This window comes from Bos mutus, chromosome 11, assembly GCF_027580195.1.
Source record: "Bos mutus isolate GX-2022 chromosome 11, NWIPB_WYAK_1.1, whole genome shotgun sequence".
NCBI classification, from domain to species: Eukaryota; Metazoa; Chordata; class Mammalia; order Artiodactyla; family Bovidae; genus Bos; species Bos mutus.
The window spans coordinates 5,637,355-5,744,955 of record NC_091627.1 but is presented as its reverse complement, the minus strand read 5'-3'; the positions used below and the strand labels follow the sequence as shown (position 1 = coordinate 5,744,955).

General features: G+C 54.2%; 2 protein-coding genes across 2 annotated transcripts; both read left to right on the top strand.

Moving 5' to 3' along the window:
• Positions 1–10,523: 10,523 nt before the first annotated feature.
• On the top strand, positions 10,524–78,379 carry LAMC3 (laminin subunit gamma 3). Its single transcript, XM_070378832.1, has 28 exons — positions 10,524–10,972; positions 27,513–27,817; positions 31,936–32,066; positions 35,975–36,141; positions 38,222–38,410; positions 38,491–38,608; positions 39,853–39,951; positions 43,011–43,147; positions 45,649–45,762; positions 47,012–47,201; positions 47,376–47,494; positions 49,929–50,147; positions 51,905–52,093; positions 55,635–55,880; positions 56,795–56,948; positions 57,608–57,750; positions 58,242–58,420; positions 59,707–59,848; positions 61,084–61,289; positions 61,665–61,741; positions 62,905–63,039; positions 64,555–64,702; positions 66,226–66,375; positions 68,845–68,947; positions 71,087–71,286; positions 72,552–72,698; positions 72,786–72,885; positions 76,499–78,379. The coding sequence occupies exons 1-28, from the start codon at positions 10,597–10,599 to the stop codon at positions 76,747–76,749; spliced, it is 4,734 nt and encodes a 1,577-aa protein (XP_070234933.1). The 5' UTR covers positions 10,524–10,596; the 3' UTR covers positions 76,750–78,379.
• Positions 78,380–81,776: 3,397 nt separating this feature from the next.
• Positions 81,777–105,287, top strand: AIF1L (allograft inflammatory factor 1 like). The gene is made up of 6 exons (XM_070378831.1): positions 81,777–81,959; positions 82,186–82,247; positions 96,217–96,283; positions 98,746–98,787; positions 100,620–100,782; positions 104,196–105,287. The coding sequence occupies exons 1-6, from the start codon at positions 81,929–81,931 to the stop codon at positions 104,281–104,283; spliced, it is 453 nt and encodes a 150-aa protein (XP_070234932.1). The 5' UTR covers positions 81,777–81,928; the 3' UTR covers positions 104,284–105,287.
• Positions 105,288–107,601: the final 2,314 nt, after the last annotated feature.

Below are 107,601 nucleotides of genomic sequence, written 5' to 3'. Positions count from 1 at the left end.
TGCAGTCCATGAGGTTGCAGAGTCGGACACGACTGAGCGACTGAACAACAACTTGTACTTGTTGGTACATCTCACTGAATGTGAAATATACCTTGGGGGGAAAAACAACTGTCATAGGACGAAAGAGAAAGAATCCAGGCTCCAGCCAGGTATCAGGGTGATAGGTGTGCCGACGGAGGCAAAGGGCCTGTAGAAACTCACTCCCCGTCTGCGAGCTCGCCGCTTCTGGGCCCTCACACCTCGTGATGCCAGCTGCCGCCTGCCCTTCCCCACGGACCCCGCCCCTTACTCTGGGTGGAGGCACCTCAGCTGGGCCGATGGGCACTGAAGGGGGCAGGTGGCCTGAGGAAACGCATATTTATCTGGGAGACTCAGCCCGTTTGTCTGATGGGGGAGGGGCTGGTGGTGAGCACCAAGGGACCAGATTCCTGATTATAACTTCATCACGGGCGCTGGCTATTCGGGAGGCGCTGATATTTATGGAATAAATACGACGCGATTTATGACTGTATCTCCCTCTGATGTCCCATCTGATATGCAATTCAATTTCTTTTATTGTCTTTGGGCTCTTGCCATGGAGGAGAATGCATAAATAAATAAATATATGGGCAAATGGCAGCCGGCAGGCTGGGCCGGGTCTGCCAGCCCGCCGTCTCCAGTCCCATATTAGGCCCATCAATCACGGGTTATGAAGCCCAAGCTTGTCCCCCGGCTGGGATGGGGAGCAGACGTGCCGGTCACTCCTAGTTATTTAGGGGCCCCCACTGGCAGGCTGCCCTGCCTGCCCTCTACCTGCCAGAGGGCCCATGCAGCCCTGCTCAGGACCCAAGGCAGTGCTAGTTGCTTGCAGGGACCACCATCCCACCCCCAGGCCCAGGTGTCCCAGCTCTGCCGTGGTGGAGAACACCAAAGACTGCAGACATGTGCTCCTTGCCTGCTCGCCCGTGGGGAGCCCACGCCAAGTGCCAGGCCATGCTTCTGCTGTGGAGTCAAACCACATCTTGAAAACCAAGCAGGGGGCAGCTCTGAGCCTTGGGGGCTAGGGTAAGCCCCCCTGCCTGATCCTTGCCTCCCCATCTGAGGAAAGGGCAGCAGCCTTCATCCCCTGGGGCAGCGTCCAAGACACGGAAGGCTGGCACACGCTGTGTGCACTGGGCTGGGTGTTCATATAGGTGCTGTCCGGGCACCGGCGGCTCGAGGGGCCTTGGGAGCGGGCAGACCTCAACCCTGCCCTCAGCCAGCCCTGCTCTGGGGCTGACAGAGGGCTCTGTGGCCGGGCCCCGGCCCTTTGCTGAGGACACAGTTTGGAGAGGCCTGAGGCAGGCTTCAAGGCTGCCTTCTGTGGCTGTCTGTGGCTCCGTCTCATGCGGACTCCCACACCCCGCGATCTCAGGAGCCTGCAGCGAGCGCCCCTCCCTGGGCCCCTCGGGGACAGTCCTCTAGAGGCCTGAGGCTGGGTGCTCCCTCCGTCTGCGTCTTCCCAGCCTGGCCAGGCCACAGGCTCTATGACCACCCCGCCTGAATCCTCAGGCTCCGGGGCACATCCCTCCTCCACCTTCCCCCTCCCTCTCCCCCCAACCTCCTCCTTCCCCCCACCCTCTCCCCTCTCCCCTCTCCCCATCGGTTCTAGTCTCTCTTCTTCCTCCAGCTCCCATGGGGCCTGCCGGCTGGATCCCTCGTCTCACGGCTCCACAGCCTTCAGCTGGGCTGTGCTCACCCCCAGCTCCGGTCCTGCCATGCATCACACATGCCACAGTTACACACACACACACAAAGACACACAGGTGCCCATAGCCCACATCCATATGCAAAACACACACACCCATGCATGCATGCACACACATGCACACGTGTGCCCATGCCCCACATTGATCATACACACACACACATCCCCCATGCATGCATGCGCACACACAGCCATGTGTGCCCGTACCTCACATTGATCGCATGTATACATGCCACATGCTCACATAGCACTCACAGCTCATGCATGCACACACGCATGTGCACATGCGCTTGCGCGCGCACGCACACATATCCAGATGAAAGCCTGACAGCTCCCGCACATCCCTGACACAGCAGTGTGGGAAAGAAAAGCAATTGCAAAGAGGATCTCCACTGAAGAGAGAAATTTCCCTGCTGGGGGCAGGACAGACAATTGACCTCAGTTGGGAAGGAAGAGGTGGGGGTGGTGAGGGTGTGCCAGCGGCAGGAACAGCGTGTGTGCAAGTGCTCTGTGACCCAGGCAGAGCACCTCGGATGCTCTTGGAGGGAGTTCTAACCTGACATGGATGCTGCGGGCTCTCCTTTGGGTGGTTTGTCTTGGAAATTGGGGGACGTGGGGGAAGGGCAGGGCGGAGAGGCTGCTAGAGAGTCTGAGAGACCTGAGTTCAAACCCCACCTGACCACCACCCCGCTCCCCCCTCGCCAAATAACTCTGGGTGAGTCACTTTGCTCCCTGAGCCTCAGTCTTCCCATCTGAAGCATGGGTCGATATTGCTTCCTAGTAGGATCCCGTGAGGAGGAGCCTGATTGATGTGATGAGGGTGAGGGTTCACCCCTCCAAGGCTGCAGCATATGGGGGCCTCTAACCCCCCAGCCCCCACGGCTACCACTGCCTGTGGGACCACACTCTGCCCTCCCCTCTGTCCTCCAGGTGCCCCCCAACGGCCCACACCCTCCTAGGGGAGGCACAGACTTGGCAACCTCACCGCTTTATTTTCTAGATGTTCCTACTCCCACCTTGGCCTTGGATTGGCCCCAGCAGGTGGCATAAATTTTCCACAGCCCGTGAGGGAGCCCCATTAAACCAGCACAGGGGATGCTAATGGCCCCACCTGGTCCCAGGCCGAGAATCCCAGCCTCTCCCTGACATTTGTAAAGTTCACATTTTCAAAACAGAGTCACGTGAAGGGCAAGGTGTGCTTGTAGATCACGTTCCTGTCGTGGGTCATGGGCTGGGGAGCTCCCTTCCTGCCCTCGGCCTTCACCCACATTCACCAGCAGCCTCGCCCCCAAACCAGAACCTGGGCCTCGCTGCCAGATTACTTTATCCCTCTCTCCTTCCCTCCCTTCCATCTACTTCCATACACTCACTCATTCACCCCATATATTCAAGGGCCACCGAGCGGACACCCTGCCTGGGGTGCACGTCAAGGACAGAGCAGGAAGCCACAGGACCCTCGTCCTCTGGGGCCAGCAGCCCAGTGGGAAAGAGGAACACGAAACGATGATGGGTTAGAAGGGCCATGAGGTCAGGGCTGGAGCGTCCTGAGAAAGCGACATCATCTCGAAGTCTGAGGCCCAGAGTGGGAGCAAGAGTTGGGCTGCTGAGAGGAGGCAGAGACACCAGCAGGTGCCAAGGTTCCTGGGGTTGGAAGGGACCCGGCAAGTCTGAGGGTCTGGAAGGTGCTGGACAATGATGCAGGGGTTCTGGGGTCTCAGGATCTGAGTTCTCAGAGGCTGCCTTGACCCAAAAGGAATGTGAGCTCCTGCAGAGGCATGCAGATCTGGGGGACAGACAGGGGTCTGACTCAGGTCTGGGGGTCCCGTCCTGTTCCCAGCGGTGCTCACAACACTGATGAAGAGTCCCTGGGGGAGCTGGAGGCTTATCTGTGCCTTCCCCTCCCTGGCTGGGTTCCGGCGCTGACTTATAATCGCTGTTCCCTTGTCCTCAGCTGAAAGAAAATTGCGGAAATGCAATTACTGTTTAAGCTGCGGCGGGGACTGCTGGCAGGGATCAGTGTCTGCATGTAACCGGTCACTCCGCTGAGGACGCTGTGCCCTCATCTGCTGCTCTGTGTCCCATGGATTCATCCCACCAGTGTCCCCGCTGGGCAGCGGAAGGGGTGGGGAGCACAGATGCCCACCCTCAGGAAGCTCCCAGTCTGCTGGGAGAGGAAGACCACAGAAAGACAAGCAAGGACGAGTCGTGTGTCGGTTGTGGTGAGGGTTAGGGAGGAAAACACCGCCCCGTGCAGGAGCAGGAAACTCAGGGGAAGGCCAAGAGGACGGTCTGGGTCGGATCTCCACGTGGGGACCCTGGGGAAGGGAGGGACGCGGAATCTGGGGGAACAGTGCTCTAGGCATAAGGCACAGCATGTGCAAAAGCCTTGAGGCAGGAATGTGCTCCGTGTGTGTGGGAAGGAGACCCGTGTGGCTGGAGCTGAGCGGCCAAAGGGAGAGGGTGGCAGGTGCAGTGGGCGAAATGGGGAGGGGCCCCCAGATTGTGCTCCTAGTGAGACAGTAGGGGCCCTAGAACTGGGGGCAGAGGCCGTGTGAGGAGAACCAGGGAGAGAGGTGCTAGCCTCCCACGCGCACGCATGCATCCAGCACCGTCGTCCCCTTTATCATTGTCTTCTCCATCATCACCACCATCGTCACCGTCGCCATCTTCATCACCACCATCAGGATTCACTCATCCGTTCATTCACCATCCTCCCATCCATCCATTCAGATGCTCTCATTCTGCACGTACTTTTCATTCACTTACCATCCCTTCATCATGCATCATCCTTCATTCATTCACTAGGCATTCTGCAAGCACCCACTTTGCTGCCTCCCCAGGGGATGAGTCACACCCCTCCTGCCTACCCTCCAGGGGCCCCTAGTCTGGCAGGGGTCGGGTGGGTGTGGCAGACAACTAAGAAAGCCCACAGAAGAGCAGCTGGGCTGTATGATCCACCTACAGTTTGGGCCCTACATCCCGGTATTCCTGGCTGACCTGTCTCTGGTCACTTCAGCTGTGCGTGGGCAGTGTCTGGCACAGCAGAGATGTGACTGAGTGGGCTCGGCCACGGAGTCTCCCCAGGGAGTGCCAGGCCCAAGGATTACTGCAGTGGACCCTTAGTATCCAGAGGAAGAGGGAGGGGACCTAGAAGGGGCCAGAGGCTGGGTCTAGGGCTGGAGCCTCTTACTGGGGGGGAAGGGGAGTGACTGGCCCCTTAGGAGAAGTCAGAGAAGAGAGGCTGCTCTCTGGCAGCCCCCACGTGGAGTCCAGGTCTTCAGCAGGACATGTGAGGCTGGCCCTTGCCCACCCCACCAGCTTGCCCTTTGTGCCACCCCCAACCCGTCTCTTCCCAAACTCCTGTCTCCAGCCACTCTGGATTCCCTTCAGTTCCTCAGTTTTGCCTGTAAGCCTTATACATGCTGTTTCCCTCTCTTGGTATGTTCATTTCCATCCCCTTTACTGGCGGTCTCCTCCTCTCTGGGTCTTAGCTGAGACCTCACCTCCTCCAGGAAGCCTTCCCTGACTTCTCCAGACCAGGGTAGGCACCTTCTCTTTATTCTCACTTCCCCAGAGCTTACTCTGATCACTCTGTGTTGTCATCACCAGTCTATTACTGGGGCCTGCCAAGTGCAGAGACAATTTCACTAATGCATCATTCTGTCCCCTGTGTCCAGCCTGGGCCCTGGCATGTGGACTCAGTAATTGTCCAGCCAGTGAATGGATGATGAGTGGACAGCCAGTTATACCTCCTTTGCAATCCAGCCTCTGGTTCCTGTACCACCCAGAAGAGGGGGGCAACATTTACCCATCTGGGCCCCCTGGATTTGAAGGGCTATCCAGGGTTGACTCAACCCTAGACCCAGGCCCTGCTCAGGCTGGGGACAGAGAGGGGTTGAGACAGTTGCTGCACTGAGGGGTGACATGCCTCGAGGCCAAACATGTCCCTGGGCCTGTCTGAGCTTGTTAACTCCAGGGAGAAGATGTTCACTGAGGGTGACAGCTGAGGGGCCCCTGTCAGCTCCCATCAGCATGAGCCCTCCCTCTCCGCCCTGCCCCCGTTCCCATCTTTCAGGTCTGTGCTGTGCTGTCACCTCTTCCAAGAAGCCTCCCCTGATTGCCCAAACTAAACTTACTTCCTTGTCCTGGCCCCTTGTCTATTTCCTTCGTGGCTTTTACCATGATGTCACTACCTAATTTATCAATTTGTTTCTCGGGTCACTGTCTGTCTCCCTAATTGTCTAGGAAACCACGTGAGATTGTGAAATACCCACTGCCTGTACCATGGCAACTCCAGTGGCTGGCACAAGTGCAGTCTAAAGGGGTGAATGAATGAATGAAATGAGAGTGAAGTGGAAAGCGCATTGGCTCTGGGACCAGGCATATAGGGCTTGAATCCAGGCTCTGGGGTGGACCAGTGGGGTGGTCTTGAGCAAGGACCTGCCTCTGGCTGAGCCTTGGCCTGCCTCCTGGTCTGAACTTACCTGCAGCTGGTGTGCTCAGCCCAGCTGGGCCTGGCTCCCAGAACGCCTCTGCGATGGCCACCTTGTCCTTGCTCAGAGGTGCAGGATGGTCACTGAGAGGGGCGGAGAATGATCACAGTGTAGACAGATGGGCTTGGGCCTGACAGCAGGGTCCTAGGGAGCCGGTGTAGCCCTCCAGACCCCCAGTTTTGACCTCCTGCTTGTCTGCCTGTCTGCTGAGCAAGTGAAATCTACCCACTTGACAGAAAGGAAGACTGAGGCCCTTACATGCAGACAGAGAGCACAGACTTAACTGCCTTGGATCCAGACAGTGCATCATGAAAAATCACCTAGACCAATGCTTTTGCTGTCCCAATGGGGAAAACGAGGTGCCCCAGAGGGACAGTGCCCACTCAAGGCACCACGATGACTCTGGGCCAGCCCCGGCTCCTTCTGAGGCTGGGGGCTGGGGCTGCTCCTCCTCTACTAGTGCCCCCCACCCCGACTCCAACAAGGCTATGGAGCTGTCAGGCCAGATCAGCAAGGTCCTGGCTCCATCTCCCCAGATTTAATTAACAGGCCTTTCATCTCTGTCCTGAAGGAATCTGCTCTCTTCTGTCTTCTTAATTAACATTCATTAAGCAAATCAGAACAGGGCTTTTCTCCTCCTCTCTTTGCCTGGAAGGTTTTAACCCTTGGTAGGTGGACTGTCTGTACCTCTGCTTGCAGCTCCAAGCGGGAGGTCAGGCCTCTGCAGGGGTTCCCCAGGTCCCCAGGATAGGCAGAGCCCCCCACCCACCCACCCCCATCAGCCACACCCAGGCAGCAGGGCCACCTCCCACAATACCTCCATGCCGCCGATTCTTGAAGGAAACTAACATGGGTTCTGCTGCTCAAGAGGCTTCCCAGGCTCCCTGCCATCGTCCCAAGACGATGAGTTAGGACACTGGGCAGGTTGTGGGCCCTCAGCTCCAGGCTGCAGGAAAACTGAGGCCATGTGCACCCGTGGCTTCTGTGGCCCCACAAAGACCTGGGCTTCAAGTCATGTGTGTGCGCAGACAGGGCACAGGCCGCAGGGCACAGATCCTTTTGCTGGGATCATGGCAGGTCCTGCGTGGAGCTGACCTTCAGACTAGTCTCTCCCTCTCCTTTCACTTTTTTTTTTTTTAATTTTTGGCCATCCTGCTCAGCTTGTGGGGTTTTAGATCCCCAACCAGGGATCAAACCCATGTCCCCTGCAGGGGAAGCATGGAGTCCTAACCACTGGACCACCAGGGAGGTCCCACTCAGCGCTTTCCCTTGATGGAGGGTTGGCGGCATGCATCTTTGGTTGCCCTTTTGTGGTTCCTAATGGCGACTCCCACGGTCTCCTGGCTCACTTCCTGAAGCTGCACAAGTGTTTGTTGTCCCTTTATCATGCAGATGTGAGGAGTTATCCTGAGATTTTGTGGGTGCACAGACACCCCATGTTTGGAGGCCACATTCCTAGATGGCTTCCTGGCATCTGGGAACCCCAGCCCCTCCTTGACTCCCATCCTGGGAGGAGCTGACCCCAGGGATGGGAAAGGCCTGGGAGAACGTCCTCAGTGAACCACGTGCCCTCTCTGGGCCTCAGTTTCCCCATATGTGTAACCAGTGCCCTTGGGGCCCAGTGACTTTATTCTGGTCCATGGTCCACCGTCTGTGCAGGACAGCAGAGTTGGCCTTGGCCGCCAGGGGGCGAAAGGAGCCGGTCCTGTAATGTGGCCAATGTCGCCACCTGGTGGTGGGTCGGAGGGAACAGGACCAGCCAGACTGGGAGCGCTGGGAGGAGACCTCGTTCAGGCGGGACAGAGGTGGCTATCCAAGGCAGGATGGTCCACTGGAGAGCTGCTTCCAGGAGCCGGGTAAGGCCAGGGAGCACCCAGCTGATGCCTCTTAAAGGAGCCATCATCTCAAACCCGGCTCCTGTAGGATAATCCTTTGCCAGCCATGTGGTTCCTGCTCAGTCCCCAAACATTCCCTGAACTGTGTGTTCACACAACGGGGACACAGGGTGAGGTACCCAAGGTCCCTGCCCCCCACAAACACACAGCCCTCAGCAGCCGCAGAACCTCTTCAGGACAAAGCCCCAGTTCATCACCATGGTGTCCAGCATCCCACTTAATCCGGCCTCTGCACCCTGCTCCAGTCTTAGCCCCCAGGACTAGCACCCCACCCGGAGCTGCAAACACACATCAGGCTTCCCTAGCCATTCAGACCTTTGACCCTTTGCACACGCTGTGCCTAAGATGCCCTTTCCCCCGTTCATCCATTACCATGTAGTTTGCTTATCACGTCTTCTGGGAAACACCCTCTAGGTCCAGGCAGAACCATCTACCCTGCCCTCCTTACATCCCAAATCCCCCACGCACAGCCTTCTCTTACATCCTATCACCCTCTTCATGGACATCAGTGGCTATGCTGTCTACTTCTGCTTTATTGACTACGCCAAAGCCTGTGACTGTGTGGATCACAGCAAACTGTGGAAAATTCTTCAAGAGATGGGAATACCAGACTACCTGGCCTGCCTCCTGAGAAATCTGTATGCAGGTCAAGAAGCAACAGTTAGAACTGGACATGGAATAACAGACTGGTTCCAAATCGGGAAAGGAGAACGTCAAGGCTGTATATTGTCATCCTGCTTATTTAACTTATATGCAGAGTACATCATGCAAAAATGCTGGGCTGGATGAAGGACAAGCTGGAATCAAGACTGCTGGGAGGAATATCAATAACCTCAGATATGCAGATGACACCATCCTTATGGCAGAAAGCGAAGAATTAAAAAGTCTCTTGATGAAAGCAAAAGAGGAGTGTGAAAAAGTTGGCTTAAAACTCAACATTCAGAAAACTAAGATCGTGGCATCCAGTCGAATCACTTCATGGCAAATAGATGGGGAAACAATGGAAGCAGTGACAGACTTTATTTTCTTGGGCTCCAAAACCACTGCAGATGGTGACTGCAGCCATGAAATTAAAAGATGCTTGCTCCTTGGAAGACAAGCTATGACCAACCTAGACAGCATGTTCAAAAGCAGAGACATTACTTCGCCAATAAAGGTCCATCTAGTCAAGGCTATGGTTTTTCCAGTGGTCATGTATGGATGTGAGAGTTGGACTATAAAGAAAGCTGAGCACCGAAGAATTGATGCTTTTGAACTGTGATGTTGGAGAAGACTTGAGAGTCCCTTGGACTGCAAAGAGATCCAACCAGTCCATCCTAAAGGAAATCAGTCCTGAATATTCTTTGGAAGGACTGATGTTGAAGCCGAAACTCCAATACTTTGGCCACCTGACTCATTGGAAAAGACCCTGATGCTGGGAAAGATTGAAGGCGGGAGGAGAAGGGGACGATAGAAGATGAGATGGTTGGATGGCATCATCGACTCATTATGGACCTGAGTTTGAGTAAGCTCCAGGAGTTGGTGATGAACAGGGAGGCCTGGTGTGCTGCAGTCCATGGGGTCATAGAGTCAGACAAGACTAAGCAACTGAATTGAACTGAACTGAATGGATCCTCCTCCCACTTCTACCTTCCCAGTCTCAAGCAAGAACATCTGATAGTCCTGAGCATGTTTAGAAATTTATTCCTATTTTCTTTAGAGTTTTTCTGGGAAAGGCTACTAAGTTTTATCAAGTGTTTTCTCTAGCATGTATTTATATGAGCATATGGCTTTCTCTCTTGGTTTACTAATTTTAATGAATGGAGAATATAAGAGGACATCTCCTGGGGGTGGGGGAAGGGAAGGCTTCTCTCTCAAGTGATGTTTGCGGATGAGACACAAATCCTTGGTCACAAATATCAGGTTAGAACCTCTGCTTTAAGAGCAGAGAAAAGCCAGCAGCAAAAGCAATTTTTAGAGTTAATGGAACCGTGCAGACGTAAGGAACCATTGTAGGATCCTGCCTAGGGTGACTTCACTGCTGGGAGGAAACATGCAATGGGAAAGACCGGATTTTTAAAAACCCGCATGTCCCCTTTTATCTCAGGACTTGAAAGGCACTGGGGAGAGGTTTCCACGTCAGCAGCCATTGAAACCTCACAACCGCGGTAATGAGCCTGTATCACCACCCATCCCATTTTACAGATGAGGACACTGAGGCTCAGAGAGCCAAGGTTCTCCCAGCAGAGCCAGGGCAAGGCAGCCGCGGGGCTGAGTCCCCAGCCGGGCACTCCCGGGCACGTCCACCAGGTGGGAGTGAGCGCCCAGGGACGGAGCGGTCGGGAGGTGGGGTGCTGCCCGCCGTCCGTCCCTCCCTCCCGCAGTGGGGCCCGCCCGCCGAGGGGAGGCGCGGTCCGCGCCCACCGGAGGAGCCGGACACGAGGCGGGCGCGCAGAGCCGGGCGCGCACGGCTGAGCGCAGGGTCGTCGGGGGGCCCCCGACCATGGGCACGGCGGCGGCGCTCCTGCTGAGCCTGGCGCTCCTGGCGCCGCGCGCGGCCGGAGCGGGCATGGGCGCGTGTTACGACGGCGCGGGGCGCCCGCAGCGCTGCCTGCCGGTGTTCGAGAACGCGGCGTTCGGCCGGCTCGCCGAGGCCTCGCACACGTGCGGCCGCCCGCCCGAGGACTTCTGCCCGCACGTGGGTGCCCAGGGCGCGGGGGCGCCGTGCCAGCGCTGCGATGCCGCCGACCCCGCACGCCATCACAACGCCTCCTACCTCACCGACTTCCACAGCCAGGACGACAGCACGTGGTGGCAGAGCCCGTCCATGGCCTTCGGAGTGCAGTACCCCACCTCGGTCAACATCACCCTCAACCTTGGTAAGCGCGCTCCGGAAGGGAAGCGGGGGCGGGGGGGAGGGGGCGGCACTACCGCCCCCTTGTCCCCTTTCCCACCATCGCGGGCTACAGGTCCCCTGGGTTAGCTATAGGATCCAGATGGGGGGCAGGGGGCGTTGCTCAGGAATGGGACAGCGAGTCCTGGCCTGCTGCAGTCCATGGGGTCTCAAAGAGTCCGCTGCTACTAGGCGACTGAACAACCACCACAGCAGGAATGGGACCTATGTCCGGAGCTATCTGAAAGGATAAACTGATGGGTGTCCCTTGGGTCTGGGAGGGGTGGGAAGCCTCCTGGGAGCCCTTTACAGAGCAGTGGATTTGGGTGCCAGAGCCGTGCCAAGATTGTCCATCCTAGACCCAGAGCTGTTCTGGGTGAGGAGGGGGGTGACCCACCTGGGGTCAGCTGGTCGGCTATCTGGGGCCTAGGCTCCTCGTCCTGGCTTAACGGGTGCCTTCCGGGGTTCAGTGAACCCCTGAGGTTGTGTGCCGTCCCTGGGGGTGTTCTCGGGGATGGAGCCAGCCTGTTCATCCCAGGGAGGGTTATCTTCAAGGCAGGAGCCAAGTTGCACCGGGCTGCCGGGTAACTGGACCAGATGGCCTGGCCCCTCTGCTGTGTCCAAGCCTCCCTCCACCCAACCCCAGGCCAGGGCGCAGGAGCCCTCGTGTGTGTTCACTAGTGGCCAACTCTGCGACCGCATGGACTGTAGCCTGCCTGGCTCCTCTGTTTGTGGGATTTTCCAGGCAAGAATACTGGAGTGGGGTTGCCATTTCCTACTCCAGGGCACCTTCCCGACCCAGGGATCGAACCCATGTCTCTTGGGTCTCTTGCATTAGCAGGCGGAGTCCTTACCACTGCAGTGTCTGGGAAGCCCCTTAGGTCCCTGGCAATCAGAATCCAGAGTCTGGACCCAGCCCTTCACTCCTGGCACTGCCCCCATTGCAGGGAATGGAAATAAAACATGCCCTCCTGGCCTCCCACCCCCTCCAGACCCCTCTCAGGGAGGGAGTGTTTCAAACTGTCCCTACTCCCTTATCTGTGGGTTCAAAATCTCCCAAAGCTTTGAGAACTCAGAGTATTTTTATACACTCATTTTGGCTGCTCGACCTGCCCTGAGGCTATTTATAGACCTTCTTGATCCTAGAGTGAATAGTCATACGTTTGGTTACTGAGATGTTATTTGAATATGGCTGTTGGCCCCAGACCCAGCTGGGGGTGTTAACACAGTCCATGGTAAAAGGACTGTATCATCTCTCCAAACTCTGGAAAGTTCTGAATTCTACACTACATCCAGAGCCTGGATAAAGAATTACGGGAATGTATCCCTATTTTTCAGATGAGAAAATTGAGGTTCAGAGAGGTTAAGTCTTTGGCCCAAAGACACAGAGCTGCTCAGTGTTACCGGCCTCTGTGTACATCCAAGAGCCGAGCATAAACTCCTTGACATGAGTTCCACCCACCTGTGGAGTCTGTTCTTCCCAGCTCTGGGTGACAGTGCCTTGGGGAGGGCTGGGAGATGGGACTGAAGTGGTGGGTGGGGGAACCCTGAGCCTTCTCAGAAGAGCAGGCTGGTGCTGACTGCCACCCCAAGAAGCTCAGTTGCTCTGGGGTCTTGACGGGCCTTGACACCTCCCATTGACCTGCCAGGCCTGCCAGGTGGGGCTTGTCGATGGAATGGGACAGCTGGGATGGGGCAGGGTCTCTATCCAGGAGGGCGACAGGAAGCCAGTGTGGGGAGAGAGGCTGGGGGAACTGGCTGGACTGGCCTGGCAGGACCCCAAGGCCACAGGAGAAGGAATCTGGGACTGGGTGGAGGCTGTGGGAGACACTGTGTTCCGTGACAGAGGGTGTGGGGTTGGCTGATGTGGGGCTTGTGTGGGTGGAGCCCAGGGCAGGCACAGATGAGGCGGCAGGGGCGGGGAGCATCGGTGAGTTTCATCTGGGGCACTTCCTGTTTATTCTCGCTGTGTGCAGGGCCCTGTGTGGGGCGCGCGCACACGCACACACACATAGACACACCATACACATGTGCACACATGGTCACACACGCTGCATGCACGTGCACACACACACCACACACACATGCAATACACACCCCGCACATATGCACTTACCACACACACACACACACGCACACATATACACCATGCACCACACACACCATGTACCACACACACACACACACACGCACACCATTGTTCTTCCCATGTATTCTCGGTGTGTGCCGGGCCCTGTGTGGGGCACACACACACAGACACACACACCTTGTTCTTCCCATTGTGTTGTGTTGTACAGCACCAGGCAGGCAGGAGGGGCTCTGGAAGGGTCTGCACAGTGAATGAATGAGTGAGTGACAGCATCACCTCCTCCATCCTGTGCTCTGGGCCCAGCTCAGGGCTCTCTTTTGCTGCCTTGAGGACTCAGAGCAGGCTTTGCCCTCGGGCCCAGCACAGCCACTCGCTGCGTGACCACCACCCCCTCCCCGTGCCCTGTCAAATGGGGTGAGAGCCGCCCCTCCTGGGGTGGTTGTCCCGGCCCCCCGGCTCAGGTCGGCCCAGTGCTTACAGGAGCTGGGGCCGTCCTTGTGTGTGACCAGGGGCCTCTGCTCAGAGCGGCTCAGGCTGCGGCTCCCCTTGAAGGCGGCCTCTTCCAAAGGGCTTGAGAAACATTCGCCCAGCAGGCTCCCAAAACACGTCCTGACCCTGGGTTCCGTCTATGCAGGAGGGGTGCTAGGGACCCACAGCAGCCCCGGACGTGCCCCGTCTTTGGTTCCATTCCACTTTGGTTCTCTCTACCCCGAGCCACGGATGGCACAGTAACGGGGAGAACAGGTCTGGGGTCTTCAGGAGCTCCCAGTGGGGGCCCGATCTCAGAGGAGGTGGTTGGGGGAGCCTCTCCCAGCCCTCGGGCCGCCTCTACCGACCTCACCCCCTCTCCTTGGGTGGCAGCTCGGGAGTGGGGGCTCGAGTCTTCTGGAGGGAGAGGGGTGAGGGGCGGGGGAGGGACAGGCGGCCGTCAGCCCTGGAAGGAGGTCGCCGCTTTCCCAGCCCCCCACAAGCTTGCAGACATCTGCTCCGAATCCCCGAGTCCAGTCGCCCAGCTGAGCCTTCCTGTCTGGGATGAAAGGCAGCGGTGGGGGCTGGCGGCTCCTCGGCCTCCACGGAGGCCCTGGGAAGTGGACAGGCTGGAGCCGGGGGTGGGGAGAAGTGTGAGGGGGGAGGTGGATGTTCATCGGGGGATCCTTCCCATGTGCTGGGAACCCCACCAAGCCTGCACCCCCATCCCAGCACCATCTGAACCTGTATAGACAGGGAAGCTGAGGCTCTGAGCGTGAAATCAGTGCCTAGGGTCCCACCGGATACCTTGGGACCCTCCCCACCGTGCTCTTGCCCTTGTGGAAGGTAAGCGTCCAGGTTAGGCCCGTCAGAGCCTCAGCCTTTGGCTAGGCTCCGGTCAGTGGGGTCTCCCTTCTGCTTGTCCATTTTCTTAAATTCCCGAGAACCTTCTGGAAGGACCCTTAAGTCCCTGAGCGGGTGAGCCCTGAGCCCCCGAACTTGGGGAAGGCTGCAGGGGTGTGGGGGATGGGCTCCTTGCTGGGGGCTGCCCAGGGTGGACCAGTTCTCTGGCATCCAGCATCCGGTCAGCATCTGCCCTGGCATCATGGAGCAAGAAGATAAGCTAGGCCCCTGGAACCGTGTGGATGAAGATTTACGCTCTGGGGACATACCCAGAGTGGACCTCCTAGAGATCTGAAGGGTGGCGGGAGCTGAGAAGGGAGGACCTTCCAGGTCAAGGGAACTGCACAGGGGGACTAGGAGGCCGCTCTGTGTGTTCTTGGAACCGGCGGTCTGGCCGGCCAGAGTGGAGGGAAGGAGAGGACAGCGGGGCCTGGCCCGGTGGGAGGTGACGTCAGAAGGACCTGCCGGCCCCTGTGGAGCCCGACGCGGGCTGCGTCTTCTGAGCCTGGCTCCACTGCGTCTTCCTGTCGAGTGGGCGTCCGTGTTTGCATTGGACCAAGTCCTCCTTCCTTCTCCCTGGGGGCTCTGGCTGGAATGCTGGGGCCCCAGGCAGGTCAGGGGGTCAAGGCAGCAGCCACGACTAGCTTCCACCACAGAAGCGGCCCCCCACGGCCCTGGGCCCAGCTGGCCCTGGCCGCCTCGCCCGGCTCTGGGCTCAGGATGGACCCGGCTGTTGTAGGAGCGGGAAGTCCCCAAACCCAAGAGGATGCAGACAGGCTCTGGATCGCCCCCTCTCCCCAACTCTGGCTGCGTCACCTCCACGTCAGCAGGGCCCATGATGGCCAGAGACTGCCTCTGTCCTCTCGGTCTTTGCCTTTGCTGTTGCATCGGCCGGGATGACTTCCTGTTCCCGACTTCTCTCGGATCACCCGTATCATTCATAAAACAACCGAGTGCCTACCACGTGCCGGTCCCTGTACCAAGCCCTGGGGATGCAGCAGTGGACAAGCTGCTCTCTCCCCTGCTAGGCTTTGAGATCACCTCCTCCAGGAAGCCTCCAGGTTCTGGCACTGGGCAGAGGGCCTGCCTCTGTGTTCTTGCAGCCCTAACCTTCCCTTGTCCCAGTTTAGATCATGAGCTGAGCTTTTGGTTCGTTCGTGTCCATCCCTGGCTCCAGGCTGCAGGGAAAATGCCCGTTTTCACAGCTGTCCCCCAGCACCCAGGGCAGGGCGCCCTGTGCACTGGCGCTGTTGGTTGGGTAGGTGAATGGAAGAGCAGCGAGCGTTTAGTCACGTGTGTGCCAGGGACTCTTCTAAGTGCTTTGCGGTCATTTATTCACGAATCCATCTTACTGTGATGCCCGTTTTGCAAATGGGGAAACTGAGTCACTCCGCTCCAAACACACACCCAGTTCACACGAGGGAGGTTAGGTATTTCACACAAGGCCACAGAGCCGGTAAGCAGGCAGCGGAGCTGGAATGTGAACCCCGTTCATGACGGCCGCATTGTGTTCCTCCCAGGAACAAGGAACCTGTGGATGAATGCGTGAATGAATGACCACCGACCCCCCCAGCCTTCCAGATAAATCCTGACTTCTGAGCTGTGGCCTCACCCTTCCTCCTCGCCCTGCCTCTCCTGCCCAGCCCGGGGCTCCAGCCGCTTCACCCCCACCCTTCCCCTGCTCTCTCTCGACTCCCCACCAGCCCTGCCACCAGCTGTGCCCTCTCCCCGTCTCATGCCCCCTGGCTTTGTCAAGTGGGGTCATGGTCGACATTTGGGGCTCCGCCTGCACCTATAGCCCAGGCTCCCACCTGGACCTTGACTGGGTCATTCAAGCGTTCACCGGAAAGTCAGCCCTTGAACGTCGCGCGGGGTCCGAAGATAAAGGCGCCGTGTAAACCATGCCCGAAGCAGCATTATCCACAGTATCTGGGGCCTGCAAGTAGCCCGGCGTCCACCCACGAGTGAACAAGCGAAATGTGCCCGTAGTCACACAACGGGATGCTTTCAGCCTTAAAAAGGAAGGACACCCGGGTCTGACCCCTGCTGCTACGTGGATGAACCTCGAGGGCGTTATGCTCAGTGAAATAAGCCAGACACAGAAGGATAAACGCTCCATGATTCCACTCATAAGGGTCCCTAAAAGAGTCACGTTCATAGAGATAGGAAGGAAAATGGTGGCTGCCAGGGGCTGGGGGCGGAAAGAAGGAGTTAGTGTTCAATGGGTATGAGGTTTCGGGAGAAGGAAAAGTTCTGAAGATGGAAGGCGGAAATGGTTGCACAACAATGCAAATGTGCTTAATACCAGTTATTCATGTGCTTAACAATGATTAAGATGATAAGTTGTATGTGTATTTAAAATTCAAAAGTAAAAGCATCCTTCTTTCCCCTGGTGTCTCACCTACCAAAGCAAGGAACTCAGGAATCAACTGCAGTTCTTCCCTCCTCATCCTCTGACTTCAGCGTTCACCAGATCACTAGACCACTCTCTGGAAGTTTCCTTGTCTTTGCCTCCCTCCCCATCATGCCCACTCAACCCCTCACGTGTTTCCTGATTTATTGCAACGGGCTTCAATATCCTGCCACGTCTCTTTGCAAACATGTATTGGAAGAAAAACTATGATGAACCTAGACAGCATATTAAAAAGCAGAGACACCACTTTGCCAGCACAGGTCCATATAGTCAAAGCTCTGGTTTCTCCAGTTGTCATGTTCGGATATGAGAGTAGGACCATAAAGAAGACTGAGTGCTGAAGAACTGATGCTTTGACATTGTCGTGTTGGAGAAGACTCTTGTGTGTCCCTTGGACTGCAAGGAGATCAAACCATCAACCCCAAAGGAAATCAACCCTGAATATTCATTGGAAGGACTGATGATGAAGCTCCAATACTTTGGCCACCTGATGCAAAGAGCCGACTCATTGGAAAAGACCCTGATGCTGGGAAAGATTGAAGGTGAAAGGAGAAAGGGGCGACATGATGATGAGATGATTAAATAGCATCACCAACTCAATGGATATGAGTTTGAGCAAACTGGAGGACACAGGAGCCTGGCATATTGCAGTCCATGGGGTCACAAAGTGTTGGGACATGAATTAGCAACTGAACAGCAATAACAACAACATTTCAGTCACATCTCTGTTCAGACTAGACCTCAGAATCCTTCTTAACACAAAGCCATAGGAAATAATCAGACAAAACCTGTTCACTCTCTCCCCAGGTTAGACAATAAACTTGGCAATTTTGATCCATATTTGGGGTTTAGACTCTCGGCCCAAAGATGAGGGAACTGTCATGGGCCCAGCCCTGATCCAGCCAGGCTGTCATGGTGTCTGGTGCTGTGACAGACACCCAGCTTTTCACGGGGATTCTAGTTCTAGTTTAGTCGCTCAGTCGTGTCCGACTCCTTGCCACTCCATGACTCCCAGCATGCCAGGCCTCCCTGTCCATTACCAACTCACGGAGTTTACTCAAATTCATGTCCATCGAGTTGGTAATGCCATCCAGCCATCTCATCCTCTGTCGTCCCCTTCTCCTCCTGCCCACAATCCCTCCCAGCATCAGGGGCTTTTCCAATCACTTCATGGGAAATAGATGGGGAAACAGTGGAAACAGTGTTAGACTTTTATTTTTTTGGACTCCAAAATCACTGCAGATGGTGACTGCAGCCATGAAATTAAAAGACGCTTACTCCTTGGAAGGAAAGTTATGACCAACCTAGATAGCATATTAAAAAGCAAAGACATTACTTTGCCAACAAAGGTCCATCTAGTCAAAGCTATGGTTTTTCCAATGGTCATGTATGGATGTGAGAGTTGGACTGTGAAGAAAGCTGAGCGCCGAATAATTGGTGCTTTTGAACTGTGATGTTGGAGAAGACTCTCGGGACTCCCTTGGACTGCAAGGAGATCCAACCAGTCCATCCTAAAGGAGATCAGTCCTGGGTGTTCATTGAAAGGACTGATGCTGAAGCTGAAACTCCAGTACTTTGGCCACCTCATGCGAAGAGTTGACTCATTGGAAAAGACATTGAGCTCCAAATTGCCAAGAGCTAGCCTGATTCATTAGAAAAGCCCCGATGCTGGGAAAGTCGAAGGCAGGAGGAGAAGAGGACAACAGAGGATGAGATGATTGGACAGCATCAGTAACTCAATGGACGTGAGTTTGAGCAAGCTCCGGGAGATGATGAAGGACAGGGAGGCCTGGCGTGCTGTAGTCCATGGGGTCACCAAGAGTGGGGCTAACACGGGGTGGGAGAGGCAGAGAACCGTGGACAGCCAGGCCCCAGGAGCCCTCTGTGGCGCCCCTGCAGGCCGGGAGCGGCTCTCCCCACCTGGTTCTCATGCCCTTGATGGGCAGGGCAGACACCCCCGCGTTTCCAGCTCAGCTCCCCACCCTACCCCCTCCAGCCCCATCCCCAGGCCACTGCGCCCCAGATGGCTCCAATTAAAGGGCTTTGTTTTGTTTCCATTTTCCCAAAATAAGCCTCTCCTTCGGAGCTCCCTGTGCTCGGCCAGCGCCGGATGTGGGCCGGCCTGCTTCTCTGACTGCCCTGGTGTCATTCCTGTCGGGCTTTATGGCCCAGCTGGCTGGAGAGGACAGGGCCGGGTGCCGCTGGTGCTGGCTTGGCTGACTTCAGCGGTTCTCAGGGGGCACCGGCACCCGCTTCCTAGGCAGCCCTGAAAGGAGGGGTGTCTGGTTCGGCGACTTTGGGGCCGACAAGCCTGCGGTCGAGTAGAGACTCAGCTGTTTTCCACGTGACCTTGGGCGAGTCCCTGTCTTCTGCCCAAGCCTAGGGTTCCTCGTTAGCGAGACGCACACAGCGATGGACACGTTCGGGGGTCTCTGAGATACAGTGTACGTAGAGCACTTAACAAAGTGCCTGGTGGGACTTCCCTGGCGGTCCAGTGGTTAAGACCCCAACCTTCCGATGCAGGGGGCACTTGTTCAATCCCTGGTTGGGGAACTAAGATCCCACATGGCTTGTGGCCAAAAATACATAAATGCAAATTAAAGAAGACTTAAAAAAATAATACAAGGTGCCTGGCACATAGTAGGTACTCAGTAAATGGCGGCTGCTGTTAAACAGACTTATTCAGAGGTCGTGAAGAGCAGAAACTCTGTGACAGCCTCAACCATGTTGTCGGGCTTGCCTGTCTCCACTTGCTCACTGGATTATACCCTCCTAGAAGGTGTTAATAAAAATCATGCTTCATCTGGCAAGCATTTATGGAGCACCTACTGTGTGCTGGGCTTCCTAGGTGGTGCCAGCGGTGAAGAATACTCCAGCCAGTGCAGAAGACCTAAGAGACCCAGGTTTGATCCCTGGAACGGGAAGATCCCTGGAGGAAGAAATGCCAACTCACTCCAGTATTCTTGCCAAGAGAATCCCATAGACAGAGGAGCCTGGCACGGGCTATAGTCCATGGGGTCACAAAGAGTCGGACATGACTGAGCATCTGAGCACATACTGTGTGCTGGGAAGATCCCCTGGAGGAGGAAATGGCAAGCCAACTCCAGTATTCTTGCCTGGAAAATTCCATGGACAGAAGAGCCTGGCAGACTGAAGTCCATGGGGTTGCGAAGAGTAGGATACAACTGAGTGACTGAGCACGCATGCACTGTGTGCCAGACACGATGCTCAGCACTGAGGATTCACTGCCCCTGTCCCCAGGGTCACAGTCTAGTGGGAGGGACGTGCAGGTCTTTACAGAACAGGGTGAAGAGACTCGGGGAAGCTGGGGAGCACCAGTGAGACACCCAAACCCACAGCCTGTGGATGAATAGCCATCAGGAAGGTTGGAAGAAGGTGGTTCCACCCAGGACTCAGGCTGAGGCATGTGATCAGTCTGCTAAGCCAGTGGGATGAGCAGGGATGCATGGTAGCCAGCCAGGTGAGGAGCAGAGGGAACAGCATTCTAGGCAGAGGGAACAGCATGTTGGGTGGCTGGGAGGTGGGAGCCATGTGGTCCTGAGCAGTGTCGCCCCCCCCCCAGTTAACAGTTCGGGATGACACCAGTGTGTTCCCAGCTTTCTTGATGGGAGCACAACTGTCTCAATCACCTAAAGCCCTACCGGCCCCACAGCTTGCAAGGGTCTAGGTCAAAGCTGCAGTTTTCATTCTTGTTGCTGCTTAGAAGACCTCAGTTCCTTTCCCAGCCTTTGGGCTGCCTTTGGCAGGAACCTTTTCATCACAAAGCAGGGATCACCCTGCTTTCTTCGCCCTTCTGATTAATTCTTGTAACAGAAAGTCGCTGCCGTGCCTCTGTGATGTTCCTGTGTCTTCTCTCGCCTCCTGGCTTGGCAAGGAAAGGGAAAACCCGTGATGTTTCCGCGCGTGTTAAGTTCCTCATTTGCATGAAATCTCGGTGGCTGCCTTTTTCCAATCACGCTTCTCGCTGCCAGCTACCTTTTAAGTGGCTCCAAGCTCCCCTCCTGCGAGGTGTCTGGCTGGATGTTTACAGAGGAGCCTGGGTCGGTGGACCCAGGACAACCTCCACGAACATCCTTTCATGAACGCACGTCTGGGGCGGGTCCCCACCTGGTTCCAAGGCCTGACGCCTGCTCAGAACAGAAGCCGCCACCCCAGACACTGGCTCTGTGTGGGACACATGCTTTCTTTTAAGGGACTCGGAGTGGCAGTGCCAAGCTGTGCTGTAACTTTGAAAAACATCTTAAAACAGAACATGGCAAGGCGGTTGCTTTTTAAAATTTTTTTTTAAAAAATTTGTGTTTTCTCCAGTTTTTAAATTAGAACAAGCTTTGTGAGAAAAAAAAAAAACTGGGAAAATGCAGAACAATTGAAGAAGGAAGAAGAGTCCCCGAGTCCTCTGCCCTGAGGACAGTCATGCTTACGCGTTTGATGTCTTTCTTTTCTGCCTCTTCTTCGGGGATTTTTAAATATCATCTGATGATTCCGAATGTAGGATCGTTTGTCTCCTTTTTTCATTCAGCATTTTGACTTTCCCACGTAATATAAACTCATTGTCAACTGTTCCGGTGGATTCAACCAGCCTGTGAGTTTATGCTCTACAATTTATTGAACCCTGATGGTTCCAGTTTTTCCCCTGTTATAAAAGCAGTTCCTTGATGAACTAACTCCTCGATTTAGGTTCAGTGCCTTGTTTGACTTCCCAGAAGTGGGATTTTCTTTTCTTTTTTTTTTAACCAAAGACCGAGAACATTTTTATGGCTTTTCATCTGTGTCGCCACGCTGCATTCCCGAGGGACCAATATATATACTTTGGCCCCAATTTTTCTTTTATTGTGGTAAAATGCATGTAACGTAAAATTTATTACCATAACCTTTTTTAAGTGCGGAGTTCACCGGTATTAAGTACTTTCACGTAGTTGTATAACCATCACCACCATCCACCCACCGAACTTTTTCATCTTCCTGAACTGAAACTTTGGGATTGGAATGAAAACTGACCTTTTCAGTCCTGAGGCCACTGCTGAGTTTTCCAAATTTGCTGACGTACTCAGTGCAGCACTTTCACAACATCATCTTTTAGGATTTGAAATAGCTCAACTGGAATTCCATCACCTCCACTAGCTTTGTTCGTAGTGATGCTTCCTAAGGCTCACTTGACTTCACATTCCAGGATGTCTGGCTCTAGGTGAGTGATCACACCATCGTGATTATCTGGGTCGTGAAGATCTCTTTTGTACAGTTCTTCTGTGTATTCTTGCCACCTCTTCTTAATATTTTCTGCTTCTGTTAGGTCCATACCATTTCTGTCCTTTATTGAGCCCATCTTTGCATGAAATATTCCCTTGGTATCTCTAATTTTCTTGAAGGATCTCTAGTCTTTCCCATTCTATTGTTTTCCTCTATTTCTTTGCACTGATGGCTGAGGAAGGCTTTCTTATTTCTCCTTGCTATTCTTTGGAACTCTGCATTCAAGTGGGTATATCTTTCCTTTTCTCCTTTGCTTTTTGCTTCTCTTCTTTTCACAGCTATTTGTAAGGCCTCCCCAGACAGCCATTTTGCTTTTTTGCATTTCTTTTTCTTGGGGATGGTCTTGATTCCTGTCTCCTGTACAATGTCACAAACCTCTGTTCATAGTTCATCAGGCACTCTGTCTATCAGATCTAGTCCCTTAAATCTATTTCTCACTTCCACTGTATAATCATAAGAGATTTGATTTAGGTCATATCTGAATGGTCTAGTGGTTTTCCCCACTTTCTTCAATTTAAGTCTGAATTTGGCAATAAGGAGTTCATGATCTGAGCCACAGTCAGCTCCTGGTCTTGTTTTTGCTGACTGTATAGAGCTTCTCCATCTTTGGCTGCAAAGAATATAATCAATTTGATTTCGGTGTTGACCATCTGGTGATGTCCATGTGTCAAAATTCTCCAAACTAGGCTTCAGCAATATCTGAACCGTGAACTTCGGGATGTTCAAGCTGGTTTTAGAAAAGGCAGAGGAACCAGAGATCAAATTGCCAACATCCACTGGATCATCGAAAAAGCAAGAGAGTTCCAGAAAAACATCTATTTCTGCTCTATTGACTATGCCAAAGCCTTTGACTGTGTGGATCACAATAAACTGTGGAAAATTCTGAAAGAGATGGGAATACCAGACCACCTGACCTGCCTCTTGAGAAACCTGTATGCAGGTCAGGAAGCAACAGTTAGAACTGGACATGGAACAACAGACTGGTTCCAAATAGGAAAAGGAGTACGTCAAGGCTGTATATTGTCACCCTGCTTATTTAACGTATATGCAGAGTACATCATGAGAAACGCTGGGCTGGAGGAAGCACAAGCTGGAATCAAGATTGCTGGGATAAATATTAATAACCTCAGATATGCAGATGACAGCACCCTTATGGCAGAAAGTGAAGAGGAACTAAAAAGCCTCTTGATGAAAGTGAAAGAGAAGAGTAAAAAAGTTGAGCTTAAAGCTCAACATTCAGAAAACGAAGATCATGGCATCCAGTCCCATCACTTCATGGGAAATAGATGTGGGAACAGTGGAAACAGTGGCTGACTTTATTTTTCTGGGCTCCAAAATCACTGCAGATGGTGACTACAGCCATGAAATTAAAAGATCCTTACCCCTTGGAAGGAAAGTTATGACCAACCTAGACAGCATATTAAAAAGCAGAGACATTACTTTGCCAACAAAGGTCCGTTTAGTCAGGCTATGGTTTTTCCAGTGGTCATGTATGGGTGTGAGAGTTGGACTGTGAAGAAAGCTGAGCACCAAAGAATTGATGCTTTTGAACTGTGGTGTTGGAGAAGACTCTTGAGAATCCCTTGGACTGCAAGGAGATCCAACCAGTCCATCCTAAAGATCAGTCCTGGGTGTTCATTAGAAGGACTGATGTTGAAGATGAAACTCCAATACTTTGGCCACCTGATGCGAAAAGCTGACTCACTGGAAAAGGCCCCGATGCTGGGAGAGATTGAGGGCAGGAAGAGAAAGGGACGACAGAGGATGAGATGGTTGGATGACATCACCGACTCAATGAACATGGGTTTGGGTAGACTCTGCGAGTTAGTGATGGACAGGGAGGCCTGGCATGCTGTGGTCCATGGGGTCGCAAAGAGTCGGACACGACTGAGTGACTGAACTGAACTGGACTGAAACTGTCCCCATTAAACACTCTCGCCCCCTTCGCTCACCGTTCTACTTTCTGTCTCTATAAATTCAACTACTCTAGGGCTCCCTTCAGCAGTACATATACTGAATTCAGCTACTCTAGGGACCGCATATAAGTGGAATCACCCAGTATTTGTCCTTTGATGACTGGCTTAATTTGCTTCACATAATGTCCTTGGTGCTCATCCAGGCTGTAGCATGTGTTAGAATTTCCCTGCTTTTCAAGTCTGCATACTATTTCATTGTGGGATGAACTACATCTTGTTTCTTCATCATCTATCCATGCACACCTGTGTTGCTTCTACCTCTCGGCTGTCGTGAATAATGCTACTGTGAAGATGTGCGTCCAAATGTTTCCTCAAGACCCTACATGATTCTCTGGAGTATATCCTCAGTCGTGGAATTGCTGGATCATATGGTAATTTTATTTTTAATTTCTTGAGGAACCGCCAAGCTGTTTTTCATAGCAAGCGCATCATTTTACACTCCTACTAACAGTGCACAAGGCTTCCAACTTTTCTACATCCTCGCCAACGCTTCGTATTGTTATCTGCTTTAAAAAAAATAATAATAATAATAGCCATCCTGGGCCCTTCTCTGGTGGTCCACTGATTGGGACTCCATGCTCCCAATACGGGGGGCCAGGGTTCAATCCATGGTCAGGGAACTGTATCCTGCATGCTGCAACTGAAGATCTCACATACTGCAACTAAGAGCTGGGGCAACCAAATAAATTTTAAAAATAGAATAAAATAATAGCCATCCTAATGGATGTGAGGACCAATTTTTAAAATATATAAGACAAATTTATGGAAACATAATTTACCATACAATGCACCCAATTCAAGCACACAATTCAGTGCTTTTTAATATTATTCATAGAGTTGTATACTCGTCACCACACTCCATTTTTGAACATTGTCATCACCTCCAAAGAAACCCTATACCCATTAGCAATCATCTCCCCCCACGTATTCTCCCACCCTCGAAACCCTGAAAACGACTAATCTACTTTCCATTTTTCTGACCGTGCCAATTTGGGACATTTAATATAGGTGAAATCATACTGTATGTAGTCCGTGGGATTAACTTCTTTTTATTTTTGACTATGCTGGGTCTTTTTTGCTGCTCGGGCTTTTTCTCTTGTTGCAGAGAGGGGGCTGCTCGCTAGTTGCGGTGTTCGGGCTTTTCACTGCCATGGCTTCTGTTCTTATGGCGCACAGGCTGGAGCGGGCTTCTAGCTGTGTGTACGGGCTTAGTTGCATGTGGGATCTTCCTGGACCAGGGATGGAACCTGTGTCTTCTGCACCGGCAGGTGGATTCTTTACCACTGAGCCAACCAGGGAAGCCCAGCTTGCTTTATTTATCATATTGTTTTCAAGGCTCATCTCCACTGTAGCCTGTGTCGGCTCTTTACTCCTTTCTCTTGCCAAATAATATTCCTTTGTGTGACATACCACATTTTATTTTTTCATTTATCTGTCAATGAATGTCTGAGTTGTTTCCGGTGTTTGGATTTTATGAGTAATCCTGCTGTGAGCATCCGTGTGGAGGTTTTTGTGAGGACGTATGTTTTCATTTTGCTTGGGCACACGCCTGGGAGTGAGATTGCAGAGCCACATGGTAACTTTATTTTAACCTTTTAAGAAACCCCCAGACTCTTTTCCAAAGCAGCTGCACCATTTTACACTTTTACCAGCTGTGTCCGAGGCTTCCAGTTTTTCCACATCCTTGCAAACACTCCTTTTTGTCTTTTTATTATATCCATCTTAGGGGAGTGAAGTGGTATCTTGTTGTAGTTTTGGTCTGGGTGGTCATGTTAAACATCTTCTCCTGTGCACATTGGCCATTTAAATATCTTCTTTGGAGAAATGTCCATTTTTTCAGTTGGGCTGTCTGTCCTTTTTTTTTTTTTCTTTTGGTGGAGCCGCATGGCTTGCAGGATCCTAGTTCCCTGACCAGGAATAGAACCTGTGCCCCCTGCAGCGAAAGCACCAAGTCCTAATCACTGGACCCCCAGGAAAGTCCCCAATTATCTTTTTATTTTTGAGCTGTAAGAATTCTTTATACATTCTAGACAAGTCCCTTAACAGATACATGCTTTGCAAATATCTTCTCCTATCCGGTGGGTTGGCTTTCCATTCTTTTCAGGTGTCTAGAAGCACAGGAGTTTTTGATGAAGTTCAGTTCGTCTGTTTTTCCTTTTGTCACGTGTGCCTTTGGTGTCCCATCTAAGAAGGCTTCACCTAACCCAGGTCACGAAGATTCACTCTTTTGTTTTCTTCTAAGAGTTTTATAGATTTAGTTCTCACCTTGGGCCAAGATGTTTTAAACAGAAGACTGAAGTGACTTGTCCTCAGTGGGTGAGGAAGACTGTGGACAGTGACGGGGGCAGCAGCAGCAGGGCAGGCCTCCTGGGGTATCCGAGACCGGGCAGAAAGGCCAGGGGGAGGAGGTGGATGCAGGAAGGGGACCTTGACAAGTTCTATGCTGCTCAGTCGTGTCTGACTCTGTGCGACTCTACGGACGGCAGCCCACCAGGCTCCTCGGTCCAGGGGGACTCTCCAGGCAAGTATACTGGAGTGGGTTGCCATGCCCTCCTTTAGGAGATCTTCCCAACCCAGGGACTGAATCCATGTCTCTTAAGTCTCCTGCGTTGGCAGAGTCTTTGCCACTAGTGCCACCTGGGATGCAGGTTCAATCCCTGGGTCGGGAAGATCCCCTGGAGAGGGGAATGGCTACCCGCTCCAGTATTCTTGCCTGGAGAATCCCATGGACAGAGGAGCCCGGCAGGCTACCGTCCAGAGCATCGAAAAGAGTCAGGCACGACTGAAGCGACTTAGCACGCACACACACACGACTGTTAAATTGGGAGATAAGGCCGTAGGTCCAAGAGATGGAGACTTCTCTTGAGAAATTTGGATTGAAGAGAAGTTAGATGGAAGCAGAGGGAAGAGTGGAGTCCCAGGGGAATTGCATTAGGATTGAGGGGGCTTGAAACAGGCTTGTGTCCAGACTCCAGGGGTCTGAAATCACTGGGAGGGAAGGAGGTAAAAAGGCACAGGGGGGACGTCTGGCTTTGTTGGGGTGTAGTAAAAGAAATAACTTTCTAATGGCAGAGCGGACTTCAGGATGTGGCACTATCCCATTGCTGGAGCGATCTGAAGCAGAAAGAGGTGGCTGAGTCAGGGGTGTTACACTGCTGATTGCTGTGCGGGGAGGCAATTGGCCTAATTAAGGGATGGCAAATGCCTGGGAATCATGCCAGCATTGTCCTCTCCAGTGTCCCTGACAGGCATCACTAATGGATCATGGCATGCCCCGCACAGTGCTCCAGACAGCCTCTAACGATCCATCCAAGATAGTTTCTGCAGCCCAGCCATTCCGTTCTCCCCGGACCAGGATTCTGACTCTCCCTTCCCTTCTGTAAAATGGGCCCATGTCTCCCCACCGCAGGGAAAGCTTACGAGATCACCTACGTACGGCTGAAGTTCCACACGAGTCGACCCGAGAGCTTTGCCATCTACAAGCGCAGCCGGGCAGGGGGCCCCTGGGAGCCCTACCAGTACTACAGCGCCTCGTGCCAAAAGACCTACGGCCGGCCCGAGGGCCTGTTCCTGCGGCCGGGTGAGGACGAGCGTGTGGCCTTCTGCACCTCCGAGTTCAGCGACATCTCCCCGCTGAGCGGGGGCAACGTGGCCTTCTCCACCCTGGAGGGCAGGCCCAGTGCCTACAACTTTGAAGAGAGCCCTGTGTTGCAGGTTAGAGGGGAGTGGGGTTGGGGGGTTGAGGGGAGGGGCTGGCCCGGACACTCAGGTCCAGGGGACCAGAGGGAAGGCTGAAAGAGCAGGAGGACACGGTGGGCGCTTCGACATCCCCTGGTTCTTAGATTCTGAACAACAGAAGCTTTTGTTGTGCCTAAATCTTTTGTGAATGGCTGCTAATGAAAGAGATGGAAGAGGGTGCCCTGTGACAGCCACCAACTCAGTTAACCCCTTTCCCCTGGGGAAACAGAGGCTCAGAGCAGGGAAAGGGACTTTCCAGGGGCGCCTGTGGGTGGGTGGAGGGGTCCTGAGGGTCCTGACTCCTAGCGGGAGCCCCTGCCAGAGCTCCCCACTCTGGGATGGATGGCCGTGCCTGCCCCGTGTGTCTCCAAGGGCTGTGACGAGGACGAAAGGAAAACGTGAAAAGCGCCTGAGTTTGGACTCGTGGAGTCGTGGTTTCCGTGCTGTCAGGCGGAGCTATCCGACAGGACTTCTCGCAGTGACAGAAGAGAATGATCCCAAGCTGCACGGTGCGCTGGGGGTTGCCACGAACCACGTGTGTCTGTAAGAACATGTGAAATGTGACTAGCCCGACTGAGGGACTGAATTTTCCACTTTATTTTAATGAATTTTAATTACTAGCCCCATGGGGCTGGCTGCTGCCACCTTGGACAGTCAACAAGAAGGTTGCCAGCAGAGTGAGTGGCCTTTAAGAGATGCTTATTCACCCTTTGAAGATGAGATCGTAGAAGCTCATTGATCTTATCTCCATGACTGTGGCAGTGGGTGTGCACCAGGTCCCCCTGTCTCGCCCATCTGAGTCCATTCAGGTTTCTGACCCCGCTGGTGTCGGCACCGCCTGGGACAGTGAATCCACCTGGATCTGTGCCATCTTGGTAGCGGGGGCCCCTGTCTTCTTGCCCCATATGTCCCGGATGTTATCCCTGATGGAGAAACAGCTTTTGCAGAAATGAGCCCGTTGCGGCCCCCCAGGCAGAAACCAAGGTCAGAGAAAGAAACCAAGGTCAGAGACAAAGAAAGGCAAGGCCACCCTCCCCTTCTGTCCCCTCTGGGTGCCTCCAGGGTGGTGCTTCCTCTAAGGACGGGGAGCATTTGGGGTGGGGGTACCCAAGGATGTAATCAATTGTGGTGTTGGAAAAGATTCTTGAGAATCCCTTGGGCTGCAAGGAGATCCAACCAGTCCATCCTAAAGGAAATCAGTCCTGAATATTCATTGGAAGGACTGATGCTGAAGCTGAAGCTCCAATACTTTGGCCACCTGATGCGAAGAGCCAACTCATTGGGGAAGACCCTGATGCCGGGAAGGATTGAGGGCAAGAGAAGAAGAGGGTAATAGAGGAGGAGATGGTTCGATGGTATCACCAACTCAATGAACATGAGTTAGGGCAAATTCCTGGAGATAGTGAAGGACAGGAAACTCTGGTGTGCTGCAGTCCAGGGGCCACAAAGGGTCAGACACAACTGAGCGACAGAAAAGCAACGAAGGGTGTGTTCGTGTGACTGCTGCGTCTTGGATCCCTCTGTCCCCCGTGGAGGGGGCCACAGGCCTGGGGTAGAAGACTGGCCCTCTGCAAGGTGCTGCCTGGGGCAGAACCACTGCTGCCTGGAGCCGAAGCCCCCGCCTCCTGCTACTTACCATTGCATTCTGGCCCCCGGCTCTGTCCAAAATCAACGCGAGAGCCCACTTGCGGTTTTAACTGGGCCATTGCAGAAGTTACAGAAGCCCATTGCGTGTGTACATGGGGTCCCCAGTTTGCCCAGAAGTGACCTTCAGGGAGTGACCCGTACAATTTGGGCTAAGGGAATAAATTCCCCTTCCCTCTCCCAGCTCCCTTCCTGGTGTCTCAGGGAGAGTCTGATGCTGTTCCCGTGGTCATTGTCTTCACAGACTGATGAGCAGGTCATAGGCTGCAAAACAGATGCAGGAACCCAGAGGAGGGCCACTGCAGGCCGAGACCTTGGCGGGTCATTGCCCTCTGGATTCCACTGATATGATGAGGGCGTTGCCGTTACATGCAGGAAGGCAGGCTACCTAGTGGCTAAAGCTGGGACCCTGGGGGTCAAACACGAATCCCAGCTCCTTGCGCACCAGCCCTGCAACTTGGAAGCACAGTACTTACCTTCTCTGAGCCTCAGTCTTTCAGATTATGTTGGTCAGTCGCTAAGTCGTGTCTGACTCTTTGCGACCCCATGGACTGCAGCACACCAGGCTTCCCTGTCCTTCACTATCTCACTCCCTCCCAGTGTTTGCTCAAACTCATGTCCATTGAGTTGGTGATGCCATCCAACCATCTAATCCTCTGCTGCTCACTTCTCCTGCCATCAATCTTCCCCAGCATCGGGGTCTTTTCCCATGAGTCAGCGCTTTGCATCAGGTGCTTCAGCCTACTCATCTGTGAAACATGGCTCAGAATAAACCCTCCCCATGGGGTTATTGTGAGGACCTAAGGAGAAGGCGATGGCAACCCACTCCAGTACTCCTGCCTGGAAAATCCCATGGACGGAGGAGGCTGGTGGGCTGCAGTCTGTGGGGTCGCTGAGAATCAGACACGACTGAGTGACTTCACTTTCACTTTTCACTTTCATGCATTGGAGAAGGAAATGGCAACCCACTCCAGTGTTCTTGCTTGGAGAATCCCAGGGACGGGGGAGCCTGGTGGGCTGCCGTCTATGGGTCGCACAGAGTTGGACACGACTAAAGCGACTTAGCAGCAGCAGCAGAAAGTCATAATCACACAGTGTCAGTTATTGCACCTTCCAGCTTAGACAGCAGTGATTTGAGTTCTCTACAGGCACTGTCTCCAGACAAAGAAGACTCTTAGAGCATCAGCTGTGCTCTGCTGTGTTCCCACCCAGGCCTTGTTCCTTGCTTCTCAGCTGCTTCAGGGACCGGCGAGCAGCATCAGCAACACCTGGGCACGTGTGGAAATACAGAGTCTCAGGCCCCACCTCTGATCAGAAGCTGCTTTTTAACCAGATCCCTGAATGTACACTGACATTTGGGAAGTGATTCAGAGAATGACACCCCCGGGGGAGCTGACAAACTCCTCCGAGCACTAAGGTCCCCTCTGAAGTTTTCTGGTGCCAGAACATCTCCTTTGCTGAAGCATCCTCAGGCAGAGGTCCTGGGCCCCAGGCCACGGGCTTGAGAGTTGCTGAGCCTGAGGGGGACCGGAGAGGCCTGCTGGCCTGAGTCATGCTGGGGTGAGAAGTCAAGACTCTGCCAGGAGTTCATTTCCTGTCCTGATGGGCCTGATTGCTAAACCAGGGGCTCCTGGGCTGAATTAAAAAGGTGATTAACATTCAGCTGGAGCCACCTCTGATTGTGACAGTGGGCCGATGAAAATGTCAGCCTTCACGTGGGCTCTCCCCCACCACGTCCCCGCCAGCTCTTCCAGGGGGAAGCCTCTCCTCCCGCCATCAGCAAGCATTTACCAAGTTGTCTGCCCTGGGCCAGGCAAAGCCTGGGGCTGGGGATGCCTCCGAGGACCCCGAGTCCCTGTTCTCGTGGGATTGTGTTCTGGTGAGACACGTCACCTGGGGCAAGGGCCTTGTCTGTGGGAGGCTGCTCCTTAGCCCATGAGAAGCCTGTAAACCCAAGGCCCTGGGACGCGCCCTCCCTTGGCTGACCTCTAGAGTGGCAGTGCAGTTCTACTGGGAGGAGTCAGGGGACGCGCACGACACGGTTTTAAAAGGGCTGCTCCAGCCCTTTGCCCAGCACCTCAACCACGTGGCGGACTCCACGCCCCGCCCCTAACATTGGTTCTTCCTCCTCCATCACCCTCCTGGGACCGACGTCATCCCTTGTCCCACTTCACAGATGGGGAGTACCTGGAGTTTCCGAGCTGCTTCCCCGAAGTTGCAGAGTCAGGACGGGGCTGGGCCCCCAGGTTGACATGACCCCAAAGCACAGGCTTCTTATTCCTGCAGTGCTCTCGGGGTTTGTCTGGGCTGGGCCTGTCCCTGCGTGTCAGGAGAGCCCCCCACCACCACCCCCGGGCCGCAGGCTGGACTGCCCCACAGAGCAAGGTGGGAGCGCACCTTGGAAGCAAATGCTGCTGATGGCGCCCCTTCCCCCCTGTCCTGCCCCCCAGGAGTGGGTCACCAGCACGGAGCTCCTCGTCTCCCTGGACCGGCTCAACACGTTTGGGGATGACATCTTCAAGGACCCCAAGGTGCTACAGTCCTACTACTACGCCGTGTCGGACTTCTCGGTGGGCGGCAGGTAGGTGGGGGGCAGGGCGGCGGTGGGGACGAGGGTGGCTGCCGTGGAGGGTGAAACAAGTGAAAGGGGAAGTGTCAGTCGGTCGCTCACGTCCAGCTCTTTGTGACCCCATGGACTGTAGCCCGCCAGGCCCCTCTGTCCATGGACTTCTCCAGGCAAGAATACTGGAGTGCGGAACCATTCCCTTCTCCAGGGGATCTTCCCCATCCAGGGATCCAACCCGGATCTCCTGCATTGGCAGGCGGGTTCTGAGCCACTGAGGACGCTAAAGAAGCCGTTTCTGGTGCTCTGAGTGATGGGGGGTTTGGGGAGAAGCCAGAGCCTGGTCCCCTGGGTCCAGCATTCAAGACCTTCACGACCTGGCTGCATCCCGCCTCCCGCACCGCTCCCGCTGCTTTTCCCGCATGAGCCGTGTTTCTGCACCACCCGTAGGACACGCCAGCCCTTTGCACCTGCAGGTCCTTCTGCCTGGCGGCCCCTCCCCCTTCCTTTCCTTCCTTTTTTGGGCATCAGACAGGTGCACTCATTCGTTCATGCCACATTGCCGTGTGCAGCCGTGTTCCACGCTCCCGTCTAATTCACCCACCCACCGTTCCATGGGACACGTGCTCCAAGTAAGGCTGGTTTACAGTGGCCTCGAGCAGGCCCGGGACCCCAGACTTTCAGCTTCACTTCTTTAAGCAGCACTCACGAGCTTATAACCAATGGAGCTGATCAACCTCATTCTTCCTAAATCTTGTAAACTTGGGTACAGTAGGGTTTCCTGGGGACATTTGTATTATTGAAAAAGGCTTTGAGGCATCTCTGCACAGGAGGAATGGTTCAGGCCGCTCCAAAGCCCTTCGGCCCATGACCTGGAAAGGTCGCTGTGGGAGGAGCCGCTGTACGTCTATGCTTCTCACGGGGGTCGTCAGGCCCTGCTGTCAGCACGCCTGGTCCTGGCTCACATACTCCTCGAGCTTCAGTCACTGCGTGTTGTCGTTTGTCTGCTTAAGCATCTCGTCTCTCCAAGAAGCAAGGGTCATCGACATCTCAGGCCTGCCTGACATGTAGGTGCCCGGTACTGGGCCCTCCAGGCACATGTGACATCTTTAATGTAAATGCTTATCAGGCTCCTTGGAATGGAGAAAAGAGAAAGATGTGTTCTGGCCCCAGGCAGACAGTCACCAGATTACACCCCAGTAACCACAAACTGATTAAAAACCCAGTAACCATGAACTGTGGTGTTGGAGAAGACTCTTGAGAGTCCCTTGGACTGCAAGGAGATCCAACCAGTCCATCCTAAAGGAGATCAGTCCTGAATATTCATTGGAAAGACTGATGCTGAAACTCCAATTCTTTGGCCACCTGATCTGAAGAGCTAAATCATTTGAAAAGACCATGATGCTGGGAAAGATTGAAGGCGGGAGGAGAAGGGGATGACAGAGGATGAGATGGTTGGATGGCATCACTGACTCAATGGACATGACTGTGAGTAAACTCCGGGAGTTGGTGATAGACAGGGAGGCCTGGCACGCTGCAGTCCACGGGGTCACAAAGAGTCGGACACAACTGAACTGTACTGAACCACGCCCCAGAGTAACAGGGACGGGAGACCAGGCCAAGGTGTGCCATTGGTCAGGGGGACCACCCTGCAGACGGGGACCCCGCAGGAGGTCAGGGAGCCCCGATGAGGCTGGAGGAGGTGAGGGGCAGGCATCCTAGTGAAAGAACTAGTGTGCGAGACCCAGGCTTGAGGAACGAGGTGACAACCCTGTGGCTGGAACGGGGACGCAGAGACGGCCGGAAGCGGTCAGTGGGAAGCTGCTGAAGGATTTGGCCAGGTAGCAAGAGGATTGGATTTCTAAAACACCCCAGTCTCTGACAGCATAAGCGGGGAGACGAGAGGAGAGAGAAGAAGTTGGTTGTGGAACTTCCCAGATGGTCCAGTGGCTAAGACTCTGCACTCCCAATGCAGGGGGCTCAGGTTCGATCCCTGGTGGGGGAACTGGATCCCACATGCCTCAACTAAGAGTTCGTATGCCGCAGCAAAAATCCCACATGCTGCAACCAACACCAGGCATAGCCAAATAAATAAATATAAATATTTTAAAGAAGCTGGTTGGGCATAGAGGATGGGAGAGGTGTGGGTCTGAAAGCTAGTTAGGATGGGAAGTCAGCTCGATATGGGAGTGGTGGCCCAGGGGGGTAGGGAGCAGGGGCTTCCAGAAATCAAGGGTGCTTGGAGGGGTGGAGAGAGATGGGGGTGTCTGCGAAGGGAGCACGGGTCCACTTCCCGCACTCAGGGCATCTGCACCCCTCAGAGGCGGAGGCTCGAGAGTAAAGGGGAAATGCGGGAGTGTCTGTGAGGACCCCTCTGCCCCTTCTCCCCCGACTCCCACACTTGACTCAAGTCAAACCACCCTGGGGCAGGGCCCCTCCGAGGACAGTGGATGGTGGTGAGCTACAGCACCTACTGTTAGGGGGCTTCAGGACAGAGAACATCTGGGTCCCAGCTGCCAGAGCCAGACCACCCTCAGGCCAGCAGCTGGCTAGGGACAGTGGCCCAGCAGCCTGTGTCCCTCAGTGGCCCACAGAACTTCAGTCCTTCCCTTGAGATCGGAGGGCTTCATGGAGGAGGCAGTGTTTGCAGCATCCCATTGGGGCCGAGAGCAGTCCCTTGTCCTGAGATGGGTGACCGCTGTCTCCTGAGGCTACCTGGTGCCTGCCTCACCTGCCAGAAGTGCTGGGCATTACCTGCCTACCCTGAGCTCCCAGAGAGGAGCCAATGCCCCACTGGCAGTGGTTGGAGAGTCTTCAGCGCCCACTTAGGATGGAGCATGAAACGCACCTTATGGGGAGACAACAAGTGGCCACAGAGGAGTGTCCAGGAGCTCGGGGTCAGCGTGGAGTAGGAGAGAATTGGGTTCAGATTCTAGCTCTGCCACATAGCATCCGTCACGTCATGACCTGAGCCTCAGTTTCCTCTCCTGTGAAATGGGGATAGTTATAGTCCCTTCCACAGTGGTGGTGAGACTCCAGACAGACAACGTGAGCTGATTGCTCAATTAGGGGCTGAGACAGAGAAGTCTGGGAGCTGGGAGCCATGGCCATCGTCTGAGCGGCCCAGTCTGGCCACTGGGGTTGGGGTGACGGTCCCACAGGGTCAGGTTCAGTGGAGCAGGCTGTGTGATCCCTCGGGCACCTTTGTTCCTGCCTGATTCCACCTGTGTGACCCTGGGGGAGGGCGGGCGGGGCAGGCCCAGGACTGCCCTCACAGGCACAGCCTCACCGGAGCCTTGAGATGAGTTGGGGGCTGTCCTACATGGGGGGCAGTCTCCTTCTCGTCCCTTTAGAGGCAAAGGAGCGGGCATGGGGCGGCCTCCCTGGCTGCCCCCGCCTCCACCCACTGCCCTGAGAGCTGGCCCACCCCCTCTCTACCCAGGAGACCGAGATGACTTCTTCCCCTGGGTGTAGCACCCTGAGTGTGGGGTCCTAATGGGCTTGTGAAGACGTGCTGGGTTTATACGTGTGCGGAGCTCAGAACAGCCCGCTGCGGTCGGCTCTGTTCCTGTTGCCCTGAGCCCAGAGTAGGTGTGGAAGAAAGGTCGAGTGGTAGAGAACCCACCTGCCAAGTAGATATAAGAGATGTGGATTCGATCCCTGGGTCGGGAAGATCCCCTGGAGAAGGGCGTGGCAACCCACTCCAGCATTCTTGCCTGGAGAATCCCATGGACAGAGGAGCCTGATTACGGCCCATCGGGTCACAAAGAGTCGGACACGACTGAAGCGACTTGGCATGCAAAGCTCCGCGGCTGAGCGGTAGAGTCGGGGCTCCCCTGAAGGCCGGGGCTACCTGCTGATTAACCCTTCCTCTGCTGGCGCCTCCCCCAGTTTGCAGACACCCTGCCCCCATGTTCTGTTCCCAGGTGCAAGTGCAATGGGCACGCCAGCGAGTGTGGCCCAGACGAGGAGGGGCGGCTGGCCTGTCGATGCCAGCACAACACCACGGGCACGGACTGTGAGCGCTGCCTCCCCTTCTTCCAGGACCGCCCGTGGGCCCGGGGCACGGCCGAGGCCGCCAACGAGTGTCTACGTGAGTGTCCCGGAACGTTGGGGGCCAGAGGCAGGGGGGTTGCAGGCTTGGGAAACCAAGCCCCCAGCCCTGCTTCTGGGTGGGCTGGCAGCAGCTTGGGGCTGTCACCCCCACATAGGGACCAGGACGAGCTGAGGGAGAGCTGGACGGGGCGTTTGATCCTCAGCCCTCGCCCCCACACACAGAGCCCCAGACCCAGTCTTCCCAGTTGAGGCGTGCGGGGCGGGAGGGCTGAAAAGGACCCCCAACTTGTTCCTTTGTTTTCACCACTCCAACCGCAGCTGCTAATCAAAGCCAGGCCACCCCGGGCCCTGGGAGGGTGCCGACCTGCTCACCCAGCCTCTCCTGCAGGCCCCCAGGCAGCCCTGGGATGCCTGACCCGTGTGATGTGGCCGGGGCTGCCTAACCTCAGAGACGCACGCTGCAGAGGCTGGTGGCACTTTACCTTCCCCGCTGGCGGCTCTTCCCCGCCTGGCGTGCCCCCTCTAGCCTCACTGTGTCCCCAAGCCCTGCCTGCCTCCCCCTCCCCCAACAGTCATCTGACTTGCTCGGGGCTCCCAAGTGTAGCTGGCCGTCGCTGGGCACCAGACCCCGCCTGGTTCCGCGCTGGTGGGAGGCACATCTTCCCACGCATGTGCTCCTGATGGCTCGGCCTCTGGACCCACTGTGCTCTTGGGCCTGGGCTGCTGACACAGAGACCCAGCGGGGAGGGAGGGGACGGTCTGTTCCACGGAACCGGATGCTGTCTGCAGGAGCTTCCCAGGGCCACCGTGGCCCTAATGAGTTCCTTCTGCCCTCGCTGGCCTGCCTCCACCAGGAAGTCCTCCTGGAGCCAAGGAAGCTGGCTGGCTCACCATTCCCAGTCAGGGCTGACTCCATGGTGGGGGCACCAAAGGCTGTGTCCTCACCCCTGAGATCACATCTCTGTCCTCCCAGCCTGGAAGCTGGGCTGTATGCCTGACCCCTCTCACCCACCAAGTCCAGGCAACCCTGAGCCCCGATTTTGATCACATTCACGCCCCTCCAACCCAGCTAACTTTGTCCTTCTGCACAGCCAATACATGGTCCAGCCAGTCACCCCTCCTCTGAGCAGCTAAGACCCCACCTCCCCACTCTCAACCCCCTCACCCCTATCCCCTGCTTGCACCACTTTCAAATGCAAATGCAATTGCAGTCGTCCACTCCAAGGTGAAGTCCTTGCTCCAAGGTGAAGTCCACTGACCCTGACTGCCCAGCCTCCTGGATCAAGCCCTGGCTGACCTCTTGACCTCATAGCTGCCCCTGCACCCCTCTCCCTCCCATCACACTGCACAATGACTCGCTGCCTCCCACCCCCACTCTGGGCGAAGCCTGCTCCTCTGGCTGTGTCACAAAGGGCCTCTCCTTCCCCTCCTTCTCCTTTGCCCTCCCACTTCCCTCCTGCTCTTCCTCCAGGAAGGCTGGAGCCTCCCTGCTTCTCCCGTCACAGCCCCGCCCCTGCAGGATGTTCACCTGCTTGCTGCATCTGTCCTCCGTCAAGCAGTGCGACCGTGTGCAGGAACTGGGCTCCTACCGTTCACGGGTCCGCCCCACGCTGGGCTCACCATGGGAGCCAAGACGGAGCTGATCCGTGATACATACTGTTTTTTGAAAACATGTATTAATGAGTGAATGAAAGGTGACTTGTATTTTTCATGCCTCTGAGTGTCCTCATGGTCACTGGGGATCAGATTCACACACCATTACGGCTTGGGGGGTCCACAGGGGGAGCCAGGCTGCTACTTTAGAAGGTAACCTGTCTGTGATCCATGATCAGGTGACTGTATGTCCTGGCTTGGCTGGGAGGGTCCTGTGTTGGGTGTATTTTATTAACAGTGCCTCTCTTCTTCTTCTTGAGAGTGTCCTATTTTGGAAGATCAACCACCTGGTCTCCAGATCCTTGATCAAGCCGGGCCTGAACTCCATCCTTGACCTTCCTCCTTCATCCTTGACCTTCCTCCAGCTGCCTGCTCACTCACCAAGGAGGCTGATCGGCACCTGCTCCCCTCCTACCATGTGCCACAGCCTTACACTCACACCCTCCCCCGCCTCCTGCCCACAGCTTGCAACTGCAGCGGCCACTCTGAGGAGTGCACCTTTGACCGGGAGCTCTTCCGCAGCTCAGGCCACGGTGGCCGCTGCCTGCACTGCCGTGCCCACACAGCTGGGCCGCACTGCGAGCGCTGCCAGGAGAACTTCTATCGCTGGAGCCCGCAGACGCCCTGCCAGCCCTGCGACTGCCACCCAGCAGGTGAGTGAGCCGCACTGCCCCGCCCCCCCAACCTCACCCACCACCACGGGCCCCTGCTGCCCTGTGCCCTTCCTCCCCAGGCTCCCTGCGCCTCCAGTGCGATGACTTGGGCACCTGCGTCTGCAAGTCCACGGTGATGGGCTGGAAGTGTGACCGCTGCCTGTCTGGGTTCCACTCGCTCAGCGAGGGCGGCTGCAGGTGAGAGTGGCGGGGGCGGTAGGTGGAAATGGTCCAGCAAGGGCACATGGCAGTGAACTTGGGCTGAGTGACGGGAAGCAAGTGGGGGTTCCTGAGCCCCTCAGAAGGCAGAGTTGATGGGCATTTGGATAGATGGATAGAAGGTGGTACCAAGGAGCAGAAGAGGAAGCAGAGATGAAGGCTGACCCCCGAGGTTCTGCTTTGGGCATCTTGGCAAAGGGAAGCCATTCATAGCAAGGGGGACACAACTCAGGAAGACGCTGAGTCTGCAGTGCTCGCGGTGGGGAGGGGCACTGATGGGGACAGAGACAGGCAGGGGCTGCTGGGGTCTGGACCTCAGAAGAGGGATCTAACACATCTGCTATCACTTGATTGAGAAAATACACAGTGACCAAGAAAATGAAGCCGTTATAAATTCAAAAGCACTTTTAAATGAATTTGGCTTTGGTTAATTTCAGCAGTCTTCTTGTATATTTGAAAGGCAGTGGAAATGGCATTGGGAAGGTGGGGGAGGCTCAGATCTCTCATAGAATACCCAGTGGTTCCAGCATAACACTTGTCATTGGGTGGGGACCGGGATGCTTCTGCAGGGTCTCTCTGGCCTCTGGACCTTTGCATATGCCACTTCTATGACCCCAGAGCATTCTCCCCTCACTCAACACCCACTGCCACCTCTCCCTGGCCTGTGTCTGAACAAAGTCCTACTCATTCTTTAGTTGTCAACCAAGGTACAATCACTCAACTTCATCCCCACTCCAGGCATCTCACTGGTGCGGCCATGGACTCATGTATGTTCTCTCTCCGTAGCTTGTATCAAAGTCCAGCATCTACCTGTTTGCTGTCCATCCTCACTGGACTCTAGGCTCTGTGAGGACATCCATCTTGTCAGATGGATGGGTAGACGGATGGGTGGATGAGAGAACAGGTGCGTGGGTGGGTGATGGATAGAAGGATGGATACGTGGTTCAGTGGATGGAAGGATGCACAGATGGGGGAGTGAGTGGATGAATGAACACACGGATGGATAGGTGGGTGGGAGGGGGCAGATGGTTAGCTATTCAGGTGAGTGAATAGGTCACTTCCTTTGCTCAGAGGAAGCCAGGGGGCAGGCTCTTGGGTCAGCCTGCCTCCTGTTCCTCTTGTGCGTCAGGAAGGATAGAGAGATTCCTTCCAATGAGGATGGGCTATTCCCACTCTGGAGCTCTCTCGTTGGACACCCTCCTCTTGTCCTGTCTCTTTGGCAGACCCTGTACCTGCAATCCTGCGGGCAGCCTGGGCACCTGTGATCCCCGCAGTGGGCGCTGCCACTGCAAAGAGAACGTGGAAGGCAGCCTGTGTGACAGGTGGGTGAACTGATCCAATAATAAGCCTGCTGGCAGTGACCTCGGTGGTGGTGGGAGAAGCACAGGGCATGGTCCTCCCAGACTTGGGCAACCTCACCACCTGGCTCTCTGCTTAGAGCACAGCGAATCTGACACCCAGGAAATCATCTAAAGACTTTATGACACTGCTTATCCTGTGACACACCACCACTGATAGTTCATAAGCTGTGAAAATACATCTTCTTGAAAAGAAAGAGCTAGAAATGATAGGAGAGATCATCTAATCCAGGGATAGCAACCACATCCTACTGGTACCACAATCCTCCCATCTCCGGCCCAGGGCAGACATCACTAATGGAGCACTACCACAACCCTCCCATCTCCCATCCAGGACAGACATCATTAATGGAGCACTACTATAACCCTCCCATATCCCACCCAGCACAGACATCACTAATGGAGGGCCATCACAACCCTCCCATCCCACACCCAGGGCAGACATTACTAATGGAGCACCACCACAACCCTCCCATCCTACACCCAGGGCAGACATCACTAATGGAGCGCCACTACAACCCTCCCATCTCCCACCCAGCACAGACATCATTAATGGAGCACTACTATAACCCTCGCATCTCACACCCAGGGCAGACATCACTAATGGAAGGCCATCACAACCCTCCGATCCCACACCCAGGGCAGATATCACTAATGGACCACAGCAATCTTTACCACAAGCTCTACTGTAACCTTAGAATCCTTCTCTATGCCCTGCTCCAAGAAGCTCCAACCAATTGAGCTGAGACTCAAGCTTGTTTGCCATCTTTGCCATCCTGTCGTGGTACAAATGGAGCCTCTAAAGCTCAGTGAGGCAGAAGGGCTTTTCCCTAAACTTCCTGCTTCAGGTGTTCCTGGGCCTCCTAGCCCCAGCAGTGGGCTGGGGGACAAATGTTGGTTTATATTCTTGGGCATACTTGTCTCCTCTTCCTGGCTTCGTCTGTGACCTCTGAAACCTTTGCAGTCAGCATGGGGCGTGCCAGGGCCTCTTTGATCCTCTGGCCACAGGCTATGTGGGAGAACCTGGCCCAGCAGTGCACTGTGGACCCCACTATTGCCAGATCGTGTTGGGCCTCTCCTGGGTCAGGAAGATGCCCAGCCTTGACTCTCACTTTGGCCAGCCCCAGGCCTCTTCCTCACCTTGTCTGCGTGTGGCTTGTGGGTCCTGGAGGGGGAGGTGGACACCCTTCTGGGTCTTCCTCCCGTAAGACCTCTCAAGCTAAGGAGACAGAGTGGAGTTGGAGGGCTAGATCCCACTAACTCTATTCCACTGCCTCTACCTTGAGGAGGTTCGCCTCTCAGCCTCACTTTACCCATCTGTGAAATGGGAGGACTGGGTGACAGGTTTGTTGGAGCAGCCCAGCACTGAGGTAACTGGCAGATTCTCATGAATCAGATTCCTCCACCTGGGTTGGTCTGAATGGGGTTTCTGGGCAACCCCCCCAACATCGTGCAAACCAGGAATCTGCATTTGTATAAGGCATCTGCAGGGCTCATTGGGAAAATGGCTGATTCTGAGGCTGGGGTTGAGAAAATACAAGATGAGCCTGAAGCATTTTGTAGAAAGCAGAGAAGTGCTTAAAAACAAAACCAGACAAAAACAAACCCCCAAAAGCCCCAAACCAGGACGGGGGCCTGTGTCAAAAGGACATAAGCGCCAACCTGGAAGAGTTCCCAAAGCTGAAACAAAATAAATAATAACAATATTGGATTATAACCCAAGAATAAAATAAATATCCATGAGTCCACACTGACATAAATAGATGCCTGAATAAATAAATACACGGGGACAAATCCTCCTTGCAGCAGAATTCCACAGAAGAATTAGAAGTGGAGAAGGAATGAGGGGAATACAGAATCACAGTTAGAATATCAGAGTAACAGTCACTGTAGGCCGGAGCCCCTAATAAATGCTGAAATTCATGGGCAGAATTGAAGGAGAAACAAGATATTTGCATAGCCCTCAAACATCTCCCTCAAAAAATTTACCAATGACTGGGACTTCCCTGAAGATCCAGTGGTTAAGACTTGGAGTTTCCACAGTACGGGGCGTGGGTTGGACCCCTGGTTGGGGAACTAAGATTCCTCATACCCTGTGCCCCGCCCAGAAATTTCCTACCCACTCTAGTGGTTTCACCATAGGCCCACAATTCTTTGATTATTTCCCCCTCCCAGAGGTGGAGCTTAACTCCCTTCCTCTTGAGTCTGGGATGGATTTAGTGGCTTGCTTTTGACAACTAAAATATGGCAGTTTTACAGTGGAGGAACCTGGTGGCCAGCGCCTTAACCAAGCGGTGAAGGTTAACATCCCCAGTGATGTCATACATGACCGGTGACATCATACATGATCAGGACATCACACGGGTAGCAGTTACCCCAGTAAGATGTGACAAGAAGGGCACTTTCTCCCCCCAAACCCTTGGCCCCAGTCAGATTATGAAAAACCTCAAATAAACCCAAATGGAGGCATGCTGCAAAGTATTTAACCAGTACTGTCAAAAGTGTCAAAGAAAGACCTACAAGCTATGACAGATGAGAGAGTAAAGATTCAGTGAAATACACCACCATGCCCTGGATCAGATCCTGAAGCAGAAAACAGGCATTTGTGGGAAACGGGGAGAAATCCTAATAATGTGTGCTGCTGCTGCTGCTAAGTCGCTTCAGTCGTGTCCGACTCTGTGCGACCCCATAGACAGCAGCCCACCAGGCTCCCCCGTCCCTGGGATTCTCCAGGCAAGAACACTGGAGTGGGTTGCCATTTCCTTCTCCAATGTTCAGTAAATAACATTAATCAGTGTTAAATTCTTGGTTTTGATAAGCGCACCCTGGTAAGGTCAGACGTTACAATTAGGAAAAGCTGGGTAAAGATGCCATGGGAATTGTGTCTGTCATGTTTGCAACCCTTCTCTAAATTTGAAATTAAAGAAAATTCCCAGTGACTCCAGGCTGCAGTTGGTCTAGCTGGGCTCCCTGAACGTAGCCAGTTCACAGGCCCCCGGGGGTGTGTCCTGCCTCCCTTGCAGATGTCGTCCGGGTGCGTTTAACCTGCAGCCCCACAACCCCGCCGGCTGCAGCAGCTGCTTCTGCTACGGCCACTCCAAGGTGTGTGTGGCCGCTGCCCAGTTCCGGGAGCACCACATCCTCTCCGACTTCCACCAGGGTAAGAAGTGGTCCCCGCAGCCTCCTCCGAGGGCTCTGCTGCCAGCCCAGGTGGGATGGGCAGGCCTGCTTTGGGGACATCCAGTGATGAGGGGGATGGAAAGGAGGGGCAGCCTCAGGCCCCAGCCCCGGCGCCTCCCACAGGCCCACACAGTGGCCATGCCCCTCTGTGCCCTTCTGCACCCCCAGCACCTTCCTGCACCCCGGCTCCCTTCCAGTCCTTGCCTATTCCCTCAGTCTCTAGTAGGAGCAGGGGAGGGATGGGTATATGGCAGCCTCTGGAGTCTGAGGGGGATTTTCATTTCCTCCTCGGACCCCTTGGTATATCCTAGCGCTGGGGATCCAGGCTTGGTCCCCTGGCCTCCATTTATTGAGCACTTGCTGTATGCTTGACACCCTGCTGAGCTTGTTACATGCATAGAACCTGAGGGATTCCCTGGCGGGTAGATACTCTCATTCCCATTTTACAGATGGGGCAACCGAGACCCAGAAAAGAGAGGTGACATAGCTTAGCTGTTGGCACCCCAGGTTCATCAGCTCCTGAGTTTTGCTCTTCATGGCCGTGCACGGCCTTCTTTCTGAGTCCAGGGTCCAGGGTCCCCAATTCCAGGTGGCTCTTTACAGCAGGAAAGCAGTGGCGCTCTGAACTCTGCCAAACATCATAGCCTGAGTGGGTCCCAGCCATGCCCCACTGAACCTCCTCCCCCAACCCCACCTCCAGCATCTCCAGGGAGATAGAGCCTCAGGGCCAGTTCTGGGGCGCCCCAGATGCAGGGGGCAGTGCGCCCTCTGCTGGACTGAGAGGGGCTTGGAATGGGGACAGCCCTGTGGTCACCTGGCCCAGAGTCAAGGATGTCAGCATCAGATGGGACTTGTTTTAAAAATCTTACGAGAGCATCGTGATCTGTTCTCACTTGGCCCTGGCTTTGGCAATTCAGCCTCAGCATCCCATGTGATCTCACAAACACCCTCAGCCAGCAGTTCTCAAACTTCTGGATCTCTGGATCCCTTTATGCTCTTGAAAATCAGAGAAAATCTCAAAGTCCTTTTGTTTATGTGGGTTGTGTTTTCTATATTAAACATTAGAACAGTAATTTTAAAGTATCTGTGCATCAATTCATTTACAAATGACCACAGAACACTTATAACAAAAAAATAACTTCCGCCTGTGAAAAATAACTTTTTAAAAGACAAAAAACTTGGGGACATCCCTGGTGGTCCAGCAGGTAGAACTCTGCACTTCCACTGCAGAGGCTGAAGGTGCGATCCGCGGTTGGGAAACTGAGATTCCATATGCCATCGTGGTGTGGCCAAAAAGTTAAAAAAAAAAAAAGACAAAAACCTTTGAGAAGAGTGGTACTACTCATGTTACCTTTGTGCACACCTCTTTAAGCCCTGGCTTAATAGAAGTTAGCTGATTCTTACCACGGCTTCTGCCATTTAGTCTGTTGTGATATCACACATCTTGTAGCTCCTGGAAAGTTCTCAGCGTGAGAAAGAGAATGAAAAATGCAAATGACATTTTAATGTTACTAAAAAGATTGTTTGACCTCATGGACGCCCCTGAAAGAGTCTTAGGGATCTCCCAGGGTGTTCAGACAAACTTTGAGAACTGCTACTGGGGCCATAAGTACTTCATTGCCCCCCTTTTGCATATGAGAACCTGGCCTCAGAGAGGTTAAGTAACTTGCCCAGGGTCACACAGCCAGCAAGGGGGCAGAACCTAGCCTAGCACCGAGCCTAGCACCGAGGAGCTCTGGACTTCCCCTTTCTGACCTCTTTCCCTTTCTTCTTCCCTCCCTCCTCACCCCTTGGGAGCCCCAGGTCTCCACCCTATTCTCTAGCTGTCTTCTGGAGAGTCTCCCCTGGAGGCCACTTGCTGTGTGCCTGACTGCTTGGTGAACTGCTGGGGTCGGGGGAGGGAAGTGGACCGCACTGGGACTGGGTTCCCACCCCCACCTGGCCACTTCCTAACCAGGGAGCCTCCTTGGGTGCAGTGAGGTTTGTGGCACACACACTTGGAAGGACAGGGGCGGTGAGGTCACAGGTGAGGGAGTTCTCTGAAGACCAGAAAAGCAGATCAAGCCCGATCTCATTAGAGACGGCTCACCATGGGGTTCTGGGGCCATGTCCTGTTATGTGCTCAAAGTCCGTTGATGGGGCAGGGCGGGCTCAGAGGTCAGCCATGACCTTGCCCCATCAGAGGTGAGTCCCTGAAGCTTCTAGCTTCTCTCAGGGCCCCGTCCCATCCCACAATCCCGCCCTGATCTGGGCTGGGGCTCCAAGCTGCCTAGGTCTGGGCACAGAGCAAGGTCCCGGCCGGCTCCCACCCCCACCTGGCCTGTCTCTAGAGCAGTCTCTCCCTCTCTGGGTCCTGTTGTTTCAGGCAGCACTCACACCTCTGGGGGTCATCCTAGGGACCCAGGGAAGGGTGTGAAGGGGGAGGGGGCAGAGGTCACCCTCCAGGGCCTCACGGGGGGCTTGTGTGTGTTTGCTGTCCAGGAGCTGAGGGCTGGCGGGCCGGAAGCGTGGGGGACCCAGGACATCCTGCACGATGGAGCCCGGGGGGGCTCCTCCTGGACCCAGAGGACGAGGAGGCGGAGCTCACAGCACCAGGTACCCGGCACAGGCAGGGGCGGGGCTGCCCATGTACTTGCCCTGTGACCGCTGTCACAAAGTGCCACCAACCCAGTGACTACAAATGTGCTCCCTTAGTGTTCTGGAGGTCAGAGTGTGAAACGAACTTGCTGGGCTGAAATCAAAGTGTGTTCTAGCTGTGTTCCTCCTAGAGCTTCTGGGAGAGAGTCCCTTCCCTGGCCTTTTCCAGCTTCTCAAGGTGGCCCGCACCCCTCTGCTCATGGCCCCTTCCACTCTGAGGGCAGAGGCCTGAAGGAAGGAATGATGGGGTGTCCACTGATCCCCTTTCCTTCTGAGTTGTGATTTTCCGCTTAAGTGAAAGTGAAAGTCGCTCAGTCGTGTCCGACTCTGTGATCCTATGGACTATATTTAAGCGCTTGACTAATACAGAGAAACAACAGAGTCAGAAGGCTAGGTGAGGGCCCCTGGTCCTTGGTGTATGTGCCTTTTTTCGGCTAGAAGCAAGTTCTGATTCCCGTGGAAAATGTGGCCCGTAGGGCCATCAGCCCCCCAGCTTAGTCACGCATGTAGCTCTCCTACCTGGGACTTGCTGGAGCCTCACTGAACTCCCACATACGCGGGTCCCTGAGGACTCTGAGCTCATGGGGCGTCTGGCATTGTGAGTGCTACATGAACGGGCAGACAGGTACCACCAGAAATACGGTGTCTCCACCACCAGGCATACTGAATCTCCCCGCTCCCACACAGATTCTGTTGTCCCCTGGCACGTCACTTCCAAAAGCCAAGTTTCAAGACAAAAGTCTTAAGAATGTCAAGATAGGATAACCAACAAGGACCTACTGTATAGCACACGGCGCTCTGCTCAGTGTTATGTGGCAGCCTGGATGGGAGGGGAGTTTGGGGGAGAATGGATACATGTATGTGTATGGTTGAGTCCCTTTGCTGTCCCCGCTGAAACTATCACAACATTGTTAATCGGCTATACTCCAATATAAAATAAGTTTAACAAAAAAATGAGTGTCAAGATAGCGGCAGCAGAACATTAAACTGGGTGTGGGGCCCCCGGTGATTGGCAGGGTCACATGCCCCTGAAGCCAGCTCTGGCTGCGGAGATGTCGGCAGGCTACCCTCAGGATCTTCTGTGCAGGATCCCTTTGAGTTTGTAGTTTTATCTTTTGAGAGTTTAATTGCCAACAAAATCAATATAGACATTAAAAATCCAGCTAATTAAGTGAAGACTATCAAAGCCTTCATCTCTTGTCTTCAGAGAAGTTTCTGGGAGATCAGCGATTCAGCTACGGGCAGCCCCTCACATTGACCTTCCGGGTCCCCCGCGGCTCCTCACTCTCCACGCAGCTGAGGCTGGAAGGGGCGGGCCTGGCCCTGACTCTGCGGCATTCCGGCTCACCCCGCACCCCGGACTCCGGGCAGGCGGGGGAGGTACGGCTGAAGTTCCTGTAAGTGTCCTGCTGTGTTCTGAGTGATGGGGTCGGGTGGTCGGAGTGGGCCCTGAGATCCAGGCACATCCGTTCCCCTGTGGTCTGGGGCCTCCTGCCAGGGGGTTCTTGGCACCACCGGCCCCTCTCACGACCCCTGGCCTCAGGATCTGCTTTGACCCCTCCCCGGGCCAGGCTGCAGGAGACCTCCGAGGACGTGGACCCTCCACTGTCCGCCTTCCACTTCCAGCGGGTGCTCGCCAACCTGACTGCTCTGCGCATCCGGACCAGCGGCCACAGCACCAGCTCTTCCGGTCAGTAATGACCAGGACACTGCCCAGTCCCCAAACCAGCGAGGGCCCCAGGGGCTCTTTCATCATAGCCTTATGGAGTCTTCACAGCCAGAGATTATCGTCCCCACTTTAGCACAAAGGGGTCTGAGGCTCAGAGAGGTCGAGACACTTGCCCAAGATCGTATAACCAGTAAGGGCAGCAGGAGTGGATGCTGAGGACAGAGGCAGGGGCTGGACAGGTGAGGAGGCTGAGGATGGACAGCTCTAAGGGACACAAAGAAACCAAGAACCTGACGTGGCCACACCAGGGTGGAATCCACCACTGCCAGGAGGCTGGACCCTGCAGGGCTCTTTGATAATGATGACCACAGGGGCCAGGCCAGGATTCCCCAAGGGGTCGGCTCCCCCTGCTGGTCATTAGAGGTGTTGCACCTAGAAAAAGCCTGGTTTCCAAAACCTCTTGGAGAAGGCAATGGCACCCCACTCTAGTACTCTTGCCTGAAAAATCCGTTGGACGGAGAAGCCTGGTGGGCTGCAGTCCATGGGGTCGAGAATAGTCGGACACGACTGAGCGACTTCACTTTCACTTTTCACTTTGACGCACTGGAGAAGGAAATGGCAACCCACTCCAGTGTTCTTGCCTGGAGAATCCCAGGGACGGGGGAGCCTGGTGGGCTGCCGTCTATGGGGTCGCACAGAGTCGGACACGACTGAAGTGACTTAGCAGCAGCAGCAGCCAAAACCTCTCAACCAGCCTGCTGAGTCATCACAGCTTCAAGCCTACCTTCTCACCACCTCTCATCCTGGTCACTGGGTGATCGCCTTGGTGGCCCTCTCCCTGTCCCTGGTTCCTCTCTCTTTGCTAATGTACTTTCTCTCCTCCTCCCCCACCCCGTGCCTATGTGTGCCTAGACCAGGCATCCTCTGTATCCATTTTTAGAACAGATCTGTGGCTCAGTGATAAAGGATCCACCTGCCAATGCAGGAGATGCAGGTTCAATCCCTGGGCCAGGAAGATCCCCTGGAGGAAGAGATGACAGCCCACTCCAGTATTCTTGCCTGGAGAATCCCATGGACAGAGGAGCCTGGAGGGCTACAGTCCATGGGGTCACAAAGAGTCGGACATGACTGAGTAGCTGAGCACACAAACATGCACCCCTTTACTATCTGGAAATTCCCAGATATTATAACCTACCTAGACACAATTTTTAAAAATCAATATAATATGTTAACTATAATACACAATAAATTAAAAAGTGAATGATATTTAAAAATAACCATATGGGGACTTCCCAGGTGGTCCAGTGGCTAAGACTTCATGTTCCCAATGCAGGGGACCTGGGTTCAATCCCTGGTCAGAGAACTACATCCCACATCATGCTGCAAATAAGAGTTCACGTGCCGCAACTAAGAAGCCCACATACTGCAATGAAGACCTGTGTGTGTGTGTGTGTGTGTGTGAGTGAGTCGCTCAGTCGTGCCCAACTCTGCAACCCTGTGGACTGTAGCCCACCAGGCTCCTCTGTCCATAGGATCTCCCAGGCAAGAGTACTGGAGTGGGTTGTCTTTCTCCTCCAAGGGATCTTCCTGACCTGGGGATCGAAACCGGATCTGCTGCATTGCAGGTGGATTCTTTACCATCTGAGCCACCAGGAAGCTTCATATAAAGGTCTTTTATCCTCATGCAAGCATGTCTTCAGGTCAGATTCCTCAAAATGGAAATGTGAGGCCAAAGAGTGTTTGTTTTCTGTTTTAACGCATGCTGCCAAATTTTGCTTCAGCAAGGCTGTACCTATCTATATTTTGATGCCAACTGTCCACTCTCCTTGTCTATTTGCCTGCTCTAGTTTTTCTCTAGCGTTAACAGATAGTTTTTCTATTTTGCCCCAAGTTTCTAGTAGTTTTCTGTGGGAAAGTTGGTCTGATGGGAGCTACTCCTCTGTTACTAGAGGCTCCCAATTCATCTTCATACATCCCCATGTGTGAGTCCCCCAAGCCACCATCCTCCACTGTCACTGGAAAACGCTCACCAAGCTGAAGGTTGTGAACAATATCAGTGTTTACATGTACATATTTATTTGGCTGTTTATTTATTTATCTGGGTCATAGTTGCAGCATGTGGGATCTAGTTCCCTGACTAGGGATCGAACCTGGGGGCCCCTGTATTAGGAGCACAGAGTCTTAGCCACTGAACCACCAGGGAAGTCCCGTAAACGTATGTATCTTTAATAACCAGTGAGAGTAAGCATCTTCTTGTAAAATTCCCAGCCATACATATTTCTCCTTCTGAAAGTTACCAATTTTTCCTGTGCCCTTTGTCCTTTTTTTTTAATTGCAATTGACCCATCGACTGCCTTTGTGAACGTGGGCCAGTGCCCTGTTACACAGGTGAGTAGGAAGGTTTGGTGGAGAAACACGTGCATGGAGCTGTCTCCTTCTCTCTCTCTCTCTGCAGGTCCCGTGCTTCTGACTGAGGTCCGGCTCACATCCGCCCGGCGGGGGCTGTCCCCACCAGCCTCCTGGGTGGAGACTTGTTCGTGCCCCCAGGGATACACCGGCCAGTTCTGTGAGTCCTGCGCTCCAGGATACAAGAGGAACACGCCCCTGGGGGGTCCCTATGCCAGCTGTGTTCCCTGCACCTGTAACCAGCATGGTACCTGTGACCCCAACACAGGCAAGTCTCCCTGCACTTCCGCCACCCCCAGGCCACCTGGGCTACTCCCAGAGCAGCGAGAAGAGCACTGACCTGAATGCGGCCAGCTGCGCGTGTGTGAGTGATCACTGATACTGATAAGACGGTGTCCTCAAGTTCCTCCATGTGCTAGGCACCTTTTTATAAGCTGTATCGTTGGATCCTGCAAAAAGCCCTGGAGGTGCCAGGACCCTTCCGGTCCCATGTCACAGGTGTGGGACCTAAAGTGCAGGGAGGCGGCTTGGCCAATAGGTGGCAGAGCTGCTCCTCTCTCAGGTCACTGCCAGTGACGGTCACCCCCACTTGCAGCAGAGGAAACCCCAGCGGGGAGACCAGTGGCCCTGGGCCGGAGCTGCCAGACTGGGCCTGGACACTGGCCTCTCACATGGGAGGTGGGAGGGCTGGCGCCTTGCTGCTCTTCTGCAGCTTCTAGGGTCTCTGCAAAGGGAAATGCCTTTTCCCCGCTGTCAAAGGACAGTAGCCTGGGAATCAGCAGGCCGGCCGGGGTGGGGGAGCACCCACAGCATGAAGGGCTCCTTCCTCCTGGTGCCCAGGCAGGCATCACTAGTTGAACCAGATGGAGCCTCGTGATCCTTCCATGCGGGGCTCTGGGAGGGTCATCTCATGAGATGGGACTGGTTTGTTGTCCCTCAGAGCCCCTTGCCTTGGCACAACTTCCAGCTCCTTTTGGGCAGGTCTTCATCTGTAAAGGGTGGGGGCACAGTGGTCACTGCTGCCCTTCCTGGGCAGATGGAGGAGTAGTGAGTATGCGGGTGCTGGGCAGAGACAGAGGCCATGGAAAGCACTCCTGGGTGCCCCCCGTGCTCTGCTTGTCCACCCCGGATCCTCTCTCTTTCCTCTATTCACCCCAGTCCTTGATGAGTGCTGCTGGGGGGGCGCCTCTGGGAAGGGGTGGTCTTGCTTAACCCCTTCTGAGCCAGGCTCCTCCCTTAGTCCCTGGCAGTGGCTCTGAGCAGACTCTAGACGCCATGGGGCTAGAGAAGGGGGGTTGCAGTGTCCCCTTCATTAGAAACCAGTGGGCAGGAATTCCCTGGTGGTCCGGTGGTTAAGACTCCACGCCTCCACTGCAGGGAGCCCAGGTTTCATCCCTAGTCGGGGAACTGAAGATCTGTTGTACATAAATAAATAGAAACCAGTGGGCAGGGAGGGGAGTTCCATTCTGTGAGGCCAAGAAAGCCTCTAGAAACCCACAGACCCCCTAAATGGGTTTCCTCACATTAAGGCCGGAATCCTGGGTCCGTGTCACTGTCCCTGAGCTTAAGAGGGCTTGGAGGCTTCAATTTACAGAAGGAAACAAAGAAGCCACTGAAGAGGGGGAAAAAGAATACTAGAAGCAAACACTGGCGGTATCATCAGCTGGTTCATTTATGGGTTTCGGGTTATCAAATAATAATGATGACAGTAATAATTGTGTGTCAGAGGCTGTGTATGGCTGCACTGAATTGTGATGAAAACCTGTTGAGATCAGAGTCATGTGTGCCCATTTTGCAGGTGAGGAGGTTGAGGCCCACGGGTGCCCAGCTTCACATGGTCAGTAAGTGGTGGACGTGAATGCAGGTGGATGCTTCATCCCTGGGCCGTGCTGCCTGCACCGTGGAAGAGGCCGCACCCCAGTTCCCACCCCAGGACGTGCTCGGTGGCCCCCGCGCAGGAGCCCGCCCGTCTTGTGCGGGGTCTGGGTTCAGGCGTGGTGACCAGGTGCTTGTCTCGCCCCTCAGGGGTCTGCCTGTGTGGCCACCACACCGAGGGCCCGTCCTGTGAGCGCTGCTTGCCAGGTTTCTACGGCAACCCCTTCACAGGCCAGGCCGACGACTGCCAGCCCTGCCCGTGCCCCGGACAATCGGCCTGCACAACCATCCCAGAGAGCGGAGAAGTGGTGTGTACCCACTGCCCGCCGAGCCAGAGAGGTGAGTGCCCGGGGACCCTGTCTCTGCCAAAGCTCCAGGAGTGAGTCCTGGGTCCACAGATGAGGGAGGCCTCACTTAGGGGTGTCAGGCCTGACCTTTGGGAATCCTGAGTCTCATAGTCTGATAGCCAGGGCCGTGGGCTGATGTGGGTTCCTGGCAGAACTTGGACCACTGAGCATATCCAGGTGGGAGTTTGGAAATCGTCGTGTCCAGCCCTTCCCCAACCCACAGAGCCTGGATTAGTAGCTTAAGACGGAGCTCTGGAATCTGTATTCCTGTCATGTTCCTGGGAACATGGGAATTCCCAGGCAGTCCAGTGGTTAGGACTCGGAGCTTTCAGTGTCGTGGGCCTGGGATCGATCCCCGGTCGGGGAACTAAGATCCCACAAGCTGTGTGGTGTGGCCAAAAAAACAAATGTAGAAACAAATAAATAAATAATTTTAAAATGTCTCCAGGTCATGTGTGATGCAAAACTCCCCCCTCCCCAGTCCTCTCCCTGTTCCCCATTCCTGCTCCAGGAAGCAGAGTCATCCTAGACATCTGATCGTTTAAAAAAAAAAAAAGTACACAAGAGCTTTATTGAGATATTATTACTATACCCCCTGACTCACCCATTTAAAGTGTGCAATTCAATGTTTTTTTTTTATATTTGCCGTTACTGATTTTTCAAATTTTAGCAAAATACGCATAACTTGCCGTTTTGACCATTGTTAAGTGTACAGTTCAGGGCCTTAAGTACACTCACAGTGCTGTGTAACCATCACCGCTATCCACCCCCAGAGTTTTTTATCATCCTAAATAGAAATTGCAAGCCCATTAAATGATTATCCCGTAGTCCCCCCCCCCCGCCCCCTCCTCTGGCACCCACCGTTCCAGTTTCCATCTCTCTGAATGTGAATATCCCAGGCACCTCAGGTAGGTGGACTCAGACGATATTTGCCCTCTGTGTCCGGTTTGTTTCACTTGGCGTAACGTTCCCGTGATCTCAGATACCTGGTTCTACATTTGGGACCACTCTGAAAGCAGCTCCCTTGGGACTGCCCTGGCGGTCCGGTGGTTAATACTGCATGCTTCCAATGCAGGGGTTGCAGGTTCGTTCCCTGGTCAAGGAGGTTCTGCATGCCATGTAGTATGGCCAAAAAAACCCTGAAAGCAGCTCCCTGACAGCTAGCAGGTTGGGGAGGTGCTCCAGAGCAGGGATCCCCAGGAACTGCAGGAGTGAGGTCCCACCTCAGGACCCTGCCCCTCACCATCATGCTGCTCCTGTGTTTCCATAACCTTCCCCACATTCCCTGGCTCCCCACCTGTGGCTTCCCCCAGTCTACAACTCAAGGGGACTCCACTCAGTGAGAGAGGGCAGACAGAGAAGTTACCCAAGGGAGGACTTCCAAGGAGGAGGACACTGCTGTGCACAGGAGGAGCCCTGGGAAGAATGCGAGGGTGGACATTAGGGCTTTGTGCCAGCTCACGTCTTTATCACGCCAGCATCCTTCAGGTCCCGCCAGAGCTCAGCACACAGGGGACTCACCCACACAGTCTGGTCCGGGACTGACCGTGGTCAAGTCCTGATCCTTGCCTGCCTCGCTTGCCTACCACCCTGACCCCTCGCAGCTGCCTCCTGCCCGGGGAACTGTCCTCAGCTGGTCCCGGGTGGATGGCAAGTTAACTGCAGGGACCACATTCTTCATCACTGGCTTCAATCTGCCCCTTGGCCATCTCACTCCATCTCTGTTTCAGAGTTTCAAAGCCAGTCTACCCTCTACCTTCTGAACTCCATTCAGATTTTTCTTTTCCTTCCTTTTCTCTCTTTTGTCTTCTCCTCCTTAGTCATCCACTTCTCCATGTTCAAGGTTGCCTGCCTTTCATCGCATTAACTTGATTTCCACCTTAGTGACAAACTTTGAGGATGTCGGGAGCCCACAGCTGTTTTTCACAATGACTGTAGCTACTTTTTAGATTATAATTTAAGTAATACTCATTGTAACCAATGAGTAAATTGTTGGGAAAAGTGTAAAGGAACATGAGTGCCTGCAGGCACGAAGATCATTTAAGATGCCCACCATCCTACCGCCCCCAGGTCCCCCATCGTCTGTTTCATGTGGATATGCACAGAGAGGTAGGCATGTTTACCAAGAACAGGCTGACACTGCATGAAGCCCGTGGAACAAGGATGGCCCTTGATGCCTCATCTGTGTTCAGGGTGGACTTCCCAGGCCATGACCCTCCAGAAACCTCCTCACACACTGTCTTTTCCGAGACTCACAGTAACCCTAGGGCTGGAAGATGAAGCCACAGCACCAGATCAAACCCAGGAAGCAGGGCAGGAGTAGGAAATAGACAATCCAGAGGGAGTTCAGAAGCCATGAGAAGCAGAACAGGCAAAGGGGCCGGAAACCACAAGGAAAAAGCAACCCCAGCTGAGGGAGAGAGATGGGGGAGGGGACGGTGACAAGGAGGGTGGCAGTGATGTTGAAGATGGAGGCAAGGAAGATGACGACAAAGAGAGGGATGAGCAAGATAAGGGTGACGATGATGAAGACCATCAATTGATGCTAATGATGAAGGTGGAGATGGTGGTAAAGGTGACGATAACGAAGATGCTGAGTGAGGATGGAGAGTGATGCCCAAGGCCATGAGGAAGATAAGGGTCAAGATGATGACCGTAGCGATGAGAATGATGGGTGAAAATGATGACATGAGGTGACGTCCACAGAGCTTCCTTGGCGGCTCAGTGGTAAAGAATTCATCTGCCAACACAGGAGACGCGAGTTCAAGAAGATCCCACATGGTGTGCAGCAGCTAAGCCCGGGTGCCCCAACTATTGAGCCTGTACTCTAGAGCCCATGGGCCACAACTACTGAAGCCCACGCACCTTAGAGCTCTGCTCTGCAGCCAGAGAAGCCACAGCCACGAGAAGCCCTCGATCTGCGATAAGAGAGTAGGTCCCACTCTCCGCAACTAGAGAGAGCCCGCGGGCAGCCGCGAGGACCCAGCGCGACTGGAAACGAATAATGCTAAATCAGCCACGGGCGAGAAATCGACCAGACCCCGCATCATCCGGCTGCCACTCACCTCTGCAGATGAAGGTCGTGATGACGATAATGATTATGTGAGGAAGAGGATGGTCAAGGCGCTGATGAAGAGAATGGTGAATGAGGACCAGATGGCTAGGAGGGTGATGATGGTGAATGGGTAATACCAGCCACTGCTGCTGATCATGAACCATGTGCCAGTATCTGGGCTTAGTGCTTTGCTCGCCAAACCTTCTCAAGGGTCCTTTGAGGTTGCTGCCTTTATTGTCCCTGCTTTGCAGACTCGGAGTCCAAGTTCAGCAAGGCCCAGCGGCTCGCTTAAGACCACAGGGCCAGCTGGTGGCCCGGCTGGGCCCTGGCCCCAGGTCAGCCTGACCCCAGAGCCCGTGCTCCCCTCCACCAGGAGCCTTGCAGGAGCTCTCTTGGGTTCCCACCCACCCTCACCCCTCATGGACCCAGCAGGCCAGGCCCCTCGTTTCTGCTCCTCCACACAAGCCTTCTTTCCCAGGGCGGCGCTGTGAGATCTGTGATGATGGCTTTTTCGGGGACCCACTGGGGCTCTCTGGGCGCCCCCAGCCCTGCCAGCCATGTCAGTGCAGTGGAAACGTGGACCCCAATGCTGTGGGCAACTGTGACCCCCTGTTTGGTCGCTGCCTGCGATGCCTGCACAACACGACAGGTGCCCACTGCGGGCACTGTCGGGAGGGCTTCTACGGGAGCGCCCTGGCCCCTCGGCCTGCAGACAAATGCACACGTGAGTACGAGCCTCCCAGGCCCGCGGGGCAGGGCGGGCGGGCTCCTTCTCCACCAGGTCCAGCCGGCTGTTCTGCAAGGCTCCTGTGCAGCCTTAGGCAGGTTACTCACCTTCTCTGTTGCCTTGCCAAGAAAGTATAAGGGTTTGTTTTCTTCTCCAAGGTTCTTTCAGCTTCGGGATCTGATCAACTCTGACCCTGTGACTTTTTTGTTTTTTTTTTTCCTGCCCGGATGGTTTAGCACTGATCTCACGCTCTGATGTTGGCACCTGAGACTGTCCCAGATGGCCTGTGGCCCTCATCATTTTGTCCCGCCCCTGGGCTTCCAAGATGCTCAGCCCTCTGGGCCTTCGAGGCGTGCACCAGCTTGTGGGAGGCTTCCAGGAGTGGCCCAGGGAGAAGCTCAGCATTTGTGCCCCTGCTCCATGCAGCCCCTGTCGGCCTCTTGTTTTAGGGGGGCCCAGGAGAGCAGACTCAAGTGACTCAAAACAGTGGGAGCCGGGTCGGCCCCTGACCCCCACAACCGAGTTTCTGGCCTTCTCTGCAGCCTTGTAGGGGGCTCAGAAGGGCCACCCGCCACCATGGCCATCTGACCTGTCTCTCCAAGGACATAGAAAATGGGCTGAGACTAGCACCGAGCCCTGGAGCCTTTTTTCAGAAATGGCAACCCACTTCATCGTTCTTGCCTGGAGAATCCCAGGGACAGGGGAGCCTGGTGGGCTGCCGTCTATGGGGTCGCACAGAGTCGGGCACGACTGAAGCGACTTAGCAGCAGCAGCAGCAGGAGTCTGAGCTGAATGGGAGTCATCTCCCTGGGCTCCCCACCTTCTCTGCCTCTCTGGAACCCCCTCGAGGTGGAACAGATGATCTGCAGGGTGCCCTGACACCCTTTCCTTCCCCTACTCCCATCCCACAGCCTGCAGCTGCAACCCGGAGGGCTCAGTCAGTGAGCAGAGACCCTGCGACCCAGTGACCGGCCAGTGTTCCTGCCTGCCCCACGTGACCGGACGGGACTGCGGCCACTGCAGCCCAGGCTTCTATGACCTCCAGCCCGGGAGGGGCTGCCGGCGGTGAGTGGGGTGCAGCTGGGGTGCCCTTCCCCTGGGGGTCCCCCCAGGATGGAAGAATCCACCAGGGAGCCTCCAGGCCCACTGCCAGGTGCCGTGAACTGATGGGGGACAAGGGGACGATCCCTTGGGGGTCAGATTCACTGCCCTGCCAACCCAGGATTCAGGCCAAGAGCAGCCCTGAGGGACATCCAGGCGGGCGGGAGCTGGTTCGGGCTCTGCTTCCTTGCTCAGTAACTCGGTCGCTCTGTGACCTTTGTGGCCACAGCAGCAGCTTAGATAGCGTATTTAGGGAGCAGCGGAGGGCTCCAGGGACATGCCCCGTGAAACAAATCGGTTTCTTTCTGACCAGACTGTCTGTCTCATGCTTTCAATATGCTAATTGCCTTGTGATTTTCCAACTGAAAGGTATAGTCCAAGATGTATATATGAATATGTCCCCATACCCTTTTCGGGAGGTGGAGGGGGAGAATTTTGTGAGACTGTGCTTCCTGGGCTACAGCTTGGAGGAGACTGTTGGACACGTTCCTGCACAGAGAAGGGACCTCGTCCACAGAGGGCATGGTCCCGAGGCCCCATGCCAGCCTAAGATGACAGAGGCGGGGCTGGGAATGGCCTAGAGCTTGTCCCAGACCAGGGTTCCTTCCCTTCCCTTATTGTAGCTGCAAGTGCCACCCGTGGGGCTCCCGGGAGGACCAGTGCCACCCCAAGACCGGGCAATGCCCCTGCCGTCCAGGCGTCGAGGGCCATACCTGTGACCGATGCCAGCTGGGTTTCTTCGGCTTTTCTGTCAAGGGCTGCCGTGGTAAGGAAGCCGGGTCCTTCCTGGGCTGCCCAGAGACGGAGGCTTCTAGGAAAGAGGATCAGTGGGGGGATGGCTGAGCAGCAGGAAGGAGACAGATCGGATAAGGGGCAGGTCTTCTTGGAGTAGATGTGGGAACGTGGAGTGAATGAACAGAGCAGAGGAGGGGCGCAGAATCTAATCCTAGATGCTACTACTGACCTCCTGAGTGCCTGGGGCCATCAGATCACCTCTCTGCGTCTCACTTATACGTGGACTGCATGGCTGTCCTAAACCTGCCTGGTCCTCAGATCCCGGGGACACTGAAATAACTCAGGTTCTTGATCATCGTCTCCAACCTTCTGAATCAGTCTCCTGGGAAGGACCCAGGAAGGTACTTGAGCTGCCCACGGGGATCAGGAGCATCTGGGTGGCCAGAGTTGCAGGGCACCTGGGGGTTCTCGTGTGGGGTGGCCATCAGGGCTCCCAGTGCCATCTGCACACCCCTCCCCCAGACTGCAGGTGCTCCCCACTGGGTGCCACCTCGCCCCAGTGCCACGAGAACAGCACGTGTGTGTGCAGGCCTGGCTTTGTGGGCTACAAGTGTGACCGTTGCCAGGACAACTTCTTCCTCACGGCCAGCGGCAGGCAGTGCCAGGAGTGCCCATCCTGCTACGCCCTGGTGAAGGAGGAGGTGAGCCCTCCCCATCTAGGCCCTGCACAGGCCGGCTGTACCTTCTGTTCATTTCATGCCCCCAGCGAACGCCTGCTCTGTGCTGGGCGCCAGGAAGTGCCCACTTATCCTGAGCCCTTGGTCTTTCTGGGACTACCGGCCACCTCCTTCTTGTGCCCACCCAGCCATCTGGCTCAGCTCTCCCCTCTGCCCTTTCCCGGTTCCTGAGTGGACAAGAGAAAAATGGGCCCGGCCTTATGTCCTTCCCCCCTACCAGGCTGAGGTCTCACACTTACTCACATTTGGTGGGATGATGACACAGGTGGCCCTTCGTGGGGAGGGTCAGAGGGAGGGCGATGCTCATGCTGGAACACAAGTAGAACCTCAAGCAGGGAGGTGACGTGGAGCAGGGGTCAGGAGCATGACCTCTGGACCCCAGGAGCATGACCCCCAGCCCTGTTAGTTGTCACGTGCCCAGGCAGGTGACAGCCTTGGTAAGCTTCAGTGGGTCTCTCCTACTCCAAAATGGAGATGCTTCAGACCTGCGACCCCTTTCCTGAAATCAGTGAGGCCAGCTTTTGGAATGATGGTGCTGTAGAAAGATAGGATGGTGTGTGATGGATATTGGGTACCACTCCCAGCAGTGCCTGGGCCAGCTGCCCTAATCAAGCCCGTTGATACATCTGCAGGAACACAGGTGAATGTTCACACCAAGAGGGTAGATAAAGATCACAGGTAGCCTTGTTCAGAACATTTACACCATGAAGGGAAATAAAGATCATAGGTAGCCTTGTTCTAAGTGAATTCAGGGATTTTTTTTTAAACCTGATTTTGCCATCCTATGCAGAATGGAAATCTTTGAGGATTTTCAGAGCATTTTGGACTTCAGAATCAAGGAGAGAGCTTGGGACCTGTATCCCCCACCCCTTAGGGTGGTTGCAAGGTGAACGTGAGCTGGCGTGTGGCTGGTGGTCACTCACACCTGGCTCCTAGCAAGTGCTCCTTAAATGCATTTATTGTTCATATGATTGAAAGAACGGGGCTAGGAGATGGAGCAGAGTGCTCTCATTCCGTCTGCAAGGATCGCGTGTCTGCTCCATGCCAAGTCCTGGGGACATGGCAGGACAGACAGAAATCCTCCTGAGGCTTCCCTTCCCACCCCCCATCAGCAGGGCAGAGGTGTGATTGGCTGAATGCCAGAAGGCAACACTTGTGGGGATGGCAGGCCAGGAAGAAACCAACAGAGCTGTCCAAGCAGGACTTCAGGCCACCAGCCTCACACACCCTTCCCTCCCTGACCCCTCCAGGCTGCCAAGCTGAAGGCCAGGCTGACCCTGATGGAAGGATGGCTGCAAGGGTCTGACTGCGGCAGGCCCTGGGGACCACTGGAGATTCTACAGGGAGAGGCTCCACGGGGGGATGTCTACCAGGGCCCCCACCTGCTGCAAGGTACAGCGGGAGAGCAGAGTGGGAGACTGGGAGGCCAGGGGAGGGGGCTGACCGGTCAGATGCTCACCGTGGAGCCCCTCAGTGTGGCCTCAGGATGTTTCAAGGGCTCTGGGCTCACCCCTAGAACTCGCTTGCTGGTAGAGCATGTCTGACCTCCCCAGCTGGGTGAGCCCCTCCTGCCGTGCAGTCCTGTCACCCCACGGACCTCTCTTTCAGTATCCCTTGCCCTGTTGTACTTTTTAGCTTTGTTAAGATCAGCCTCTGACTACAGCCTCAGTCCCCATGTCCCCTGCACCACCTAGCCTATACCCGTAAGCTCAGTGAGGGCAGGGGTTGGGTTCATTCACTGAGTCAGTCACTCAACGAATGAACATCAAGGAGCTGTCCCAGGTGCTGAACAGGTAAAGTTCCTGCTGCTTAACTGTTGGCCACTTTGTTCACTGCTGTATCCCCAGCATAGAAAAGTGAAAGTGAAGTCGCTTAGTCGTCTCCGACTCTTTGTGACCCCATGGACTGCAGCCTACCAGGCTCCTCGGTCCATGGGATTTTCCAGGCAAGAGTACTGGAGTGGGTTGCTATTTCCTTCTCCAGGGGATCTTCCCGACCCAGGGATTGAACCCGGGTCTCCCGCATTGTAGGCAAACACTTTACCATCTGAGGCACCAGCACAGAAAGTGAATGGCAAATAAGAAACAAGACTGTCATTAAGTCGAGGTGAAATTTGGCCCTGGGACACTGATGGGGGCATCAAAAGCCAGTTGGTTATTTTGTCAAGTTTTATGTTCAAAAGCACCTGTACTCCTGCACCAGCCATGGGTGAGCTGAGCACTGGTTTGCAAGACTCACAAAATAGGGAGCTATCAGATGCTGTGCATTCAATGTCCGCTCTGAGCCATGCTGTGGATTACAGAGCTGACTTGGTGGGGAGGGTTTACTGTTCTCTCAGGTTCAGGAAGTACTCGCAGTGGCTCTAGAAGGCTTGGCTTCCTTCTAGTCCTTTGTCTGTGGCTGACTTTCTGCGTGGGGGACCTTGGGTCATGATCTGCCATCTCTGGGCCTCAGCTTTTGCAGCTGTAAAATGGGGGAGGCTCTTCCTTTAGAGCCAATGCTCAGGCCTGGTGGGGGAGTCAAGCTGTGCCCAGGAGTAGAGGCCACAGTTGGGGCACCTTGAGGCTGTGGGCTTTACTGTGAAATCTCGACTGCTCTGTGACCCCTGGGCTGGGGGCTTTCTGCAGGGGCCCAGGAAGCCTTCTTGGAGCAGGTGACAGGACTTGAGGGTGCTGTGAAGGCTGCCCGGGAGCAGCTTCAGGCGCTGGGCAGGAGTGCCCGCTGTGCCCAGGCTGGAGTGGAGAAGACCTGCATCCAGCTGGCGGACCTAGCGGCAGCACTGGAGTCCTCGGAAGAGGAGATTCTGCATGCAGCCACCATCCTCGCATCTCTGGTACCCTAGGGGACTCCCTCCCCAATCCCTCCCCTTGACTGAGCCTGGGGCATGTCCCTGCTTTGGGAGGCTCAGTTTTCTCATCCGCAGAATAGCGGGTCACACAGTGGCTCCTCTGCCCATTCAGTGAGATGATGTTTGCAAAGCACAAGGCATATTCCAAGTAGACAGTGAATGCCCAGCCAGTGGCAGGCATTGTTACTGTTGTTTCCAAGCTCTAGGGCTCTGCCCCCTGGATGCTGACTTTGCAGCTGGCTCTGAGCATTTATACATTAAGTGGCATGGCCCAGTTCTCCCAATAACTGAGCCAGATACAGCCCTGAACCTTCAGGGATGGGCCATCAGCTCCCTCTGACTTCCTTCTTTTCTCTAAAGGTGATTCCTCAGGAAGGGCTCGGCCAACCCACCAACTGGAGCCAGCTGGCCACAGAGGCACATGCCCTTGCCAGGAGGTGAGCCCCAGGCCACCGGGAGCTTGGTGAGGTCCTGTTCACAGAACCATGAAGGGAGACCAGCCCTTCTCCTGAGGGCTTCCAGGGTTGGGGCCAGCCCAGTTGAGGTGTCCCCACCCTGAGAAGTTGGAACCATTGAGTACAGGGCTGTATGGTTGGGGAGAGCTGTGCAAGATGCTCACAGCATCTCTGAGCCCAGAGACGTGGGGGTGGGATGCGGGTGGAGCTGCTGTATTGAGATGTAAGCCATGCAAGTCACCTGTTTAAACTGAACAGTTCAATGGTGTTCAGTATATTCACAGAATCATGTTATTATACCATCTCCACAGTCAGTTTTAGAACACTTTCGTCACCACCCCCCCAGAAACATCACTCTCCATTCCTCCTCACCCTCCCCAGCCCTTAGTAACCACTCATCTGCTTTCTGTCTCTAGATTTGCTAACCTGGACATTTCATACACATGGAATCATACACGTGGTCTTTTGTATCTGGCTTCTTTCACTTAGTGTAAATTTTCAAGGTTCATCGGTACTGTACCTTGTGTCAGTACTTCATTCTTTTTTTTTTCACAACCGAATAGTATTATTCCGTGGTTTGAATGTGTCACATTTTGTTTATCCAGTCATCTATTGATGGATATTTGGATTGTTTCATCCTCTGCCTTTAAGGAGCAGCTTAAGATCCTAAAGACACAAGGTCTGAAACAATGTGTCCCTTTGGTTGTACTTTATGGACGGTAGGTCCATTTTATGGATGAGCAAAGAGACTCAGAGAGGTGAAGTGACTTGCCTAAGAACAAATGGTTAGCAGTGGTAGAGCCGGATTCAAACCCAGGCTGTCTTGACCACTCTTTTCTGCGCTGTCTATATTAGGGTGACCGTATAATCTGTTGTCCAAGCTGAGATTTTACGTGTGATGAAAGGCCCCATTATACATTTTGCCAGGACAGCAGGCATAAGCCCAGTATAACAGGAAGAAGGGGCGTGGGTCCTCTTCCCATCAAGTCTTCGCTGCCTGCCAGGCACAAAGGGTAAAGGAGCCTGGCCCCCATGGCTGCACTCTGCGTGGGATGGCGAGAGGCCCACACAGGGGGTGTGGCTTTGCACCTAAGCCCCGCTCCCTGTGAGCTACTGGTAATGGTCAGGCGGGTATTTTCACACAGCCACAGGGACACCGCTGCCAAGATTGAGGCCACGGCTCGGAGGGCCCTGCTCGCCTCCAACACCAGCTATGCACTTCTCTGGAGCCTGGTGGAGGGCCGAGCAGCCCTGGAGGCCCAGCAGGAGCTAGAGGACAGGTGAGACCTCCCACGTGTGGGGCGGAGCCTGGGTTGGCTTCCTAGAGCCTACAGGGCCTGACCAGAGGCCAGTGGTTCCAGAAATGCCTGCCTTCCCTTGAGTCTTGATGTTCCCTGGGGTGGGGTGGGATGCCTGGGGTCTTGGGTCTGCTTGGTCGTGAGTTATAGGAACCCACTCATGCCTAGAGGAGGAAATGGCAACCCCCTCCAGTATTCTTGCCCTGGGAATCCCATGGACAAAGAAGCCTGGAGGGCTATAGTCCCTGGGGGTGGCAAAGAGTCGGACATGACTGAGCACACACACTCACGCCTGGGGGTGCAGCTCAGCCTCTGGAGAGAAGGGACGAGAAACGTGAAGGAGGAGGGTCCAGGTCAGCGCCTCCTCCCCCACCCCACCCCCACAACTTCCCCACCCCCACCCCAGGCCCCTGGGGAGTGCCTCTCAAGCACTAGCTTTCTTTTTGGCCCCTGATTCTCTGCTGAGGAGGGAGTGGCCCGCTCCTATCACCCTCATTCAGAGGGTCAGCGAAGACCCACCAACGTCTCACTGAGCCCAAGTGGACTTCGTAGATGAAAGACTCTGATTGGCCCAGCTTGAGTCAGGTGGCCCGTCCTGAACCAATCAGTATGGCTGGGCAAATCACATGACTCACTCCCAGAGGCAGGGGCGCTGGTTCTCTAAAAAGGGATGAGGGATGGGAGTGACCTCAGGGCGTGGCTTCCCTCTTAGCTCAGTCAGTAAAGAATCTGGCTGCAGTGCAGGAGACCCAGGTTCAATCCCTGGGTCAGGAAGATCCCCTGGGGAAGGAAATGGCAACCCATTCCAGTATCCTTGCTTGGAAAAAAATCTCATGTACAGAGGAGCCTGGTGGGTTGCAGTCCATGGGGTTGCAAAGAGTTGGGCACAACTGAGTGACTAACACTTTATTTCTCAGGGGTGGACCACTCCAGCAGTACCCTTGGTTGGGGGAACTGGCGGGGGGCAAGATGTGGACAGCTGGACCGGAAAGCTATCTTAGTTGACTGATTATAGCACTTTGGGGAAAAAGGCCCCCAGAGTGATCATGCGACTCAGGGATCTCTCTTTACCTGGAGACCAGCATGCCCAAGGTCACCCAAGGGCGTCAGGGCCTGGGCTGCTATCCCTCTGCCAGTGCCAGGCCTTTTCCTCTTGGAGATTCATCTAGAGGAGCCAGACATTCACATAATGTGTGACTCTCAAGTGGAAACCAAGCGGGAGCCCCTTCAGAAAAGCGTGATTGAATTAAGTGAATGAAGGAACAAGAATGCAGTGACTCTGTGGCCTTTTCATTCATTAGAAAGCTGCCAAGTGGCAGCCAGCTTCTGAGGCCAGCTGCTGGGTACCCACTCCACAGATGGTGGCTCTGCCCGGGAAGTCGCCAGAGCCCTCTTCCATCAGGGATTCCAGTGGGGGCAGGGGGTGCGGCCGGGACAGCGATCGGGAGGCACAGCCTGCACCCGCTCACAAGCCACCCTGCCTCTGTCTCCCCCCAGGTACCAGGAGGTACAAGCGGCCCAGAAGGCGCTGGGCACGGCTGTGGCAGAGGCGCTGCCCGAAGCTGAGAGGGTGCTGGCCGCTGTGCAGCAAGCCGGCGTGGCCGCGGCCCTGCACCTGGCCTCACCTTCCGCCCCAGCATCACCGGTCAGCTCGGCTGTCCTTGGAGCTCCGCGTTGGGTGGGAATAGGGGAGAATGTGGCGGCTGGGAAACCAGTGTGGCCCTGGCCGAGGCAGATGACGTGGCTTATTTTTAGCTCAATAGTGGTTGATTAAAAGATAGGGCACCTCCATGGCCTGGCAGAGTGCCTGACTGGCACAGAGCTCAGCCAATCTTAATTATTGAAAATAATATTAAGGCCGAGGCCCCTTCTCCGTCACCGTGGCATTGGCAATGACACCAGACAGACATGGAGTTAAATCCCAGCCCCACCACTCAAGGTCTGTGACCTTGGCCAAGGCCCTTCCCCCTCTGTGCCTCGGTTACTGTGTCGGATGGAGCTCACCCTTTAGGTTATTTCTGGGCTGTATCCATCACGGGCGGGGAGGGCATTCATGCCTCACCTCTGGATAAATCAGTTCATCATGACTTCTCAGTAATCCTGAAATCCCAAAACTGGGGAGCTGAACTTAAAAAAAAAAAAAAGACTAAACATATAGAAATGTATCTGGGACCCAGCTGGTTGGGACTGACGGGCCCCAGGCTAAATGCTCAGGGTCCTTGGTTCTCCCGCTGTGTATAAAAAAGGAAAACATGGGTAGTGATATGTCTGGCTCTGAGTGCTGTCCCAGATACTACTGAAGGTGTTAGGTAAGAAGCAGTCCCCACAGAACAGTCTGAGTTCAGAAGTACAGGTTATTGATCCTCTCCATTAACACCTTTCCCCTCCCCAGAGTAAAGCTAGACAAAGGGCCAGTTGGATTGGACTAGATACTGGTTTTCAGGCCCCTTATCCTTAAAAGGAGCCCTACCTCAGATACTCAAACATTCCTAGGAATCACTCTGCTTGCCTCAAACAAACAAAACCAGGAAGTCACTGCTCAGCTAGGATTCATTTCTGCCATAGAAAAAGAAAACGATATATTGAGGGTGTTTCTCTGACTGGCTGTTTCCAGGTATAAGATTATGAGGAATCCTAATCTACCTACAGTTGGTGGCTTCCCCTGTAGCTCAGTTGGTAAAGAATCTGTCTCCAGTGCAGGAGATCCAGGCTCGATTCCTGGATTGGAAAGATCCCCTGGAGAAGGAAATGGCAACCCACTCCAGTATTCTTGCCTGGAGAATCCCATGGACAGAGGAGCCTGGAGGGGTATAGCCCATGCTGTCTCAAGAGTCGGACACGACTTGGCGACTAAACCACCACCACCACCTACAATGGACCAGTCCATGTATTTAATTCAGGCTGGAATTTAGAATCAAGTAGGGAGTCTGAGGGAGGAAACACAGGTCAGGAAGGTCAGCTGAGTTGCCTGAGGCCACGCTTCTAGAAATTGCTGGGGCTGGAATCAGGCCTCAAGTGACAGGTTCCCCAGCCTGGCTTCTCTCGCCCTGGCTCCTCTGCGTCTTGGGGGTCCACATGCAGCCTGACCCCCACCGTCTCTGCCCCTGGGCTTCTCCCATCCTTCTGCCCCTTGAACCTTTCTTGCTTGAGCCCTCCATCTCCCGGCAGCCTCAGAAGTCCCAGGCCGAGGCCGTGAGCCTGACGGTGCAGACGCTGGAGAAGACAGTCACATCGAGAGAGCACATGGTGACCGAGGCTGCCGGGTCCCTGCAGGCCACCGCCCAGGCCGTGCTGCAGGAGATGGAGCCCCTCACGCAGGTGGGCTCTCATGCTTTGAGGCAGCACCTGGAGGAGGTTGGGGCTGCCCCAGGCGTGATCTGGGGTCAGGGATAGCAGGGGAGGGGGGGGCAAAGACCAGAGCAGTTCTTTCTGCCCCTCCAGCGCCTCCCCGCCAAACTCCAGACAACTTCAGTTAGCATGTGCCAAGGCAGGAGGTCCTGACTGCCTGAGAAGGAGTGAAGGTATGAGAGGAGGCAGGATGGTTAGACAGACAGAGCACCAGCAGCATCCAGGGCCGTGCCTACCAGCCTACGCAGTGTTAATTACGTCTGGGAGGAGTCTCCTTCATTCAGTCTTGAATTCGTTAGTTCACTTGCCAGATATTTTAGCGAACACCTACATCACTCCAGCATTCAACCCCACAGTTGACAGCCCCGAAGCGGAGGGGGTGCTAAGTAATCAGGGAACTCAAGAATTATGAGGTGAATTTAGCCCAACCCAGTGGTTTCCAGACTATTAAGGTATAAGCACCCCTTCAAGTGTGTTTTTTTTTTTAACTTTTCATCTGAAAATCATTTTAGACTTAGAAAAAAGTTGTGAAGAAAGTCCAAAGAATTCCCCTATACCCTTCACACAGATTCCCCTTCTGTTAGCATTTTACCTAACCACCTTATAAAGATCAGAGTAAAGAAATCAACATGATATTTACACAATGAGCCTGATTTACAGACTTTATTCAAATCCATCATCCACTTATCCCAGCAGTGGCTTATCCCACAGACATCTATATTGTCCTTTTAAAAACAAGGCTAGGGGGGAAGTTTGCTGCCAGCATCCAAAGAGCTGGGCCTTGTGCCTGTCACACACTGGGTGAGCTGTGCTATGTTAGGGTCTCCTGGGGTGGTACTCGTTGATCTAGTCCATCCCCTGGTCCGGGGAGCAGATGAGGCCGCAGCAGGGTCAGGACCAGACCCCAGTGACTAGCCCGAGCACAGTGCCTCCCACCTTCCTCTCCCAGGAACGCCTCTGCCAGGCGTTTGGAGTAAGACTTAAGACATGAGGGCTCTTGGGCAGCATCTGGTACCTCTTCAAACCCACATGATTGATTGATTGATTGACCAAAATTCATGTGACATAAAATTACCCCACTCTTTTTTTTTTTTTGGCAAGGCTGTGCAGCATGCAGGATCTTAGTTCCCCGACCAGGGATTGAACCCATGCCCCCTGCGATGGAAAGGTGGAGTCCTAACAACTGAAACACCAGGGAATTCCCTAAAATTACCCATTGTAAAGTGTACAACACAGTGGCATTTAGCACACTCACCAAGTTGTGCAACCATCACCTCTCAGTTCGGAAACACTCATCACCCCAGAAGGAAACCCTGGAAGAGAAAACTTATACCCGTCAAGCAGTCACTCCTCAGCCCTCCCTCCCCCAGCCCCCGGCAACCACCAGTCTGCTTTCTGTCTCTGTAGATTTACCTCCTCTGCACGTTTCATACAAATGGAGTCATGTGATACGGGCCCCTTTGTGTCTGGCTGCTTTCACTTGCCGTAGTATTGTCCAGGTTCATCTACGTTATGGTACATATCAGCACGTCATTCTTTTACATGTGATGATGTGTGAAAGTCACTCAGTCGTGTCTGACTGTTTGCAACCCCATGGACTATACAGTTCATGGACTTCTCTAGGCCAGAATACTGGAGTGAACAGCCTTTCCCTTCTCCAGGGGATCTTCCCAACCCAGGGATTGAACCCAGGTCTCCCACATTGCAGGCAGGTTCTTTACCAGCTGAGCCGCAAGAGAAGCCCTGAATAATATTCCACCATGTGGATACACCACATTTTGTGTATCCATTCATCCATCAAATATGTATTCTTTTGAGTATCCAGCCTTATTTAGTGGTGGGTTTCCTTGGTAGCTCAGTCAGTAAAGAATCCATCTACAATGCAGGAGACCCAGGTTTGATCCCTGGGTCTGGAAGATCCCCTGGAGAAGGAAATGGCAACCCCCTCCGGTATTCTTACCTGGGAAATCCAATGGATGAAGGAGCCTGGCGGGCAACAGTCCGTGGGGTCACAAAGATTTGGACACGACTCTTAGCAACTAAACCACCACCATCACCTTATTTAGTGACAGTGGGGAAGAAACTAATTTCCTAGGAGTAAAAGTTGTGTAAGAAACAGATTCTCTGTTTCACATCCTCTTGCTGAGATACAGCAGCATTCTGAAAAGAAACTTTCAGTCATCCATCTTTTTTTTTTTAGTTCTTCGGTTCCAGTGTTCCTTTAAGATTTTGTGGGACAGATAAGCTCTTGGGAGAGATATTCAAAGTTTAACATTGATAGAGTAAGACAAATCAGGTAGTCCTGGTAAACAGTAGAATTCAGCGTCCATTTTGGTGCCCTTTGGGGACCTTGTATATGTGGGTTTGGTGCCCACCCGACTTGGCTCTGCCCAGAACACCCCCAGCACCACCTGCCCAACCTCTCCCATCTCTCTCCAGCTGCACCAGGAAGCCAGAGCCGCCCTGACCCGAGCTTCCTCATCTGTCCAGGCTGCCACGGTGACTGTCATGGGAACCAGGACTCTGCTGGCTGACGTGGAAGGTATGTGTGCCCTGCTTAGCCCCAGGCTCATCAATGCACAAATGCGCATGACAGACACCAGGGATAGGGCCTCACCCTGGGCAGGCCTGGCTGCAGGGGCCAGAGGTCCAGTCACGTGAACATGAGCCAAAGAGACCGTTCCCTGGGCCTCTCAGGACTGCCCTTTCCTGTCGCTGCTTGTCCCTCCCCATCTTGCATACCACTCACCCGGTTCTTGCCCACATGGCCATCTGTCACCAGACCACACACAGAACCCCTCAAGAGCAGATGAGAAGAGAACCTGATGCCGTCAGCTGTCCGTCCCTGATCCAGGCCACTCTGGCTCAGTTACCTGGTACAAAAATGGCTGCCCTGGTCCAGTGTCCAGTGGGGCTCTGGGAAGGGATTCGGTGTTGCTCCTTAGAAGGGAGCGTAGGTTGATGCCAGTCCAAGTCTCTCTTGAACTTTAGGAAAATGAGGCCAAGTGCCCCCATTTTACAGATGAGTAGACCAAGAAAGGAAATTCTGCTGCATGAAATGTGGAACAGCCCTTAGCCTGTAACTGTTCCGCCAAGAGAGGGTTTGTGTTCAAATAAGTTTAAGAAATGGAACGTGCTGTAGATGTCCCTGAGGCCTTGCAGTGCGCACCTGAGAATACTAAAGGCTCTGAGAAGTCCTGCAATAAAAAAAACAGGTTCACTTTTTATTGGCGTGCCTCCATGGAGCATGCGGGATAGTTCCCCCATCAGGGATTGAAACTGTGCCCCCTGAAGTGGAAGCGCAGATTCTTAACCACCGACCACCAGGGAAGTGCCTCGGGTTCACTTCATATAAACTTAGTTGACATTATGCCCTAGCATTTCTCAACACCCTGTAGAATTAGGACTCCCCAGCGTGCCCTTTAAGAAACACCGGTTTTTTGTGTACAAGAAGCAAAATAGATCTAACCTTTGGATTATCCTCATAGAATGGTTATGTACTATTACGTCCTTGAAAATTATAAAGCTTGATTCTTTTTAAAATTTTACTTTGTCTACCATGGGGGGCGGCCCAGAATGAGATGGTTAGATGGTTAGATAGTATCACCCACTCAATGTACATGAATTTGAGTGAGCAAGCTCCAGGAGACAGTGGAAGACAGAGGAGCCTGGCATGCTGTAGACCATGGGGTTGCAAAGGGTCCGACACGACTTAGCAACTGAGCAACAACTACAATCATCAGTACCCCTTGGGATAAATTTCCCTTAGCATTTGATCTCAGAGGAAAGGGAGAAGTCTTTCTCTATGGAGAGACACTGCCTTTTATTAGATAATAAAATCCGTGTGAACTGTCAAATTTCCCCTTTTGTCCTGGCTGCGAGGAGGCTAACTGGTGGACAGAGCATCTGGCCCTGCACTGGCATGGTCCTGTTTTCTGGCACTTCTCACTCTTCCTCATCCCCCAAGTTACCTATGGCCCTTGGTTTTTCATTTTAATGGTCCAGTTGATCTATCATGATAAGCTGCCTCAAAGCCTTTGTAGAAATGGGTGGTCCATAAAAACAAAGAACTGGGTGGATCTTTCTATATACCGGGCTGTGGCTCCCATCTCCACTGGCCCAGGCGTTGACCATCATGTAATCCTGTGACTTGTAAATAGAGTTGGCCCAAAAGTCCATTTGAGTTTTTCCATAAGATATTCCATAACCGAAAACAAGATCCTCCCAACTGGTTCAGTGGTACAGAATCCACCTACCAATGTAGGAGACTCAAGAGACTTTGGTTCGATCTCTGGGTCAGGAAAATCCCCTGGAGGAGGAAATCTCAACCCTCTCCAGTATTTTTGCCTGGGAAATTCCATGGACAGAGGAGCCGGGCAGGCTACATACAGTCGATGGGGTCACAGAGTCAGATAAGACTGAGCACACACTCATGCAACCAACTTTTTTGCCAATCTGATATCATAGTATCACGTCAATCTTTACACTCACAGAGCACTATGTCTCATTTAGGTTTTTCCTGGGTGATCCTGAGAAGTAACACACACAGATCTCGTGTGTCTCACTCCTCTGCTCACATTGTCCAAGGGTCTGGGGACGGTCAGCTTCCGGTGGGGACCTCCTGTCGGGCTCTCCAGGCGTGAGCCCAGCCCTCCTGACACAGCCTCGGCTGGGTTTACAGGAATGAAGCCAAGGTTTCCTCGGCCCAAGGACCAGGCCGCGCTGAGGAGGAAGGCGGCCATCGTCCAGGACAGGATCCTTGCAGACTCGAGAAAGAAGACCAAGCAGGCAGAGAGGATGCTGGGAGATGCGGCTTCTGTCTCCTCCAGGGCCAAGCAGAAGGGCAGGGAAGCCGAGCTGCTGGCCCAGGACAGTGCCAAGGTCAGGGCCAGGGACATGACTCCTGCGGCATCCGTGTCTTCTGGGCCTGGGGGAGGAGTAGCATAGAGGAGGTGCCCTTCTGTGGGGCAGCTGCCCTCACACATTTGCTCCCTTCTGTGTGCAATGCTGAGTACTCTGCACTTACCAGGGGCTCCCAGGCTCTGAGCTCTGGAGCTTCACACAGGTGACCCTGTTGATTTCGCATGAAAGAGATGTCACTGCAGTCCCCATGGGACGGGCGGGGACCCTCGGGCCAGCCTGGTTCAGTGGCTTCAATCACATGAGCAGGACTCACACCTCGGTGTGTTGGGCTGTACTCCCTAAACCTCTCGGCTTTTCTTGTTTAATTGGCGCCAAATTTGAATTGATGTGAGTCTCCCCAGCACCTTCACTGGCTTTGTTGCTTGGGTCCCAAGTGAACTGCCTTTATTTTTTTAAGTGTATTCTTTTTAAAAAATTAATTAATTTGACTGAATGGGGTGTTAGTTGCAGCACTCGGGATCTTTCATTGCGGTGCACAGACTCTGTAGTTGTGGCACTCAGGCTTCAGTAGTCGTGATATGTGGACTTATTTGCTCCGAGGCCTGTGGGATCTCAGTTTCCTGACCGAGGATCAAACCCGTGTCCCCTGTTATTGCAAGGCAGATTCTTAACCACTGGGCCACCAGGGAAGTCCCCTAAACTGCCTTCACAGCTGCCTAGAGAAAGTGTTGGATTTGCAGGCGCCCCCAGGCTTGGTTTCTGGTCCTGTCATTTCGATTTCAGCCAGCTCCTCTCTTCTGCAGCTGATTCCCCATCTGTGAAATAGCTGGAGTTTCTCCTCAGAGGAGAGATGGGTAGAGTCCAGCAACCTACACTGTGCCAGCATCTGGTACATACCTGTTGAATGAATGAGTGAATGAGCAAACAAATAAATGATCGTGAAGTGATGAAGTGAAGTGATGACCACTTGGCATGATGACCATTAATATCCTTTACCTCTAAAAGGACTCTCTTGGGGACTTCCCTGGCAGTCCAGTGGTTAAAACTTCACCTTCCAGTACAGGGGGTGGGAGGTTCAGTCTCTGGATGTGGGGCTAAGATCCCGCATGTCTCGCAGCCAAAATATAAAAAAAAAAAAAATCCATAAAATAGTAGCAATATTGTAGTACATTTAGTAAAGACTTCAAAAAATGATCCACATTAAAAAAACAAACAAACAAACTTAAAAAAGGGAAAGGACTCCTTCCACTCACCCTCCCCTCTCTGCTGCCTCCCACCAACAGCTCGCCAAGGCCTTGCTGAGGGCAGGGAAGCAGGAACACCGCCGGGCTAGCCGGCTCTCCAGCCAGACGCGGGCGACCCTCGGACTGGCCTCCCGGCAGCTGCTGGCCTCAGAAGCACACAGACAGGAGCTGGAGGCGGCTGAGTGGGTACGAGACCCCCATGCCTTTTCCTCCTGGTCCCGGGAACCAGCTGGGAGCCGCTCAAGCTTTTCCTTTCCCCCTGCCCCTCAAAAGGATGGTGCCGGGCTGAGCCAGATGGAACGGCAGATCCGGGAGTCACGCACCTCTCTGGAGAAGGACATCAAAGCCTTGTTGGAGCTGCTCGCCAGGCTGGGTAAGGAAACCCCACGGCCAGGCCCTGGCCCTCTGGGTCCCTGGCACACCTCTGGGATCTTTCTGTGAGGCCCAGTCCAGGGGAAGGTTGTCTCCTAGCCCTCCTATCCATTGCTTCCCGCATCCTGAGCCTTGTGGTCAATTGCAAGCATTTGTAACTGCTCCAGGCCCCCTCACATAAGGCAGGGTTGGGGTCTAGAAACAAGCTCACTTTGTGCCTCCAGGGGCTGCTAGTCAGGAGGAGGGAACACTCACTACCTGCACAACACCTGTAGGCACCAGGTGACTGGATCCGCCCTCAGTGGTTGAGGATCTCAGAGAAGGAGAGAGAATGTCACAAGAGCAAGCGTAGCACTGGGGACCAGCTGCTGGCTTGGGATCAGATAGACCAGGATTCAGGTCTGGCACTTTGCCTTCCTGGGCTGTGAGATCTTAGGAAAATCACTCACCCTCTCTGAGCCTCAGTCACCCAGTCTGTGAAATGGGGTCACAGAGGGTAATTTACAGAGTGCTTGCCACACAGTGTGGCGTGTGCGTGCCTGTGTGGTCAGTCGCTTCAGTCGTGTCCAACTCTTTGTGACCCCATGGACTGTAGCCTGCCAGGCTCCTCTGTCCATGGGATTCTCCAGGCAAAAATACTGGAGTGGGTTGCCATGTCCTCCTCCAGGGGATCTTCCCAACCCAGGGATCGAACCCACGTCTCTTACATCTCCTACATTGGCAGGTGGGTTCTTTACTGCTAGTGCCACCTGGGAACTGTGATGAGTCAGTAAATCATGAAGGGGACAGCCCCCAGGACGCGGAGCCCTCGAGCAGGGGTGAGGGGCTCGACTGCCTGATAGCAGTTAGGCTGAAGTGCTAAACTTCAGTGAACTTCAGGGAAGCAGTTGGCTTCGCTGGTAGCTCAGTTGGTAAAGAATCTGCCTGCAATGCAGGAGGCCCTGGTTCGATTCCTAGGTCGGGAAGATCCTCTGGAGAAGGGATAAGCTACCCATTTGAGTATTCTTGGGCTTCCCTTATGGCTCAGCTGGTATAGAATCCACCTGCAATACAGGAGACCTGGGTTTGATCCCTGGGTTGGGAAGATCCCCTGGAGAAGGGAAAGGCTACCCACTCCAATATTCTGGCCTGGAGAATTCCATGGACTACAGTCCATGGGGTCACAAAGAATCAGACACGACTGAGCGATTTTCACTGCTGAAGTGAACAGCATGCCGTTTTAAAACACACAAAACATTAAATTTGCCATTTTAACCATTTTTCAGCATACATTTGAATGGCATTAGGTACAACATTCACCTTCCCATGTGGCCCATCACCACCACCCATCTCCAGAACTTTTTCATCATGCCAAGATGAAGCCTGTCTGCATTATACACAAAGCCCAGTCCCCCACCCCCAGCCCCTGGCAACCCCTGTTCCACCATCTGTCTCTGTGAATTTGGCGTTGTAGGCACCTCACCTAAGTGGAATCATATAGTGTGTTTCCTCTTGTGCCTGGTCTATTTCACTCAGTGTGACATCCTCAAGGTTTGTCCATGGGATAGCATGCATTTCAATTCTCACTGTCAATAAGCCAAAGGGAAATCAGCATGTTCTGCATTTCGCCTGGACACCAGACCCCCACTCAGCTATTTGCACACACGGTCGGATCTCATTCGAACCTTTCCAGCCAATGATCCTGATGCTCTTGCTATTCTGCAGATGAGGAAACCGAAGCACAGGGAATTTAAATAACGTGCCCGGGGTTCCACAGCCAGTCAGTGGGTCACGCTCAGGTCTGACTTGACTCAGAGTGTGTCCACTTGTAGCCACGAGTCTATACCCACAAGAACTCAGCACACTGGACACGATTCAGCCCAGCCTGAATCAAACGCTGTGTGTGGGTAAAGCCATTCTCACCACTGTTGTCATTCACTCATTTACGCTGGCACTGGGGTTGACCCGGAGGTGCAGGAGTGACCACGCACACCTGGACCCTGTCCCCACCCCCAGGAGATCCAGCTGGGCAGGCAGAGCGGAGGCTGTACGCTTCTCTGAGGCCAGGCTGTTTGGACTTTCCGGTGGATGGTGGGGCCTCTGAGGGTCTTTGCTGGGAGCATCTTCCCTCTGCGTCTTCCCAGCCCGGGCTCAGCTGCTACAGCTGCCTGCCCTCCAACCCAGCCTTCGTGGCCCAGGAAACTCAGGGCCACGGGAGCCTGTGGGGTCCTGTGGGATTCAAAGCCATTTAGGGGACTTCCTTTATGGTGGTCCAGTGGCTAAGACTGTGCGTAGGGGGCCTGAGTTCAATCCCCAGTCAGGGGACTGGATCCCACAGGCGGCAACCAAGCGTTTGTGTGGCCGCAACTAAAGATCCTGCATGCCGAAACGAAGATCGAAAAATCCCACGTGCTGCGACTAAGACCGGACACGGCCTGATTAATTAATTTTTAAAATGCCATTTAGAATTTGTTTCCTTGTCTCCACCACTCTCCCACCTGGCTCAGCTGTCTTCCTGTTGAGTGTCACCTTAATGACAAGCTGACAAAGCCCAGGCAGGGGAGACAGCCGGTGGATTCCATGCCACCATCATCACCAAGTTCCTAGGTGAGCACCCGGCCCCACCCACCTCGTTTCACACTTGGAGAGGCTCCGGGGGAAGTCCTTCACCCCAAGCAGCAGAGCTAATCCAGGCCCCAGGGCCAGGACTAGACCCCCACTGCCCGCTTCCCAGGCCTGCAGCCCCTCCTGTCCCACGCCCCCTCATTCTCATGCCAGAGACCTTTCTTTTCACCTGGTGTCCCTGCATCCCAGGTGAAATCCATCCATAAGCATTCGCTCTCAGCGAATCGACCGCTTGGGGGAGCCAGCAGACACGTGGGGACCTCTCTGTCACACACGCTGCTTTGTAGATGAGGAAACCGGGGCTCAGGACTCACCCAAGGTCTTCTCTTCTTTAACAGTAAAAGTAATACCAGTACCAAAGCTTAACAGCTTCTCCATGCCACCTGAGGAAAACTTCCAAGGTTGGCATATAAGCTTCAGTCAGTCAGTCAGTTCAATCGCTCAGTCGTGTCCGACTCTTTGTGACCCCATGAACCACAGCACGCCAGGCCTCCCTATCCATCACCAACTCTCAGAGTTTACCCAAACTCATGTCCATTGAGTCAGTGATGCCATCCAACCATCTCATCCTCTGTCGTCCCCTTCTCCTCCTGCCCTCAATCTTTCCCAGCATCAGGATCTTTTCACACGAGTCAGCTCTTTGCATCAGGTGGCCAAAGTACTGGAGCTTCAGCTTCAACATCAGTCCTTCCAATGAATACCCAGGACTGATCTCCTTTAGGATGGACTGATTGGATCTCCTTGCAGTCCAAGGGACTCTCAAGAGTCTTCTCCAACACCACAGTTCAAAAGCATCAATTCTTCTGCGCTCAGCTTTCTAAGCACATAAGCTTGGTGGGGTACAAACCCAGCCCAGGCCCTCACCTACCTCACCACGCTGCCCTCTTGGGCTCTTGCTTTCCTGGTAGCTGGTGGGGCAGTTGGCATCCTGAAAATTTGGGGTTGGGGAGGGCCCTCCATGGGTGGGGAGCCAGCCCCCTCCCTGAGGCTGTCTATGCTCTTCTGTCCAGGGTCGCTAGACACCCACAGAGCCCCAGCCAGGGCCCTGAACGAGACCCAGTGGGCACTGGAGCGTCTGAGGCTGCGGCTGGGTCCCCCGGGGGCCCTGCAGGGGAAACTGAGCCTCTTGGAGCAGGAGTCCAAGCTGCAGGAGCTGCAGATCCAGAGCTTCGAGAACGACCTCTCAGAGATCCGCGCCGACAAGCAGAACTTGGAGGCCATCCTGCACAGCCTGCCCGAGAGCTGTGCCAGCTGGCAGTGAGGGCTGCTGGGCCCTGAGGTGCCCCCAGACCCCGAGGTGCCCCCTTCCCTGGCCCAGGGCCTGCACACCCCCGCAGGTGCGCTGTGCAGACACACCCACCAGAGCCTGCTGCCTGGCACCCTCCCGAGTCCGTGCTCACACCCCCTCCCCTCCGGCAGGAGTGAGTGTGCATTCAGAGTTCACCCAGGCGGCTACGGTGTGCACACCCCCAACAGCGTGCACTCCCTCGCCGTACACGCCTGCACACGCACAGGTACGTGTGGGCACCTGCGAGTGTGCACAGTACACACATGAACTAGTCCATCCGCGTGTGTTGCGCCTCCCCGCTGGACTCTGAACACCCTGTGACACTGACATACCCGGGCAGGGTCGGTACCCAGGAGGCTGAGTCGGGGGCCATCTGCAGAGATCCAGGGCGGGTTCAGCCGGAGCCCGCAGCTCCAGACCTGCCCTCTGTCCTGTAGCGCCCCCACCCCTGACCTATCTGTCATCCACCACGAACACACAGCCCAGCCGAGGGACCAGGCAGGTCAAGAGATGCAAGATGCCAAGGCTTCTCATCAGAGGAAGCTGAGGCCCAGGGCTCCTGGGGCCCTAGGGCAGCCTGCTTGCTTGGCCGGCCGGCCGGGGTGTGGCCCACCCTGGGAAGGGGCCTCGTTGTTGGTTTCAAGGAGTGCCTCCCTTCTCAAGATCCTGGGACTGGGTCGCACTCACTAAAGGAACCGCCCACCCTGGGCTCGCGGCCCCTTTTAGGGTCATGACCCTTTAAAGGGTCCTGGCCTGTCCAAAGAGCTGGGTCTCATGGCCTGAGAGGGCCTGGGTTTTGGAGCTCTTTGTGACCCTGCCAACCCTGGTTGGCCTTTGACCGATCAATACTTCCCAAACTGGCCCTGCAGCCCTGCGGCCCCACCTGCCACAAGGCAGGCCCCGCCAGGTGCTGGGCAGGGAGGCCTGGCTGCCTTTCTACCCTGTCATGCCGGGGAATCCCCATGCGGCCAGGCCCCCTGCCGACCTCTGCCCAGGAGTCTCGGCATCTCCTCCTGGCTCTCTTACCCTTCCCCGGGCCCTCTTCCAGCAGATGGCAGGGCCCTGGCACTGGGAGGGTGGGCGCCTGGCACAGGGAGGAGCCTAGTCCCTTCCCGATGCCCTTCCTGCCTCCCAGGCAGCAGCTCAGACCAACTCTGTTTAACCAGTTCTGTTTAACGCGGTAATAAAGGACTCCCTTACTAGCTGGTGGTGTGCCACTGGTCCAGCAGGGGCCTGGGCTGTGGGTGCACCCAGCGAGTGAGTGGCAGCACATTCGGTGACGCCTCTCGGTCTACATGAGGGGCTAGGACGATGGCAGAGCTGAGACCACCGGCTTTGCCAGTGTCTTCCCATCGCAGGGACTCCGCAGGGGTCCTTCGACCCCAGCCATCTGCCCTCTCCTCTCTGCTCCAAGGGGCTTATTAGACAAAGTCTCAGGGCTGGGAGGGGGCTTCTCTGGTGGCTCAGACAGTAAAAAAAATTACTTGTGATACGGGAGACCCAGCTTAGATCCCTGGGTCAGGAAGATCCCCTGGAAAAGGCCACAGCTACCCATTCCAGTATTCTTGCCTGGAGAATTCCATGGGGTCAGACACCGCTGAGTGACTAACACTTTCACACTTTCACAGGGGCTGGGGTAGTATGTGGGGTGGGGTGCAGAGAGGTTCTCAGCTGACCCCTGGCTCAGGCTGGAGACACTGAGGCAGGAAAGGAACTCAACACCGGCGTCCAGTGGTGCAGGAAGGCTCAGGGAGGGACCCAAGTGAGGAGAGGAGGGCTTGGGGCCAGGCCTCAAAGGGTGGGGAGACAGCAGGGAACATTCCAGGCAGGAGAGTGGGCAGCAGCCCAGCATTTGCAGGGTGGGGGCCTGGCCTGCACGGGTCACTCTGAGAACCCAGGTTGAGGGTGGGATTCTGGCACATGCTCAGTCAGGGCTCTTGACCACAAGGACCACCCCCCTCCTGCTCTGGTTTAAGCAGAAAAGGGGGGTTTGTGGCCAGGGGCTGGAGGCTTACCTCTCCCCTCCTTTCTGTCTCTCCCCTTGTTCTCTGCCTCTGCTCTCTCTGCGTTTACTTTCTTCCTCTCCACAAAGCAGCTTTCTTTGCTTTTCCTGTGCTTTGATGGAAGAGAATGTCCTCACTACCCCTACCGCCTCCACCCAGACCCACTGTGGCCCCTCTGTTGACTTGTCATCAGGTCAGATGCTTGGCAGAGACAGGCTAGAAACTGTCCTGATTCCAGCTTTCCATGAGAGACCAACCCAGCTCAACCAGATTCCCCTACTCCTGATCAGAATAACAAGGGTCTCTCCGAGCTTCCCTGGTGGCTCAGATGGTAAAGAATCTGCCTGCAGTGCAGGAGACCCAGGTTCGATCCCTGGGTCAGGAAGATCCCCTGGCGAAGGGAAGGGCAACCCACTCCAGTATTCTTGCCTGAAGAATCCTGGCGGGCTACAATATCATAGGGTCACAAGAGTTGGACACAACTGAGTGACTAGCATTTTGACACTTCCTTTCTTTCTGGGCCCAAGGCCGTAATGAGAGCTGGGCTGTGCCTCTCCCATCTCTGCCAACCTCTAGCGGACAGCATTCAGAGAAGAGATGTGCTTCTCCATGGAGAAACCAAAAACTGAGGCCAGGGTTGGGGGGTGGGGGGTGGGGGTGACATGGTGCACAGCAGTGACCCGAGGAGTGAGCAGGTAGATCTGGGTGGGGAGGCCAAAACAGGAGGGTTTCACTCTCCCAAGAGTTTGATGATTGATGCCTGTGTAAGTGGTGCCAAGGAGATAGGGGTTCTTTGAAGACCTCTAGGGCAGGGTCTGATGCCCCCCAACCCCTCTTCCTGGCTGACAGAGGCACACAGCTGCTCTGTTGCCTGCTCTTGGCATTCCACTTTTATCTGCCCAAGCCATGCGGGGCTCAGCAAAGCCCTATCCCAGCATCCCGACGGGTGGAGAACAGGCCTCTTCTCTGTTCCGTGGTGACATACCTCGGGCCTGACATCTCATGACTCATGCAGTCCAGGCATGCTTGGTGTGGAGAGCCATTCTCTGGCCCCAGAGGTGGGGCTGTGGCTGGGTGGAATGTGGCAGTTGCTGAACATCTGGCTAGGCATGCAGCCCAGCAGCTAAGCAGTGGAAGACAGGGCAGCCTTTGCCCTGCTGAACCAAGCAGCTCAACACCCAGGGCAACCAGCTGTCTGAGTCTGGATCAGGAAGTGCATGATCAGGGCCCCATTCTAAGTTTGGATGTTACCCGAAAGGTTGCTGGTTCGGGCCCACCCAGGGATGGGCCTATACTATGGGGCTTCCCTAGTGGCTGAGGTAAAGAACCTGCCTGCCATGCACGAGATGTAGGTTCGATCCCTGGGTCGGGAAGATGCCCTGGAGGAGGAAATGGCAACCCACTCCAGTATTCTTGCCTGGGAAATCCCATGGAAAGAGGAGCCTGGTGGGCTATAGTCCATGGTGTCGAAAAAGAGCTGGACACGACTTAGCGACTAAAACAACAAGCATTCTAAGTCCGCCCTCTTCTCTGGCGTCCAGACGAATCATTTCCTTTTAACCCAGGGTTATAACTCCTACCTGCTTAAACCACCCTCATGGTAATAAAATTTATAACAGCCCCAGCTGGGTGAGATGCATTGTTTCCTCCATTCTGCAGACCAGGAGACTGAGGATCAGAGAGGTCAAGTACCTTGCCCAAGGTCACACATCTGGCCTATATCCAAACCCTAAGTAGGGGTGAATGGGCCTGTGCTGGGGAGGTGGGGCCTGCTGCCCTGGCATCAATCTCCACCTTGGGTTGTCCCGTCTCCACCAGTCTCCACCTGTGTAGCCCTCTCCTTTGGGACAGCCTAGCCACTTCCCTCCCCAGAAGCAGCGGCAGAAAAAAAAGAGAACCAGCTAGTCCCAGGACTTCAATCCTAGGGGTGAAAATGGAGGCTTTCTGCACCCAGTCCCCAGGGACCTGCTCACTCAGTGGACGTGTGGGTGGGAAGTGGTGACCAGGTATGCTCTTCGCCTCCCCTAGTCCCTGTCAGTGCCTGTGACCCATGCATAATTAATTGTTAGGAGTGCCACTGGGGCTTCCTGGTGTCTCCACGGTAAAGAATCTGCCTGCAATTCAGGAGACTCAGGTTCAATCCTGGGTCAGGAAGATCCCCCAGAGATGGGAATGGCTATTCATTCCAGTATTCTTGCCTGGAGAATTCCATGGACAGAGAAGCCTGGAGGGCTACTGTCCATGGCGTCGCAAAGAGTTGCACACGACTGAGGGACTAACCACTTTGCACTTCCAGTTCTTGAGACCTGCTGTTTCAGAAATTAGAGGCTTGGTTTATCATCCTGGTGGACCTGTACTCCAGGCTCCAACTTTCTGACTTTTCTATAACGTGGAGCGGTGGAGTCCTATTTCACAAAGTTTTGAGGATAAAATGATGTAACACATATATCCTGCGTTGATCTGGCAAAGCGTGCCTGGTGCCCAGTGAGTGATCAAGAAAAAGGTTTTATTAACAAAACACCAACTCGTTCTAATTGATTTCAAGTGTCGGTGATACCCGAGAGACACTTTGTCGTTATGCATTTTCTCAGCAAGCTACAAGCTTGTACATCTTTCAAAAGTTAAGAGGAAAGGCTGGGAACGTTGGGCCTGCCTTTCTGAAAGTACGTGCTGCGCAAAAGGCGAAAGGAGAGTTCAACTCCCGGCAACTGGGACCTGCATTAGATGGATCCTTGGAGTCATTCCACGAAGTGAGTACTAAGGTCGTCCCCGTCTGTTTAACGGGAAACCGCGGCCGGAGCGGGAACGGACTGGAAGAGGTCCCGGGCACTAAGCGAGAGGGAGGCGCTCCCGGGCGGCCCCCGCGCGGTGCATTTTCCGCGTCCTCCAGCAGAGGGGCAGGCCGGCGGGCTCGGCGTCCCGCATAATAGCCGCTTTGATGCCGGCGGCGGGGAGCAGAGGGGAGGGGAAGCGGGGCGGGCCGGGCGAGGGGGGAGAGGGGAGGGGAGTGTCCCGCCGCCCGCGCCATCCCTCCGCCCTTCGGTCCCGCCGCCACACGCCGCGCGAGCTCGGACCAGGCGCCCGCCCCTCCTCCTCGTCCCTCGTTGGCGGCCGCGAAGCCCCGAGCCGGCGGGAGCCGGGTGCTCACCATGTCGGTCGCGTTCAGCAACAGGTTCCAAGGTAGGCATCGCGGTCCCCCCGCCGGCCCGCGCCCCTGCCCCGCCCCTGGCCCGCCGGCCCGCGCCTCCGCCACCCCTCCGGCCCGCGCCCGGTGGCCCCCGCCCGCCACATGTGCGCGCGGGGCGCTCGGTGGGGTCTGCGGCGCGCGGGGAGTGGGCGCGGGCCGAGAGCGCGCGGCCCGGAGAGAGACCCCCGGCTTCCCCGGCCGCCTCTTTGTCTCCTCCAGGAGGGAAAGCCTTCGGTTTGCTCAAAGCCCGGCAGGAGAGGAGGCTGGCCGAGATCAACCGGGTAAGCGAGCGCCGCTGCCTTCGCTTTTCCAGCTCCACGCTGCCGCCCAGGGCAGCTTGCCAGTCGCCCCCAAATCTCCGAGCGCCCCATGGGGTGGGTCCCACCTCCGTCTGCTGTGCTAGCTGCAAAATCAACCCTCCCCCCCTCCTTCTCCCGGGCTTTCCCCAATTTCCTCCCTCCAGCCCTGTCTCCGCGCCTCCAGGTAGGTCCCCCTCCAGCCCCTCCACCTCCCTCTGGTCTCGGGTTGCAAGTTGTTCCTCTCAGACTAGGGAGGTAGGGCCCTCTCTGGAGCTCTGATGGCAGCCCAGCTCACCCGCCCTGGGCCCCCACCCCCCACCGCCTCCCCCTCCCCGGGCTGGCCTGGGATCTGACGCAGGGACTTGGCACTGGAAGGGCCCCCCCCCCCCCCGATGTCTGAGTTGTCCCCTGTTTTACAGCGGCGGAGGGAAGAGAGGCTCAGAGAGGTGAGGTAGCCGCCCAGGGTGGCACAGCAAGTCTGGGTCAGGCTGCTGTTAGGACCCCGGGCTCCAGACTCACAGGCCAGTGATCTCGCCCCCCAGAAAATGTTGGCCTCCTGGCTGGTCCCCCCACTCCCACAACTCCTTCTCACTCCAGCGCTTTTAGGAAAGGTTGCCTTAGATACTTGATGCTTTTCATCCTGATCCTGGTGGATTTCTATAAAGAAATCCTTCCGGCTCTTGCCAGACACACAATGGGACGTTTTAGACCTTTGCTTAAAGACTACATTTAAACTCTAAAAGAAAGGGAAAACTGTCAGGGCCTGCTTGGATTGGTCAGAACTCGAAGGCAGCACCACAAGCCCTGGGCTCAGATCTGGTCTCCATCGTGTACCAGTTCTGCGGTCCCTAGCAAGGACCTCTCCTCACAGAGCCTGGGTCCCTCGAAGGGCTCAGCAAGGGAAGGAATGTCTTGTGATTGGTCCAGCGCCTGGCCCGGTGGGAGAGAAGACTTCCATGAGTGATATTCAGGTGACTTCTTGAGGAGGATGTCCCAGGTTTCTAACTGGTGGCAGAGTCATGGCCACTGAAACAAGGCTGGACATTTCCCCTGCTGGTTCCCTCGGGCTGCTGGGCATCCAAGATCCAAGTGCGGCTCAGAGTCCCAAGTGGACAGCGGTGAGGGTCCGGGGGGTCCTGGGGGGAGGCCGTGTGGAGGCGGGTCCAAGGGCTGCGGCACAAATGTAGCATTAACTCTCACCCGGGGCTTGCAGTCTGATTTCCATGGACTGTCTAGAACTAGGCAGCCTGCCTGGTTTCATTTCACTGGCTGTAGGAAACCCACGGAGGGCTCTGGAGACCCCAGGGTCCCACCAGGTTAAACTCTGGCCCCCTCATCATCATCCTACACCTGGCCTCTTGGTGCCGTCTTGAGTGCAGCTGGACATCCGGACCTGGACGTCTGTCTGGCTGGGACTCTCAGGGGTCCAGGCTGCTGGGCTCCCTCCCAGGTCCCTCCGCAGCTGGCCCAGCCTTGGTGTTGGCTGCTTTTGCCCTCTGGACGGGAGCCTGGAACCCTGACCTCATACAGCCCCCTGGGCCACTCAGCCGGCCAGGTTCCAAGCCAGTTGAATCCACCCACAGCCAGAGGACCCCGAGCCAGAGACAGCTGGAGATGGGAGAGAGGTGACTATAGTCGGACAGGCCAGCGGAGCCGAGAGTGTGCGGGACTTTCCATGCCAACCCTGCCCGTGGGGGATGGGGCGACTACGTGGGGTGGGGGTGAGGCTACAGGGCTGTTCTGGGAGGTGTGCTGACTTGGCTCAGAAAGGGGAGGGACTGTGGCTCTCAGGGGCCAGTCTGGACAGCACTGAGATTGGAGATGGTGAACGAGAGAGGGCTATGTCTAACCACCTTGGGACCCCAACGCCCAGAGAGGGCAAGCAGCCGGCCAAGGCTACACAGAAGCCAGTGACAGAACTTCTGGTCTAATGTCCTTTCCCTGCCTGGATGCTATTCTGAGATCCACTGTGTGAGCCCAGGCTGGGCTGCTGGGATCTAGGCTCTGGGCTCCCAAGGAAGGAGGCACCAGGATGAAACCAGAAGCTTGAGCTGTTCCCCACCACAGCAGCAAGGTTGTCCCACCATAGTTGAGAGTCATGGGTGGAGGGGGGTGTTCACTGGCTCTGTGACCTTGGGCAAGCCTCTTGAGATAACGGTAATATGTTTGTTGTGATTTTTCAGCTGAGATAATCTATGTAGAGTACACAGGAGAGCTGCCTGCTGCCTTGATTGTAATCAGTGGTTTGTTTGGGACTACAAGGTGCAGGAGTGGAAACCGGGGGCAAGGTCTGAGATAGGCTGGCTGTTCAGCCTGAACCAGACCCCTTTGTCTGGCAGAATCTTATCTTCCCCTTCCTGAACTGGGAGCAGAGATGCCTGCTCTGTTCCAGGTCCCTACAACGATCGTCACTAGAGATGATCAGACTGAAGCTCCTTGCAGACTCTCGGGAAATCACTGTGTTTGAAGGTCTGAGTCAATTTCACATATGGCCATGGCCATGGTGGAAGTTCCCTAGGGTGGATAGATTCTTACTGTTGTTCAGTCGCTCAGTTGTGTCTGACTCTTTATGACCCCATGGACGGCAGCACGCCAGGCTTCCCTGTCCTTCACTGTCTCCCAGAGTTTTGCTCAAACTCATGTCCCTTGAGCTATGATGCCATCCAGCAGTCTCATCCTCTGTCACCCCCTTCACCTCCTGCCCTCAGTCTTTCCCCCCATCAGGGTCTTTTCCAATGAGTCAGGGACCCATATTAGCAGCCCAGATTGCCTGCCTTTGGGGTGCAGCTTCATTGCTCCACTGAAGTGGGGCTTTTGGGGTGCTGGGCTGAGCAGCTGCCCGGTGGCCCTTTGAAAGCTGGAAGGCAGGAAGGTCAGGGCTTCATGACTCACTGTATGTGTTTGGGCATCGCTGTGCCTGCTGCCTGGGGCAGAGCCCAGCCTGGCGATGAGCTCTGGGGGCTTCTCTGGGCCAACAGTTTCTCTGTGGCCTTTCTCCTCCCTGGGATGGGCCAGTTTCCAGAGGGCAGCAGGGTAGCTCAGTCTTGGCTATTGTTATTATAAGGGATTCAGGAGTCGAAAGAGAAGGAGACTTGGGTGGACCCAGAGGTCCTGGTGGAGCTGTATGAAAATGCACTTTTGGGGGGTTTCACTCTAGTTTTTGCTGTCATTTTCTGCGCACTTGGCATGTGCTTGGCAGTATGCCAGGCGTGCTTGGGACATTATCTCGTTGGATCCTCACTCCCACCCTGTGAGTGTCTGTTCCATATTGCGTGAGGCGAGACTCAGAGGGGCTGAATATACTACCTGGGCTTAAACAGCCACATGAGGCTTCCCAGGTGGCTCAGAGAGTAAAGAATCCGTCTGGAATGCAGGAGACTTGGGTTCAGTCCCTGGATTGGGAAGATCCCCTGGAGGAGGGAATGGCAATCCACTCCAGTACTCTTGCCTGGAGAATCCCACGGACAGAGGAGCCTGGCAGGCAACAGTCCATAGGGTCGCACAGGGTCAGACACAGTTGAAGCAACTGAGCATGCACATGCACACAAGTAGCCACACTTGACCCCAGCCTTTCCTCTCAATCTCTGAGCTTGACTGGGGCTCCCTTGTGGGCTCCCCTCCATGCTGTGCCTGTGTACGTCTGTGTGTGTGTGTATGTCTGTGTGTGCCTGTGTATGTGTGTTTGTATATGTCTATGTGTGTGTCTATGTCTATGTGTGTGTCTGTGTGTGTCTATGTGTATGTCTGTGTGTGTCTATGTCTCTGTGTGTATATCTGTGTGTGTCTGTGTATGTCTATGTGTGTGTATGTCTGTGTGTGTGTGTGTTTATACATGTCTATGTGTGTGTCTATGTCTATGTGTGTGTGTGTGTGTCTGTGTGTATGTCTGTTTATGTGTATCTGTGTGTGTATGTCTGTGTCTGTCTCTGTATGCATGTCTGTGTATGTCTGTGTGTGTGTCTGTCTGTGTGTATGTGTGTGTGTCTGTGTGTGTCTATGTCTCTGTGTGTGTCTGTGTGTGTCTGTGTGTGTGCATGTGTGTCTGTGTGTGTGTGCTTGCGCGTGCGCATTCTCTGCACCACTGGAGCCGGCAGGACCTCCTACCCCCCTACATAGCTGACATTCCCCGCACCCTGATGGCATGGCAGGTGACCCCGGGTCAGCCAGACCTGGCCTTATATGGCAACAGGACAGATTCTCTCCAGCTTCTTGCAGGAACCAAGGGAAGCTATGGGACTGGGCGGGTGCCCCTCAGAGTGTCCTTAGCCGTGGGACGGAGCAGGAGCCTGGAGGGTGGTGAGAGCTGCGGCTTGCACCAGCCAGAGGCCGGGAGGCTCATTTACAAAATAGCTTGCGTTGTGCTTTTGCTCCAGGCCTGGTGCTTAGCGCGCCCCATCTCACTGACTCCTCTCAGTGCAACGCCGGATGAGGTGGATGCTCAGCAAGAGTCTGTAAACATCCTCGTGAGACAAGGATTATTCGGCCACCCACTTTAGAGATGAGGAAACAGAGGCTCAGCCAGGTGAAGTCACCTGCCCAAAGCCACCCAGCCAGGAAGTGACAGAGCCGGGATTCTGTCTCCTGACACTGCCCATGGCTCGGCCTGTCCACCAGGTGGCTGGGCCTCGCTATGACACAGGCGTCTCTTGCTTACGTGGATAAGGATCTCTGGCTGCCATCCCACCCTCTCAGCCCTCCAGGGTCGAATGAAGGGCACTCGGCATTCCCTCTAGCATTTTGGTGCCTGATGGTTAGTCAGAGCCCATGTGCCACCTGCGCCAGGAACTGGGCACAGCAGGCCGGGTAGCTCTGCCCAGGGGGTGCTTCTCCCTGGCCCCTCCCCCAGCAGCGGGAGACCTCTGAGCCCTGACCTGGCACTGCACAGGTATGTCTCTTGTCCTGTGGACTGGCAGTGCTACCCTGTCCCCTGCCCAGGTGAATGCCCAGCTGGCATCGCTGGGCACCCGTCTCTCTTGCTCTTCCTTAATATATTATAAGGGAGATGATGGTGATAAGCAACCACGTGAGCCTCTGAGGATTCAGTGTCCCTGCAGGTCCTGCCCCTCTCGACCTTAGAGTAGCCATGTCACAGGAAGCCGGAGATGGAATTTCTGCAGGGTCTGCTTCATTCGGGCAGCTGGTGGGGTGTTTTTCTCCAGCTGCCCCATCTACTGGCAAGCACACCGTGTCCGGATGAGGCCCCAGAGCCACCGTGGGGGAATGTGAGCCTGTTGTCCTCGAGGGTGCACATTACAGGCACCTGCTACACGCCAGGCCTCAGGCCGGGCATCCGTGACCTGGCCCTGGCCCTTTAAGAGCCTGTGGGCTGCATCAGAGGCCACAGGGCCAGGCATGGTGCCACCTGTCCTTGGGGTTTTCTCCCAGGGCTTCGGCCACCGGCCCCTTGGATGGCCTCCAAGATGGTGATATCTGCCCGCCCTAAAATTCTGCTGCAGCTAATACATAAAGACACGCCTGGAGGGCCGGGAGCAAGCATCCGGGAGCAAGTGCTAGAGGTACCAGCCCAGAAAGGGAGTTATGTGGGGTTGGGGGGTGGGACAGGGCAGATGGCGAGGATCGGGAGGCCAGGACACAGCATCCTGGGGCTGCCAACTCCTGCTGGTTCAAGAAACAGCCCCTTCTGGGCATGAGCTCTCAGGGGGTGAGGGGAGACTGGTGTGCACCAGAGAGTGTAGATGACCAAGAGAGGCAGCAGTGAGCCCATGCAGCTGCGGGCACCATCCCTGGGGTCTGAGATGGGCGCACTCTGTCCTCCGTGGATGGCCCATTACTACCAGCTCAGCCTGGTCTCCAAGGACAAAGCCAAATTTGCCCTGGAGGAGGAGCGACCAGGGGTCAAGGCTCACCAGAAGGACTTGATGGCATAATGTGAGATAGAGTCGTGGGTGGGCCTCTTCTCTGCCCTTCCGCCATACACAGTTGTCTCTTGGTGTGGCTCGAGTTTGGGTGATCCAAACACACAGTGATAACTGCTGCTGCTGCTGCTAAGTCGCTTCAGTCGTGTCCAACTCTGTGCGACCCCAGAGACGGCAGCCCCTGCTAACCCTTAGTAAATATACTGGGCTTCCCTGGTGGCTCAGACAGTAAAGAATCCGCCTGCAATGCAGGAGACCCAGGTTCAATCCCTGGGTCAGAAAGAACCCCTGGAGAAGGAATGGCAACCCACTCCAGTATTCTTACCTGGAGAATCCCATGGATGGAGGAGCCTGGGGGGGCCACAGTCCATGAGGTTCACAGAGAATCAGACATGACTGAGTGACTAAGCATACACACAGCAAGTATACTAGAAGTGAGGATTTTTCTATACAGTTCACTCATTTAATCTTTATACCAACCCAGTGAGGAGGTTCTGTTATTATGGTTCCATTTCCCAGGTGAGAAAACTGAGGCCCAGAGTTGTAAAGCAAGTTGCCCTGGGCCACAGAGGTAGTAAGTGCTAGAACTGGGATTTGAGCCCAGGCAATCCAAGTCAAGCTCCCTACCCCATCCCTCTGCCGAGCATGCCCTGCACTTGCTGGAGGAAAGATGGTTTGGTCAAGACCTTGCCCTCTGAGGCCTGTTTCCCCAGCTGTTGACAAAGAGGACCAGCTGGATCTCTGAGGAGTCCCTTCTGGATTCTGTGACTGGGTGGATGTCGGAGCAGCTCTGCCACCTCTGGGGGTCTGGCCCGTGGGCAGTGACCTCCTGGCTCGTGGCTTCTTGTTTTCCACCCCAGGCTCTTTCCAGCTTGCATTTCCTGGTTCTTTGTTAGGAACTGACCAGGCCCCCAAGGGCTCTAGACTGTCTACTCTCAGAGCCCAGCCGGCCCCTGAACCCCTCATACCTGGATGCTCTGACAGCAGTTTCTGCAGCCTGAAAAACTGGTCTGTGGGGACAGTGGGTTGGAGTGGGGGCGGGGGATGGGACTAGAATGAAACATCTGCACACACGCCCCTTCTCAATCCCCTAGAGGGCTATAGAGTGGTTCCCTGGCCTCTGGAATAACCTCTTTCTGTAGCTGCCCAAGAGGAAATACTGCCCAAATCCCAGTATTGACCTTCTTTGCCCAGAAACCTGTGGCCAGGCCTTGTTAGGGGCAGGGAGGGAGCTGGGATGGTGAAGGCAGATAGACCTTGAATTGTGAAAACACTGTGATCTTGAGTAAGCTGAGCAATCTCTCTGGACTTCCGTTGTCTTATCTGGGAGATGAGGACACCCGGAGAAGGGAAAGGGCAACTACAACCCTTCAGGCCTGAATTGGGGGAGGGGGTTTCCTTCCTAATCTGTTTAATAGTTGATGACAGTCTGGATGATGAGCTGGGGGTTATAAGTGGATTGAATGTATAGGAATGTTAAATGATAATAATACAATAAATTGTTGTTTAGTAACTAAATCGTGCAACCCCATGAACTGCATGCCAGGATAATAATAAATCGCTAACATTAATTTAACGTTTACCAAGTGCCAGGCACTGAGTTAAGCACTTTAGGTATATTTACCTACCTACGTAATACTCAGGACAAGCTTATGAGGTAACTATTTTTCTCCTTCCCAGGTGGCACAGTGATAAAGAATTCGCCTGCCAAGCAGGAGACTTGGGTTCAACCCCTGGGTTGGTAGGATCCTCCAGAGAAGAGAATGGTACCCCACCCCAGTATTCTTGTCTGGAGAATCCTATGGACAGAGGAGCCTAGTGGGCTGCAGTCCTTGGGGTCGCAAAGAGTTGGACCTGACTGAGTGACTGAGCATGCAGAGATGAGGAAACTGAGGCCCAGACAAATGAAGTTGTTTCCCCACGGCACTCAGTGTGTTCAAACCTAGGTGTTCTCACTCCAGCTTGCCCGCTTGTTTCTGTTTTTGGTGGTGGTGGTTTAGTCGCTCAATTGTGTCTGACTCTTGCGACCCCATGGACTATAGCCCTCCAGGCTCCTCTGTCCATGGAAATTCTCTAGGCAAGAATACTGGAGTGGGTTGCCATTTCCTCCTCCAGTTTCTTTCTTTGTTTTTCTTCAAACATCTAAGGTGACCTTCTAGTTCCATCTCCTCTGCCTGGGGGCCCAGAGCTAAGGCAGGGGCTGCTGGGGTCTGGAGAAGGCACCCGCCCAGTGGGCATGGCTGTGCCCTGAGGCTGGGCAAGGATGTAGGGGGAGGAGCCTGGAGGGGGGAAGCTGCAGGCTGTGCATGAGCAGGGACCAGGAATCCAAAGCTCTGAGGTGAGGTGGGAGCTGGCAGCCCAGCCAATAGAGCTCCTGTTCCTGCCTCCCGCCTTTCCGCCTCCCCACCCCCTGCCAAAGGCATGGTCCACACAGCTGCCCCAAGCCCGAGGTCAGCATGGGCTGACCCGTAAACAGGTCAGCTGCTTCTCCCACCCATAGCTGCCCTGTGGCTCAAGCATTTGTCACTGTTGCCACTGAGGGAAAATGCCATTCCAGTCTCAGTCCTCTCCAGCCTCTGTCATATGCATAAACATGCTTTTGCAAAGCTGCCTTTTCCATTTCAGGAGGGAGGGTGGAGAAAGTCTTCTTGGGCTGAATGCAGTCCTCCCTGCTCACTCACTGCTCACATTTACTGAGCACCTACTATATGCTGGGAATTGCCGGGTGCTAGGCATCCGTGGGGCAGAGACAGTAAACACATCCTCCTAGAATCTGTTACCAAGAACCTGCCTTCTCATAGCATTCTTCCAGCACCCACTGCCACTTCCTTCCTTCTACTCCTCACCTCTGCTCAGGGAGGGAACCCTAGCCTCTGCTGTGGAGTTTCATCCCAGCCCAGCCACTTGCCAGCTGTGCTGCCTTGATGTTGTTCAGTCGTAAAGTCATGTCCGACTCTTTGCGACCCCACAAACTGCAGCACTCGAGGCTTCCCTGTCCTCCACCATCTCCCAGGGTTTGCGCAAACTCCTGTCTATTGAGTCGATGCCATACACCCATCTCATCCTCTGTCGCCCCTTTCTCCTCCTGCCCTCAATCTTTCCCAGCATCAGGGTCTTTTCCAATGAGTCAGCTTTTCGCATCAGGTGGCTAAAGTATTGGAGTTTCAGCTTCAGCATCAGTCCTTTCAATGAACACCCAGGACTGATCTCCCTTAGGATGGACTGGTTGGATCTCCTTGCAGTCCAAGGGACTCTCAAGGGTCTTCTGCAGCACCGTAGTTCAAAAGCATCAGTTCTTCAGTGCTCAGCCTTCTGTATGGTCCAATTCTCACATCCATACATGACTACTGAAAAAAACCATAGCTTTGACTAGATGGACCTTTGTTGGCAAAGTGATGGCTCTGCTTATTAATATGCTGTCTAGGTTTCTCATAGCTGGAGAAGGGAATGGCAAACCACTGCAGCATTCTTGCCTAGAGAACCTCATGAACTGTATGAAAAGGTTACCTTGATGAGAAAGTTGTTTATCCTCCCTGAGTCTCAGTTCATTGACCCTTCCTGCAAATATTGGCCAAAAAGTTCATTTAGGTTTTATTACAGGAAAACCACTTTTTGGCCAAGCTAGTATTGACTGAGCACCTACAGAGTAGAACCCAGCAGGGGCAGACAGCTAGTGGACAACACCCTTAATAAGCAATTACACTGTAAATTGTGTTAAGAGATAACTCACTGTGGAATGCAAGGTGTTATCTTAAGGTGGATCGGAAGTGGGGGCGGGGTGTCCAGGAGGCTGTGTGGCATTGAGAGGGTGACAGTTGAGTAAGAACCAGAAGGAGGTGACACGCAGCTGTGTGCGTTCCAGGCAGGGGACACAGCTGCCATCCCGCGGTGGGAGCGCACCTGGCATGGGGGAAGCAGAGACAGGAGGCAGGATTGCTGAGGCACCCACTCTGGGGGTGAGAGCTGGGGAGTAGAGGGCAGAGTGAAATAGCATGTTAGATGGTGATCAGTGCTAAGGAGGAAATTGGCTTTATCAGTGAACAGACAATATAGTCTTGGACACCTAGGGCTCTCTGCTGAGAGCGGGGCCCAGGGTCAGGTCCAGAGAGGGGTGTGGCTATTAAGAACCCTGCAGTTCAGGCTGAGCTCTTGCACTTGTGTCTGATTTGTCTCCAAGCCTACCCCCTTGAACGCCATCTGTCTGGAATCCGTAGAGGGGAAACCTTGAAACTCAGACTGGGTCTTGAACCCACAGTCTTTTAACTAAGATCACACACTTGGTCTCAGGACTTAATGAAGCTCAGGTTCTCCATGTCTCATCACAGAAAGAATGAGAGACGAAGTGATAGGTAAGAAGTGGATTTACTTAGAGAGAAACACTCCACAGACAGAGGGAGGGCCATCTCAGAGAGAGGGAGCTGCCGCAGGGTACTACGGAGTTGTCAGTTTTTATAGAGTTGGGTAATTTCATAGGCTAATGAGTGGGAGGAGTATTTCAGCTCTTTTGGGGAAGGGGTGGGGATTTCCAGGAATTGGGCCACCGCCCACTTTTTGACCTTTAAAGCTGAGGCCCCAGGTCTAGTGGAAGTCCACTCGGCCACCGTCTTGGAGCTATTTGGTTCTAATCAGTTTATGTTGTGTCCTCAGGCTGTGTCATTCTTTTAAAGTCATCCCCTGCCCCCTTCCCTCCTGTTTCAGAGGTGGTCAACATATATTACAGACAGGCTCCAGGTTGGTGCAGGATTTCTGGTCAACCAGAAAGAACAGGGGAGTTCAGAGGGCCCCCAGGTCTCTCCCCAGAGGATCTCAGATGTTGGGCTTTGCCTGTGCTCTTGTGCTTCCCCAGGAAGGCTTTCTAGTTCCTAACATGATCAAGTGAAGGGGTCACAGGCACAATGTGGTGAGTAGCCCAAATGGATTCCACTTAAAAATTCAGAGATTGTGAACTTCCTACTTTTACGAAATATCCTTTTCTGAACTCATGGCAACCGTCAATGGTCATTGTTTAAAGACTCAACTTGGCAAAATAAAATCTTGGACGGCCTATATTCACACTTCCCCCTATTTTTTTTTTTTAATGTTTCTGCTTTACCCCAAAGGCTGGAAACCCCTGACTGGTTGGTACCTCTGCCAGACAGATATGGCATCTGTGACCCCGGGAGGTGCCTGGTTGGCACAGGGTCACGGACAAGACTCAGTTGTCCTGCTTTTGGTCAGAGAATGGGGGGGCAGGGGAGAACAGCTAGAGCTATGAGAGGAAGCCGAGAGGAAGCCAAGGGGAAGGGATGGACAGACAGAGCCAGCCGACAGGAGGGCAGTCTCCCAGGCTGCAGGGGAAGGTTCCAGCTCAGCGGAGCCAAGTGCATGCAAGTCTGTGCATGGTGCATGGTAATGAGGCTCCGAGTGAGGCTACGGCTGAGCCAGCTGGACCCCATGGGCCCCGGGGCTGCCCTCCACCTACTTAGCTGCTGGAGCCACGGGCCCTGGGGTCCGATAGATGCGTGTTCCAAACCAACCTTGAGCTTTCACCTTGCCTGGGAACCTTGGACGTGTAATATATTGACCACTTTGGTCCTATTCTGACCTGCAAACTCGAGTAACGGTGGCTGTGAGAACTGAATGGGATCGCATAGTGTCTGCCGAAAGCAGAGGAGCAATCAGAGGCCCCCTGACCCAGCCAGAGAGGCCACATTGGCAGGGCGGTGAGGGGGTTGCCTCCTACTCTGTCAAAGGATTCTGAGTTAGTAGGGAGGAACTTGAACCCTCGAAGGGATCAGATGCTGCCCCACACAGAGTTGTACCTGTTGTTTACTGAGCAGGGACGTTCGAGCCTGGTGCTAACTACCCGCAGACGGTTGTCTCCACTGAGGGGTAGGTGCCTGAGGAGGTGGGTACCTGTGTGCCCATTTTGCAGCTAGTAAGCAGGAGGCTGAGATCCAAACCCAGAGAGCTTTATCCTAACTAAGGTGCTTGTCATTCTCCCACTCTACGCTGCATTTACAAAGACTGGCTGGAGAGGTAGTGAGTTCCCTGTCGTAGGAGATGTGTAAGTATAGTGTATACAGTGTATCTCATAGTGTCTGCCGAAAGCAAAGGAGCAATCAGAGGCCCCCTGACCCAGCCAGGGAGGCCACATTGGCAGGGCAGTGAGGGGGTTGCCTCCTACTCTGTCAAAGGATTCTGAGTTAGTAGGGAGGAACTTGAACTTGGTCATCATTTAGCGGGAAATGATGGCAGGAATTATCAGAAACAGGTTGCATGATTGACCCAGATAATTTTGTTTTCATTTAAAGATCACTTATTGAACTACAAGTATATATTTATATGGGATGTTCCAAAATTTTAAATTAGAATTTTGTAAGCTCCTCCAAATTAATTTGTAAGATATATTTTTCAATAGTAGTTGGCCTAGTCATAACAGGAAAAACATTCAAGAGAATTGTAGAAACCCAAGTTTAGTATCATGATTACCTCTGGGAAGGGAGAGAAATTGGATTAGGGAAGAGCAGAGGGGAACTTCAAACTGTGTATTAGTTAGACCTAGATAATGTTTAACATTTTACTTTATTTTAATGTTTTTGGCCACACTGCATGGCACGTGTTCGAACAGGGATGGAACCCGAGCCCTCTGCACTGGACGCGTGGAGTCTTAACCACTGGACTGCCAGGGAAGTCCTCTAACATCATGTTAAACAGGGACTTCCTGTAATTTTATGATAAGGACCCTGTCTTACCCTCCTCGGTCTCACCTGCTCTGGTCCCTCAAAAACTGTTGAAATAATGGAAGGATGGAGTCACAGCCATGTCCATGTGGCTCAGTGAGAAAAGCAAGGTCCAGGGAAGTAGAGGGGAAATTCTGCAATTCTGGTGCCACGATGGGAGCACACCCTCTGCTTCCTCATCTGAATGCAGGTTCTAGGGCCACTTGAAGATGAGCAACAAGGGAGGTAAGACACAGGAGACCTGAGTTCGATCCCTGGGTCAGGAAGGTCCCCTGGAGAAGGCAACGACAACGCACTGCAGTATTCTTGTCTGGAGAATCTCATGGACAGAGGAACCTGGAGGGCTACAGTCCACGGGGTCACAAAGAGTTGGACATGACTGGACAACTAACACTTTCAATTTCAAGTAAGACACCTGCCACTGTGCCCAGCCTAGCAGGTGCTAATTGTTAGTTTTTGTTTTAAAGTCGGATGAATGCCTGCTCACTGCCCATTTTTAAGTGTTGGGATTAAAGATGCATGCTCTAAGTCAGACAGAACCGAGCTGAAGCTCTGGCTCTGTGAGCCTCAGTTTCCACATCTGTAAAATGGGAATAGTAATTATAGCTACCTCCTGGGCCCACCAGGAGATCCAGAGTGAAGGTGTGGGTAGGTGCTTCATTCTGGGACTGTTACTTAATCCCACTCCATCTCCCCTCAACCCCATCTGGTTCTGAAAGGGCTCAGTTGAGTTTCTCGAAGCTTCTGAGGGGAAGGCGGACCCTGTTTTACAGATGAGGACACAGGTGGGAGGGTAAATGACTTCTGGAGAGAGAGTAATAATATTAATAATATAATAGCTATTGTTTATTGAACTGCCAAGATTCTTGTATATACTCTCCTTGGATTTGCAGACAAGAAGAAGTTAATGATAATTATACCCATTTGGCAGATAAAGCAAGAGATTCGAAGAGGGGTCAACTGGCTTAGGATCGCCTACTTAAGGAGTTCATGCTGGAACCATGTGACTTGCCTTTGCAGCTCACGGCTTTGTGGAACTTGAAGCTGGGGTGCCCAGAGGGGAAGCCCAGGCCCCTGTGCCCCTACTTCAGAGGCTGACTGAAGGTGCTTTGTCTTCCAGAGCAGAACCGCTGGGCCTCACCCCCAGCTGCTAAACAAACTTCCTACCCACGGGCTGGACCATGCAGGTCTGCCCCTGAGGGTTGACAGGAGGCCAGGATAAACCTCAAAGCCTCCCGCCCAGTCCGGCCAAGCCCAGCCACCTGGCAGGAGGGGCAGCACCGGGCAGGGGGCTGTGTGCTGGTGAGCTTTGCCTGCTGACTGCCTGCTCCTTGCTGTCCTCTTCCTCCGTAGGAGTTCCTCTGCGACCAAAAGTACAGTGATGAAGAGAACCTGCCGGAAAAGCTCACAGCCTTTAAAGGTGAGCTGGGGCTGGCTGCCCCCCGCCCCCAGGAGAGCTGGGTGGCCCCCCTTGCCCTCACACATAGCGTTCCTCATCCACGAGGCCAGGCTGCACCCCAGTTTCATCCAGAACACCCCACTTCCAGGTGGACTATGAGACAGGGTGCCCAGCCCTGGGGACACCCCTCGCCCACAGGCCCCAGACCCGCCCTGGCCCTCTCTCCCCTCCGCTGCCCAGCGTGGCTCAGGTTGGCTCCTGCCCGTCACTGCCCAGGCCCGCCCTGCTCGCTCCCGGGGCCCCAGGACACAATCGGCTCTTTGTCACTGCGCTTGCCTCCCCTCCTCCGCGGTGGAGCGTCTCGGGAGCCCCTGTGGAGAATGGACGTTTGTGTCGCCACAGTGGGGCAGGGGGCAGAGTTTCTGCCCATTGAATCCCCAGCAGCACAGGATGAAAAGAAAACAGGGCCTAGGAGCCCGCGCGGGGCGGAGGCGGCAGAAAGGTCCCTCTGTTCTGGGCCCTGGTGCTTGGTTCCCAGCCAGCGGCTCGAAAGGAGAGGAGCCGTGCACAGAAGGAGCCGGACAGACCTACCTTTGGTGCCTGGGAGATGCACTCCAGGTGTGGGAGCCCTGGGCGTGCTGGGGAACCACTCGAACTTGGCCTTGTGGGCATCCTCGCTGCTCCAGGGCAGAGAGCTGGCCAGTGCTCCTTGGACTGCTTACAGCTCAGCCGTCCTTAAGGCAGGACACCAACGGCTGAACATGTGCTGACCACTGACCTTGTGCTCAGGGTTGCAGATCTCCCTGCCTCAGCCCAATCCAAGCCTCAAGGAGATGGTGCAGATGAAGAAACTCAGGCTCAGAGAGGTGGTGTCACTTGCCTGGGGTCACACAGCTCACTACTGGCAGAGTTGGGTCTTGAACCCATACTGGTCTTACTCCAAAGCCTCTGCTCTTAACCATTACACAATTGGTGCTTTTTACATCATAAAGAAAGAAAAAAGGAAGGAAGAAGGAAAAGAAGTAGAAGACAGACACCCCCGCCCTGGCAGGTCCTTCTGCCCCTCCCCTCCCTGTGCCAATGCAGAGCGGCCGGTCTCTTTCCTTCTCCCTGAATACCAGCAGGGTCACTCTTCAGAGGTGGCTCTGAGAGGAGGGATAGAGGTCCCAGGGGATCCACGCTCCTGGTCCTCATTGGGATGTAGGATGGGGTCCATCCTGGGACCACAGGAAGATACCTAGGAAGTGAAGGGAATGTGGAAGTTTTAAATCACTCACTCATTTTATCTCCGAATGAGCCCTACTAGGCACCAGGCCATTTGGGACCTGGGGGCACAAGGAACACACACGGGGCGGCCCCCTGGCCAAAGGAGCCCATGTCCTCGTGGGGGAAGGGTGGTGAAGAGAGAGCAAGGGAGTGGAAAGTGTGTCAGATGATAGCAGGTGCTTTGTGGGGGTGACGGGGCCCAGTTAGAAAGGTGGGGGCCCCTGAAAGCAAGAGGAAAGGCCCTGAGAATTCCTGAGGGACATTCCAGGCAGAGGGGTGGCAAGGCTAAAGCAGGAGCAGGTGGGAGATGGGCCAGGAGCCATAATATGCTGCTGGGGGGAGCAGGGTGGGATGGGGTGGGATGGGGGGTTGAAGGGGAGAGGGAGGCCTGGAGTCTGGAGGGCAGATGCTTGTGAAGGTCACAGGGCCTTGCAGGTCACTGGGAAGATCTTGGCTCTCTCATGCTGGCTGCTCGGTGCAGAAGACACCCCGAAGGTTCCGCCCTCCTGTGGCAGGGGCAATCTGCCCAAGGCCACAGGACTTCCCTGCACACATTGCCTTGTCAGGAGATACCAGGCTCATTCCTCCGACCCCTTGATCCCAGAGGTTGAACTCCAAGTCTGTAGTGAGGTTTGCGAGGAGTGTCCGGGGACCCCTGGGCACTATACGTGCCACACTGCGGTCAAGGGCGGGTGCATGGGCATTTGTCCCAAAAGAGCATCAGGTTCTCAGTGAGGCCCATGAGCCCCCCACAAAAGATCAGAACTGTGGGGACTTCTTAGCTTGGAGGTTCTCTCACCCAGCTGCCCATCTGAATCACCTGAGATGCTCTGAAAACCCACCAATTCTGGCCCCCAAGATCTGCTTCCCAAATCCTGCAGATCCGCCTCCCTGGGGCCGGGTATTTATTTCAGTCTCTTCACAGATGGTTGGGATGCGGCCAGCCCGCACTGCTAGGGGCCTGGGGGAAAGCAGCTGCCCATCTTGGCAGAGGGTCAGAGTGGACCCTGGGCACCTTTCTCTACCTCGCCTGCTGTCAAAAGGTGCAGTGGGGTGAGCCCTTTCTCCAGAGACAACAGCTGAGATGACAGGACTTGCATCGAGCCCCCCTCGTGGGATGAGGAGGCTGGTATGGGCCCCCTGAAGACCCAGCCAGTTACCCCCCAGGGGAGTCACTGGGGCCCTGCTAATGCCAGTTTTTGCTCTGTGATTTCCAGAGAAGTACATGGAGTTTGACCTGAACAATGAGGGAGAGATTGGTAAGTGAGACCCCAAGGGTGCTGGGCCGGGGGAGGGGAGGCAGTTTGATGGGTCAGGGGTGGCAGGTCAGAGAGTCCTCCTGCCTCACCAGCCTGTGGTTTCCTAGTGGACCCTCCTTCCAGCATTTCTTCTCCTCCTCTGTCTTCTCTCGTTTTTCTCCTTTTTTGAATATTTGTATCCTGTTTTCTTTAAAAATGAAATGTGAAAGTGTTCGTCATTCAGTCATGTCCGACTCTTTGCGACCCCATGGACTGTAGCCTGCCAAGCTCCTTTGTCCATGGGATTCCCAGACAAGAATACTGGAGTGGGTTGCCATTCCCTTCTGCAGGGGATCTTCCCCACCCAGGGATTGAAGCCGGGTCTCCTGCATTGCAGGCAGATTCTTTACCATCTGAACCACCAGGGAAGCTCTTTAAAAATAGGGCGTTACTAAAATTAATACATCATCACTATAAAATGGTTTGGAAATCACCACAAAGCACAGCGACAAAATACATCGCCACAACCCCACCTCCCAGAAATAGCTTCCTTCCATTCTTTGTGCTAATCACAAGCAGTTTTATACCGCTTTAGAACCTTTTTAAAAAAAATAATATATTGTTTGTATTTTGACATATGATTCATTTTTTTGAAATATAATTAATGGCTGCATAATATTCCATTGTGGGAATGGACTATAATTTATTCACCCAACACCTTAGCATTGCCTTTTCAGACGACGTCTGGTTTTAAGTCTTACTGATAATCCCATGAAGGATGTCTTTGTGCGTGAATCTCTGTCCACACTGCTGATTATTTCTTTAGAGTATATCTCAGGAATTAGGCATTCTGGGTTAAAGGCTTTTGAAGCATCTTGCCAAATTGCCATCCGGAAAGGTCTTGCCAATTTAGTTTGGCCCACAGCGTGTGGGGAACAGTTCACTCCTTCCTGTAGAGCGTTGTCCAGCTTTCATTGAAATGTCCCGGACATCCTGGCACCTCGGTCTGACATCAGTATGGCCCACCCTGCCTCTCCGGGGAGCTGGTCCACCACTCCCCCGGCCCTAAAATTGGCCCCTGCCCTACCCCCACTCCACTGTTTGCTGACCCATTGTTCGTGGAACAATCCGAAGGAAATTGCCTCAGATCTTGGGAGCCAGGAGGTCAGAGGCAGCAGCTCCTCGGGGTGCCTCCCTTGTTTTTCTTGAATTTGGTTCATTTGTTGGCTTTCTTGCTCTGTGGGCTGTTCTGGGCCCTGTCTCCCTTCCAGCAAAGTGGAGCCTGGGACTGTGGGGTGGGAGAGGCAGGTCGGGGAGAAGCTGGCAGCCAGCACCGGGAAAGCAATTTCTGATGCGTGGGTCAGGCCGACTCTCTGATCCCACTTCGCTGGACTCAATTTCCCGGGTGGCTGGAGCAGGGGACTCATGTTCACCCGAACCGCAGGCGGCAGCAGAGAAAAAACAGAATGAAGAGAAGCTGTGTGTCAGGGGCGTCCTGTGCATCCTCACTCCACATAATCCCGTTGACTATTTGATCACTGATGGCAGGAGGTTCAGAGAGATTAAGGAGTTTGCCCCACATCCCACGGCCAAGAATAGCAGAGCTGTATTCCAACCCATGTCTGCCTGACTTTAGAAGCCCACGTCCCTAACCCCTAGTCCATACTGCCTCTGAAGTGGGCAGGGAGGGTGTGATGGGCTTATTCTTCTGAGAGGAGAAAAGTCATTGCCTGCAGTCTCCAGGGAGGGGCCATCCTCCCGGGCTTCTTCTGGGCATGGGGTGCTGCCTAGGAGCTTCCCAACTCGGCCCAGCAGCCTTTCCCCACTTAACAGATCTGCTTCTCCTCTGGCAGATCTGATGTCTTTGAAGAGGATGATGGAGAAGCTTGGGGTCCCCAAGACCCACCTGGAGATGAAGAAGATGATCTCGGAGGTGACAGGTGGGGTCAGCGACACCATCTCCTACCGAGACTTCGTGAACATGATGCTGGGGAAGCGGTCGGCGGTCCTTAAGCTGTGAGTACTTCCTGCCTCTCCTGGAGTCTCTGGAGGCAGAGTCACCATGTGTGGAGAGGTTCCTGGCTCGGGCTTGGAAGCCTCTGACTTACTGGGCAAGGTTCTTAACTTCGCTGAACCTGATGTCTCTCATCTATCAAATGGTCCCGTTAATAAGTACCTTGCTGGCAAAATGAGCCCATAGCAGAACCTAGTAAAATCAGTGCTCACTAAGTGGCGGCGGTGATGGTGATGACAATGACGATAACTGCACAGCTGAGACCTTCTGACCCTCAGCTTCCTCCTTTGTAAAATGACTCTACTACCCCACAGACTGTTGTGAGCATAATCTAGGGCCAAAAACCAGCTCAAAATGTAGGTAGTGTTCAATCTTGATGCTGTTTCTTTTTTTTTTTTCAATTCTGCTTCTTTAAAAAAAATTTTTTTTTGGCTACAGTGGGTCTTTGTTGCGGCACAAGAGTCTTTTGTTGCTTCTCAGTTGTGGCATGCAGGCTTCATCACACCACGGCATGTGGCTCTTAGTTCCCCGACCAGGGATTGAACCTATATCCCCTACCCTGGAAGATAGATTCTTAACCATTGGACCACCAGAGAAGTTCCTCTTGTTGCTACTTCTTGCTACTGAAATGACTTTGGGAATATTACTTTCGGCCCCTGAGCCTCAGTTCCTTCACCTGTAAGACAGAGATGATCATGTGTATCTCGCATGAAGTGTTGTCCTGAGGGTTAATGAGATAATGCGTATGAGGAGGAGTCAAGTCCAGCACCTGGCTGATGGCAAGCACCTAGTGTGTGGTAACCAAAATCCCAGTTTGCATGTACTTCCCCACTGGAGAGCAGCAGAGAAATTCCTTGGAGAGTCCCAGAGTATTTGCTCAGACTGTAAAGGACACTTGCTTGGATTTTATAAGATTAATTTAAAAAAAAATGGAAACAGTTGATTTATGATATTGTGTAAGTTTCAGGTTTAGAGCAAAGTGATTCAGTTATACATGTGTGTGCATGCATGCATGCATGCTAAGTCACTTCAGTCGTGTTGCTTTGGAACCCTGTGGACTGTAGCCCACCAGGCTCCTCTGACCATGGGATTCTCCAGGCAAGAACACTGGGGTGGGTTGCTGTGCCCTCCTCCAGGGGATCTTCCCGACTCAAGGATTGAACCCACATCTCTTGGGTCTCCTGCATTGGCAGGTGGTTTCTTTACTACTAGTGCCATCTTGGAAGCCCAGTATGCATATATTTCTTTTCAGATTCTTTTCCATTAGGGGTTATTATGAGATATTGAATATAGTTCTCTGTGCTATACAGTAAATCCTTGTTGTTTATCTGTTTTATATACAGTGGTGTGTTTGTGTAAGATTAACTTCAAATGTACCAATGTAAAATATACCTGTCTCATTTTACAAAGAGTGAAGCTGAGTGACCTGCTCATGAGCCCATGGGTTCAGGCTGGTCAGAGCATTTAGTGTGGGGTGGGATGATCAGGAGGTGTGCTAGGAAGACCATACAGGTGAGATCACACCGCACCTGAGAGGCTAGGTGGTAGCAATAGGAGTGATGATGCCATTAAAATGACACCTAAGAGTCAGTGGATATTTACTCTGTATTGGGCCCCAGTCTGTATGTTGACTCCTTAGATTTGTCATTTATGAATTCAGTAAATATTTATTGAACACCACCTCTGTGCCAGGAATTATGCTTGGTGCTGGGGACCCATGAATTGCTTACATTCTAATGACAGGAGACAGACAAACACAAAGCAAAAACCCCAAACACCAGGTTGCAATAGGGCAGCACACAGAAAAATAAAGTGGGCAAGAGGAATAGAAAGAGGCGGGGTAGTGGACGGGGAGGATCTCAGTGAGGTGACGTTTGACCAGAGCCCTGCACGAGGGGGATGTGAAGAGATGAGGTGGTGGAAGCTGCACGTGCAAAGGCCCTGTGGCATAGCCGTGCTTTGATGCTCAAGGAACAGCACAGAGGCCCGTGTGCCTCGAGGACACCGAGTGAAGGATGCAGAGATGGGCAGGGGCCAGATGATGTGGGGCCTTGTAGTCCACGGTTGATTTAGCATTATTTGTTTATTTATTTTTGGCTGTGCTGGGTCTTCATTGCTGCATGCAGGCTTTCTCTAGCTGCAGTGAGCGGGGGCTACTCTTCGTTGCAGCGTGCGGGCTTCTCATTGCAGTGGCTTCTCTTGGTGCAGAGCAGAGGCTCGAGGCACACAGGCTCAGGAGTTGCATGGGCTCCAGAGCACGGGCTCAGTAGTTGTGGAGCCCAGGCATAGTAGCCCTGTGGCACGTGGAATCTTCCCAGACCCGGGAATGAACTCGTGTTCCCCTGCGTTGGCAGGTGGATTCTCATCCACTGCGCCACTAGGGAGGTCCCAAGGAGCTGACTTTTAAACGGTCTCTCCGACTGCAGTGGAGGAAGAGTGGCCGCAGGCAGGTCATTAGGAGGCTCATGCACTTGTGCAAGTAAGAAATGAGGTGCTCAGCCTGGAGGGGCTGAAGTGCAGGTGGGCAGGGGCTGTTGGAGTCGGGAGTGATCTTGGAGTTAGAGCTGGCAGGGGTGCTTCCAGGTTTAAAGGAAAACAAGGAGTCTGATGGCTGTAAGGTCTGAGTTCTGAGTGATGGTGCAGTTTGCTTTGAGAGAAGAGCAGGGGGCAGGTGGGAATTGAGCTTAGTTTTGATGTATTGACTTGGAAGTGCCCCTAGACACACAGGGGGAGAGGTTGAGGAGGGAGCTGGCTGTGCAGGTCTGGTGCTCAGACAGAGGCCCTTTGTGGACGATCGAACTTTGGATGGGATTCAAAGCCAGGGGGCTGAAGGAGCCTACCCAGGGAGGGAGGGAGACCAGAGGGAGGAGAACACTGTCGCTTGGAACAGCTCCAGGATGTGAGCACTTTTGGCATCATCACATTTAGTTGGAAACACTGAGCATGTGTTGAGTGTCTTGCTTGTGGCACCAGTTGGGAAGGAGTAGGGCTGGGATTCCTTCCTGAGGCTATACCTTGAACCCCCACCCTCTGCTCCCTAGACTTTACTGTCAGAGCAGTGGGAGATTTTTGAAGATCTGGGTTTCGAGCAGAACCACAGCGCAGACTAGCCCTGCCTCCTCCAGGCAGCGTGGTCGGGGGAGGCACATGACCCAGAAGTCTGAGGTCTCGAATCTCATTCTGTCTGTGTGGCTCTGAGTCACATGGCCCCTTGGCACCTCAGTGTTCTCTGTAAAATTGGACCATCTGCCTGCAGAGGCTTCTGGGAAAATCCCCCTGGAGAGAGGATGCAAAGGCATTCTGTGGTGGACCCTGCAGATGTGAGGGCCGGGATGATCTTTCCCTGGACGAGGAAAAGAGTTCTAATCCTGTTTTGTGTTGTTTTCTTTTTCTTTTCTCACCACTTCCAAACCAGAGTCATGATGTTTGAAGGAAAAGCCAACGAGGGCAGCTCCAAGCCAGTCGGGCCCCCTCCAGAGAGAGACATCGCCAGCCTGCCCTGAGGAGCCCTGCCTGGACCTCCTCGCCCTCCCCACTCTCTTCCTCCCTCCTGATCTCACCCTTCGTGACTCACTGTGACCTCTTATTCATTTTGTTTGGTCGTCGTGTGTTTGTTTTATCAGCAGAATCAGTGATCTCTTTGTATAGCACAAATGATCTGCCTTAAAGGGGCCCTGGGTTGGGGAGTCCAGATCGCCTCCCTCTCTTTTTCCTTGCGTCTCCCCTCCCTGTGCAGAAGGGCTCACATTAAACCAAAAACCAGACGGAACAGGGCCAGGACAGGGAGACCAGAGCCTGTGATTCCCGCACTTGAAACTGGCACTCTTTGCCTTCCAGGTCTCTGAGCTGAGTCCTGGCATCCTGGCCTGGCCCTGGTGAAGACCTCAGCCCACTTTCAGAAGACCCTAGAGTTGGGATAAGGCTGTAAGGTCTCGTTAGGGTTTCCTCAGACAGGGATCTTGGGTGTGCTAGAATGTGGCCACGAAGTGTCACACCTCCCCGGCTGGTCTCCCCCAGCCCACGCCTTGTCTTATTCTCCGTGAGGTGACAAAAGGAGATGAGGAGAGGGGCTTGGCAATGTGAGCCCTTCCAGAAGGTTCCAGAGGAATCCTCTAATCTTGCCCCCGGCCACACCTTTACAGGCAGCTCAGAAAGAGGCTGCAGCACTCCCCTGACCCTTGCTGGGGCTCCAGAGGTAGAGGGGATCCTGGGGCCTTGGGGCGGGGTTCAGCTCAGTCTAGTCCCACCTTTCAGGGAGGATGTCGAGGGCGATAGGGTAGGAGGGCGAGGCTTTAGTGCTCATGGCAGAGAGAGGCAGCACACCACTGTGAAGCCAGGAGCTGAGAAATAGGGTGCCTGATTTGCTTGAGACCTGACTCTGCTTCCCCATTTGCCTTCACACCTTCCTTACACCATTCATTCATTTGTCTTCATTCATTCACTCAGCCACTCAACAGATATTTATTGACAACCTGTTACAAGCTTTAAGCCCCCACCCCCACCCCACTTTGTCCTGACATGTCTGTGCCCACTTTCTCTCTGATTCATCACTCTCTTTCCAAATCACTCAAAACCTTGAGCCTGGGAATTGGATCAGGGTCACCTGTGTTTTTTATTGCGGACTGGAGTTTTAGAGCCCTGAGCCACCCTGTGGGTTAGCTGGGGCAGGCCTCTCAGTTCACAGCTGACAAAACTGTGGTGACCCACAGGGATTAAGTGCCTTGTCCAAGGTCAGGGGTTTATCTGGAGATGGGGATCTGGACTGGGGCCTGGGCCTTCAGATACCCCCTGCCCCTGCCTCATCTCTGCTCTGGGCTGGCCTCAGTCAGTGATGAAAACAAGGGAAGGGACAGGGAGGGGCAGTCTCCTAGGTCAACCCTCGGGGAGGGCCCTGGGCCAGGATTCACCCTTCCTAGTGCCTCTGAGTCAGGATCCGCGGGACCCCCAGCCTTGACCCCACCTGTATTCTGTAGTCCCTTCTCCTGCCCACTCAGGACTTAGAGGCACTCATCCATTGCACATGTTTATAAGCACCTGTTACCAGCCAATACTGAAAAGGACAGACTCATGGAATTTAGAGTCTAGTGGGGAATTCAGACCCTGGTGATGAATGTTGGGAAAGAGGAAGCTATGAGGTGACTGCATTGCAATCCTGGGGGCCTAACTGGGCCCAAGACTGGGCAAGAGTCCTGCAGAAGACTTTGAAAAACCTCAAGTGGGAAGGTCTGGGGGCTGTTGGAGGCTGGAGCCAGTATGAGCTCCCCGTGGCTCCTCTGACCCGTAATCAAGGACCCAAGGAGCTGACTTGACGACAGTTTTTGAGGAAGTGGAGCAGGTAGGGGGTGGGGAAATGGCCAGGTTGGATTAATCCACTGGTCTTGACCAGTTCAGGAACAAGATTATTCAGCCATGACTGGCTGATCTTCAGTCTAAGGAAGTACTTCAAATGCATAAGCCTAGTTGAAGTTTAAACCCCAGCAAAACATTCCTCCCTGTAAATGTAAAATCTCACCCCCACATCTCCTCCCCTGCTCCCCCGCTACCCCCGAGATCCTTAGCTGAGAAAGTGTCTGTCTCCTCCCCTTCCCACTGCCTCTCCTTTCTGGGACAGGCTGAGACGTTTGAGCAAAGAAATGCCTTCCTTGACCATTCATCATAGTGTATCTGTACCTCACTCAGACAGGAGGGCAGAACCATCTAGGCTTAGTGCAGTGGTTACACACTTTACAAGATTGCAGGAAGCCTCTTTAAGGGAGGAGAGCAAGTGGGTGTGTTCTCAGCTTTTCGAAAGAGCAGGAAAGTGTTCTCTCATTGGATGGGGAGTGTCCTGGGAAACCCCACCAGTTCCTTCATCATTTCTTGGAATTCAGCTCCTGAAGGGAAAGGGTCTCAAGAGTGGTTCCTGGAAAGGGAGGTCTGCATGTATTTCAGACTGTGGTTATTAGCTATAGGACTCTTACTTCTTTGGCTAAGGGCTCAGCTTCTTAGATGTTCAGCTGCCTTTTTTCTGAAAGACCAAATCTAACTAATGTAACCAGCAACTTGGGGACTGCCAAGTATGGCATTGTCCCTGCCATTCAAAAGGAAGGGGTGTGTCAGGCAAGTTCAGGGGGATGCAGTGTGTGTGTGCATGTGAGTGTGTGTGATACTGGATATCATCTCTACAGACTGGAAATAAAACACACTTATCAATGTCTTGACTGGTGTATTCTGGGGATGGTTCTGACACTCAGGAAATTCAGAAGAGCTAGCTCATATAGTGACAAAGTGAATGAATATATCTGTGTACCAGGCTGTTAGACATTGAACTTCCTTTACTGCATACAGCAACCCCATGAGTAAGGTTCTAGTGTATCAGCCTTGCTTGAAAAATGAGAAGCAGGCTTAGAGGAGATAAGCAGTTTGCTGAAAACCAAATAGTAAGCAGCAGAATACGCCCCCTGGAGCTGAGCCATGTGATCCAAATTAAGAATCTGCCCTAGAGCGTCTATAATAAAGAAAGTCAAGTCGCTCAGTTGTGTCCGACTCTGCGACCCCATGGACTGTAGTCTATCAGGTTCCTCCATCCATGGGATTTTCCAGGCAAGAGTGCTGGAGTGGGTTGCCATTTCCTCCTCCAGGGGATCTTCCCGACCCAGGAATCAAACTGGGTCTCCCGCATTGCGGGCAGACTCTCGTCTGAGCCACCAGGGAAGCCCAGTATTCCACTACAAAAATCTCTCCTTTGGACTGTGTAATAGTTGGCAATCAGCATATCCAGACATGCTGAATTCTAATCAGGCCTTCACCACTTTTTGACTGAGGGGAACCGGGGAATCTTC

Excerpts from the sequence above, each read along its gene's own strand:
- LAMC3 (XM_070378832.1), top strand. The coding sequence starts at position 10,597 with ATGGGCACGGCGGCGGCGCTCCTGCTGAGCCTGGCGCTCCTGGCGCCG. Across the intron at positions 58,421-59,706 it reads ACGCCCTGGTGAAGGAGGAG|GCTGCCAAGCTGAAGGCCAG; the intron begins GTGAGCCCTCCC and ends TGACCCCTCCAG. Across the intron at positions 72,699-72,785 it reads AGCTGGAGGCGGCTGAGTGG|GATGGTGCCGGGCTGAGCCA; the intron begins GTACGAGACCCC and ends GCCCCTCAAAAG.
- AIF1L (XM_070378831.1), top strand. The coding sequence starts at position 81,929 with ATGTCGGTCGCGTTCAGCAACAGGTTCCAAG. Across the intron at positions 82,248-96,216 it reads GGCTGGCCGAGATCAACCGG|GAGTTCCTCTGCGACCAAAA; the intron begins GTAAGCGAGCGC and ends CTTCCTCCGTAG. Across the intron at positions 98,788-100,619 it reads GAACAATGAGGGAGAGATTG|ATCTGATGTCTTTGAAGAGG; the intron begins GTAAGTGAGACC and ends CTCCTCTGGCAG.